Genomic DNA, 144,179 nt, shown 5'->3' with positions numbered 1-144,179 from the left:
AGTTGGCTCTCAACCGCCTGAGCACCGAGGTGGACTTGCCCATTTTTCTTTAACTTGTTTGTTATTTACTGATTTGGTGAAGCATTTCTTTGGGACAAATACTTTGGCAATTAGTAGTTTACCTTTAAAATCATTGAATGCTTTAAATTTTGTATCACCAATCTATTCATATTTACTTCATAGCTCTGTCTCTTGTGTCTCGCTAAGAAAATGCTTCCACACCACAAAGATTATATAAATTCTCCCCAGGTTTTTTTCTCATTAACTCATGTTTTTCTTGTTTGCATTTAATTGTGAAGTGTATCTGATACTGAATGTGATTTGAAGAATGACTGTAGCATGATATTTGCCAAGAGGTTAGCTGATTGACCCAATATGATTTGCTTAAGCATCTACTCTTTCCCTGCTATTTTGAAGTCTATGTTTTCATATACTAAGTTTTCATAGTCTCTCTTTGATTCTGTGTTGTTTATTCCAATAATTGATAGATCTGTTTAATATGTCATAGTTCTTCATTGTTTAAATATTGTAACTGATAAGGCAAATCTCACTGACTTGATTTTTTAACAGGCAAATTCCCCAGATGATTTTAGATGCCAATTAGAATTGTTTAAATGTATAGATTAAATCTGTGACAATCATTGGCATTGCAATAGTCCAACATTTCATCCAGCATCCTCTATTGCTGTGTATTTTATCATCTTTACTTCTACACCCCTCAAATGTGCCATGGTGTTCTTTGTATGCTTCCTACACATTTTTCCCCCTCAATTTCCAGGGTTTTTTTTTGTTGTTGTTGTTGTTGTTGTTAGTTCTGTTATGGTTATTGTGAACTGAAATTTTCTCTCACTAGTGTCTTTTCTATTTGGTTATTGTGGGATCAAGCCCCCTGTAGGGCTCTATGCTCAGCAGGGAGTCTGAAAGAGAGTTTTCTCTCTCCTCTCTCTGTGCCCCTCCTCCTGCTCACACTCTCTCCCTCACTCCTTCTCAAATAAATGAATAAATAAATTTCTTTTTATATCTTTCAAGATATCAGTGATCTTCTATTAAATTGGGGTTTTTCCTCCAAAGAATTAGCTTCTTTGTTTTGAAACATAACTTTTTTCTATTTTTTTATTTCTATAAAAATAATTATTTCTAATTATTTCTATTTATTTTTATTTTTTATTTTTTTCTATTTTTTTATTTCTGCTTTCATTTTAATTATTTCTTCATATTTTGTTTGTATTTTTCCCTGTCTTTAAATGAATATCATTATCTTTACCCAATGTTTAATTTTTAAGTATTGGCATTTTAAAATGATAAGTATCTTCTTCAATATAACTATAGATAAAATCTTGTTAATATCTAAACAATCTATCATTTTGATTTTAATTTTCTAGTTGGTCCAAGTTACTTTGAAGATATTTTCCTCAAGTGTTTAATAATAATTTTCTTTTTAACTTCTTCATTGTTGATTATTAGAATTACAGCTCTAACTGGGTGTGGTGCAAAAACAATGAACACTGTTACACTGAAAATAAACAAATAAAGAAATTTAAAAAAAAAAGAATTACAGCTCTATCAATAGGTAACTGTACTATAAGACTTCTAATTTTTGAAATTTATAGTGAATTACAGGATCAATTTTTCAAAATGTTCCATGACTATATGAGAAAGTTGTGTATATTCTCTGTGTGGGGCACTAACACAAACACACACATATAAAATACATTTTGTTAAATAATTTTGTAAATTAGTTGTTAATCCTTTTATCTTCGTGTCTAGAGATAAGTGTGTATAAATCCCCCACTATGATTGTTGCTTAATCAAAATCTTTACAGACTTACTAGCATCTGTGTCATTTAAATTTTTCTATTACATAATTCAGTATACAAAGATTCCTGTTGTGCTGCTCATGGCAAACAAATTATATGTTGTTCTGCTAAATCATTTGGCTTTAAATTTTATTGAACTTTATATTTTCATTTGTATTCATTTTCCATGGTATTTGCCAATATGCCTGTGTTTTTCCTTGATTTTCAATATTATTTTTCAAAGTGGTATAATTTTACAAGTTGTGTAAGTAATTCTATAAGATCTATGCTTTCTCTTCATTGAATAATTAGGTCACTGCAATATTTTGTTATTATAACACGTGCTGCTATGAACATTCTTGATCATGTTCCCTGGTGTATATCTGTACAAGCTTCCATGGAGCAACAAGAATAGAACTGCAAAGCCACAAAGTTAAAAAAAAAGTTCAACTTCATAAGATGCTGCTATTTTTTAATACAAAACAGTTGTACCAGCTTATGCTAACACCAGTAATTTTTTACTGGTGAGTTCCTATTTTTCCCCTTGTCAATTTTTCTATCGGACTTTTTTCATTTTTATCTATATGGTAATTATAAAATGGTTTCTCAAACTGATCTTCATTTGCATTTCCCTAATTAGTTATGAGATATAGCACTTTTTGATAGGTTTGTCAATCATAATTATTCCTTATTCTGTGAAATAATTGTTGTTGGGGTCCATTATCAAAGGAACGAGACTGAGACAAAGTGAAAGTTATGCAAAGCCTTATTATATGCCAAGCATTAGAAGTTAGACTGACCGGCCAGGGGAATGAGACTGAGACAAAATGAAAGTTATGTGAAGCTTTATTCTATGCCAAGCATTAGAAGTCAGACTGACCCGCCAGGGCCGCCTCCGCAGAGAGCAACCCCCTCCTGATCTCACAGGCTGGTTTTATAGGGCATAACTGCAGACCCAATGTACCTGACTTCTATTGTTAAGGCATTTACTCCCGGAATTGATACCCGGAACCGATACCAGGATCTATGGGGCCGTTTATTCCCAGAATGAAGTCCATGGATGTAAACAACAATATGTCTACCTAGGCAATATAGAGTTGTTCTGGCTAAGCAGGCCCTAATAGTTAAACAGGTTTTAACATTAAATTGGCCCTAACATTCCCCCCTTTTCTTTGGAGATTAGTCAATTCTTTGACTCTTCAGCCAGTTCTCAAGGGTGAAAATAGGCTGACCTGAAGGGTTGTTAACCTTGAGTATTGTTCCATCCTCTGTCTTTCTGATTTTCCATTGCACTGTTTTAGGCTGATGAGGTGTCCCCTGGCTGTTGCTTAGTAGGAACAGGGTTAAAAGTGACCAAGTTATGAAACCCTTTGAGTCTTAGTTTTAGTCCACAGTTAGTGGGGTCCACCGGCAGTGGCTTCCATTTCTGGGGGGTGTCCTTGTTTTCGGCTCGTTTGACATGACACGCATGAATCCAGGCCCTGATGCTTCTACTTTTACTGCCGTGGGGGTGGTCCGGATGACAGTGATTGGTCCCTTTCAGTGAGGCTCCAAGTTTTTCATTCGGCGGCGATGTATCCAAACCAAGTCTCTGGGTAGGTAAGGATGCAGTCTTATTTCCGTCTCTGTCTCAGTGTAGGCAGCTCGGATCCCTGCGTGGGTTCTTTTTAAGACAGACTGTAGAGCCTGCAGTGACTGGAGTACAGACTGATCAGTCATTTCTGTTAGGGCAACCTCTTGTACCCATGGGCAGAGTGGAGGGGGGTTTCCTAAACATTATTTACCTTGTTTAAGTAGGGTGTACATCACGCCCTAAGGAGGGCGAAGGGAAGGAGATCCACCCATCCACTGCCAGTCTCCAGAATTAACTTTGTCAAGGTCTCTTTAAGAGTCTGGTTCATTCTCTCTACTTGTCCGGAGCTCTGGGGCCGTTAGGCACGGTGTAGTTTTCAATTAGTGCCCATGGCTGTGGCCAATGCCTGTGAAACTGAACCTACAAATGCAAGGCCGTTGTCTGACCCAATCACGAGAGGCAACCCAAACCTAGGAATTATTTCCTCTAGTAGGTTTTTGGCTACCATTCCTGCTGTTTCATGTTTGGCGGAAAACGTTTCTACCCAGCCTGAAAAGATATCCACAAAAACTAACATATACTTGTGTCCATACTTTCCCTGTTTCATCTCTATAAAATCTACTTCCCAATAAATTCCTAGTTCCCTACCTCTTTCTCTTTTCCCTCTTCCCATTCTAGTTTCTCCCGCATTGACCACCTGACGTTGAGCACATCTATCAATCACATCCTGAGCCATATGCCCTAATTTAGAAACCTGGAACTGCTTGCTCATAAGCTCCTTAAGCTTGTGTGTCCCCAAATGAGTGCGCTGATGTATTTGGCTTACTAAATTTTTTTTTCTAGTCTTCAAGGAAGAATTAACTTTCCTGCCCTAGTCTTAGCCCAATTCCCTTTATAGTCTCATTTAGTCCATTTTTTTAAAAATATTTTAAACCTTCCTCTGAATAATCTGTTTTTTCTGGTAGGGCTGGAGCCGGGAGTGTAACCAGTTCTTCAGCCATTTCCCTGGCGGATTGCTTTGCTGTTTGATCTGCTAATTGGTTTCCTTTTGAAACCAGATTAGTCCTCTATTGGTGCCACAGGCAATGCATAACGGCCACCTCTTTCGGGTCCCAAACAGCCTGAAGGAGAGCCAATATTTCTTTTCTGTTTTTAATTTCTTTTCCTTCTGCTGTTAATAGGCCACTTTCTTTATAAATAGTCCCATGTGTATGGAGAATAGCAAAGGCGTACCTGCTGTCCCTATAGATGTTGGCAATCTTAACCTGGCCATCTGCAGTGCCTTGGTGAGTGCAATCAGCTCCACTTTTTGCGCCGAGGTTTCATGTGGCAGGGCCGCCTTCCAGAGCTCCTGTTCAGGAGAAACCACCTCAGCCCCTGCATATCTCTTTCCATCGGCCCTGTAGCTACTCCCACCTGTGAACATCCCACCTCCACATCCGGGAGGCGAGTGTCTCTGAGGTCAGGCCTTATTCCTGTGATCTGGGTTAGGACTTCCCCGCAGTCTTGTGGGTGGTCAGCTAGCTTTTCTGGCAGCAACGTGGCTGGATTTAGCACCGCCGGGGGCCTGAAAATCACTTTTGGTTCATTGAGGAGGAGGGCTTGATACCCTGTCACTCGGGCATTTGTCATTCACCGGTCTGGTGGGGTCCGGAGGAGGCTTTCAATAGCGTGAGTAGTGGTCAAGATGAGATTTTGACCCAAAGTTAATTTACTTGCATCCTTGACCAGGAGGGCCGTGGCAGCAATTATGCGCAGGCAAGGGGGGAACCCAGCCACTACTGGATTTAGTCTTTTTTTTTTTTTCCTAAGGTAGACCACTGGCCTTTGCCAAGGCCCCAGAGTCTGAGTCAAAACACTTTTGGCCACCCCTGCCTTTTCATCTACATACAAGTGGAAGGGCTTGGTAACATCTGGGATGGCCAGTGCTGGGGTACTCAGTAAGGCTGTTTGTAATTCCCGAAATGCTCCTTCTGCCTCAGCTGTCCACTCTACCGTAGCGAGTCCTCCCTTAATCAGTTCATAGAGGGGTCGGGCAATCTCCGCGAACTGCTGTATCCACAGTCTGCAGTAGCCCACTGTCCCAAGGAACTCCCTCATTTGTTGGGGTGTGGTGGGGCAGGGGTATTGGGTGATCACCTGTTTCCTGGACTCAGACAGTGAACACACTCCCTCGTGGAGATCAAAGCCTAAATAAGTGGCATGGCTCTGACAAAGCTGTGCTTTCTTTGCTGACACCTGATACCTTTTTTCCTGCAGTCTGTAAGAGAGTTTTCATCCCCCCCCTCCCAAGAATCATGACTCATAGTCCTCAGTGGCTATTAGCAAATCATCAACATACTGTAGCAGAGTAACTCCCGGGTTGGTGATTCTGTACTCACGCAAATCCTCGTGTAGGGTCTCGTCAAAGATGGTGGGTGAATTTTTGAATCCTTGGGGAAGTCTTGTCCAGGTGAGCTGGCCCTGGAACCCTTCCTGTGGGTCAGACCACTCAAAAGCAAAGAGGGGTTGAGATTCCCTTGCCAAAGGTATGCAGAAAAATGCATCCTTGAGATCTAAGACAGTTTACACAGTTCTTTTGGGGGCCTAGGAGGGAGAGTAGGGTATAGGGGTTGGGCACTGTCAGGTGGATATCTTCAACCCATTTGTTAACTTCCCGCAAGTCCCGCACTGGTTGGTACTCCCCAGTTTCAACCTTTTTGACGGGCAGCAAAGGTGTGTTCCATGGAGATTTGCAAGGAACTAGGATCCCATCTCCTCGGAGGCGGTTAATGTGTTTTCTGTTCCTCTCCTTTGTTTCCCAGGGGAGGGAGTACTGCCAGACTCGAACGGCCATAGCTGTTGCTTTTAACTGTACCACTACTGGAGGCCATCTCTTGGGCAGGCCAGGAGGCCTCCCTTCTGCCCAGACTTTGGGAAATTTAACATGTAGGGTTTTGAGAAGACTTCCCTCCCTTATCTCCTCTGGTTTTGAGACTGGCTCATGAAGGAGATGTTCATCTACTACTGCCACAAGCATCTGCACAGTGGGTTGTCCCAAAGTCACAGTCATGTCTCCTTCCGAGAACTGAATGCCAGCCTGTAGTTTGTGGAGGAGATCTTGTCCCATCAGGTTATATGGAGCATTAGGGAGGACCAAGAATCAATGTTTGACTATTCCCGAGGCCAGATTTAAAGTCCTTTCTGTTGTCCATTTCTGTCTTTCAGTGTCATTTGCCCCTTGTACCCAGACTTCCTCTCCAGATAGTTTCCCCATAGGCTTTAGTAATGATGAAAATTGGGCTCCCGTGTCCACCAAAAAATCAATTGATTTTCTTTCCACCTCAATTTTAACCCGAGGTTCAGGGAGGGGCTCCGAACCATGGCCCCGTCAGTCTTTGGTGGCCAGCGTTGCCGTTTTCTTCTTAGGGCACTCTCTGATTCAGTGTCCTTTTTCCTTGCAGTAAGCACATTGATCTTAATCTAAGCCTTCCTACCTGCTTTCTCTGTGTGTTTAGGCTTTTCTTTCCATTGACCATCTCCTACCTGCCTTTTTCTTTTCCACTGATCCTTTTTTTTTCCTCTCTCCTTCCCGCCTCATGTAATGCCAAAACTTTAAATATTTTTTTAGTCTGTTTTTCATCTTCTTGTGTATCCCTGTTGTTAAACACCTTTTCTGCTACTCCCACTAGCGCAGTCAGATTCTTCCCTTCAAATCCTTAAATTTCTGAAGTTTCTTCCTTATGTCTGGGGCTGAATGACTGGCAAAGGCAAGATTTACTGCCCCCTGATTTTAACATTTACTTGAATGGACCACCAATATATATTTGCCATGACACAGGGCTTTAGTCTTCCCTCCTTAAATACTATGCCTCATTTGAACAGAAACATTTTACAGGAAAAGATTTATTAGTCTTTTTTTCCTTCTTGTGAATAAATCCATCAAAATTGATCTAATATGGTCAAATTTTTAACATATTTCATTGTTTCCTTTCAAACCTATAAACCAAGGCAAATAAGTCACTTTCCCCAAGCCTTCTATGACTTACTATATACCCTCAAGTTTAGTTTTTATTATCTCCTTTCATGTTCTGGTGCAACCAGATATTTTTACTTTAAGACAAAACTATTTACTCTCTTAGGCCCTCTTTTTTGTGTGTGTACAGTTTTTTTTTTTTTAACTTACTATCAGTCAACTGCCTTTTCTCTGCTTTTTTCAGACAACATTAAAACTTTTAATAAAAACCTTATGGCGTTTTTCTTTCAGTAGTTCATCCTAACCATATCTAAATTTTTTTTTTTTCTGAAAATTTCCCTTCACAAACCTTTTACAACTTTCTTTTGTATCCAGGTTTTGTCCCAAGCATTTTATTTTAAACAACAATCTCATTTAGGACAAAATTACCTTTTTCTTTAACAAAATGTATTCCCATTCCTTATCTTTCTTATTCATCTCCTACTTTTTTATATATAGGGTTATTCCCCTTACTTCCATCAGTCTTAGTTATAGTTAGCAGAATTTTCTATTCTTAGAAACATTTCAGTCTAGTGATGGTTAAGTATTAGCCAATTGTGAATAGTTACAACAGAATTCTTAGAAGGCAAATTTATGAATCAGTTAAGCACAAAACATGTTTATCAACAGATTCCAAAAGCACAAACCTAGTTCCAGCAACCAATGCTTTAGGATTTTATCCCATTTGGTTAAGACCTAGATGTCCATGATTTAATTCCATTTGTCATCCAACCAAAACTTTAAAGTTTCAGGTTACCAAAGACTTTGAAAGTTACTTTAACAATTACCCATTAAAACTTTGAGACAGACAATTAACCATAAGTTCAGTTATTTCTTTGCTAACAGATTTTAACAAATAGCATGAGCTTATTTGACCTTCAGTGAACTTTGACTGAAGTTTTACATTTACTGCTATAACTTTAAAGACATGTCTTAATTAAACCAACAAACTTAACTTAGTTCACATACTGATTTATGTTTCACCTGGATCCACTCCACTTTAATGTTTACCTGAGACATGGTGGGAAGATCTGGAGTGGGGTGTGTTGGGTCCAGGGGCTGCTCTTCTTGCTCCTTGACAGTGAAGAGGGAAGGAGCCATGGTGTAGAAAGCACCAAGGACAGTCTAGAGGCCAGTTATGCAGGCTGCACCCAAGTCAGTGCAGAAACAGAAGGGGGAGTGCTGCCAGAAGGCAGAGAAAGGATTCCCAGTTTTAGAGAGTTTTCCTGGGTAAACCTTGTCACCCGAGTGGGTGGTTTTACTTTGGAAATCCTTGAAACACTGGAGAACAAGACTTAGGGGTGTCATAGGTCCCTTACTCTCCGCTTGCCCCATTTCTTTAATCATAACAAACAACACAACAGACAACAAAAGACAAGACAAAGACAACCACAGACCAGACCCAGCAGCCCTTCCTCAACCAGATATCAAGTCTAAGGGTGTGCAAAATATAATCCCAACTCAAAAACATAACCTGCCGCTGGTGGGGTTTTTTTTATTTTTTATTATTTTGGTCCCCTGACTGCCTAGGGGGACTCAAACCCCCTGACCGCCTAGGGTGACACAAACCCCCTGGCAGATCCCCTGACTACCTGGGGGGACTCAAACCCCCTGGCAGGTCCCCTGACTGCCTAGGGGACTTGAACCCCTGGGAATCTCCCAGTGGAGGGATGGGTTGTCCCTGCATCCACTCCAGCCCTGGGGAGCAATGCTGCATCCAGCTTCTCCCTGGTGGGCTATACCCTGGAGCTCCGCAACCAGACAGACCAGATCCTGCAGGATAAAGTCTCCAGATCTTACCTCCAGAGGCTTTTCCCAGAAATTCTGATGTTGACTCAGTTCTCGTCCTTTAATCCCGGACGAGCCCCCAGAATGTTGGGGTCCATTATCAAAGGAACGAGACTAAGACAAAGTGAAAGTTATGCAAAGCCTTATTCTATGCCAAGCATTAGAAGTCAGACTGACCGGCCAGGGCTGCCTCCGAAGAGAGCAACCCCCTCCTGATCTCACAGGCTGGTTTTATAGGGCATAACTGCAGACCCAAGGTACCTGACTTCTATTGTTAAGGCATTTACTCCCGGAATTGATACCTGGAACCGATACCAGGAACTACGGGGGCGTTTATCCCCAGAATGAAGTCCGTGGATGTAAACAACAATATGGCTACAATATGGAGTTGCTCTGGCTAAGCAGACCCTAATAGTTAAACAGGTTTTAACATTAAATTGGCCCTAACAATTGTGATGTGTGCCCAGTTTGTAATTCATTGTCTTTTACTTATTCATTTTATACACACTCTGGATAGTAATTAGTATTAGTTATAAGCATTGCTTCTCTCATATCTTGTTGCTTTTGCAACTTTATGATATATTTTAACAGCATTTTAAAATTTAATGTAGTCTGGTTCACTGATTTTTATTTTAAATATTTTTTTCCTGTTTAGAAAATCTTTCTCTTCTCCAACCCAAGAAATGTATCATTTGTTTTTTTAGATGTTAGTTTTGTTCCCATATTTAAATTCTAACCCATTTGTAAATGATTTTTGTGTATGGTGTGAGGGTGAAATTCATTTTCTTTATTTTTTTTCTATGTAATTATTTGTCCCAGCATCATCTGTTAAGGTTTTCTTTTCCCACTGATCTTTAGTGCTATCTTGGTTGTATATCAAATGTTAATGCACACAGAGGGTAAACTGAAATAGCCTTTGTAAGGGCCTATTTAGCCAGAGCGGCTTCTCCTTGGTTGAACAGCCATTTTGTTGTTTATGCAGTAAAACTTAAACTGACCCTGCCCGCCCCCGCAAGGGGATCTTACTTAAAAGCAAGTCCAGGAAACCAGTCTCAGGTAACAAAGCCCAAATACGAGGGTGGGTCAGATCAGGTGGAGGTAACAGTCCGAATGCAGGGATGAGTTGGGTCAGGTAGAGACATCCAATCAGTAGAGCATGCATACTGTCTCCCTAGCTACCAAGGAGTGTTGGCCCTGCCTTTTGGGTGCCAATTCTGACCAAGGTAATAGGCTAGTTCAAATGGCTACTATGGGGTGAATTGTAATTCAATTGGCCACCCATGTGTGACCTAGCATGACTGTGCAGCTTTCTCTGTGTTTTGCATCTCATTGGCCACCTGTGTGTGGCCAGGCTCAACCACATGACCTTTGCTCTTTAAAAGTTAGTCTGTGAGGCAGGGAGGGGTTGCCCTTTCTGTAAGAGGCATGGCCCCAAATGGTCGGTTTGATTCTTGATGCTTGGTGTGAAATAAAGCTTTGTTTGACCTTCGCTTTGTATCAGTCTTGCTCCTTTGACCACGGACCCATTATTGGGGGACCCAACATTGGGGACCCAACACCTTTATGAAGGGTAATTTGCAATCTTAATCAATCTTACTAATAAGTAATTTCACTTTTAGAAGTTAGTCCTATAAGCTTGCACATGTGAAATGACTTGTGAATAAAGTTATTTAGTGCAACAGTCTTCATATTGCCAAGTGTTGGGAACAACCTAAATTTTAATGAATAATAAAGAGGACAGAATAAATTTTCATGCATTCATTTAATGGAATACTATGTAAATGTTTTATAAAACTGGTAAGAACCACCAGGGATTGTTAAAACTTGTATTATTTCCCCCTGCAGATCCTTTGCATCTATATAAACCCCAATGTTATGACCTCATATTTTTATTTTTCAAAATCATCGATTATATTAGAAAATTCAGATAACCCGGAAGTTTTCATGGAAAGATGTCTTGATGGAAAAGGTAACTATGAATTTTTTGTTAAGTAAAATGTTTATGAGGCAATGTTGCCATTCAATTAATTCTCAAACTTACGGGACATATTTTACAAAGATGGAGAAGGTTAATAACTGAAGGTGGGATTTACATAAATGTTTACTAGTGTCTGTCAACTTAATCTGTCCCTCAGTGGCTTTTCCATTCTCACCAGCACTTCGGGAATTGTCAGGGTTGCAAAGGCATATTGTTTAAGAAGTATTTGACTTAATGACTGACCAGGGTGGCTCAGTCATTAAGCGTCTGCCTTTGGCTTAGGTCATCAAGCCCAACATTCCTGCTCAGCAGGAAGCCTTCTTCTCCGTCTCCCACTCCCCCTGTTTATGTTCCCTCTCTCTCTGTGCTTTGGTCTATCAAATAAATAAATAAAATCTTTAAAAAAGAGAATATTTTGACCAGATAGTAAGAGAACCACAAATAGTCTAGCAGTTCAAACTAGCTAGATCCAGAGCTAGATCCGTGTTGTTGTTTTTTTAAGACTTTATTTGACAGAGAGAGATCACAAGTAGGCAGAGAGGGAGGCAGAGGGAGATGGGGAAGCAGGCTCCCCGTTGAGAAGAGAGCCCGACATGAGGCTCTATCCCAGGACCCTGAGATCATGACCTGAGCAGAAGGCAGTGGCTTTAACACCCTGGGCCACCCAGGCGTCCCCTAGATCCATGTGTTTTAGAATAATTGATATTCAGAGAGAGTTTAGTTTCTGTCTTCTATCGTGGACCCATTGTAGGCCTTATATCAGAGCTACAGCATTTTTATTCCACTATGAGGAAGGATAGACTGATGCAAGAGGCTTGTGGAATGTGGAGTCAGAGCTCTCATTCATTTAGAAGATTCTGTTGTTCTCTAGATAGCTAATGTTGCTATCTAGAGATCTTAAAATAATAAGAAGAGAAATAAAGACATGTTTTCAGGTGGCAAAATTAAGGAAAAGCAGTGGGCTTACCTTAAAGAAATCTTCAGAATTAGTATTTGGGATTCTTTATTCTGCATTGCTCCTTTCCTACATATTTAGGAAAGATAGTTTTCTATTAAAATCATGTAATTGTTCCCCATAGTGCCTGGAAGCCTTTGGTTTGATCACATCAGAGGCTGGTATGAGCACAGACATGACTTCAGTATTCTGTTCATGATGTATGAGGAGATGAAGAAGGCAAGAGGAAAAGGTCATTATTGTTTTTAATTACTTCTTTGAAACCTTTTCTTTCCTTGGTTTCAGTGAACTACCTTCTAGTTATCTTCATACATAAGGACTTCTCAGACTTTTGGGGGGTTCTAATTTCCTGTCCATCTTATAATTACTGGTCTTCTTCAGGGCTCTCTTAGCAATTTACACAATCATCTTTTATGATTCTTCTCCAAGTAACCATTTGTAGCAATAAAGGCAAACTCAATTCTAGAGCAACCGCACCTTAAACAAGAGAAAAGGATAGCAGTGCAGGGGGTGGGAGTGGGGGGGGCACTAAAATATGCTGAATTAGCCAGAAGTGGATGTATGCCCTTTCATGCAAGTCCTTCCTTCTTTCTTTATTCCTTCTCTTTGCTTTCACATAATGTTTACATGTTGGCATCCAAACAAATGTATCTTAAAACATTCTATAAACCAAGTAAAGTTCATTTGAAGTTCACTATTGCGTGGTCTTCATTGATTTATTTCAACAATTATTAAATGCCTACCATGTGACAGGTACTAAATCATGAGACATAGGAGAAGAAACCCTTTATTTATAGAGCTTATAGTTCAGGGAAGACAGGTATTCACCAGCAGGTACATATAATCCCAAACTGTGATATGTGTTACTAAGGAAAACTATAGGTACAATATCTGCACATGAAATGAGGAAAACTGATAGAGTCAAAGCGATAGGCAATGTTTCTGGAAAAAGTAACATGAAAACTATAAGCTAACAGATATGAGTTAACAAAAGGAGGAGAGGTAAAAGAGAATTCTAAGCAAAAAGCAACGACAAAAAAGAATGTGCAAATTGCCTGAAGCACTAAAGTGCAAGACATCTTTTAAGAAGTGAAGGAAAAAATTAAAGAACAAAGTGGAAGTGACAAAAGGCTAAGATAGAGAGGTGCATAGGAGCCAGATTGTGCAAGGTCTTTAGATATGTTAACGATAGTGATTTCTTTCAACTTAAAAGCAGTAAGCCCTTTAAGAGTAATAAGATAGAGATCCATGAGTAATTCACTGAAAACATTGGTGTTTTGGATTAGAATGCTATCATTGAGATTAGAGAATGCAGTGCTATAAAATGTATTTAGGAGGTAAAAAGAAGAAGGGATTATGCAAAGGAAAAGTGAGAAAGAGAGGTGTCAAGAATGCTTCCTATATTTCTGGTTCATCTATCAGTGTAGGTAATGGTGTCATTCATGAAGATGTTACAGGGATCACAGAAGCAGAATAAGGGTTAAGAGAGAGGATTATCAGGTTGGTTTTGACACATGGAGTTTAAGATGCCTTGGAAGTGTCAAGTATCCAAATGAAGACATTGGGAAAAAAATAGAAAATACAGGTCTAAGGGTCAAGGAAGAGCTGGGCTAAAATATCAGTGATATTAATTAGGGCATGATCACAGTATAGAATATAACTGATAACAAAGATATTAATTTGGGCATCATCACTGTATAGAATATAACTGAGACTCTGGGGGCACCTGGGTGGCAAAGTTGGTTAAGCATCCAACTCTTGATTTCGGCTCTGGTCATGAGATCCGAGCCTGTCAGTCTCTGTGCTCTGTGTGGGGTCTGCTTAGGATTCTCTGTCTCCCTCTCCCTCTAAATAAATAAATAAGTAAATAAATAAATAATCTTTTTTTTTAATGGAGATTATGAACATGGATAAAATTGAGAATGGGAAGGGAAGGAAGAAAGGGAGAGGGAGGTAGGAAAAAGGGGAGAAATGGGGAGGGGAGAAGAGGAGAGAAAGGGAACTAGAATCTATTACAGAGAGACCTTAGGATACTAAGTTTGGGTGGAGAGGGATGAGCTCCCCAAGGAAACAGAAAAGGAAGAAAGAAAACGAGAAATTTGTGGTGACATAGAAGCCAAGCAGGTGTATCAAATCAAGTGGAAAAGAGAATTTAAATTGTCCATTAAATCTAGTGACATGAAGTCTGGAATGAAGTATACAGTAAACCAGATTAGAGCAGGCTGAGAAATAAGTTGGTGAATCCCAAATATATATATCGCCAGCTCAGGTACATTTATATTGAATAGGTCTTCTATGCATCTATTGTTATGTCTAATATTTGGTCTTCAAACAAAACATGTCCAAAATAGAACTTACCACCTCCCAACAAAAGCTACTTCTACCATGAATTGCACTGTAATTCAAGTGACCTGAATCATATTTCTTTTTTTGTAGTGTCTTTGTCTGACTTTTGGTATCAGCATTACACTGATACCATATAAAATGATTTTGGAAATATTCTCTCCTCTTCAATTTTTTGGAAGAGTATGAGGAGGATTGGTGTCAATTCTTTAATGCCTGGAAGAAGTCACCAGAAAAGTTATCTAGACTGAGTTTTCTTCCTTGGGCCCATTATGTTTAATTATTTGCTTTACTCATTCCTCATGAAATTGTGAACTCTTAACAAGCACAAATATTATATTATTATTCTTTTGAACTTCTCCAGCACCTAGCACAGCTCTGAAGCATAAAAGATAGTCTAAAGGTGTTTCTTGCACAAATGAGTGATGAGCTATCCTTATAAAATTAAGCTGTAGGAAGCCATAAAAAATCTGACAGCCAGAGTCTTCATTTTCATAGAAGGAACAAAGAAGTAACACATTCCTGTGAAACTTTAGACTTAGAATAAGCCCACATGCCTTCAGTTTTCCACAATGTGGTAAGATTGTTAGGAGATAACTCATGCATTTCTCATACCCTGAATAGTTTCTCATATGATTCTTTCAGGATCTCGGAAGTACTGTGCTTAAACTTAGCAGTGTTTTGTAGAAAGAACTGAGTGAAGAGGATGTGGATGCTATTGTAAAACAGGCTACACTTCAGAACAGGGTATATGATCCACAAATCAACTATGATTGTATTCTAAAACATGTAATCAAGACACAAGTAAATGAAAGAATTTTCCTGTGCAAAGGTAATGCTCAGTTGTTTATAGAAGAAGTGTTGAGACTTCTCTTGAGTCCTTGGCCCCTAAGCTAAACAAGGAGTGCTTCCAACATGTCTCTCCTGGTACTATCATTGGGCCCTAAAAAGAATCAATGATGGCTCTGAGAAGTGTCCCAGGAAATAAAACAGGTCTTTAGTACAGAGCCTGACACTGGAACCTGATTAATACATACAAGTTTTCTTTTCTTTTTTTTTTTATTTGTTTATTTACAGCATAACAGTGTTCATTGTTTTGGCATCACACCCAGTGCTCCATGCAGTACGTGCCCTCCCTATTACCCACCACCTGGTTCCTCAACCTCCCACCCCCCTGCCGCTTCAAAACCCTCTGGTTGTTTTTCAGAGTCTATCATAGTCTCTCATGGTTCATCTCCCCTTTCAGTTTCCCTCAACTCCCTCTCCTCTCCATCTCCCCATGTCCTCCATGTTCTTTGTTATGCTCCACAAATAAGTGAGACCATATGATACTTGACTCTCTCTGCTTGACTTATTTCGCTCAGCATAATCTCTTCCAGTCCCATCCATGTTGCTACAAAAGTTGGGTATTCATCCTTTCTGATGGAGGCATAATACTCCACTGTGTATATGTACCACATCTTTCTTTAAAAATAAATAAATAAATAAATAAATAAATAAATAAATACAAGTTTTCTTCATTCTAGTCCATGTGACCCTACTCTTGAAAATTTGTTAGCAAGTCTTACCTGAGGACAATGGATATATGTGACTAGAAGAGTTCCATTCTTGTTTTCCTTTATTTCTCCTAGAACATTCTAAAGTCAACTTAACAGTATTCATTGTTTTTGCAACACACCCAGTGCTCCATGCAATACGTGCCCTCCCTATGACCCACCACCTGGTTAAAAGGAAAAAAGTTCATAAAAATATATCTAATTTTCTCACTTAACATTAATTTTTGAGCATTTCTTCTGTGACTAAAATACTTTGTTAAAAGTACACCTTCAGTTTATGAATAATGTTACTTTGTATGGAAGTGTCATTACATATTTAACCAAAATTTTAAAAAGTCAACTTAATATGAATTTTGTTGTGGAGTATGGGTTTTGGATGGTTATTTCCTCATGTAACAGATTTCTTCATTGAAAAAAGTAGATTGATATGCCATTAACCCAATTTGTTATGAATTCAAATATTCAACATGCAATAACTTTTTATTGTATTCCTGTAACATGCCAAGAGTCAACAATTCTATGCATTACTCGTGCTCAAATAACTGTACTCTTAATCCTCTTCCCCTATCTCCCCCATCTCTCCACTTACCAGCTCCCTGGTAACCAGCAGTTTGTTATCCACTGTTAAGTGTCTGTTTTTGTTTGTCTCTTCTTTTTTTGTTCATTTGTTTTGTTTCTAAATAATTTTTTTTATTTGTAAGTAAGATATCTACAGAAGTATTTCAAAGAGAGTACAAAGAATGCCAATGTTTCTTCTTTTTCTCAAAGTAAAAAACCTATACCTATAACACACTTGCTTATTTGTCCAACCCTAATATACACGTAAAGTAGCTTAGGAATTGCTAAATCATATGTCTACGGGGAAAAAACTTACCTACTGGAATACAATGTTGGTATTCAGTTCTTTCAGTCTTTTGTCTTAACAATACTTAGACAAAATACTGGTTCTTAAGTTATTTAGATCATATTTTTCCCCCTCACCTCAATCAGTAGTGTCATGTTACGCATCTATAATAGATTCATCTGTCCCAGGTTCAATTCCATCCCAATACGCATCTATAATAGATTCATCTGTCCCAGGTTCAATTCCATCCCGGTTCCATCATGGCAGAGTTTTAAACTTACATACATCAAAAGCCACTTTTTGTGATGGAATGGATACATAGAGTCACATCCCCCGCCTCAGGATCTGCTATAGCCTAAAGTAGCTGGCCAGAGGTCTAGCCTATGTGGCTGACCCAGGTGTGACTGCAGGCTCCTCCTACCCTGCTGTCCCTTTCATTCTCTGCTCTACAGACCCCTTGTATCCCAGCATTTCCTACGGTGCCACACTTTGGATCAATAGGCCTTTCACCCAGTCCATCTTCTCTGCAAGAAATTTTCCCTGGTATCTCAGAGTAGGTCACTCAGTGACTAGTGCTATTGTTTCGTTTACCTTTTCATATTACATTTATTGCAGTCTCTAGTTCTATATTTACTTGTGTTTTTCATTACCCTCTCTCCTCCCTCCCTCTTCATGCTGAGACTAAACAGTCTATGAGAAAAAGAACTTTGCTGACCATTATATCACAGTGCCTGATACACAGCAGCCATGAACTAAATGTTCAATAAGTCAGTGGTTGAAGGAGAAATAAAAGTAACTAGGCAGACAGGGAAGAAAGTATTCCTCAGAGGGGAAAAGCAGGAATTATGAAAGCTTACAGGATGAGGAGAGCTTGTTGCTCTTGTGAATCACTGAAGAAATCAGTGGGGCCAGAGATCAGTGTGCACACAGTAAAGGATAGATAGCCAAGAGAAAAGGTAGATTTCAGGACGGGTTCCAGGAAAATGGTTATAGAAGTGAATAAACACATGAGCCTGTCAGGTACTACAACTAATTCTTTTAATGAAAAGAAAATACTTATATTTGCATTATTATTTTGTTTTAATTATGAATGGATTTCCAAGTCAACAGCCAAGTATGAAGAGTATATATGTATATGAATGAAAAGTAGTATTAAAATGTTTTAAATCCAAATAATTACTGATATACAGAATCTTTATGGTCTTCCTAAAAATTATTCCTAAATGGAAAGCATCTTACTAAACAGACAACTTCTGAAAAATCTTTGACAAAGAAAAATCTATTGACTCTATCTGACCTTGTTCTCTGCAGAACAATTTGTGTTTTAGCCTGCAGTAGTTTCGTGTGTGTGTGTGTGTGTGTGTGTGTGTGTGTGTGTGTGTGTGTGTTGAGTGAGAGAGGGGAGGATTACTATTGCAAATAGCTTAATTCTGCTGATCTAGCTATACATGGATGAATAATCAGACCAAACTAAATTCAGACGATTTGGTAATACAGTCATTTCGTTCAAGTTTTTCATAACAAGAAATAAACAAAGTAGCTATTGCATGGTAAGTTTATTAAGGAGCTGTTGCAATAAAAGACAAACAAACAAACAAACAAAAAACAAAAACAAAGGAAATGAAGATAGCTGTTGGTATTCAAGGCCTTTGGAATGATGGTAAACATAAAAGGCTCACAGATACTAGTGTTACTTTGTTTTCAAAGAAAAAAAAAGAACCATTATGAAGCACTCTGTTGGGGACAGACAGATCTATAACTTGAGGGACTATGTTCATGGAAAGGGTGCTATGAAGCAGTCTTTCCATTAGTCCCATATTTATATGTTTTTTTCTCTTTTGGTAAATGGAGGCATAGAAGTTGTAAATAGTCTGTAAGTTAAGAAGTAGGAAATCTTTCTCTCCCAAATAGCTAAGCCCAAGTTTATACCATCAAGTCAAGGGATAAAAAATGTGGCTAAGATTTAATTCAAAGTTTAAAAGAAGTAAACACAGGGCAAAATATCAATGAACCATAAAGTCCACCACATCATTTTCTATATTTGTGTAATTCTAATGCACAAATGTTATAGGTGATTTTCTGTTGCCTTGACTTTAAAGTTCTCCATTAATATCACAGATAAATTTAATAGAAAACTTTTTCATCTTTTCTTTTGAAAAATGTCTCAAATCTCTCATTCCATGACCGTGTTGTGATTTTTCCAATCTCCAACTGTCCTTAGAAAGAGATAAGACAAATTCATTTATCAATGTATTATCATGTGAATTAGAGTGAACACACACATGCATGAGCACACACATTATTGACAGAAGATAAGGCGCAGTTCTAACATATTTTAGTTACCTCTAATATATCTGTTATATATGCTAAGGAGAAGGGAGCACTATAGTGAAACATGATTTTGTTGCTTTTAGCTGTCAGTAAGTGTATGCAATAGTGATGTGTACATATGGAAGCAAAAGTGAGTTTTGCTCAGATAAGCTATATTTTGTTGAAAGCCTTCAGATCTCTGGATAATTTTATTGCATCTCTGCCACGTTCAATTTAGGGAGGTGTGGGGTAGTTCCTGGGTTAAGTCTACAAAGCTCAATTCTTCCTTAATGATCCTAAGTAACAACTGACTACATGTTCACACTAACCAGTGAAAGCCTGGACTCTACGCTATTTTTTAAATGAGTACGGAACATAAGGAATAACACGGTGGATGTTAGGAGAAGGAAAGGAAAATTGAATTGGGGGAAATTGGAGGGAGAGGCAAACCATGAGAGACTGTGGACTCTGAGAAATAAACTGAGGGTTTGGGAGGGGAGGGGGCCAGGGAGTTAGGTGAGCCTGGTGGTGGGTATTAAGGAGGGCACGTATTACATGGAGCATTGGGTATGGTGCATAAACAATGAATCTTAGAACACTGAAAAAATAAAATTAAATTTAAAAAAAATTTAAAAATAAATAAATGAGTACTAAAATTACTCCTGTTTACATTTTTAAACTTAAAAATGGATTATTTATTTACATATAAATAATTCAGCTGTATTATTTAAGGAAACAGTAACATGATATGGACCAATACAGTTGATAAAATTAATATAATAAAAAATATATTAATGTTAAGCTACTTGAAATACATTTCTGTAGTGAATTACCATCTCCTCTGTCCTTTGGTATATCAGTATTTTCTTACAATTTATACCTTGTATTCATATCTTTTCCTCTTGTTTTCTAGCAGCATAATTACTACCTCAGGCACAGGTCCCCTTCGGACTATGAAAGTCCCACTGAAATTCGGTAGTATCTCTGAGATTGGCCATTGGAACAAGACTGCATTCCTCTGCCTCAGTTTAACTTTCTTTTCTCAGACAGATCTCTTCTGACTGTTCTTCTCTTTTGTAATGCAAATGTCTGGTCTCAAGAACCCATTGTGGACATGTCTGAGATATTATTTCTATCATCTAGTTCACCCAATTGTGATTATAGACATAGGATACAACCTGGAATGAAGTCAAAGCTTAACTCCATTACAAAGGACTTGCCTCTAGCTCCTAATAGTTGGGATATCCTCTATGTATAACTCATCTTAGCTTTGCTATTAACTAGGTGCGTTACCATGGGCCAAAAATGCAAATCAAACTTTGTATTTCTGAGATATGTTAGAAAGACAAGATTGAACCTTATAAAATGCCTTGTAAATAAAGGGAAGATTATAATTTAAATAGCTATAGGAAGAATTATCTTAAGTAGTTATATTCTATTTGTAGTATATTTTGTAAACACTGGGTTTAAAAAAAGCAGAGGGCTTAGTGCTAGGCTTTTTATGGTTTAGAGGACTTTGAAGATACACCATTACTTCTGTAAAGAAGCTTTATATTCTAGTTTGGGTAAAGTTTGGTCAAATATAAAAGAATACACTTAAAAAAATACAACTCACTGGTAGAACTTAAAATACACCTTCCAAATGAGGTTAAATTGAATTAAATGAGATCGTGGTTATAGTAGGTGATAAATTTTATGATGAATTATAAACTAGTAAGAAGGGATAGGTTAATAAGAAGAAGGCATAGAGCACAGAAATGAGAGAAATCCTATATTTGGTTGGTAGAAAATGCTTGAAGCAGAGCCTGCAGCTCAGGTACAAACTCTAGGAGTTGAGAGAGAACTTAGAGATCTCCAAGTCAACCCCTCATGAAGAAGGAACCCCTTCAGCAACAACCTAACAGAAGACCACACTGCTTCTCATTAAATCCTACCATTCTAAAGGGCACATCACTCCCACAAGGCAGCCAATTCAATGTTCAGGCAATATAACTTGCTGTTATCTATAAAATGAGTCAAAACTTAGGCATGAGATTCCTTAAAGTCTTGTCAGGACCTGAGCTTATGGGGGTCACCTCTAGAAGCAAGGCAGTTTGCATCCTTCATTCAGTAAGTACACACAATGATCTCCTGCAGTGCCTGTTAAGATTCCCTTCCCTGTTTTACAGAAGGAACTAGGCTTTTAGATACACATTATGACCATGGATACACAGTTAAGAAGAGGCAGAGCCAGGATTTCAGCCAGGTTTGATGGCAAAAGTCACATCTCTCCTGTGCCCTAGTTAGCCATTAGAGGCTGATCAAATTAGCTAAGTGTGCGGCATGTTGGACCAGTGGAAGAGAAGAGAGGCAAACGTGGGACGTGATGACGAACATGAACGGAAAAAAGAAATTCTATGAGATTGAGTGATTGAACTCTACTGAATGTAAGCTAATCTACTCAATATGAATACTTATAATGACAAAGGAATCAGAGTTGACTAGAACTGCCCTAAGAAAATAAAGACGCCAATGTAACATCAGACTATCAAAGTAATCGCAACTTTTCACAATGAAAGAAGAATATCCATCAAGAACACAGCAGTCTTGCAGAAACAGTTCTTTAGGGGGTGTTAGATGAAAGGGAGATGCTGAAGCGAGCCTCCGCGGGGCTCGGGGCAGCCGTTGGGCGGGCGCGGGGCCCTGACGCCTCCGCCTGCTGCAGGGGGCGAGCTCGCCATCCACTCTGCCGGTTATGGTGCCCTCTCGCACCAGCGTGGCTGCCGGGATCCCCAGTAGCAAAGTGAAATACTCAAAGCTCTCCAGCACTGACAGTGGACACATTCATCGTCAGAAGGAAACTTTACCGGCCGAAGCGAGCTTTAAGTTGCAAAGATGTACAGTGAGAGCTCACATATTAAAGTTTAAGAAAAGCTCTACTAAGATTCCTTATAAGGCCATTGCTTGTGCCACCGCGCAGTTTTTGATTGGTACCTTTCTCGTTATCGTGGGCTGCCTCCTGCTGGCGGGCCACATCAGCAAAGTGGGCGCCAACCGGGCCGTTCCGGTTCTGGTTGTTGGCATCCTGGTGTTCCTGCCCGGGTTTTACCACCTGCTCATCGCCTACAGAGCGCACCGAGGCTGCCAGGGCTACTCCTTCAGTGACCTTCCGACCTGCGATGACTAGCCCCCACCGCAGCCAGGAGAAGAGACTCACGGAGGGGGCTGAGCGGAGTCTTGAGGCATTTGGGAGAGGCTGTGGAAACCTATGCCTCGGGACTAAGGAACTCTGCAACTTTGTAGATATTTAACAAAACTATGGCCCGATCTTATAAATTCATCCCCAAAATGTTCACTGAGCTTACAGTTAGCCAAACAGAAAGCTACGAAGTGCGCCATTTTTGTTTTCCTGACCCATGACAAATGTTTCCACATGGATATACAGAGTGGAAGAAAAGCAACGTTAATTGTGCAGGAAAGTGATGTTATTCTGTAGAACAAAATGTTGCCCCCACCACCCTATTTAGAGCTGAACATCTCTTTTAAGTAGTCCTCGTTGATAATTTTATCTTGTGGCAAATGGAAAAATGCAGTATGTCTACTTTCATATTAGTTAAGTAACTTATTTGGAAAACTTCTGAGTATTTTATCATCCATGCTTATCACCAACTTTGTAGTCTATGGATATCTTGGTAAAGTCAAATTATCAACGTAGGAGAAATAAAGAGAACAATACAGTTGTGTTGTGTGGAGCTGTAGAGTGAGATAAAAGTGGTTTTACATCCCAGATGCCAACTTTTTAGCTGTGTAACCCTGGACAAATTGTCCTAATATTCTGAGACAGAGTTTGGGACCATAATTCTTACTGTTTGAGGTTTCTGTAGAGGTCAAATATAGTATTTATATTAACAACATTGCACAGAGGTGTTCGCCGAAGTGTTAATTCCTCACCGCAAGATAGGGTTTTATAGAAGATTGCACATAAAATTGACTAACTTCCATTCGAGTTAACCTAGGAAAAGTGGCAACCCAAGAGAATGAGGCTGCTCATCTATAAAGTCATCTCTTAGTTTAAATCAGGTTACTGGATTGTTTTTTATTCATGTGAGTCTTTTCCTCTTGAGTCCTATATAAGAATAGGACAGATACAGGATTTGTGGCACCTAAGGCTTATGTAATTTGGAGGGGTCTCAAGAAAATACAAAATTAAGTGTCATGCATAGCAAAGGGCCTATATTAAGTATCATTAGCCCTGTGGTACATCTGGCTTTCTAGAGAAAGTAAAGGATCTGGAGAAAAGGACTGAATGTGGGGACATATCTCCAGTTAAGGCTGTAGTTCCAGATTAAAGATAACTGATGAACTAGCATATTTTTTAAGAATAAAGGATATCATCCTATAAAAAGAAATACATTCTGAAGTATTGTAGATAAAGAATACAGGCATACTTTGGAGATACTGTGGATTCGTTCCATCCCACACTACCTCAATGAAGCAAGTATTGCAATAAAGTGAGTCAAATGAATGTTTTGATTTTCCAGTGTGTATAAAAGTCATGTAAACTATATTGTAGTCTACTAGGTATACAATAAGACTATGTCCAAAAAAAAGTAAGTATCTAAATTTAAAAATTGGAAGGCCTGAGCGGCTAAGTTGGTTTAACATCCAACTCTCTATTGCAGCCCAGGTCATGACCTCAAGGTCATGAGATTGAACCCCATGTTGGGCTCTGCACTGGGCGTGGAGCCTGCTTAAGATTCTCTCTCTCCCTCTGCCTCTCCTCTACCTCCACCTCTCTCCTGTTCTAAAAGGAAAATTTAAAAATATTGTCTTGCTAAAAAATGCTGATCATCATTTGAGCTTTCAGTTCATTGATATAATAACAATCATTGATATAATAACAATGAAAACGTTTGAAATATTGTGAGAACTATCAAAATGTGATGCAGAGACATGAAGTGAGCAACTTTTGATGAAGAAGTGGTGCTAAGAGATTTGCTGGATGCAGAGTGGCCGCAAACTTTCAACGTGTAAAAAATGCAATTATCGGCAAAGTACAATAAAGTGAAGCATAAGAAAATGAGTGAATTCCTGAATAGACTTAGATTTATGAAAGATAAAAGAGTGCATTCCCTGAACAAAGAATATTGGGAACTCATAAAGGAGAAGAAAGATACTCTCAAGGGTGTTAACCCTTAAGATGCACGAAACATACCCAAGTTAAGAGTTTGGTGGTCTTCCACTGGTACTATATTATGTACCCAGACCAGACACTAACAAATGGGAAAAAATGGTATATTTCTAAATATTAGCTTGAGATTGTGCAAAATGAACATGGAAAACATGAGCTGTAATTTGTTTGGGCTTTGATAAACCTTCACAATCCTCCCTCTTATTAGAAAACAGACTATACAAAATAGTCCATTGAAAAGTAACTGGTAAAAAGTCCAGCCCAACTTCAATGTGTGTAATTAATATTACAAGGAGGACACAGTCATGGAAAGGAAGCACTTTTTTAATAGAAGGTTAACCTACAAAGTGGCAGTGAAGGAATGTCAATTTAGGTATCAAAGATCTAGATATGGTCAATAGTGCAAACTTCAGTGCAGAGATGACCTTATCACAAAGAGAACAGTTAGGCAAATAAAGACAAAAGGAGTATCAGAACATGGTCGTATTATAGAAGGTAGTATTAGAAACTGGAGCATTGTTTGAATTTCAGATATGGCATGCATAGTGTGTTCACCAGGTCACATATCTGACAACTCTTGCTGAATTATAAATTATACAGGGTACTGAGCCAAGTGTCAGAAAGGCCTACACAGTAACAATGTAGTCCTGGTAACCCTAGTCACAGCACTCAACTGTGGTGAGCCTCGTCTCCTCTTACATAAAGTGGTAATAAGAATATCTACTTCCTAGTGCACATTGGGGACAAAAAATCACAAATATGAAAATACCTTGCACAGGTCATACCAAGATAGAATTCAATTTATATTAACTTCCTGGGCTGCTTCTTGAAATAATTAGAAGTGTCTTATCACACTACCTCGTCTATTCCTAAAATTAGTGAGACTTCTGTGAAATCACTAAATTCTTTCTAAGTTGTTTTTTATTTCCATTTTGTAACCCTTCATCCTATTTATCAACTCCTTTAAAGGTCCCCTTTATGGTGTGGAGTCCCAAATATTGAAACCTACGTCATATTTTGTGTTTTCTACTCTGGACAGGGATCTTTCCTCCTAAAAATCACATTGCTTACAACATCGAAGCCACAAAGCAGAATGGTTGCTGTCTTTTATCTCATAAAGTAAATTTACCTTACTGGTGAAAAACCTTTCCAAGAATTATTTTATGGCTGACTTCTTAAGTTTAACATTAACTTTTCTTAAAAGATTTATTTATTTTAGAAAGACAGGGAGAGAGTGAGACACAGTGAGTGGGGGAGAGGCTGAGGGAGAGAATCTTCAAGCAGACTCTCCACTGAGAATGGAGTCCAAATCGGGGCTGTGTCTCACAGCCCATGAGATCATGACATGAGCCGGAGCCAAGAGTCAGAGGCTCAACCAACTGAGCCACCCTGGCACTCCAACATTAACTTTTGAAAAATGGTAAAAAGATGTCACCACACTTTTAGGGTTTCTAAATCTATACACAACCTGAAAGTTAAAAGAGGTGACTTTAGATGTTTTAAATATATATGTAATTATCTTAATTTTTATTAAACATATCTTAATTACACATGAAGATATGTAATTATCTTAGTTTTTATTAAGTTTCATGAAAACTTTTGAGAGATTTTAATTATTAAAATAGGACATATTGAACATTTTTCTGAAGGTGTTTTCATGACACAAATAAAGTTGAAAATACGCAAATGTAATTCCAGGTGTTGTATTTCTTAGACAAGTTTCATCCTTGGAAATTCCAGAGGTCTTGAGTCCGTGGCTCTTCTTCATGTTTGTCTATAATCCACTTGTGAACCAATTATTTAATGGAAATTCCAAATCTCTATAGCTAGAACACACTCTTTTCGAGCTTTCTACATACCTTGGGAAGGAGAAGGAAGTGGGAGAAGAACCATAGAAATCTGATCCACAGAGATCTGTCACATTCCTGCCATGACAAGCCAACACTACCAGAAGATTTAAGACTTCTTTGACTCAGTGCACAGGCATTAAGGTGAGCTCAGCACTTCTCAAGACCCAAGGGAGGGTTTGAAATGCCAAAGGTGAGCATTTACAAGGTTATGCTTGATGATAGAGGACAAATGCAGATAAAATATTAAAGTGATGTTGCTCACCCAGGAAAGAAGGACAGTATATTCGCATTCCATTATGATTGATATGCATTTTCCCTTTCACTGCTCACTGTCCTGTGTTAGAATAAGCAAGCAGCCAAGTGGAAAACTAGAAGATGGAATAAAAGAGAAGAAAAATAAAGGACAAGTCACAAGATGGACAATTTGCCATTGAATTACTGTCAAACTCTTTACTTCTAAAGGCAAATTGTAATTTGCTGCAATCTACAGTAGTCCCCCACTGTCTTATCCATAGTTTCATTTTCCATATGACTTCGATGACTCAGCCTCCCATGATCTGGAAGCAGATGATCTTCCTGACTATTATCAGAAGAAGGTCAGTAGTAGCCTAAGGCTATGTAACAATGTTGACGCCATTCACCTCACTTCAGCTCATCATGTGGGCAATTTATTATTTCACATCATCACAAGAGGAAGAATGAAAATAGTGCAGTAAGATATTTTGAGAAAAAGCTCACATTCACATAACTTTTATTACAGATATGATTATAATTTGTCTATTTTATTGTTAGTTGCTAATTCTTATTGGGCCTAATTTGTAAATTAAACTTTATCATAGGTATGTATGTATAGGAAATAACATAGTATATATATATATATATATATATATATATATATATATAGTCTGGTACTATCTGTGTTTTCAGGCTTCTGCTGGGGTCTTGGAACATATCCCCCATGGAGAAGGGGGATGAATGTGTTATGCACATAGTCATCAGAATTCATCTTTTTTTCCTTCAGAATTAGTGTAGCTCAATCAACCACGCTCAGTGGGGAGTCAGCTTCTCTCCCTCTGCCTCTGCCCCTCCACATGCCTTTCCCTTCAAGTCCTACATAGATGAAGTTTGTTTTGCAGCAGCTGCTGCTGTTGTTGTTTTTATTGCAGATAACAGAAATGAACTCCTTTTTAGAAAAAGAATGTGTTGTACGAATGCTGGGAAATCTCAAGGACTGGAAGGGCCAAAACAGTTCTCAGGGCTCTAGAATGAATCTGGCAAACTTAAACCTCATTCCTTCTGTTAAAACTTTCAACTTTGAGGTTTTGCTAGGATCAGTCTCTCTACTGTGATAAGGAGGGCGAAAACAGATATAGCTACGAAGTGAAATCATTTTAATATAGGCAACTATCCCAAATCCTATCTAATACAAAGTTTGGTATAAATATGGTGTTCCTCACTCATTAAACTGCTGAAAAAATTGGAATTTTTGCCAATCTGTTTTTTTGTATCTATGAGCTTGAGTTTTGTTTTTGTTTTGTTTTTAAATATAGGCTCTACATATAAGAGAGATTATACAGTTTTCTCTTTTTCTGTGTGACTTACTTCATTTAGCATAATGCCCTTAAGGTCCATCCATGTTGTCACAAATGGCAAGATATCATTCTTTTTTTATGACTAAGTAATATGCTACAGTTTCTTTATTCATTAATCAATAAACACTTAGATTGCTTCCATGCATTGACTATTGTAAACAATGCTCCAATAAACATGTGGGTACAGATATCTTTTCAAGTTAATGTTTTTATTTTCTTTGGATAAATAGCCAAAAGTGGAATTATTAGATCACATGGTAGTTTTACTTTTAAGGAACTGCAGTGCTGTTTTCCACAATGGCAGCACCAATGCGTAATCCTACGAACAGAGCACAAGTGTCCCCTTCTCTCCACATCCTCACCAACCGTTGTTGTTTCTTATCTTTCTGATAGCCATACTAACAATGTGAGGTAATATTTCATTGTGGTTTTGATTTACATTTACATTTCCCTTATAATTAGTGGAGTTGGCTATGTACCTGTTGGCCATCTGGCTGTCTTTGGAAAACTATCTGTTCAGATCTTCCACCCATTTTTTAACTGGATTGTTTGTTTTTTTTCCTATTGAATTGTCTAAGTTCTTTATATACTGTTGATATTAATCTCTTATCAAATATATGATTGGCAAATATTTTCTCCCATTCAGTAATTTCTAATTTTAAATGGTTCATTTGATGCTTATGTGTTTTATCTAAGTGCTAAGTCATAAAGAGGATATCAGATGGCACACACATAACTACAAAATTGTTCTGAATGGCCAAAATACTGAGACATAGAAGTTGCTTGTATCTTCATCTCATTTTCTTTGACATATCAAGGTAATTTATATGTAACTTCTAAATATGGTTTTTAATATGGTTTTAATATGGTTTTTTATATATTTTAATATATTATATATTATTAATAATATTAATTATTTATTATTAATTATTTATATTATTATATAATTATTAATTAATTATAATATTAATATAAAATATTTTTATATATTTTATGGTTTGCTGCTTCTGTATATGAAAGTTTAACTGGAAAATGAAGCACTTACAAATATAATTGAACAGAAAATTGTTTACATAGAATAAAAATATTTTAGCTTAGATATTATTTAACTGACTATCTTATTGAGATTAAAGTATTAGAATTATCCTTTCATAATCTATACAATTGAAATAATTCACCAATTATAATGCTGGCCCAGATTTTTCACCTTAAAAATGTAATAATTATGGGATATTATAAATTAATTGTCATTTAACAATACAAATTAAAATTTAAATATGCATAACTGCTGACTGAAAAATTTCACATCTAGAAATTTATCGCATATATGTAAAAACACACACACAAACACATAATATCTACCTCAAGAACTAAACAGATACAACTTCAGGAGGATATTTAGTGTTACATTGTTTTAAAAATAAGAAATTGAAAACTAAGTCTTGCTCAATAGCCATTACAATAGATTGTGGAATTATTTAATAAAAAATATATGCGTATATATACACATACACATATGTTCAAAATTTAGAAAGGTGTGAAATGATTATTACATGTTTTTAAAAAAAGTAAGTTATAGAACAGTACCTAATATCCCATTTATTTTCTTTAAAAAATATATTCATAAAAACATATACTCCCCCTCCTCCCCAAAACAGAGTAAAACAAAACAAAAAAACACATATTCACTCCTAGCTTATAAAAAAGATAAGTTAGGTGGGGGAAAATGTTTTTTCCATTCTAAATAAGTTTATGCATTTTACCAATTGGCTTAGAGATATGCATTTTTGGGGTACTTGTGTGACCCAGTTGGTTAGTGTCTGAATCTTGATTTCAGCTCAGGTCATGGTCAGGTCATGAGATTGAGCCCTACATGGGGTTCCACAATGGGTGTGGAGTCTGCTTAGGATTTTCTTTCTCTCTCTGCCCTTCCCCACTGCTTGCAACTCTCTCCCTAAAAAATTAATCAATTAAAAAAAGATATATGCACTATTGTAATATTCCTATTTGATTAATGGATTTCAAATTGTATGTGCTCTAATTTTTTTCACATTATACCTGTACCAATTAAGTGTTTGTTATGAATGTATTATTTTTATGTTCAGAATTACTTTTAAGTATCCCGAATAATCAAATTTTGTCTTAGAAAAAGACATTACTTTTAGTAGGTCTATAAAAGAGAGAAAAGTTAGAATGCTGAAATAATAACAATTTGTGTCATTAAAGTTATCAGGTATAAGTATTTAAGAGAGAGTCTCCAAATACAATATTCAAAATAAGATTAAGATCTTGATGTGTTGATGATATGTATTAATAATAACAATATTACTACTAATAAATACCACTTATTTGACCACATGGTGTCCTGAAATTCTTACCAAAGCCTTTTACAGATGTTAGCTTGCAAGCATTTTGTGGATACTGACAAGTCGATTCTAAAGTTTATATGGAGAAGTAAAAGACCCAGAATAGCGAACACTATTGAAAGAGTAGAATGAAATTGGGGGACTGACATTACCTGACTTTAAGACTTACTAGAAAGCTATAGTATCAAGACAGTGTAGTAGTATTGGTAAAAGAAGAAAATAATCCATCAACAGAATAGAATAGAGAGCCTAGAAATAGTCCCACATAAATATAGGCAACTGATATTGACAGGGAGCAAAGACAATAATACAGAAGGTCATTTTTCTCAATGAATGATGCTGGGACACCTGCACACCCACATGCAAAAAAAAAAAAAAAAAAAAAAAAAAGAAAGAAAAAAGAAGAATCTAGACATAAACCTCACATCTTTCACAAAAATTAACTCAAAAATGGGCCATAGACTTAAAAGTAAAACTTAGAATAGTAAAACTCCTAGAAGGTAACATAGGAGAAAACTTAGATGACCTTGGGTTTTGGCCTGAGTTTTAAGATTAATATACCAAAGTTACAATCTATGAAGGAAATAATTGATAAGCTGGACTTGATTAAAATTAAAAATCTGTGACCTGACACTGTCAAGAGAATGAAAAAGACAAGGCAGAGACTTGGGGAAAATATTTGCAAAAGACATACCTAATAAAAGCCTGTTACCCAAAATACACAAATAACTCTTAGAACTCAACAATAAGAAAACAAACAACTCAATTTTTTTAAAAGATTTTATTTATTTATTTGACAGACAGAGATCACAAGTAGGCATAGAGGCAGGCAGAGAGAGAGAGGAGGAAGCAGGCTCCCTGCTGAGCAGAGAGCCTGATGCGGGGCTTGATCCCAGGGCCCTGGGATCATGACCTGAGCTGAAGGCAGAGGATTTAACCCACTGAGCCACCCAGGCGCCCCCAAACAACTCAATTTTAAAAATAAGCTGTGGAGGGGCCCCTGGGTGGCTCAGTTATTAAGCATCTGCCTTTGGCTCAGGTCAGGAACCCAGGGTCCTGGGATCGAGCCCCGCATCAGGCTCTCTGCTCAGCAGGGAGCCCGTTTCTCCCTCTCCCTCTGCCTGCCTCTCTTCCTACTTGTGCTCTCTATATCTCTGTCAAAAAAATAAATAAAATCTTTAAAATAATAAAAAATAAAAACAAGCTGTGGAAAGATGCTCCACATCATATGTCATCAGAGAATTACAAATTTAAAAAATGAAATACCACTACATACCTAACGGAATAGCCAGAATGAGAACACTAACAATACCCATCACTGGCAAGGATGTGGAGCATCAGGAACTTCTATTCATTGCTGGTGAGAATGCAAAATGGCACTTTGGAAGACATTTGGTGATTTCTTACAAAAGTAAACATACTCTTACCTTAGGATCCCGCAGTTACACTTCTTGGTATTTACCCAAAGGTGCTGGCAACTTCTCTCCACAGAAAAACCTGCACATGAATGTTTACATCAGCTATATCCATAATTGCCAGAACTTGGAAATCTTGAACACAAGAAATCTTTCAGTAGGTAAGTGAATAAATAAACTGTGGTACACCCAGACAATGAAATATTATTTAGTGCTAAAAAGAACTATCAAGTCATGCATATACATGCAGGAAACCTAGTCTATGGTACTCAGTGAAAGAAACCAATTTGAAACAGCTACATCCTACAGGATCAGAACTATATGATATTTTGGAAAAGAAAAAACCATGGAGACAGTAAAAAGATTAGTGATTACCAGGGGTTGGAAAAGATGGAGGGTTAAATAAGAGGGACATAGAAGGTATTTAGGTCACTGAAACTACTCTGTATGACACTTGAATGGTGGATCTATGTCATTAGTCACATGCCCGATGCCAATATTACAAAAATTCAGCTGTGCATACATTTTCATGAAATGAACAAAAATGATAAGCATCAATTATATTATTAATGATAGAGGAAGATAGAAAGAAGTTTTAAAAAATGCATATATAAATGAATGCCAAATTTTCATATATTCTAACAACACTGCTCCATCCCGAGCCCTCTGCCATCCAGATTTCCTGTCCTCTCTGTTTATTATGTCTTTAATGTGCCACTAGCTGTTACAGGCATACTCATCTGATTGTGTTTCACTTTTTTGTGTTTTTGCAGGTTCCGTATTTTTTACAAATTAGAGATCTGTAGAACCAGAATTGGAAGTGGAGCCTGAAGATGTAATTGAGTTGCTGCAATCTTGTGATCAAAAACTTGAACGGATGAGGAGTTACTTCTTATGGGTGAGCAAACGAAGTGGTTTCTTTTTTTTTTTTTTAAATATTTATTTATTTGACAGAGAGAGAGGTCACAAGCAGGCAGAGAGGCAGGCAGAGAGAGAGAAACAGGCTCCCCACTGAGCAGAGAGCCCGATGCGGGGCTCGATCCCAGGACCCTGAGATCATGACCTGAGCCGAAGGCAGAGGCTTAAACCACTGAGCCACCCAGGCGCCCCACGAAGTGGTTTCTTGAAATGGAAGCTATTCTGGTGAATAGCTGTGAAGATTGGATACTGATTACGTTGCATCTGTGTCCACTAAAAGTCAATCAGTGTGTTCCCCACTGACAATTTTTACCTAGGGTACCTGTGGGAAAATTGAAAGTGGGCAGTTTAAGTCCACAGGAGAACCTGGGCCTTCAAGGGTAGGGGATGACGGGGTGGAAAGGGTGGAAATTGTGGAAAAAAAGAGGAGTCATCTAGAATGTCTGCAGGATCAGATGTGCTGTGAAATGGAAAAAGACACATTCTAATTTTTGTGGAGGTCAGGATTTTGGGGACAATGCTGTGAAGGCTTGCATATATGGGATCTCCGAACATTTGGAGGAGCTCCAGCAAAAGAGGTCAAGCTGACAAATAGTATTATAAGAATGGGTTCCATGGAGGGACCATACCTCTTGATCTGGGAATTCGTACTGAGGCCAGGAAACATGACATAAAAAGATGGGACATTTATTTTCGTAGTCTTTTGGGGTTAAATTCGTTCCCGTTTTTAAAAATACAACCCAAGGGCATGTCAGAAGGAATAGAGGGGGTTTGGCCCATAGTGAGAAAGACTGGCTGCCAATTCTCAAAGGGGCGTCTCACCAAGAAGCAAGGAGCTGAGAGTTAGCCGACATTGGGAAAGGGTCCCAACTCAGTCTGTAAAGTGTGGATTTACCCAGGATGACCTATTGTTGCCAACTGTGCCACACATTGGGAACAGAGACCTCAGAGGAAACAGAGTGGGAAAAGTTTGAGGAAAGAGGTCTTTCACCCTCATGGGCATGGCTAGTCTGACTGTTGACCCTTAGACCTTCCAACCGAACTGGAGAAAAGCCCTGGCCAGTCTGTGGAGTACTAAGGTTGCCTGCCAAAGGACCAAAAACAGAAATAAGAAAGAGAGAAGGATTCCTCCAAATGCCAAGAAGGGAAATTCTCACCCTTTTGGGCAAAGGCAGTCCAGCAGGTTTCCCCTGGGGCTTTAGATCTCCACTGAGAAGTAATTTTGGCCAGGGGTCATCGGTTCCCAATTTATTAGAGTCCATCCACTAATAGAAAGTCCTGAGAAGTCCCTGAGGCTTTTCTATGGAAAGAGTTAAGATTCCTATAACTATATTAATTTTACCTATTTGCTGCAAAGTCCTTAATTGTCACCATAGTTAAGTGGATAACTGAGTATTGTTTCACAATGACTTATGATCCTATCTGACCAAGTATCTTAAAGCCTTTTGAATATTTTTTAATTGATTTTATTTATTTGACAGACATATATAGAGAGAGAGTACAAATAGGCAGAGAGGCAAGCAGAGGAAGAGGGAAGCAGGCTCCCACCTTATTGACTGAACTACAAGGTATAATGACTCAATAATGTGGCTTCCTCAGGGTATATTTTTACCAGTGTTTGGCAAGAGGACATACGGGGAACATGCTGTTTAAGTCCCCATCAAAGTAAAGGTTGTGCAACTGGATTATTGGTCACACCCATTTCATTTGTACAATCAGTCAGAAACATAGCACTGGGCATCACCTTTAAATGTACTTCAGAGACTCCAGTGTGACACTGACTGCACACAGTCAAGGGTGATCAGTGCCTGCTGGTGTCAACCCCAGCAAAGCTACCAGGTTTGGTAGATTACTTTTCCTTGGGTAGATGCTGCCATAAGTGAATATACAAGCAGACCTTTAGACCTTCCAACCAAACTGGAGAGAAGCCCTATCAGAAATCTCTTTGAAATCCTGAGGGCTATCACTAAATCTGTTGTCAAAGCAATAGGCATCCAAGAAAAATCTTTGGACTCCCTTGTACGAGTTGTATTCGTTCATGGAATTGTTCTTGGTTCCCTCTGAGCTAAACAACGTGGGGTTTGCTCTGGGAAAAACACCTCTGGTTGTACTTGGGCAAACAGCTCTGACCAAGTAGAAACAGAACTAGATAAAATCCAAGTGCAATCCAAGTGACTAAATGCAGTGTCCACTGATTCTTTTTAGCTGGCTGCCCTCAGGAATTGCTTACTGGTTTAGGTCAATCCTCCAATTTGGAATCAGCATTTTGATCATTATTATTGGAATTTTTATCATTGTAAAACTTTGTGTCCTTTCTATAGCTAGTGTTATAAGAATACCACCCAGGTAATGGTCACTTAGCATTTTGCAATGATTTCTAAAGGGTCTGAGACATTCCATGAGGAAGCTCCAGAAACTTCAGACGATATTTAGCTTTGACAGTAAAGCCTTTCTCTGCTCTGGCACTGATGTGGAACAGAGGAAACTTTTCAGGTAAAAGAAATAGGATGTGCAATTGCTCTGAGGTAAGAAGGAATATGGAACATTTCAGTGAATCAGAGAAAAATCAGGGTGACTAGGTTGCCGACCGGAAGGGAGAGCAGCTCCAGATGAAAATGGAGAGGTAAGTAGACCAGGAGCTTTGATAGTTATTCTATGAACGAGAAGCAACTTTAGGAATACTAGAGTCAGAGTCTAGATAGCTGTTTGGGCTGGAAATAAAGCAGGAAAACTAGTGGACATTTTCTTAGGTCATTCTTTTCAGTTGCCCTTCTCCCCTAATATATCACTCTAGTTTTTCTTTCATTTTTGAGTCTATTCCAAGGATTCTAATCTGGAGAATTTGACTTCAAGGAGTACCTGAACCAGCAGAAATTAGATGAAACATTTTGTGTGCACAGACACGTATATTTTGTGAAGGGTAAGGGTGCACAGATTTATGGAAGAGCTCTGAAATTCTCCCACCAAATTGGGAGTGGGCAAGAGCTAAGGATTATGTTCTTCCATGAAGGTAGAAGTAATGACCAACATTTTACTAACTGGAAGTTACATCAATGTAAAATATCAAAAACCAAGTATTCACTTATTTAAAAAGAGAGATAGAGAACAAATGAACGAACATTGAAGACTAACGAATATTCAATTTATAGTCCAGACCATATATGTCCCATCCTTTATACCTTCTTCAAGTTGGAGACTGAACAATCTGAATTAAGTCATAGTCATTGTCATAGTCATGACCTTAAAATATTGCAGAATTATGAGTCCACACTTATATTATCAAAGAGGGATTATATTATGCCAATATAGTTTTAGGGTTCATTTGAATTTCAATCATTAGAATACAGGTAACCCATGAGCTGTATTATTTATGTAACATAACCTTCTATATTGCCTTTACTTTCAAGCTAATAATGCTGCCTACTCATCTGGCATATTCCATAAGAGGGGGAAGAATAAAAATCAGGACTTCCTTGTTTATCCTCCAAAAGCCTCTCGAGTTTGGATGGCGCAGATGAGACATCTTTGCCTTCTAACTGTGAGTCTTGGACATTCCTGGTCTGCACACTGGCTTCTCATTCGCACCTGCATCTCAGGATTTCTGAGGTCTGTCTGTGTCTGCATCTCTTTCTATCGCACCACACACACACACACACACACACACACACACACACACACCCCACATTCACTCACTCACTCGCTCACTCTGTAAATGCTTTATTTCTCTACTAATGCCTGAATCACCCCTTTCCGCGCAACGTCAATCAAACTCTCAGACCCTGAAGTTCGTCCAGGCTGGATCGCAGCTCCCACCGCTCCTCCTCCTTTGTTATTTTGTCTCCGCGGCGCCGGACCAGTTCTCAGATTTCCAAACAAGACTGGTGAACCGCAGCTCCGGTTGGCTGTGGCAGGAAGAGGAGCAGAGGTTTCACCAAATCACAAACCTAGGGTTTTCACTTCACTTGGTCTCCTCCCTAGAATCCTGGCAACAGATGTGCGTAGTTTCTCTTTGAGAAACCTTGCCTGGCGTTGCTATGGAGATCGGACGCTGCAACTTGAGGAGCCGCTAGAGCCCAGAAATCGCTTAGCCGACCTCAGCAAAGCAGCTACCCTGCCTCTTTCTATATCTGCACTACCCCTTCATCCAGAACTTCGTTTTTCTTGACTCCTTCCATGGAAGATTTGACATCCCTGAAGCAAGACAAAGAAAACCAGGAACCGGGGGAAGCAGGGCGGCCATGGGAAGAAATAGCAGCTTTTTCCCAAGATCCCGAGTCTGGATTATCTGAGCCCCTGGAATCGGAGCAGTGGCTGGAAACTGGACCCCAACCTAGAAGCAGCCCTCCGCAGAGCCCGCAGTCTAGAGCCAGCCTTCCTCTGGATGACGTCACGGGACCAGGTGCACCATCTCCGCCATCTCCACCTTCCCCTGTTCCGGAGGCTTCTTTCATTCCTTCTACGCTGGCTCTGGCCGGACAGCAGCTTGCGGCCTCTTGGCAGTCAGACAGAACCACTGATGTAAATCCCAAAGCTGAGACACCTCGCTCCCACCGTTTGGAACAATCATCTGATCAAGGAGAATCGACTGCTCCTCAAACATGCCAATCAGTGGGAGACACCTTTCAACAGTCTCAGCAAACCGAACGTCACCTGTATGAACCAGAAGATGTGAGCGATAGCAACTCTAAACAAAAAGAGCTGAGATTTAACATCTTTCAGGAGGAGGACTCAAACAGTAACTATGAACTGGATCACACTGAGTCTGGGATCTCAGAAGGGGCCCCCAGCCCGCTTGAGATTGCCATGCAGAATGCTAAGGCTTACCTGCTGAAGACCAGCAGCAAGTCTGGCTTAAATCTGTAAGCCTTAAAGGGAAAAAGGAGGGGGCGGTTGGCAAGGAAAAGGGGGTGTATCTTTGTGCGAGAGTGTGTTTCTGTGGGTGAATGGAAACATATTTGAAAAGTCTGCGTGAGTAGGAGAGTTAGTGGCTTAATAACTCTTTGCAACACAGAACTCGAAATAAGTCTTTGGTGGGGATTCTTTTAACTTCTTTAAAGACCCTTGGCACACAAATAAAACCTAGGAATTACGGAATCTTGGGATTAAAAGAGATCATGAAAATAGTGAAGTCCAAGCATCTCTCCAAGGTGCTTATAAAAAGCAATTGTCTGCTAGTGATAGGGAGTTCATGGCATCTCATCTGGGCATCCTGGTGCTTGTCTGGCTTGATTTTGAGCTTTCCCCCGCCCCCGCCCGAGGCCAGTATGGGGGTGACCGATTATCTCAGGCACCCAGAACTGTCCTGATTTGAGCACCGGGTGTTCTGCATTTTAAAAAAACCCTCAGTCTGGGGCAAACTAGAATTGGTCAAAATAATTTTCACACAATAATTAGTTTTAATTTTAAAACTAGTATTTGTTAGGAATCTTCCAGAAAACCTGAGATTGACAATTCAAAAGATTATTTCTAAAGTCCTGTTTTAAACTACAGTTTACTAAGCTTCAATGATGCGATTTATACTCAGTATGAATTCTACTTGAATTTGTCATATAAACTTATTGTCATAATTCTCTGGGTTAGATAATTAGCATGAATTTACAAATTGTGTTAAAATCCCAGAAAAGCTCATTATAAATACTTGAGAGTTCACTAACAATTTAAAACTGAACACAAAATATCAAAAAGGAAGAATTTTCTTCACTGAATTATTTTGTAACTGATATTACTTACACATCTAAATTTTATTTTATTTCCAAATGCTAAGTCTCTGAGGTCATAAATTAATATATTCTAGAATACTCACTGTTATCTTCTAAGTACTTTACAGCCTGCCCTTAAAAACTGTTCAGTAAAAACAAAAACAAAAACAAAAAACAAACAAAAAACTGTACAGTAACAGATGACTTTAACACTCTTATATGCATATCTTATTTGACAGCCATGAAAAATATTTTTTTTTGTTGTAATTTAGTCTTTTATTAAAATACAAGATCTGATATTGGTTTTACTCTGTTGAATAAAAAGTCTACAGAAAGAATTACTTCCTCCTTTTCTACCATTCTATTAAAACAAATTATTAAAACTTCCAAATTAAAAGCTATAACTACGCATTAAAATCTAATAATTATATCTTATATTTTGATACAGAGGCATTTTCAGGTTTGGAATTCTTAAAAAACACTGATACAATATCTTGCTGGAAGAACTATAAACAAAGCAAATGCAGACATTATATTAAAATCTGAAAAATAAAATGAAAATTTGGACTTGGAGCCCTCCATTTAATGTCATGTATGGCCTCTATTGGAGCAAATCAAGAAATCTAGTTGCTGTAGTATTTTTTTTTAATAAGTTAAATATTCATATCACATTGGAGGCATTTCCTAAGGGAAGTTCTAGGGTAGGTTCTTTGTGGCAGTGATGCAGTTACTGTGTTTCTCCACTTAAAATTTCTGAAGGCTTTGAGTTGTTGAAATTTCCTAGAAACCAACTAATTGAGTCTGCATGTAATGCTTCTTCAAAGGATGTTTGACATGGATATTATCTGGAATTTTCTCTTTTCACGTAGATATGATCATCTTTCTGATATGCTAACCAAGGTCTTAGATGAGCGTCCTGAAAATGCTGTGGACATCATTGAAGGTATCAGCCAAGATGTGAAGATGGCACATTTTAGGAAAAAATTAGATACACTCCAAAATGAGAATGAGATGCTTCCAATATATGAAACAGCAGAGAAGCAAAAGGCTCTTTTTCTCCAGGGAAATTTGGAAGGAGTCGACCAAGAACTGGAAGATGAAATAGTAAGTCATGGCTATCAATTTGAATAGTTTGATTCTAGGGTTTTATTTGAGATGAGTGGGTGTGGCTTGAAATTCTTATGGACTATCTTATATAGTTTCCTAAATAGTGTTTGCAACCTCATTTTGCACCATTCATTTCCTTGTTTAGAGTTTCTTATTTTTTAACATTTTGTTTAATATTTCATAGGCTTGGTTGTTTGTTATATGTTTGTGAAGTTGAGCTCCTTGATATCAGAGAAAATGATTCCTTCATCTTTTATATTCCCCCAAAGTACCTGGTATAGATGTGGGTCTAAAGCTGTTTCTTATTAAATATTTATTGAATGAATGAATTAATGTCAGATAGTTAAAAGTTGGGCTTTAAAACAAGTTGCTTATCTGCCCCTTCAATTAACTAGAGCAACTGGAAGTATCTCTAATCTTATCTGGATTCTTTTCCAAGGTGACTTCCTCATATTATGTCTTGATATTGTGCATATTACAGCAATGGGGTATCATACAAGAGGAGAGGGATAAAATATTTCTTTTAATCACTATAGACAAAGCGTTGAAAATATTTACAGAGATAGTTGGTGTCAGAGATAGATCGCTATCATGAAAGAATAAAATTAGTTGAACCACAGGAATTTTTGCTCCAAGTATTTTAAAAATAGCATCAAGTATTGTTTCCTGAATGCCCACATGCTTGTAATTTATACTACCAAGTGATTTATACTATACATCTACTGAGCTTCCATATTGTGTTACCACTAAAACCACTTAAAATCTGTCTGTATACTTGCAAATTTGATGTTTGGTGTTAAGATATTTTCAGAAACAGGCAGAGAGTTAAGTCAAGAAAAACATAAGAGGGTAGGGATCTAGACAGTAGGTTCATCTTCTAGGGCTCCACAACCTTTGTGAGACCAACCTGACACAGTGGGATACAGAGTACTCAGAAGGAGCAGGTGATATTGTGAAGAGACCTTCACAGAGTCACATAATTCGAAGTGTGTATGTTTCTTTTCCTTTTATAAACAAGATAGAACCAAAAAATCATCAGAATCATTTCAGCAAAAGATTTTTCTACCATTGAAGCAAGTTAAAATATATATATAATGAAATAGAAGACACTTTAAAAACTGTTGAGTTTTTGTTTCTTCAATCTGTTTTTTTTTTTTTTTTTCAATTTAGTAACACCTCAGACGTGGAGCAGTCTTGTTTCCAGGATCATCTTCCTCTTTGAGGGTAGAGGCTCTCTGGGTCTGGCAGGCTGCTGCTTCCCGTCCCAGGACTGGATACAAACCTGGCTGGGAAACCTGAGCATGGACTCCCAGTGAGAATTAGACATCTCCCTTCCCTGCATAGTAGAAGCACCAAAATGCTTCTAGAAAGGGGGAAAGGGCAAAATGGTGAAGGGGAGTGGGAGATACAGGTTTCCAGTTTTGAAATGAATGTCACAGAAATGAAAGACACAGCATAGGGAATACAGTCAATGATATTGCAATGCTGTCATATGGTGACAAATGGTAGCTACATCTGTGGTGAGCACAGCACATGTATAAACTTGTCCAATCACTATAGGTACACCTGAAAAAAATGTGTGTCCACTACAGTCAAGTAAAAAAAAAGAAAAGGAAAAGGAAAAAAAAATACTGAGGGGTGCAACAAATGCCAAACATGAAAGAGATGAGGGTTGTAAACAGTCATCATGCTTATTTTGACACCAACATTATAATATAAACAAGAGCAGATCACTTTTAAGAACAGCAAAGTGCTCTCAGTTTCTCTATCTTCAAGGTCTAAAATTTGTCTAAATTTATCTAAAATTTATAAGTGATCCCTATCCTACTTAAGGTTAATCTCTACTTTCTCACAGATGTTTTCTTAGTGTTCACTTGAGACTTTGCTTTTTCGCTTCTATTTCCCTTATAGAAACATTTTTTATTTTCTTCCTTATAGTAAATCCAAAAGCATTTATTATAAGTAGGGGCAAACACCTGACTAAATTATGTTTTCAAGAGAAGTCATGTATGAGCACTTATTTTATTATATCTTCCTTTTATCCTATATATTACCCTATATAGAGGGCCATATTGATTTTTATTCATCCTGTATTTTATCATATGTACATAATATATATTACTAAGAAAACTATGGTAATATGTACAAACATATATATACTTTCTTTAAATATGTATAGGGAGTTAGATTATATTTTATTATGACCACTTAAATATTTATAAAAAGATGTTCAATTTTTATTATTCATAATAGCTATTAAATTATCCTTAAGATACACACATACAACAAGGCAACTATTATATTGGTAAGTATAAGACACAATGGTAGAAGTTACATTTTTGGGTAATGAAAGAAAAATTGGAATACAGGAATTATCAAATCTAAACATTTCAAGAAATGTCAACGACATCATGGAGAGAAGTAGAGCTAATACCAAGATGTTGAAAAAGGAAAAAGGAAGAAAGCAGTTTCTAACATTAACCACAGTGTTTCTATCCCTAGGCAGAAAACTCTCTCCCAAATGTAATGGAGTCAGCTTTTTATTTCGAACAAGCTGGAGTCGGTTTGGGCACAGATGAGACTTACCGCATATTTCTTGCCCTCAAGCAGCTTACTGACACCCATCCAATCCAAAGATGCCGCTTCTGGGGCAAGATCTTGGGTCTGGAAATGAATTATATTGTAGCTGAAGTAGAATTCCGTGAGGGAGAAGATGAAGAAGATGTCGAAGACGAAGATGTAACTGAAGAGAGGGATGATGGAGACAGTGACGCTGAGGAAAATGATGAAGATGAATTACCAAGGACATTTTACAAGACCCCACAGGTTATACCAAAAGAAGAAAATAGAACGGGGGCCAACAAATACATGTATTTTGTGTGCAATGAACCAGGAGGACCATGGGTGAAGTTACCATCGGTTACGCCTGCACAAATTGTTACTGCAAGAAAGATCAAGAAATTTTTCACTGGGCGTTTAGAGACTCCCATTGTAAGCTACCCACCTTTCCCAGGAAATGAGAGCAATTACTTACGAGCACAAATTGCCAGAATTTCAGCAGGGACCCACGTCAGCCCTCTGGGATTCTATCAGTTTGGTGAAGAGGAGGGAGAGGAGGAGGAAGAGGTAGAAGGCCGGCGAGATAGCTTTGAAGAAAACCTAGATTTTGAAGGCATCCAAGTGATCGATCTCGTGGAATCCCTTTCCAATTGGGTTCATCATGTGCAACACATTCTCCCTCAGGTAGGGATTTTTCAGTTCTCAATCTATCAGCCAATCAGCAAATTTTTATTAAATTCTCTCTACAATGCACAGATATATACAAAACAAAGTTCTTCAGATCCTAGACAAAGAAACCACTGAAAAATCAAATAAAAGTACAGAGGACTATGAAATTGCCAAGTCATGGAGATCTGGGATCTTTGAACAAATGTTTATTTCCAAAAAGAAATAAAATAAATATTTCTATGGAGAATTTGAAAAATTATGTGAGGATTTAGATTAACGTGTGTTGTGAAATTGCATTTTATATGTTAACTATAGATAGGTGCATTCCTGTTTTGGGAACAGTTCTTTTATTCTATTTCTATAATACATGGAGCTTTTATACCAAGAAAAATAAACTATTATAACAAAAATGAAAACAAGTAGTGCTGTATAGCATTTATTTTGCACCCCTTCTGCCAGGTGCTCTTAATAGCACTTAATCGAATTGGTATTATCTCATGTAATCCTCACAACTGCAGGGAAGACTAATATTATCTTGATTATACAGATGGGGAAATCGAGGCAGAAAGCTTAGAAAATGTGAAAAAGGGAATATAGCTAATAGGAAAGAGAGTCACATGTGAATGGGCAGAATCGATCCTCTTAATCACCCGCTATCCTGCCACATCTGCAGGTAGAGAATCATTACACTTTGATCTACGGAAGAGGGACTCTTCTATGTATCTGGATGAGGGTTACTCAAATGAGAAATAACCCCAAACCTAACTTTATTATCACACTTAAAAATTTGTTAATGCTACCAATAATAGTACCTTACCACTTTCCCATAAATTATTTGTTACAAATTAATAAAGTGCATTATTTTTTTCCACTAAGGTTTTGTGGATTTCAAAATATAACTGTTCTGTAACTTTAGGAAGTTGGCAAATTTATGAAATAAATTATACCATTTTTTGCTCGAAATAAGCTAGACCAAAAACCTCGTACTTGGGATGTTGAATGCATAAGTGACTGATGAAATTCCCATATGGTAGGACTTCCTGCAGATAATTGCTTTAATCCAATAAATAGTCCAATATTTTAAGGTCCTCATTAGATTACTAAATCTTGTAATATTCATTCCCAGGGTCGCTGTAATTGGTTCAATCCCATGCAAAAAAGTGAGGAGGAGGAGGAAGAGGAAGATGAAGAAAAAGAAGAAGAAAAAGGAGAAGAGCCTGAGTTTATGGAACAGGAAGTGGGGCCTCCTCTTTTGACACCAATCTCTGAAGATTTAGGTAGTTTTACACAAACTACATAATATATACCATGTGTATTATATACATATATAGATATTATGTGTACATAATATAGTATATATACTGTAATGTATTTTTCATGTACATATGCTATACTATACATAGTATACATATATATTATAGTTTTTATGCATATATATAATATACTGTATGTATTATATGGTTAATAAATGAGAGTTGGAAACCTATTAAAAGTGAACAGGAGAAAGTGAATTTCATCCCCTTTCTCCTTCATGTGTTTTGGGAGAGTGGGGAATAGAGAATATAGCTGTCCTCATCAGCAACTTTCTCAGACAGAGGGTGAAGCAGTGATGCAGGGAAGAAAAGTAAATTGGCTGCAGCTCTTATTGGAAATGCTGACAGCTGTCTTCTGTATCATTCTTGTATTGCATTCTGCAGACCATAATCTAAAGCCATAAACACATAACATAGAGCCCGATACGGGGCTCGATCCCAGGACTCTGGGATCATGACCTAAGGTGAAGGCAGAGGCTTTAACCCACTGAGCCACCCAGGGGCCCCTAGTTATGTGGTTTTTTAACCACATAGGTATTGTGGGTTTTTTAAATCCTCTCTTGTCCTCCTAGTCTTGTTTCTTCCTATTCAGTTTTGGAGCAGTTTTGCTTGTAACCTTTGTTCTCTTTCATAACAGTAATTTGATCTTTTATTTGGTCATTAAATAATATCCTCTCTACCACATAGTTCTCCTCTCCCTTAATAAAACTTTTCTGTTGCACAGATGGACACACCCATGCACACATACATGCATATAAATAATCAAATTTTGTTGTTCCACAGGGTTCATAAATTACCCTTCTGACTTTATGTTAAGCTGCTGATGTTTAATTTTTCTTTATATGTCAAATATGTGTGTTTTAAGATTTGTAAAAAGAAGTCTGTTGCATAGTATATCCTTGTCTATACAGGAGTTAAGCTTTTGAATTTCTCTTTGGTTTACAGAAATCCAGAATATACCACCTTGGACAACACGGCTGTCCTCAACTCTCATTCCTCAATATGCTATTGCAGTCCTTAGATCCAACCTTTGGCCTGGAGCATATGCCTTTTCCAATGGCAAGTAAGTATACAAAGCCATTATCAAGATTATTTAAGTGCTAGAAATTATAATTATCACTGGAATGTTGTTCTGTTGTTGTTGTTTTTTTTTCTTTTTCCCCTCCCTCATCTGCTTCCCCAGGTGAAGCACAAGCCTGGGTGAGGCAGTTAGAGTAATCCCAGAGTAAGAGACAAGGCTGCCCTGGGTGGTTGTTCAGGGCAGCCACTCACAAGAAACTGGAGGAGATCCCAGACCAGGATGGGAGGGGTAAAAAGAGTATGGGCAGTCTACCCAGATTAAGGGGTTGGGGGAGAGATACCTAGGAAGGACCAGCCCATGAGCCAGAAGTCATGTTCAGCACTTGTACTTACATCTTCTCCATGAGTTCTTATCACTACTCTGGGGAGAGGTGTCCCCAGTTTCACAGCTTAGGAAATGGGGCTGAGATAAAGATAGAGCAAGCAGTTGGAGGCAGATGATAAAGTCCCCAGATTTCACAGTGGGTAAAATGTCACTGCCTAGGACGAGCTTCTTCCTGTTGCCAAGTTGACCACTTCCAGGGAACCCGTGTCACCACAATCAGATAAGCTGTTTTCTCACTGGGCCAGTTTTCCAGTGATGTGTTTTTGGAGCCAAATATGGTGCCAGGAATGCTAAGGAAGGAGGAAGGCAGGTAACTCATCTTGGCATGTCAGGTGTGTGTGCTGTAAGATTCAGTCCAACAACATTTATATTACATAGTGAAGCATCAAAATTAGAACACTAGAGTAATTAAGACTTCTGTCCTAATATGGTTTTTCTTCTGATTATTTGAGCAATAGACTTCCTCATTTTCTAGGATTAATGGAGGTAGTCCTATGCAGTGTTTAGTTTGAATCTCACATAATTTTTCTTGGCTATCTTGATAAAAAGTAATTTAAAGTATGTATTATTTAAGCTATCACTTTCAAGAGAATTAGGATCAAGAGGATACTCAATGTCCTTTTATCCTTCACCCAGAACATACGCTTCATTTGTCTTATGCTTCCATTTCTCATCTAAGAACCCAGTGTCAGAAGCTCAACTAAGCTGGAGGGAGAGCTGAGCTGCCAAATGTGAGAGTTGCCATTATAGCCACAAGCCAAAAATGAGTTGAGCTTTTGATCATTTACTATATAATATAAGGAGGAGAAAACTCTGACTGCTCCTGTCCCATTTTCCTTCCTGGAATGGCACACTGATGGAAGGTCATCTCACTGAGGAGTCCCCAAATATCAGGCTTCTGCAGTTTTATAGACTTGAGGGTCCAGAAAGCTGGCGGAGGGTGGGGGGAAGGGCTAGAAGTGAAAAAGCACCGAGTACTTAGAGTAGGGAGAAGTGTCTTTAAGGTATACCCCTTCTGAAACTCCATAAGGAGGCCCTGGCGGAGGCACCTGAAGACCTCTGCTGAAGGCCTCTGCTAAGACCTAGAATGAAGGCAGCTGTGCCAGGAACTCAGCTATGCGAAGAGCATGGCAGGCTGGATGGGTCAGAGTCCTTGACTAGAACCTTCCTTAGAGACTGCAATGCGCTGGCTGGGCATAACACAGTGACAGCAGTTTCCCCGTGACGCCTTCCAGGTAAAGCCCGACAACTGTGTATATGTGGGCCCGAAAAACCACACACAGATTTGTAACCAATCACAAGCACCGTCTTCCATACCAGTAATTTGCTAAATTGACAACTTTTTAGTTCTTCCCAATGCTGAAGAGTAACTGTTTAAATTAGTTGTTTTGTTTTTTTCTGAAAATAGCAATTAAATGATTAAAGATGGTGGTCTAGGTGTAGCGTACATGTTGACAGTTTGGCCCACCTCTTAGCCAGCTTCAACGGTTTGGATCACAGTAGTGTGTCCTGTAGTAAAAGAATCATCGAGGGCTATTTCATCCCTAGCACTTAAAATGTAATGTTTTGAAATTATGGGACCATAACGCTGAGAGTGATCAGCTTTTACAGAAGAGAAGGATCAATTTTTCTTACTGAAAAATGATATAATGATCATCAACTTTCTTTTCAAATTTTATAGAAAGTTTGAAAATTTCTACATAGGCTGGGGTCATAAATATAGTCCGGACAACTACGCACCCCCAGCTCTACCACCAGTTTACCAAGAATACCCCAGCGGGGCCGAAATTACAGAAATGGATGATCCTAGCGTGGAAGAAGAGCAGGCTTTCCGAGCCACGCGGGAAGCAGCTGCTCTTCCTGTTGAAGAAATGGGAGAAACTGAGGAAGATGAAGATGAGGACGATGATTCTGACCAAGAATAGTATCAGCCCAGCCTTGTGTGAGACTGGTACACATATACTGTGTGTGGACTCTTCATTTTACATATATAGTATGTAGTACAGAATTACATAAAATTGGCAGCTATTCATGGACGAAATATCATTTCTTGAAAATGTCCAGTTTGGAATTTCATATGTGCAACTACTAATATGTACCTCTAGAAAGACATTTGATGGAATTTCCAGAGGCTAAATAACACGTTCCTGTTCTGTTGGCTACAGCTAATAGAATAATGTGCATTCTTAAAAATTTAAAAAAAAAAAGAAGTCTTAGGTTTAATTTCTAATATGGCAAACATGCAAAGATGTGATCCACAAAATCTTCTTAAGGACTTTAATATTTGTTACTTTATTATTACTTTAATAATTTAATTATTACTTTAATAATAATACTGGGGCCAAAATTATTGATAATCCCTCAATCAGAGCATGTATTTTTAACCAGTCTGTGAGGCTGTACACAAATAATGTGTATGTATGTGTGTGGGAGGGCCTGTTTTTTGTTTTGCTGGGGAGAGGATTTAAAATTCTTTCACCTGCTCAGAGACTGTGAGCACTCAAAATTTTGACACTTTTGTCACTTTTTTTTTTTTTTAAGATTTTATTTATTTGACAGAGAGAATGAGCACAACTAGGGGGAGAAGGCAGAGGGAGAGAAGCAGGTTCGCCGCCAAGTGGGGAACTGGACACTGGATGCAGGCCTGGATCCCAGGACTCTGGGATCATGACCTGAGCCGAAGGCAGATGCTTAACAACTGAGCCACCCAGGTGTCCCTCCTTGTTACTTCTTAAAAAATGTTCTCAATCCTGGAATCCAATCCTGCATCTGGCTCTTTGCTCTGCAGGGAGCCTGTTTCTCCCTCTGCCTGCAGCTCCCCCTGCTTGTGTTCTCTCTGACAAAGAAATAAATAAAACTAAAAAAAAAAAAAAAAAAAAATTCTCAGTCTGACTCCTTTATCCTACAGAAATAGGTTTGGTCTGATTAGGGAAAAATGATCTACACAGAGATGGCTAGCTGGGATATCCAAAGACTTCAGAGCACTATTTTTCTACTACTGTTTCTCTAAAACTAGTTATTTCCATTCATTAAAAAAGGTTTTTTTTTAAGGCCTCTATATGTCAGGCACTCTGAAACTAATATTAAAAAGTAGACATTGCTCCTGAATCCATTCAAGGAGGGAAATATGAAAAGAGAATAGAAAATCAGAACAGTTTGCAACTTAGCAGGTATTGTGATATAAATGTCACAGGATACCATAGAACAGTGTTTCCCAATTTAAAATTGTTACCAACTTAAAAATAAAAATTCTCACCCAATGCCACTATTTTGTGAAATAAAGTTATCACAGCAATTTTGACTTCTGTAATTATCTTATCACGGACTGGCAGTTCTCATATCACTGATCTATCTATACTTTGAAAAAGACTGCTGTCAAATACTTAGAAGGTTCATTTAATCCAGACATGAGCCTTGCAGAAAGCATTTCCAAGAGGTAGAGAACTATGGGGAGATGGGTCAGAGGCAGCATCAGCTGTTTTTTGGCAAAGAACTTTAGGCTGGAAGGAGTAGAACTTTGAGGGTGGTGAGAGATGAGCCTGAAGAGGTAAGCAGGGCCCAGGTTGTGTGGAATGTCTGGACTTTATCCAGCAATGAAGCAATGAAGAAGGCTCAACTAGAAGTAACAAAATCACATCTGTATTTCAAAACATTTGGCCTATGTGTGGAAGACTGACTGACACAGGATCAAGATAGGGAGACCAGTTAGGAGATTATTATATTATCCAGATAAAAGGTAATGATGGCACGAAACAAGATAAAGTAGAAATCTGTAAAGTAGATCTAAAGTAGAAACAAGATAACGTAGGTTACCCGAGAGAGGAAAGATGATTTCCAGAATTTTCCAATTGGCAGTATTATTCACTCTTGGAGTGCAGCTTTTACTATTTGATGGAATAGCTAATATTTATAAAACCCTATTCAAGTATGTTCTTTTTTCATTGTGTTGTTTTTTGTTGTTGTGTAATATCCATTTCCTTATCTACCCTAATTTCCTTTCAAGAAACTGCCTCTGTCCCATGGCATAGTCTCATGCCAACCAGATGTGGCCTTTCTAGAATCTGAATTTTGAACAGCGACAATTGACTTGGCTCCTAACCTGATAGTTCCACTATAAATCAGACCACATTCTAGCCTCCAGAATTGCCTTTGTTCCAGAACAGTTTCCTAGCTACCTGTGTATTCTCTGAGCTTCTGATGATCTTTCAATGAATTCCCTTCTGCTCAAATTGGCCAAAGTAGGATTCCTGCTTGCAACCTTACTTGACACATCCAACATGAACCTGAAAGTTTGTTTCCTACAGGATATGTGAAACATAGGTTTCTAATTCACAATTGCATGGGTAAGAGCATAAATATTTAACAAAAGCAAATCCCTCTTTTTAGAACTATACCTGTTAAATATTAAGGTAATCTCTAAGTGATGAGGAGGGAATTTCATTATATATGTTTTATAACAAAAGAAAGCAGAATGCTCAAATGTAAGAGTTTGGAAGTGAGACAGCCTGCATTCATACCCTCGATTACAATCATTTTCTTGGGTGAATTATAAACTTTGCAGAGCTTCAGCTTCCTTCCAGGACTAACAGAATCTGTCTCACAGAATTGAGGATTACACTAATTAAAAATGGAAAAATACTAGGATACCTAATAGAAGGACCCAATAAATATTACATAGGACTACTACACAAAACCAGTTTCTAACACATGGATATGAGGAAATACAGAACTCATAATGCAAACAAAATAGTTTATTGAAATAGTTACTAAACAGTGAGGTACTTGAGGTATGATTTAGATGTTTTAGACATTAAATTACAAGTTGAGTATTTAAAGAATTCAGGTTCATAGCTGTATTAGGGACTTCAATATCTGAATTTGGAAAATAAAGTAAAATTCCATGATCATTGAAATACTTAATTCTTCAAGGAATCTTCTCAGCTGTGAAGACTTGAGAAGCTTGTCTCCTGGCCTTGAAAAGGAATTTTAAAGAACTGTTAATTTTAAGGAGTCCATTATTTAGAATTTATATTAATTATCTAATATAAAAAATAAAATCTAGAAAAATTTGAAGGTAATGAAAATTCCTTAAGAAAAATTATAGCTTCAAACTTAAGAAAATTAGAAATAAGCTTTTTTTTTTTTTTAAAGTAGACTCCTCACCCAGAGTGGAACATGATGTGGGGCTTGAACTTTGGAGCTGAGATCAAGACCTGTGTGAGATCGAGTTAGATGCTTAACTGAGCCACCCAGGCACCCCAGAAATAAACATTTTTAAAGCCAAACCAAAAAGAAAAAAAAAAAGAAATTAAACAAAATACCAGGTAAAGACAAAACAGAAAAAAATAAAAATTCTATGTTTTAAGGAATAATGAGTCAAAGTAAAAATGATGGCTCACAGTCAGAAAGAGACATGTATAAACACAGAGGAGAGAGAGAGGGCTGTGAACAGAGAACCTTTAAGAAAATTATTTCCTTCATTATGGCCTTAAAAATGTCACTTTTAAAGACTTAGAGAGAGAGAGAGGGCTTGCACAAGCAAGGGGAAGAGGGAGGGGGACAAGCAGACTCCCCACTGAGCAGGGAGCCTGAGGAAGGGGAGGGGAGGGTGGCTGGATCCTAGGACCCTGAGATCATGATCTGAGCTGAAGGCAGATGCTCAATTGTCTGAGGTACCCAAGTGCCCCTAAAAGACTTTTAATCTCCTATTTTCATAATTTGTGTTTACAAGTCAAAACATATTATACCAAGCTAATTTAAAACAAAGTTAAATCAAGTTAAGAGTACAAGGATTACATAATGGAAAACAAAGAATGCGGTGATACAATTTAACTACAATATGTCAACACATGAAAAGAATTGAGAATGGCTATTAAATAGGTTTGTATCCATTACAACTGAACTGTATCAGGAGATACCTTCCAGCATAAATCCTTTCACCTAAACAAGTGGTCCAAAATCTGTAACAGTTTGGAATTATTAGATACTCAAAATATATTCATGGTAGAAATGTATTATGGTAATTATAGGACAACTGCCAGGATGAAAACAATTTTGTGAAATCCGATTCCTCTCCTTGAGTAAGAGCTGCATGATTATTAAAATATAATTAATTAACTCCAAATATGAGAAAAAAACATAAAATGCAGCTATAAATATCTACATCTTATGATACTTTAAAATACCAAATTTGTTCTGAAATTCCTACAATTAAAATTATAGTTATCACTTGGGAGGAAAAAGGTATTTTAAAATGAGATATAAGAAAACTACCACCCTAAAATAAAAAGTAAAGTCATTAATGTGTTCTTAGTTACAGATGCAAGTTTCTATCTGGTGATATGCAGATCAGTCAATACATCAGTATTTGCTGAATTCCTATAATGTATAATGTATAAAAGCACTGTTAAAAATGGAAGAATAACTACAGGACACAGTGGTTTAAAAAAAAAAAAGGGAAAAAACAAAACCCCGAGCTTGAAAGCGATATATGAAAACAGTATTAACTGATGATTTTTCGTTTTTCAAAATATACTGTCCTCTTTCTACATTTAGATCAAAGGATTTTCATGCGTTTTCATGATTAACAATTGAGGACTTTTTGTGAGGATTTCTACATTTAGATCAAAATATACTGTCCTATCTTTCCAATAAAAGTGAATTGTTCCCATATAAGCTTACTTAGCAAACATGAAACGATGAGACTTTGTATCCTCCCAGAAGAAGCAATATAGAGGATGCTGGATGTAGATGGACTGAACAGGAATCCTGGCTCTTGTAACTTAGCAGCTGCATGACCTTAGAAACGTTAACAACTTTTCGAGCTTAGGTATTCTCATTTGTAAAATGGGAATAATAGTGCCTATACTATGCGATAGATTACATTAGTTAATATCTGTGTAAAATGCTTAGGATGGTGCCTAGTACAAAGCAAGCATTATAAAGTACTACTTTATTAATATTACAATTATAATCACTAATCATATTGTTATTTCTTCTCTCTCTGGCGGTATTATACATAGTCAGTCAAGTCCTGATTCTTTTGGTTAAAGACACAGCTACCCTCCATGACTCAAAAAAAAAAGTACAGTAGCATATGTACATTTTTAGTATTCTACTAACACCAATGTCTCAGTTTCCAAAACCAGAAAGTTAACAACTAAAATATTCAGCTAGGCTCCATGATAATATTTAATCTCACCTATGCTCTGCTGATGAACATTTATAACTACTAAAACTAACCTCTAACAAACAAAAGCAGTCTCTTATAGAGAACAGACAGCTACCAGAGGGGAGGTGGGTTCAGGGATGGGTGAACTAGGTGAAGGGGATTAAGAGTACACTTTACTGAGTAATGTACAGAATTGCTGAATCACTACATCGTATACCTGAAATCAATATAATATTGTATGTTAACAACACTGGAATTACAATAAAAATATAGGGACACTTGGGTGGCTCAGATGGTTAAGCATGTGCCTTTGGCACAGGTCATGCATGATTTCAGGGTCCTGGGATCAAGTCCCATATTAGGCTCCTTGCTCAGTGGGGAGCCTGGTTCTCCCTCTGCTTGCCGCTCCTCTGGCTTGTGCTCTCTCTTTGACAAGTAAATAAAATCTTTAAAAATAAAATAAAATAAAAATGTAGGGGCACCTTGGGCAGCTCAGTTAAGCAACTGCCTTCCACTTGGGTCATGATCCCAGGATCCTGGGATCGAGCCCTACTTGGGGCTCCCTGCCCAACAGGGAGCCTACTTCTTCCTCTCCCTCCCCCTGCTTATGTGTGCATGCATGCTCTCTTGAATAAATACAATCTTTTAAAAAATAAAATAAAAATATGTCTTTTTCAAAGTAATAAATAAATGAATAAAATTACTCTAATTTTATGCAGCCAAATTAATGATAGGGTGCAAAAATGAATGTGATTTCGGCATTTATGTCACAACAAAGAAACCTTTAAGATGTAATTAACTGAAGAACTTCTGAAACAATCTTCACCTTTATAATCCAAGTTGTAAGGCTGAAAAGATGAATTCTAGTTCTCTCTCTCATTTCAAGTAATTTTAGTGCTTTTTCTTGTAATCCTATTACTCTTCATAAATGGTCCTCTCTAGTCTTTGGTCTCTTTTCTCCTCAGAGGGAACAAATCATGTGGAGTAGTCTGGTAGGGAAATTTCTTAAGATACTGAGAACTGTATTTTCTAGAATTGATGTGACATTACATAACTTCAGTTTATACCAAGTGGAGGGTTTTCTATACCTAGAAATTCTTCCGAATGTACCAGTCACCACTTAACTGTAAAGGATAAAGAGGCAACTGTTTGAAGTTAAATTCTAAAACTGTGTTGTATATCCAGTAACTGCAGATGCGTAAGATAGAGCCACAATAATTATAAGAATCATACTTAATAAACCATAATTATTAAGATCAATACACATTAGGTCTCCTGGGATTGAGTTAGGTTTTCTTACCATATATGTTGCCACTTTTCATCATTTGCCTGGATTAACAATTACATTATATAAGATTAAACATTTTTATGAAGCTGAGTAAAGTATTTGAAAGTCATTAGGTAGCATTTGAAATTTAAAGATGTCCACTCCAGAAATTAAATGATACAAAACCAAAATAATGCAGAATGAGATACAAAGGGATAACACCGATTTTAACTAAAAATCTTAAACTTGTAAATTCAACTTGTTCAAGCTTCACATAATCAAATATGTAGATACTTACAACTTTCTCCTCTGAAGAAAGGACACCCTCTACTGCTACTATCTGGTATTGCTTATGTTTTAAATTTCCCACAAATTTCCGAAGTTGCTTGAGATTGCTAGCCTCCATGTCTTGCTTTAACAGTTTCTGCATTTCTCGAGAAGGACATCCAGGATCAAATATTAGTAAACATAATGTTCGGTTTTTTCTCTCTTCAATTCCAACAACTGTGCGACTATGACCTATCAAAAAATAAAATAAAAAAAAACCAGCTATATATGTGTGTGTCCTATCTATTGCTATACATATAGACATGTTACTGAACATACACACACAGTATATATATTCTCTGCAGTATGTGCACATGTGTGTTTAGAATAGAAATACAGTCAGTCCCTCTAACAGGTACTCTCTCTCTGAAGACACAGTAGGTTAAATTCTATTTCTTAGCCTTCAGTTTTCATTTGCTCAATTTTCCTTTTCTCAAAGGTTTCATTACAAAAAAACTCTTGTGTCTATTGTGCCATCTTATTTTAGTTTTTCATTCCTAATCCCTTGATCTTTCTTATCCAAATTATCTCACAAGAAAGCATTTGAAAATTACCTACCACAGAACAAAAACTCTCATGAATCCCAAAGGTTAACAAAAGTAAATTTATATATATTAGAATTTCAATGGATAGGGCTTAACTTTTACAGCTTATATTCCTAAATGATGAGACTCCCTACATTTACTTCTCCTATTCCTGTTGATTCAAATCATCCATTCAACAAAATTTATCAAGTGTCTATGTGTCAGGTACTATTCCAAGCAGTTAGCTATACAGAAGCAAATAAAACAAACATTCCTGCCTTCATGGAGTTTTCACTCTAAAAGGAAGGAATATAAACAAAGTAAATAAATCAGCATATTATTATGTTTGAAGCAAAAATATAAAGCAGGGAAGAGAAACAGAAAATGCCAGTGGTGAGGAGGGGGATAACAAGATGGAATTTCAAATAAGGTGATCAGGGAAGGCTTCACTGAAGCCTTAGGTGAAGACCTAAAAAAGTAAGGGATGAACAAGACAGCAGAAGAGTGAACTGGGTGGCCCTGAAATAATATAAGGGATAGCACCCTTCAATACCCAGGAAGGTACCAATCATAAGGACAATGTAGCTCTGAAAATCAGACTAATGTCACAATACTCTCCTCTTCCCTATTACCTGAATCTTAAAAGAGCAAAAGTCAATTAGTTTTCCTGTAAAGGTATAAGCTATAATTATTATCTATGAGTTATACCAACCTTGATGCTGAAGATAGATTGGAGGTTTAGATGTACACATTACTTTTGGACTCCCTTCTCGGTCTGAAGAATAATAGTTCAATATCCATTCAAATAAACGAGGATGTGTACCCAAAGGACCAGTTGACTTATGAAAATCAACTATGTGGCACCTATAAAAAAATTAACAAAATGGACTGTTTGTAAAAGAGTTTTTAAAACTTTCACCAATGGAGTCATCAAATACAAAGAAATTTTAATTTAGAACTAATTTTATCTCATCAGTATTTTCTTAAGAAGAAAATAAATATAAGTTTCATTATGTACCCGGAAAAATGTCATTTTATGAAGAGATAATTATTTAAATAATTTCATAATAAGAGTGATCACTGATCTAAAAGTTACATTTTCTGACACATAGAATTCCCATGAACAGTAAATAAGGACCATACTTGGTTTTTAGAAGTCATCTACATGTAATGTAAGACACAACTTTCATTCTAAATTCTCTAAACCTGATGATCAATTAGAAGCTGACTTCTTTTTTTAAAGGTTTTTCTTTTTTTTAAGATTTTATTTATTTGACAGAGAAATCAGAAGTAGGTAGAGAGGCAGGCAGAGAGAGAGGGAGAAGCAGGCACCCCGCTGAGCAGAGAACCTGATGCAGGGCTCGATTCTAGGACCCCGAGATCATGACCTGAGCCAAAGGCAGAGGCTTAACCCACTGAGCCACCCAGGCACCCCTAGAAGCTGACTTCTAATTTTAATTCCACAATAGCCATTCACACCTATCAAAAATATCCTGAGTAGGGGCACCTGGGTGGCTCAGCAGGTTAAAGCCTCTGCCTTCGGCTCAGGTCATGATCCCAGCATCCTGGGATCGAGCCCCGCATCGGGCTCTCTGCTCAGCAGGGAGCCTGCTTCCTCCTCTCTCTCTCTCTCTCTGCCTGCCTCTCTCTGTCTGCCAAATAAATAAAAATAAAATCTTTAAAAAAAAAAAAAATCCTGAGTATTTTTCCTGTTGGCTCTCACAAATTCCAATAACAGACAAGAAAAGAATACCTACAAAGATCTCAAAAAACCCTGTATGGACTTCCATCTATACATCTATCTATCTGCTACTTGGCACTAGACTACAGTGGTATTCCTTCCACAAGACGAAGTCAACCTTGAATAAATGAAATTATTTTAACCAGAAGCACTATTGACAGTTCTCAGCAACTATTTTTAAAAGGTCAGGTATAAGCTAGGGGCGCCTGGGTGGCTCTGTGAGTTAGTGTTCTAACACTTGATTTCTGCTCAGGTCATGCTCTCAAGGTTCTGGGATCAAGCCCCAAGTCAGGCTCCCTGCTGAGTAAGGAGTCTGCTTGAGAGTCTCTCTCTCCCCCTGCCCTTCCCCCAACCTGTGCGTGCATGCTCTTTCTCTCTCATAAAGAAATAAAATCTTTAAAAAAAATAATAAAAGCTCGGTTATAAGCAAAAGCAACTATAAAGTTTTCTTTCACTTTAAAGTATAGGACAGATATCCTATCCTGTCCTTCCTTGTCTCTCTTGACAAATGAAGTCTCCCAATATACTAAAATTATAATGGTTGCTATCCTTAGCCTCAGCAAGTTTAGTGTTGAGGCTAACTTTCAATTGATTACAATTGGGTTTTATTTTTTTAATTTTTTTTTTTAAGATTTTATTTATTCATTTGTCAAAGAGAGAGAGAGAGCACGTGCACACAAGCAGGGGGAGCAGCAGGCTCCCTGCTGAGCAAGGAGCCCAATGTGGGACTCCATCCCTAGAGTGCGCGACTATGACTTAAGCCGAAGGCAGACATCCAACCGACTGAGCCACCCAGGTGTCCCTACTACTGAGTTTTAAACACTGAAATGAACTTCTGAATAAATTTTTAGAAAAGCAGGTAACTTTCAGGTTAGAAATTGACTGCATATTTAGATTTAGAATCTGAATAGTACCCTACAAATATAACTCACAGAGCGTGAAAGGAAGATATTTAAACAAGTAGTAAACAAATTCAGAGCACAGTATTAAAGAGGCTTTACTAAAAAAGTAAACTGTTTCAAGCACCAACAGAAAAAGCTGGATATTACCAGGAATTTTAGACAGATATTTTCCTTTCCTTAAACATTATTTGAAAACTCAGTATATGATATATAGATGTAATTTGAAAATGTGAACAGACTGGCAAGAAGAAAATAAGAAATAGTAAAGTTAGAAGACATTAAAAGTCCTTTTGATTTAAATAATTCAAGAAAATTATTAAACAAGTTTTTCCTATTTGTTTTCTTTTATTAAAGATTTTATTTATTTTGAGAAAGAGAACATGAGTGGAGCAAGGTGGAGGGGCAGAAGAGAGAGAGGATCTCAAGCTGACACACTGAGCGGGGAGCCCCATGTGGGGCTCAATCTCACAACTGTGAGATCATGACCTGAGCTGAAATCCAGAGTTGGATGCTTAACCAACTGAGCCACCCAAGCACCCCAAAGTTTACCTATATAAAAGTTAAGAAATAGTTTTGCCTCTGAACCTAATCAATTAATGTGGTAAAAATGATATAAAACAAATATAAAGGAAAACAGAGCCATGAAGCTTAAAGGCAAATGTTCCCTTAAAAATGATCATAAGCATCTATCTCCATTCCCTCTTGAAAGCCCAACATCATCATACTGAAGGAGAAAATGATTCAAACAGACAAAGACAAAGAGAATGGAGACAGCCGAAATTGTCCTGTATTTTTGGGAAATGAAAAGCAGAAAAGGAAACATAAAAGTGAATGGAAAAAACAGACAATTGTCTTAAAATCCCAGAGATGCTGGAAGCTCAGGGGCACGAGTTATTGGGGAGAGTAGTAATGGGGCTATAATGTTAAAGGAACTGAAAATTTACATAATAAAGGCAAATTACTGCTTAACTATCCCACTCCATCAATGCAGGAGCTCCAGGCAGGAGAGTGGAGAACTCTTCTCTGAATGGCCCTGAGAAAAGATCTCTTCCTATATTAAAATTTTCAGAGTTCCCCAAACAAATAGCAAGCTTCCACCTAAAACTTTATAAATGAAATCTGCTTATCTGCCAGCTCCAAATAATCCTATAGGACACTTCTGATCTTTTAATGTTTCATCCTTACTTTAGGAATGGACAACTAAGGACTTATAAAAGTTAGAAGACTTCAAAATGCAAAAGACTAAAATAAATAGATGTGAAAACAAATTAACATGGAAAAAACCCACAAAACGCAAGGAACAGAAAGAAAGAAAATGTTGGGAAAAAATTTGCAACCATAACAGACTATGATGCTATGAAATTACCCCTTAAAATTAAAAACATGATTGCTAAGATACAAATTTCAATAGAATAGTTGGGAGATAAAGCTGAGAAAATCTACACAGTAGAACAAAAAGCAAAGAGAAAAAAAAAAAAACATGACCAGTAAACTTAAAAAGTCAAAGGAGTTCAGTGGTCAACTACCAGAAGTTCAGAAAGAAGAACAAAGAAAATGGAAGTAATCATAATTATCATTAACCTCTGAGCTCTAACTACATTCCAGTCATAGTTCTAAGCACTTGATCATCTCAATATCACTGCAACTCTATAGAGCAGTTACTATTTACATGTTCTTTTTATCAATGGTGGGACTAGACTACAGACAAATTAAGTCATACAGCCAGCCAATATGCAAGAAAACTAGAATCAGTTGTAGGCAGCCTGACTCCGAAGTCTCAGCTCTTAATCACTACACTGAGATCTTACAACTCACAATTCTAGATTCAAAAGGAAAAACAAATGCCTAATACAACGAATCAAAGCCCCACATTCATGGTGAAATTTCTTAATAGCAGGACTAAGAGATGATGCAAAAAACTTTCAGAGAAAATAAACAGGTTATACAAAAAAGTAATGAAAATCAGATAACATCTTACCTTCTCAAAAGTAACACTGATTGCTATAAGTTAACAGAGTAAAAACTTAATTTGATACGAAAATGATTTTGAATTTAGAATAACACAGCCACCCAAACGATCACTTAAGTATTAAGGACCAGGCACTTTTTTTAAGGAAGCTTATGAAAGATGTACTTAAGCAGAACAATCCAAAAAAGATAGACATGGAATCCAGAAAAAAGTCCAGGCTCCACTTCAAGAAAAAAATGAAGAAATGCCACATGGTTACAGCTTTGAAGGGGATTTAGGAGACCAGAGCAAAGACAATAGAGGGCTTCAAGGAAGAAGTGTCCAGGATAGGGGTGCCTCAGATTACATAAGCGGAGGTTGTGAAAAAGTTTGAGACCATGATGTAGTCAAGAGTAAAAAGGAAAAGAAAAGAGAATTCTTAACTCAAGGAAAAATTTTAAAAGCTTTTCAGGAAAGTAAATAAAATTAGCAATGAATAATAATACAGTCATGATGTAAATTCTGACTTTAGCAAATAAAAAGTGAGATTTAACCAAATTACAAGGACTGAGGGTGAACACAGGTGGGAAACGTGAGGGAAATGGAACGATGTCTAAGACTAATAAACCAAAAAAAGAAAAGAAAGAAAAGCCCTGAAAGCATATTATTCACAAACAGTGGAAGTAACAGCTGCCTCTGAGAAATCAGACTTGAGAATAGAGAAGAACATGAGATAGGGACTGAACTGGTTTTTAGCATAAGCCTTTCAGTGCCACTTAAATTTTATTTTTTAACTATCCTTTGATAAAAGAAAAAAACAACATAGAAAACTTCCCAGATATGACAATAACCTTAACGTGGGTTTTCAGGTACATACTTTACCCTTAGGGAGGTCAGGAGTGTGTATACTTCACATGCTCCGATCCAGGCCTTCGTTCCCTGTAACCTGTTATTAAGTTGAGAGGCACCCTGAGGATCAAAACCTTCCTTCCATGCATCTTCAATCATAGACTGAATTTTTGGAATGCAAGGAATTGACATACCTAAAATTATACAAGCAAACATATTACATGACAGTTACTTAAGTACTATATATTACTTCATTCCATATTATATGTACAGTTGATCCTTGCACAATACAGGGGTTAGGGACACTAATCGCCCGCAGATCAAAAATCTGCATATAACTTTTTGCTCCCCCAAGAGCTTCACTACTAATAACCTACTGTTGACAGGGAGCCTTACCAACAAACATAAAATGAAGAGTTGATTAACATGTATTTTATATGTTATATATATTATAAACTGTATTCTTATAATAAAGCTCGAAAAAAGAAAATCTTAAGAAAAAATCACAAGGAAAATACATTTGTAATATTAGACTGTAAGAAATCCATGTATATGCAGTGCACACTCATGTTCTTCAAGGGTCAACTATGTATCAGCAGACAAGTTAAGAGAATTATACTTCACATACCTTTCAGGCAATCGTCATAGGCATCGTTTTGTAGTAATGATGAAAGTAGCATCTGGAAATTTCTATAACCACAACCCCAACCTTTGTCACCAAAAGATGAATGAAAGTGATCCACCCCTGTGGAAAGCCAAACGCGCCTCACATCTGTGGCAGCATTCTGATAATATCTATAAAGTGCTTCAATAATTCCTAAAATAAAAAAGAGACTTGGAATATTTAGAAGGATAAGCTATCATCTTTTATGGCTGTCTCATATATTTCTAATATTAGTCTCTTCCTCAAGTACCCCATCTAAATCCTGTCAATTCCATCTTCTTTATCTTTTTACTGCTATAATCTTAGTTCATGTCTTGTTACCACTATGCAAGTTTTCCTAACACTAGTGTATTACTTATACTAAGACAATGGTGCCTCACTGTCTAAGTAACATGGTCTTAGCAACCACGTTATATAATTATTTTATATTTATATTTATATAATTATTTTTATAAGTATAAAAATAAATAAAATAAATAAATAATAAAAATAATAAGAAAAATAAATAAAAAATAAAAAATAAAAATAAATATAAAAAATAATTATATTTATATAATTATTTTATATTTACATTTATATAATTATATTACATATAATTATATAATGTGGTTGCTAAGACCCTGTTACTTAGACAGTGAGGCACCATTGTCTTAGTATAATAATATATATAATATATTATAATATAATATATATAATATATTATAATATAATATATATATAATATATATAATATATAATATATATAATATAATATATATAATTGTATATATAACAAAAGAAAAATTTCCTTATAATAAAATTATTTATCCTTAGCCCCTAAATTTCTTTAGGTATTTTCCCATATCTTTTGTTAAATTATAATCTATTGTTGAAAAGAAATAATAGCTTTAACTAATAGCTGCTTCAATTAAAATTTGCATAACTCACAAAAATAAAAATCTTTGCCACATAATCATTGAATTTCAAAGCAGTTTATAAAAAGGACATAGGACATAACAGAGCAGTGTTCTTTAACCTCCTACAGATATATCAATATTGTAACAACTATACATACTCTACTACATTCTATAGTAATTCTAAAACATATGCACATACAGAAATTAAAGGGTGACATAAATTAAAAACAAATAGAAACTCTAGTACTTTCTTCTTGTATACCCTAATGAATCATATTCCAGATCGGCTGGAATGTCCTATCCCACAGAAACCTTTTTACACGGAGACCTTTAAAGAAATATAAAGATGGCCTTCAGAAACAGACTCATGGATATGAAAATACATGGCATAGGGAATTACAGATAAGTGAGGGAAAGTACAGAGTCACTTTCCTTTCTTATTGCTTGAGATGTATAAGCAATAAGACCTTATAAGTACTGTTATAAATAAGGGGAAAAATTCACACCTTCTCTTGCTCACTCTCATTCTCTCTCATACATACATATGTACTAATAAATTCCAAGTGAATTAAAAGTAGAAATACGAAAAGCAAAGTATAAATGTTTAAAGATTTTTTTTTTTTTTTAATTTGACAGAGAGAGAGATCACAAGTAGGCAGAGAGGCAGGCAGAGAGAGGAGGAAGCAGGCTCCCTGCAGAGCAGAGAGCCCGATGTGGGGCTCGATCCCAGGACCCTGAGATCATGACCTGAGCCGAAGGCAGCGGCTTAATCCACTGAGCCACCCAGGTGCCCCCAAAGTATAAATGTTTAAAGAGAATATAAAGAGATAGGTTTATGACCTCAAAGTTGGGGGATTTCCTTGAACAAGACACTTAAGATATAAATAAAGACAAAGACAGAAATCTGATTATATTCAAATTTAAAACTAATTAAAGATACCATACATAAAATTTAAAGCCAAACTATAGATGTTGAAGAAGATATTTGTATTTCATATAATCAACAAAGAATTAGTGTCCTGAATATTGAAGGAACTCCTATAAATTAAGAAGAAAGAGACAACTCAGTAGAGGACAAAAGAAGGGAATAGGTTATTTACTGAAGAAACTAACTCAGGGGTAATGAGGAAAATGCAAATTAAGTACTATCAGTTCAAAAATGAGTGGCAAAAATTAAAAAGTGTGACCATACAAAGTGTGAGTGAGAATACAATGATGCAAACGTAGAGTACGATCATTTTGGAAAACAATTCTGCAGTGACTTTAACAAAGTTAGAGATATACATGCCCTTTAATCTTGTATTTTCAGTTCTGGTTGCATTACAGAAAACTCTTAAAAAAGACCTCTTGAGAAAAGGGAGTTAACTGAGGGTTGCTGGAGGGGAGGTGGATGGGGGATGGGGTAAATGGATAATGGGCATTAAGGATTAAAAGAAAACCTGTTCATAATTTGTAAGAGCAAGAAACTGGAAACAACCTAAATGTTTGTCAACATGAAAACAGGTAAATAAGTTGTATATAATTATAAATAAGTTGTAAATAAATTGTGTATAATTCTTAAACAGAATATCAGAGTCAAAATGAAATACAGCTATAAGAATCAACATATCCGAGGAGACCAAATAGGAACAGATGTATACCAATTACACATAGTTTAAATACATTAAAATATTACATATTTTTATGGACACCTACATATATGGTAAAAGTATTAAAATATATGAGACTGATAAATACCAAATTAAGAATATCAGTTCTCCGTGTGGTTGAGGAGGGATTAAAATCAGAAAGGGATGCACATGGGATTTAAAATACAAATGAAAAGTTTAGAGCTTTAAAACAGTAAGATTAGGAACCTCTTTGGTAGGAACAAAGCTGTTTCAATATAAATTTTTTTGATCTTGATGAAGTCCCAAAAGTTCATTTTTGCTTTTGTTTCCTTTGCCTTTGGAGAAATATCTTGAAAGAAGTTACTGTGGCTGATATCAAAGAGGTTACTACCTATGTTTTCCTCTAGATTCTGATGGATTCCTGTCTCACATTGAGATCTTTTATCCATTTCAAGCTTATCTTTGTGTACAGTGTAAGAGAATGGTCAAGTTTCATTCTTCTACATATAGCTGTCCAGTTTTCCCAGCACCATTTATTGAAGAGACTGTCTTTTTTCCACTATTTTTTCCTGCTTTGTCGAAGATTATTTGACCATAGAGTTGAGGGTCCATATCTGGGATCTCTACTCTGTTCCACTGGTCTATGTGTCTGTTTTTATGCCACTACCATGCTGTCTTGGTGATCACAGCTTTGTAGTAAAGCTTGAAATCAGGTAATGTGATGCCGCCAGTTTTTTCTTTTTCAACATTTCCTTAGCAATTCGGGGTCTCTTCTGATTCCATACAAATTTTAGGATTATTTGCTCCAGCTCTTTGAAAAATACCGGTGGAATTTTAATCGGAATGGCATTAAAAGTATAGATTGCTCCAGGCAGTATAGACATTTTAACAATGTTTATTCTTCTGATCCAAGAGCATGGAATGGTCTTCCATCTTTTTGTGTCTTCTTCAATTTCTTTCATGAGTGTTCTATAGTTCCTCGAGTACAGATCCTTTACCACTTTGGTTAGGTTTATTCTCAGGTATCTTATTGTTCTTGGTGCTATGGTAAATGGAATCGATTCTCTAATTTCCCTTTCTGTATTTTCATTGTTAGTGTGTAAGAAAGCCACTTATTTTTCTGTAAATTGGCTTTGTATCCTGCCATGTTACTGAATTGCTGTATGAGTTCTAGTAGTTTGGGGGTGGAGTCTTCTGGGTTTTCCATATAAAGATTCATGTCATCTGCGAAGAGAGAGTTTGACTTCTTCATTGTCAATTTGAATACCTTTTATTTCTCCTTGTTGTCTGATTGCCGTTGCTAGGACTTCTAATACTATGTTGAACAAGAGTGGTGAGAGTGGGCATCCTTGTCGTGTTCCTGATCTCAACGGGAAGGCTGCAAGCTTTTTCCCATTGAGGATGATATTTGCTGTGGGTCTTTCATAGATAGATTTTATGGAGTTCAGGAATGTTCCCTCTATCCCTATATGTTGAAGCGTTTTAATCAGGAACGGATGCTGGATTTTGCCAAATGCTTTTTCTGCATCAATTGAGAGGACCATGTGTTTCTTCTCTCTTCCCTTAATGATTTGTTCTATCACATTGATTGATTTGCGAATGTTGAACCAACCTTGTAACCCAGGGATGAATTCCACCTGGTCATGGTGGATAATCTTTTGAATGTGCTGCTGGATCCTGTTTGCTAGGATCTTGTTGAGAATCTTAGCATCCATATTCATCAGTGATATTGATCTGAAATTCTCCTTTTTGGTAAGGTCATTGCCTGGTTTGGGGATCAGGGTAATGCTGGCTTCCGAAAGAGAGTCTGGAAGTTTTCCTTCTGTTTCAATTTTTTGAAACAGCTTCAGGAGAATAGGTGTTATTTCTTCTTTGAAAGTTTGGTAGAGGGGCGCCTGGGTGGCTCAGTGGATTAAGCCGCTGCCTTCGGCTCAGGTCATGATCTCAGGGTCCTGGGATCGAGCCCCACATCGGGCTCTCTGCTCCGCAGGGAGCCTGCTTCCCTTCCTCTCTCTCTGCCTGCCTCTCTGCCTACTTGTGCTCTCTCTGTCAAATAAATAAATAAAATCTTAAAAAAAAAAAAAAAAAAAGAAAGTTTGGTAGAATTCCCCAGGGAATCCGTCAGGTCCTGGGCTCTTGTTTTTTGGGAGGTTTTTGATCACTGCTTCAATCTCGTCTATTCAGGTTGTCAATTTCTTCCTGGTTCAATTTTGGGAGTTTATAGTTTTCCAGGAATGCATCCATTTCATCTAGGTTGCTTAGCTTATTGGCATAGAACTCGAAATGGATAAAAGACCTCAACGTGAGACAGGAATCCATCAGAATCCTAGAGGAGAACATAGGTAGTAACCTCTTCGATATTAGCCACAGCAACTTCTTTCAAGATATGTCTCCAAGGCAAAGGAAACAAAAGTGAAAATGAACTTTTGGGACTTCATCAAGATCAAAAGCTTCTGCACAGCAAAGGAAACAGCCAACAAAACAAAGAGGCAACCCACAGAATGGGAGAAGATATTTGCAAATGACAGTACAGACTAAAGGTTGATATCCAAGATCTATAAAGAACTCCTCAAACTCAACACACAAAAAACAGATAATCATATCAAAAATGGGCAGAAGATACGAACAGGCACTTCTCCAATGAAGACATACAGATGGCTATCAGACACATGAAAAAATGTTCACCATCACTAGCCATCAGGGAGATTCAAATTAAAACCACATTGAGATATCACCTTACACCAGTTAGAATGGCCAAAATTAGCAAGACAGGAAACAACATGTGTTGGAGAGGATGTGGAGAAAGGGGGACCCTCTTACACTGTTGGTGGGAATGCAAGTTGGTGTAGCCACTCTGGAGAACAGTGTGGAGATTCCTCAAGAAATTAAAAGTAGAGCTTCCCTATGACCCTGCAATTGCACTACTGGGTATTTACCCCAAAGATACAGATGTAATGAAAAGAAGGGCCATCTGTACCCCAATGTTTATAGCAGCAATGGCCACGGTTGCCAAACTGTGGAAAGAACCAAGATGCCCTTCAACAGATGAATGGATAAGGAAGATGTGGTCCATATACACTATGGAGTATTATGCCTCCATCAGAAAGGATGAATACCCAACTTTTGTAGCAACATGGACAGGACTGGAAGAGATTATGCTGAGCGAAATAAGTCAAGCAGAGAGAGTCAAGTATCATATGGTTTCACTTATTTGTGGAGTATAACAAAAAACATGGAGGACATGGGAGATGGTGAGGAGAAGGGAGTTGAGGGAAATTGGAAGGGGAGATGAACCATGAGAGACTATGGACTCTGAAAAACAACCTGAGGATTTTGAAGGGGCCGGGGGTGGGAGATTGGGGAACCAGGTGGTGGGTAATAGGGAGGGCACATATTGCATGGAGCACTGGGTGTGGTGCAAAAACAATGAATATTGTTATGCTGAAAAGAAATTAAAAAAAAATTTGGAAAAAAAAATTTTTTTTACTATAATAATGTACATTTAAAAAATACCTTAAAAAACATCAGGGAAAAGGCATTCTTTGGAGCAAGACAGATTTGACTGTGAATACTAGCTGGGCCAATAAGTAGCTATGTGGTTTCAGTGGGAAAGTAATTTAATCTGTCTAAATCACAATTAACTAATCCAGAAAAATTTAACAGTATACAAGTGAATGTCTGTTTTGCAAGTTAAATGATGCAGTATATATAAAGGTTTTAGTGTCTAAAACTATACTAAAACAATATAGTAGCCACTATCTAAGTGTGACTATTAAACATCTGAGATGTGACTTATCCAAATATAAGTACTATGTAAAGTGTAAAATACATATCGGATTTTGAAAAATGTACAAAGATTGCAAAATAATTCATTAATAGTTTTTAATACTGATTATATGTTGAAATAATACGATGGACACATGGGGTTTAACGTATTAAAATTAACTTTACTTCATCACTTTTCCTAATGTGACTAAAGGAATTAAAAAAAAATATATATATGTATATATATATATTTGGTTCATGTGTATGTGTGTGTGTATCTTATACTTCTATCACACAGCATTGATCTCAAACATAGTAAACACTCAATAAAAACTTCTAAAAGGCCCATTTTCAAATGTCAAGTAAATGAACACGATATAAAAGTAAATTATTTTTAAGTGGAGTATTTAATAAAATATAAAAGTACAAGAGTTTCAAAAACACATTTTAAAAAAATATCTGAACAGTCTCAACTAAAAGTATATAAACTATGGATTATTAAAATTAAGCAAATTCAAAAAATCCCAATTATTACTTCACTATTATATGAAATACTAAAATAATGATTTTGATGTTTAAGTACTCACCAGAAGTTTTTGTTTTTCCATCATCAATACCAATAGCTAGCGATTCCATCATATCAGCTTTTCTTCTGTGAAATTCAGATGGATGCATTCGTCCCTTATTGACTTCTATTTCCATATTTCGTAGTTGCTGTTGTTTGTATCCTCCAGAATTATCTAAACCATATTGTCTCTATTGAACATAAAAATGACTTACTTTTCATGTCCCTTAACTTCAATGAGGATGGAAACTTACTACAATTTTATTTATTTGGAAATGTATTTTGAAACATTCTGCTTTATAGACTTTCATACAAGATTAAGATTTTTTAACACACATACACATACACAAATCCCTCAGTTAGTAACAGCCTTTCTCTGTAAACCACCAGGGAAGAGATTTGCTTTTCTTTGTAGTAGGAAAAGTAGACAATCCTGTCTTCCTACTAAAGGTACTGAAAAAGGCAGGTCAGTTCTGAACATAGCACTGATTTATTTAAGAAAACTTGTCAGTACTTATTATTTGTTCCCAGGCTAGCCTATGAGGGCCTACTTAATCCACAATTCATTCAGGCAGTAATTCTGCATAGTAAATTAACTTTTTTTTTTTGCACACTGATAGAGAATCTCCAATGTATAACACAGCCTCCATGGAAAAAGTTTTTGAGATCTAAAGAACTTGCAAAGTTACTTAACAAATGCATTTAAATACTGGAAACTTTTCGTATTTATAATGTTCAAAATTATATAAGACAAAGAAAACTTAGGAAAAGCCAACTTTTTTGCTTCCTCTGAATCTTGGTGGGAAAATGTTTTGCAAACAAATGAATCACTAAGGAGAAAAAGAGCCTAAGTTAGATATTCCAAATTGAGAATTACATGGTCATGTGTGACATATCTGAACAGAATAACTCAGAAGTGAGTCAGAAAATTATATGTACAATGCACATTAGTATATTAAAGGTTTTGAAAAATCTTGCAGTATACAAACGTGTTTAACTGAATACTTTCAAACCTATTCAATCATAAACCCTTTTTCCCCCAAACATTATCCCATTAGCACACAGAAAAAGAGTAATTAGAAACTCTGAGCATTATTAGCACAGGTAATAGTTCACGGAAAATTAGGACTGAAAAAAGTAGAAATAATCTATTAAAAATGTACTGCATTAAAAATATATTAGATGCTGCCAGTTTAGTTCAGCAGATACCAACATCAATCCAAGACAAAGTCTCAAATGTCATCAAAAATAGATTTTCCATTAAACATGGCTCTTTTTAAATGCTTGAATTGCAATCACTAAAAGAATTTAACACTCAGACAAGAGATATTAATTCTAAGTTTCTCTTTTAAGTATCTATACAAACACTTAAATTCTTTGTTTCCTAATCTGCCCTACCAATTTAACATAGGTTTGAATCCAGGCTTTACCATTTAATATAGCCTGAACCTGAACAAGTTACTAGCTACATAAGTACTCTGTCTCTGCTTCCTCATCTGTCATTTAGGGAGTTGCTGTGAAGATCTTAAGATACTATATATGAAGTGCTTATCCCAGTACATGACCAGAATGAGTAATTGTAAGTGGTAGCTGTTACAAACTATAAAATATATATGTAAAGAGTATTTTGTGTATCAACAATGACAAAAATAATAGGCTGTAGTCTTGACAGCATGTTTGAAAAATAAGAATTCTACCAAACCAAAATATTACAATTGTTATTAATCTTTGTACCTGCAGCTTCTGAAATTCTCCCATTTCTTGTCGTGATTCTTCAGATCTCCTTTTTCTGTCTTCTTCTTGTTGAAGCTGGTGAGCCAATTCTAGATCTCTAGAACACTGGACTCTATCTATGCCTATTAGATATTTTTAATGTTTAGAATAAAATAACTACTGAATTTAAATCTCACTTATTATACGTTAACTCATTTTTTTTTAATGGAGTAAATGCTATTATTTTGATATTTACTCATGACTATGATGTCATGGAAACACTGTTTCTAGCAGAACTTGAACAGCTTCTATAAGGGTAGAATCTCCACTTAAATCACTAATATGCACTTAATAGGTAGGCTGTGACAAGCATTTTTCATTAATTGTCTCATTTGATCCTCATAACAACCTTATGAAGTTAGGTATCTCCTAAGGAAACCAGAACTTAGAGAAATTAATAGTCTTCATTGGTGCTCCTTATTAACATAAATAAGGAAGACTGGCTTTTCAAATAAACTGGGGGAGAAAAGGAAATAATGAAGAGCATAAAAATATGTTTGCAAAGTACAGCTTAATTACAGTCTGGTTCAAACACATGGTACAACTTTGTAACATATTGCCTTCCTTCCTCTCTGCCCAGTATCCCACAGATACATTAGTCAGTGGCTTCTGGACAGGATCTGGTCTCCCTGACTTCCAATTTGATATTTGAATTATGTATTTGAATATTCTTTCTTTTCTTTCAAATCTCTCAGTCTCTACTACATCTTCCCATTTGGTCCCCACTTCCAACTGCCGAGGATAAACAAATTACAACTGATATTTAGCATACTACTGATACTATCTATAGTGATTTACTAAGGCCGTATCTTTCATTATTTACCACAGGCTTATAATATATTTATATAATACATTTCTGAATTACAGAATTAATTACAGAATATATGTATTACAGAATTAATTATGTATGTAATTAAATAATTACAGAATATATGTATACAGAATATACAGAATTACAGAATGAATTACAGAATATAATTACAGAATTATATAATATAATTCTGTTATACAGAACTATATAATATACATATCATATAAAATTAAAAAATGAAAAAAAAATATATAAAATACATATTATATAATATTCTGTATAATATAATTATACAGAATTATATTATATAATTCTGTTATAGAATTATATAATATAATTCTGTTATAGAATTATATAATTCTGTACCACAGGTACAGAATAATTTATGTACCCATACAAAGCCTATTAAAAATAAAAGAATTATTATTCAGCTTCAGAGGGGTATTTTCCCATAGTAGTTAATAGAAAATCGCTGGAGAAGAGGAGTATTCCATCTTTGTTCCAGTGATTCTCATTTTGGGATTAGGCTGAGTGAGCAAGGAGTATTACTCATGAAGATCACTGAGTGGTATTAGGATCATTAATACTGGATACTGAAGACCCCTGAATTAACAGGAGGTATCAATGTACCTTAAGAAAATGAAATCCAGTAGAACACTATTGGTTTCTCTTAGGGTCTACTTTATATTTTTTTCATTGGGATTCTGAAACTCACAGAATCTTCCCACTTGTAAGGCACCACAAGGAATACTTTATCAATGCCACTATTCAAAAAAGTAAGGGACAGAGAAAAAAATTGTATACAGTCACTTATGAAACTAGTAAGTGGTTAACATAAGAAACTGGACAAACAGGAAATGAACTTGAAAAACATTTAAATCATACAGTTCATATATTTTTTGAAAATCATATGTGCCATATGGCAGCTTCCTGGTTCAACAACAACTTTTGCTGACCTGATGCTAAATCTAGTTACTTCTAGCTGCTGAAATGTCCTCAACTTCATCAAACAGATTTCTTAAATTGTACAATTTCATTGTCTTCTGAATATTCGTGTTCTGGGGAAAAACACTGGGGGCAAAACCACTAGTTTGGTTACTGCCCACAGCAGTTCATTCTACACAACTTTTCCGTGAAACAACTTCTAAAAAGAAGCTGAAGTTACATTATAATTCTTTAAAGGGACAAATTTATTTATTTATTTATTTATTTTTTTGTTTAAAATAAAGGGACAAATTTATTTTTAACCAGTATGCTTTTTTCCCTCTTTATTACTACTCTAAAACTTAGATATAACCTAGGAAGCAGAAATTAAATCAAGAGATTCTTATTTTTAAACATATCAACATACCGTGTCCAAAGCTGTTTTCTTCCAAATGTAAGTCAACATGTTCCTGGAGAATATGGTAATTTGTACAGATGAGCCCACACATAGGACAGTCATACAGAGGTTGATCATGGTCTGTTTTAGAGATATAATTCAGTTGGTTTTATTTTTAAAATTTTAGATTTTTTCAACCTAAGTCAAAGATTGTCCACTGACCACTAACCTTATTAAATAAGTAATAAATAAATAAGTAAATAAGCTTTTCATAGTTGGATTTAAAGCTATTTTCTACTTCTGGAGTTAAAATGGAAGACTGAGCAGAAGCACAAATCTCTTTCACCACTATAATAAGAGAAAAAATTAATAAAAAATATGTGGATCTGTAGTTAAAGCAAGAAAAGGAAAGTATAAAGGAAAATCAAAATGGTAAGTAGGGGCCAGTCTATGCATGAATTTTAGGGGTTAAATTATCAGCACCCTCCTTCCAAACTAAGTGGTGAGATACAAAATTCAGCATAAAGCCTTCAGTGTAAAGCTTGGAATTGGGATCATACTCCCTAGTTGGAGCAGGAGATCAAAGAGCTGCACCCATCAAGCAGCACGGCAAGCAGACAGGTGCAGCTTGCCCAGGACAGAAGTAGTACCTCTGCGTAGACCAAGACCTGACTGATACTGGGCACAGAAGAGGGACACTGAGCAGTACAGCTGAGCAATCCATACATGTAAGGCCTGGACTGGAAGTGGAATAACTGTATTCAGATAGTAGCTGAGACTGCTAGACAGCTGTTTATTCCACAAAGTGAATGTGACTGGTCTCATTTTAGGTGGATTAGCTGACGTTAAAACTGAACTAAGTCAATCTGACATGTTTGCAGAGACACCGCAGTCAAAGGACTTAAATTTAGTTGATATATCCTATGGTAGTAAAAATGGAAACTAAGCTATTGTGTTATCTACTGATGTTCTTTCCAAGGTAAAATTCATTGAAACAGAGAAATTAATTCAGCACTTTGGTGAAATCAGCCAGGACACAGGTAAGTACTGTTTTGGAGATGAAGTTACACTAAAGGCTTTAGAAGTAGGAGCTGTAGAGATTCTAACAGTTTATGAAAATCTGGATATAATGAGAAATGTTCTTCATTGCCAAGGCACAGAAGAGGAGAAAATTATCTAACTGAAGAAAAAGAGAAGGATAAATCTCATTTCATGACAGGACAGGAACATGAACTGATTGAGAATATGTCCCTTCTGGAATGGTTTGCTTACAACCATCAAGTTTGGAGCTACACTGGAAATGATCACCGATAGGTCATAAGAAAGATCCTAGTTTGTGAAAGAATTTGGTGGAACCAAAGTACCTCATAATACTGAGTTGATTTCCATGGAATGGAATATCAAGGAAGAGATGATGAATTTTTTTACTTTGATGGCTAGTAGGTAATTGACATGGTCCAGAAAATGTGCCTCACCCTGCAGCAGTCAATTCAAGGAACATAGCCCTGGTAGAATCAAACAGATTCCTGCCTTACAACCGGACCATTTTCAGAACTTAACCAAAGAACACTGGCTACTGAAAACAAAACCAAAACAAAACCAGATGCAATCCTATACTTGGTTTTGTCATGGTGTCAACATTGCAGCCTACGACTACGTTCCTAAATGCTACTTTGGACTGATTTTAAAAAGAAAGGCAGTTTTTACTTTTACTTGATGACCAAATTGAGTGCTCTTATATTTTATGAAAAATTTTTTAGTATTCATACATTCAAGCAAACATAATTTAAGTGCTATAAATCTTCAAAAACTAATAGAAGCGACATCCTTAAAAAAGAAAGAAATGTTAGAGTTCAAACCCTTGGGCTTATTAGCAGGCTGGACATGGCTGAGGAAAGAATCTCTGAGTATAAGGATATGACAAGAGATATTTCCCAAAATGAAATGTAAAGACAAAAAGAGCCTCCCAAAACCTCCCCCAAACATAACAAACTAACAAAAAACAAAACAAAACAAAAAACCCCCAAAACCCACAACCTACAAAAACTATGGGAGAACTGCAAAAGGTATAACATACACAAGATGGGAATACCAGGAGAAGAAAGAAAGGAACAAAAGTATTATTTAAAGCAATAAGGTCTGAGAATATCCCCAAGTTAATGTCAGACATCAAACTATGGATCTTGGAAGATCAGAAAACACCAAGCACAGTAAAGGCCAAAAACTACATTTAGGCACACTATATTCAGACTTCAGAAAAATCAAAGATAAAAAATCTTGAAAGAAGACAGAGGGAAAAAAACACGTTACCTATAGAGGAACAAAGGTAAGAATTACAAACAACTTCTCAGAAGTCATTCAGGTAATAGGCAAGAGGAGTGAAATATTTATATTTTCCAGAAGAAAAACAAAACAAAACCTGCCAACCTAAAATACTGTACCATCAAAATTATCCCTCAAAAATGAAGGGAAAATGAAGAATTTCTCAGACAAAAATTGAGGGAAATTGTTGCCAGTAGACTTGCTGTGCAAGAAATGTTAAAAGAAGTTCTTCAGAATGAAGGAAAGTAATATTGGCCAGAAACATAGGTATCCATAAAGGAAGAGATCAGGGAAGAAATAGGAGATAATAAAATTTTTTATTTTTCTCATTAATTGATATAAAAGATAAGTTTATTCAAAATAAAAATAGAAATGTATTCAATTATGTGCATATGTGTGTGTATATATATATATGTGTGTGCTTACACTTACTTGAAATGAATGACAGCAACGACACAAGGGATGGGGGAGAGGAATTATGAATATCTTATTATGATAAGGTCCTTGTACTCACACAGTGATACAACGGTATTCAGAAGTAGACTTGGATTAGTTGTTAATGTATATTGCGAACTCTAGGCTAAGCACTAAAAAAGTAAAAATAAGCATAACTGATATGCTAAGAAAAGAAAGTATTGAGCAAGTGAAATCTTCTGCCTATATATCAGGAGTAGAAGTCCAAATGCTTCTTGATATCAGAATCACCATGGAAAACATAATGCAGTCAAGTATTGGTCAGAACACTTTACTCATAGTGAACATAGAGGAACACACAGAGAAGAGAAAGAGTAAGATCTTCTTCCGTATTAGACATTAATCTGCCATGGCCAACGGGTCCCTTCCAGCAGCCAACACAGGGCAATTAGTCTGTACACACCTCTCTTGTACAACACAATGAAGGATGTCACCCCTTTCCAGCATAGGACAGACCTAGCATTAAGGCTGTTCAGGTGCCATATGACACACATGCTTAAGCAAAACAAAAAAATATACACCATTACTTGAAAAAGGGAAAGATATTTCCACACAAAGGCTGTGAGAACTCTCGATAAGGAAGTGTTCTAGGCCCAAGGATCATTCTTATGTGGCCAAATAGGGTCAAAAGATTACATGTATGAACTGTTTTCCCCCCATGGGAGAAAATGAAATCATATGAAATGCTCAATTAAACTGCAAAAAGCAGGAAAAAAGTCAAAGACAAGTAAAGAAGCAAAGAACAAGGGCAACAAATAGAAAACAATAACAAGGATGGTAGATACATTAATCTAACTATGGAAATAATCAGTTTATTTTTTTTAAGATTTTATTTATTTATTTGACACAGAGAGAGATCATAAGTAGGCAGAGAGGCAGACGGGGGTGGGGGCAGGCTCCACGCTGAGCAGAGAGCCCGATGCGGGGCTCAATCCCAGGACCCTGAGACCATGACCTGAGTCGAAGGCAGAGGCTCAACCCACTGAGCCACCCAGGTACTCTAGGAATAATCACTTTAAATATCACTGCTCTAAACATACACATTAAAAGATAGATTATCAAGGTGGAGCAAAATATAAGAACTACCTATATGTCATCTTCAAGAAATTCATTTTAAATATAAATACACACATTAGAGGGGTACCTGGATGCCTCAGCTGGTTAAGTATCCAACTTGGTTTCATCTCATGGGTTATGAGATGGAGCCCTATGTGAGCTTTGCACTCAGTGGGAGTTTACTTGAAGATTCTCTCCCTCTGTCTATTCACCCCCCCCCCCAAATAAATACATAAATAAGTATCTCTTCTCTCTCTATATATATATATATGTTAAAAGTGAAGGGATGAAGAAAGACACACCATGCTAACACTAACCAAAACCAAAACCAAATAAGTAACAAAATAAGTAAAGGATACACTTGAACTCATGTACCATCAATCAATTGAATATACTTATACACAAGTTCATCCAACAACAGCAGAATATACATTCTGCTTAAGTTCATATAAAATATTCAACAAGACAGATCACATTCTAGGCCATCAAACATAATCTAGGACATTAAAACTTAAGAAATGTAAAGAATTAAAATCAAACAATGTCTGCTCTCAAACTACAAAGGAAATAAACAAAAATTAAGAGAAAGAGCTGAAAAATCCCCAAATATATGGAGAATAGATAAACATTTAAATAATATACCAAAGAAATCTCAAGGGAAATTTTAAAATATTTTGAACTAAATAAAAATTAAAATACTACTTAAAATTTGTGAGACGCAGCAAAAGCAGAGCTTAGAAGGAAAATTTATAACATTGAATGCATATATACGAAAAGAAGAAAGAACAATCATCTAGGTTTCCACTAAAGCAAACTAGAAATAAAAGAACACGTTAAATCCAAGATAAGTAAGAAGACATTAAAAAAAAAAAGAGCAGAAATCAACAAAACTGAAAACAAAAAACCAATAGAGAAAACAAATGAATCCAAAGTCTCTTGCCAAGCTAAGTAAGAAGAAAAAAAGAGAACACAGATTGTTAACAGCAGAAATAAAAAAGGGGATATCACATGTCCTATGTACATTCCGAAGATAATAAAGTTATATTATGGACTATGCCATAAATGTATAAACTAGATGAAAAGGACCAATTCCTTGAAAAACACGATCAGGCAATTAATACCAAAAAAAAAAAAAAAAGGCAAAAACCTAATGAAATATATAATAAGATACACATGAGAAAAAATACAAAATTCTGAAGAAAGAAATCAAAGAAAAACTAAGTTGAGAGATATTTCTTGTTTATGATAGGAAGACTCAATATTGCTACCATGTCTATGTTTCCCAACTTGATCTACAGATTCCAGACAATCCCAATAAAAAATCTCAGCAAGTTATTTTGTGGCTACCAAGTAACTGATCCTAAAATTTATACAAAGAGGCAAAAGATTCAGAATAACCAACACAATATTGAAGAAGAGCAAATTCAAAGGACTGGCTCTATGATACTTCAAGACTTACTATAAAGTTAGAGTATCAAGACACTGTGGTATTGAAAAAAGAACAAATAGATCAATGGAACAGAACAGAGAGCCCAGAAATGGACTAACAATCCAGTCTGCTAAATTCTTGACAAAGTAAAGGCAAAACTATGGAGGAAAGAAAATCTTATCAACAATGGAACATACGGACATCAAAATGCAAAGAAAATGAATCTAGACTCAGACCTTAAACCCTTCACAAAAAGTAACTTGAAAACAGATCACAGGCCTAAACATAAAATGAGAAACCACAAAATTCCTAGGAGATAACATAGGAGAAAACTTAGATGACTTAGGATATGGCGAAGGCAACACCAAAGGCATGGTGAAGTTACAAAATAAGTGATAAGGTGGACCTCATTAAAATAAAAAACCTGCTCTACAAAACACATTGTCAAAGTGAGGAAGAAGACAAGTCACAGAATGGGAAAAAATATTTGCAAAAGATACATGTACTAAAGATGTTATCCAAAATATACAAAGAACTCTTAAAAATCAACAATAAGAAAACCAAAACCAGATTAAAATATAGGCTGATGACCTTCATAGATACTTTACCAAAGAAGATATACAGATGGCAATTAAGCATACAAAAAGATATTCATGTTATGAGAGAGCACTTAAAATTAAATTAAGATGAGATACCACAACACAAATATTAGAACGGTCACAATCTGGAACACTGAGAGTACCAAATGCTCGTGAGGATGTGGAGCCACAGGAAATCTCATTCATTGCCACTGTGAAAGAGCTTGGCAGTTTCTTAATAAAATTAAACATGCTATTATTATACAATCCATTAATCACATTCCTTGGTATTTACCCAAATGAATAAAAAATTTGTCCATATAAAAAGCTGCATGTGGATATTTAAAGCAGCTTTATTCCTAACTACCAAAACTTGGAAACAAGCAAGATGTTTTTCATAGGTGAAAATCATAAATGTGTGTTCTCTGATCATAATGGAGTCAAACTCAGAACCACAGAAAATCAGAGTCCAAAACAGTTCAGATGCCATTGGGCTGGTGCTAAGTAAAAGAATGCCCTCTGAAAAACAGACTCTGAGTATAGTCCTCTTCGGAAAGTTCTAAAACTATTCTCAAAGTAGTTGAACTATTTATTAACTGAATCAAAAATTCTTTTCCACAACTGTCTTTTTATATTGTAATAATAGCAAATGAACAATGTTATAAACTGAATTTAAAAAACACATTTGCCGGAGGCATAATATTCCATTGTATACAGGGACCATATCTTCTTTATCCATTCATCTGCTGAAGGGCATCTTGGCTCTTTCCAGTTTGGCGACTGTGGCCATTGCTACTATGAACACTGGGGTACATATAGTTCTTTTGTTCACTACATCTGTATCTTTGGGGTAAATACCTAGTATTATAATTACAAGGTCATAGGGTAGCTCTATTTTTAAGTTCTGAAGAAATCTCCACACTGTTTTCCTACGGACAGTGTAAGAGAGTTCCCCTTTCTCCACACCCTCTCCAACACTTGTTGTTTACTGTCTTGTTAATTTTGGCCATTCTAACTGGTGTAAGGTGGTATCTCAGTGTGGTTTTGATTTGAATCTCCCTGATGGCTAGTGATGATGAACATTTTTTCATGTGTCTATTAGCCATTTGTATGTCTTCTTTGGAGAAGTATCTGTTCATGTCTTCCGCCCATTTTTTGACGTGAATACCCAACTTTTGTATTAGCACGGACAGGAGTGGAGGAGATTACGCTGAGAGATACATAGTACATAAGTCAAGCAGAGAGAGTCAATTATCATATGGTTTAACTTACTTGTGGAGCATAACGAATAATATGGAGGACATTGGGAGAAGAGGAGGAGGAAAGAGTTGGGGGAAATCGGAGGGGGTAGACAAACCATGAGAGACTGTGGGCTCTGAGAAACAAACTGAGGGTTTTGGAGGGGAGGAGAATGGGGGATTGGGTGAGCCTGGTGGTGGGTTTTAAGGAGGCCACATATTACATGGAGCACTGGGTGTGATACATAAACAATGAATCTTGGAACACTGAAAAAAATAAAGTTAAAAAAAATAAAGATAAAAAACACATTTGCAGTCATCTGATTTACAAACCAACTTTTAGGACACCACATATTAAACTGACACTACTGTTAACTATCACATAAAATGAGTATCTTACCTTCAGATGGAGTGTCTAAAAGATCGGCATGCTTTGTTTTCACATGATTTTCCATATCTTGACTACAGTCTTCTATTCTTCCGCAGAACGGACATTCGGGAGAACTATACGTTGTTTCATAAATTGATCCTTTTATTTTAGATGGGTCACATTCTTTTTCCTTACTTTTCAGGAATTTTCTGGATTCAGTTAAGTTCTCCGAATAAAAGGTTTTATGTTTTAAAGTACCATCATTAGGCAGGCTTTGTGCTGAAATTTTGGGATGATTAGATGCACAAGCTGAATGGACACTAGCATTAACTTCCATTCTACACTGTAAGGTGTTGTCCTTCCTGTTATCTGAACTCCTAATCTGTATTGTACTGATCTTCACGAAGCTTTTTTCTAGTTCATTTTGCTCAAAATGAGCAGTTTCAATATGAAAACACATTTCATCATAATTCACACCTGACAACTTGCAAAATGGACATATAACTTCATTTTCCATGTGAACAATTAGCAGGTGAGCCTTCATGTCTGGTTCTGAGGTTACTGTTTCACCACAAATATCACAAGAAAGCATAGTACATCGGGTAGCTAGAAAAGAATACAATGTTATTTTAAGTTTGAAAGACTGAAGAAAAAAATGCATTCTCTAAGATGATCTGAAACAAATTTTTTTTTAAATATTTTATTTATTTGACAGAGAGAAATCACAACTAGGCAGAGAGGCAGGCAGAGAGAGAGAAGGAAGCAGGTTCCCCGCGGAGCAGAGAGCCCAATGCGGGGCTCGATCCCAGGACCCTGGAATCATGAACTGAGCCGAAGGCAGAAGCTTTAACCCACTGAGCCACCCAGGCGCCCCTGAAACAAAATTTTTAACAAAAGCTATTTAAAACTGGATTATTTGAAGATATTTTTGATGTACTTAACTGTTCCTCAAATGTACAAACTTCATTATAAATCTCAACCAAAATTTCTCTACTGTATTTTGAATTTATGGGTTCAATAAAATAAAGGCAATAATAGTTCAAATTAAAATAAATAATTTTAAATATCTTTCAAAAAGCATGTCTGGTGTGTGGTCGAGAAGAAAATAATGTTTATAAAATTGCTCAAGTATGGTAAGTCAGTTAAGAGAAAACTAAAAGAAATCTTATCAAATGATCCATCTAAATACAGAAACTTAAAGTTGTTAACAATGGGGAGGGTAAATAAACACATCTTAATAAAATACGTTAACAGTTAAAGAGTTTTAGCTATATCAAAGTAATTTAAGTAGCATTATTATCCTCCTATACGGAGGAAACCCTCGCTCAGATAGGTCACCAAGGTCAGAAAATGGTGAGCCAAATGCTAACCCAGTCAGGCTCCAAACGCTGTCCTCTCAACCCAAAGAATAAAAACAGTGTCCATGGTAGCAAAGAGCACAGATTCCAGAACAAAGAGAACTGGAATGCAATCTTACATTTCAGAATTTAGGTAAGATAGCCCATGTTTTTGAGGATCTGTCCATAAAATGAATTGTACTAAACCAGCAATCACCTTAGGGTTTTATGGACTTGGTACGGACAAAAGGTGATTTTGTTAAGAATTTTTTAAATCAATCACAGCCACAACCTTCCTTTGTTGTTCAGCTAAGGACTAAAAACAAACAGGGAAAAAAAAGGGGGGGGGGAACTATTCCCATTATTAGAATAAATTTAGCCTTATAAGAACTTCTACATTGTCCTATGTTTCTTATTCTCTTTTAAACAAGTGAAAATAGTTTCTGATTTAAGAAGGAAACTCTCCCAAACCACCAGTAGAAAGAACGTCACACCAGTTTCTTATTTTCCCGGGGCTAGACAGAGGGATACGCTTGAACTCCCAAACACTCTGATCAGGACAAGTGACTGTGACAGGTGCCAGACTGAACAGGCGGTGAGAGAAGCCAAAAGGGCCGCATGCCACAAGGCCCACTCTGCCCAAGAGTCCGCGCCAACTTCCAGGACCCAAACCGGTCCAAACACCGACTGGATCAAGCCGAGGCCGGGGGAATAAGGGAAGGGACCGTAGTTCCTACCGGCCCAAAGATCCGGCCGCGGCCACAATGCCTGATTATCCTGGGATTCCTCTTCGGGTCGGCCGCCGACACCGTCTGGCTCTCCCGCAGAGAGACGTTCAACGTCGATTACCTTTCCCGGCACGGCAGACTGGGACGCACAGGCCCTCTCCACACCCTGAGAGTCACAGTTAGCCAAGAAACAAACCAGCGCCTCCAAAATACTTTCACTTCCATTCTCACATTCAAAAAAAGCTTTTCCTCGGTCCCCCCGGAAGGAAAAAGCTCCCAGCATGCACTGCTCCAAGCTAGTCTGTGTTGTAGTGTCTTCTGGGAGGCGTAGTCTTTTTTGCATCCTCGGTTCCAGGTGTTGACTCCTAATTTACTAGGAGGCACTCAAGGCTCTGAGAATTTTCAGAATGAATTCCTACGACGGGAGCTAGGACATTACACGAGTACACAATACCCTAGGGCCTGACTGCCACGGTATATCAAGACAGGGGCCAAATCATGTAGGCTCTTATAGAGAACTATGGGAATATTTAAACAAGAGAGTGGCATAACTTGATAATGTACAGTATATTGGGGGTTTTGCAGTTCAACGCGGCAGACTGAACATGTACATCTATATTCTCTGCCTCTCAAAATCTACTAAAATGACAGAATAAAAATAATAAAAATAAATGTTAATGAGATTTTAATGACATTTGAAAGCTAGAAAAAGGATGGATGAGTAGTAACTAACTTGGCTAAGAGAAGTCAACAAAAATAAATCGGTTTATACATCAGAATTCTGGAAATGTTCAAAAATTAAAGACCACATGCTTCTAAAAAAACATTAAAATTGGGCCTGAAAAGAGGAACACTTTGCTGAAAAGCCTCAATAAGGAGCAGTTAGCATGCTACCTCCAGATTTCCTCATTATCAGGTTGCCAAGTGACTGATCTTTCCTTCCAAGATAGAAGAACTATAGGTTTGGTTTCATAAAGAAAATTAATCAGAAAGACTATTAAGTCAGAAACGCACAGCTTAGAGTTGGGGAGAGGGAGATTCAAGATGTTGGAATATAAGTGTGGAATAGTGCAAACTAAATACTGAATTATGAGGCTACCCCCCCACCCATCACATTCTGATGTCAGGAGATTAGAAAATTCCTCTCCAGGGCAAATTATTAGTCAGAGAGGAAAGACCTACAGATAAAGACTTTTAGAAAGTCCTCCAATGAAACAACCAAGATCCCATGTTATTACTCTGTAAGGAGGTCAACAGCTGGCAAGTAAACAGTCAGCAGATAAAGTTTATAATAGTTTTCTTTAGTGTCTCAGTCTTAAATATGAATGGATACTCAAGGATCACTGGGCATTAGAGTATGGCTGTGGCAAGAAAGATGAAAACCAAAATGATCAAAAAGGAAAAACACTCTAAAGAATCAGATACTATGAATGGAGGAGAAAAAAAATACTTAAAGGAAACTACAATATCTTCAGAGAGACATTAGAAAAAAGATTTAATTCCTGAATCAAAAATAAGAAATAGCTCTTGGGATTAAAAATACAATAGCAAAATTTAAAAAAAAATACAACAGCAGAATCTATCAATCAATCTATCTACCTATCTAATCCAGAGCTGGAATATAACCCAAGAAATTTCTAAGAAAACAAAAAGAACAAGAGATAAAAAAACAAGATCTTCTTCAGGGCAGGAATCACGTATTATTTATCTTCTACGTTCTAGAAAACAGTCTCTTTTCAGTGCTGTTTGTTGAACTCCAAGATGGATTACAAAGCTTATGTGTGTTATAATAATTTAGAATTCCTTATTTGGAATTATTTATTTCCTATATCAATGACTACCTTTTTGTTAGAAATCCACAGATTTTATAGAATCCAAATTTTAAACAAATGGCAAATTCCAAAGCTTGAAACGAATGAGCAGGACATACAGAAAGAGGTTAATGCAGCTGAAGAAGAGCCTCTGTAAAGCTCCACGAGGTTGCAATTTTTCCGTTGTGTACGCTATAGCAGCTCTAATATGTAAAACAATGCCTAGCACATATCAGGCCTTCCATCAATACTATCTTGTAGGATGAATGACTGAGTAAACAAACTAAACCAGCGAATGAGTGAATGAATGAGAGCTCGCACAAAGGACTAGGGCAGTCGGACACACAGCAGGCGCGGCGTCTGCGCGGAATTAAAATCCCCGAGTCAATGCATGGGCCGGCTCCTCCTCCTTCGGTGGGTGGAGCTGCGACGCTCGCTGCTCTCCGCCCCTCCACCGGCGGGTGCAGCTGCCGCCGCCACCACTGCGGTCGCCGCATGCAAGGGCTTCTGGGAGCCAAGCCTCGGGGTCTCGGGGAAGGGGCGCAGGTAGCCGCCATCTTGAGCTGCGAACCTTATCGCTACGTTCAACGCTAGGGGCGGAGTGGCGACCCTACTGTTACCTGCAGCGGACGCAGCAACCGGGAACTGAGAAGTTAAGGCCTCGGGTATTGCCACATTAATGGGTAAGTGGGAGTGACATAGGCCAGTTTGGGTGAATCTCGGGTTTGGTCCCTTTGGGAGTTACTGGTTCCAGGGGCTACTGTTTTTATTTACCCCTTCTCTGCGAAAGCTTGAGGACCAGGCCATGCTACCGGGTTTTTTCCCTCAAGTACCCGAGGGAGACCGCGGTGGCGGGGGCGTGGCAGCCAGACCTATTCCTTACTGACGCGAAGGTTCGGGAATACAGATCCTCGCAGGCAGCCAGGCTGGCCTTCGGAGGGATCCTTAAACGGCTGAGCTCATCCTCCTGCGGTTCGGCTTCTCCGTGCCTTGGTAGTTCCTGTTCCCGGGACACGGGCTTGTCAGTCGCTCCTCTTCATTCCTGGGTCTCAGCGTCTGTGTGATCCCAGCAGCAGCGTTATTAGAAGTTCCAGTTTCCAGAATACCGCAGGGGTAGCTCTGGGGCTGGGGGCGGGGAGGGCTACTTGTCCCACCGTCGCGGTCGTCCTCTGCCCTCCTCCACCTGGATGCAGGTCCTTGGGAGGACTGTGTGGACGTCGGCAGGGGTGGGTTAATAACCGGTCAGCTCCCTTCCAAGATGAAAATTTAGTGTTTCCGCGGTAATGCATAAGAGATAAAGGATTTGAAAGCTGTGAAGCGGGATAGTGATACTTCAAAAATATACGACATCAGCATTTACTCTTTGGCTTTTAAAACATTTTTTTAAAAACAAACCTCTGACTTGATGTCTCTTAATTACAACACTTAGGATTCATATTCTGTAGGAGAGCGACTTTCTTCCTTGGTAAACAAGAAACAGCTCTGTCCTTTCTGTCTTTAAGTACTGCTTGTTTGGTCGTAAGGGCTCACTCAGCACACTTACCCTTTTGTACCGATGTTATGATGTTACTAATAGGCACCCAAACCGTAGAAATGGAGACTTCAGGGGCACAAGAAATTCCGTTAATAGGTACTAGAAAAAGTTCAAATTCCAGTTAGTCTCCCAGCCTCAAAACAGTTTCCCAAACAGCTGAGTGAAAAATAAGCTTATGACTGAAAACAAACAAACAAACAAAAGCAACCCAACCCTCTATTGGGGATCCAGAGCATCTGAATAGTGTTTCTTATATTTAAAATAACTTGTATGAGATGGCAACCTTTGAAATACAGTCTTTAAAGTTATTTTCCAGAAAAGGGAACAATCCTGTTGGGTCAGGCACCTTTAGAGATGATTTTTCTTGGTCTTTATGTCCCCTTTAAGGCAACTGCAGTGAGGATTGCAGGTGTTATTAAATAAGAAGTTAGTAGGACATCAGAAAAAGGAACAAATGATATATGAGCTGTTCAGAGTAGATTTTATTTAGTTAACATATCTATATTAAAGGTTTTAATGTGGTCACCTAAATTAATGGTTTTAGAAGAAGTATCCAGTGTGTAGATTGTGGAGGCACAGGTAATTGAATCAGATATGGGGAAAAAGTATTAGAACTTGTTTCTTTACCTCTTAAAGCTGTTCCTTTCTAAAAATTTTCTATTAATTTATTGTTACTTTGTTCAATTAGCCAGACTACAGTACATCATTAGTTTTTGAGGTAGTGTTCAACAATTCATTAGTTACATGTTACACCTAGTGCTCATCACAACACATGCCCTCCTTTAATTTTATAATGGGTTAGATTATTACACTAGTAATACTTACATATAAATAAACATTGAGGATGAATGTAGGAATAAATTTTGCATATGTGAGGATGTGTGATTACAAATAGTTAGAGAGGGGCACCTGAGTGGCTCAATTGTTAAGCATTTGCTTTTGGCTTGGAACATGATCGGAGCCCTGAATCCGGCTCCCTACTTGGCAGGAAAGTCTCCTTCTCCTTCTCCCACTACCCCTGCTTGTGTTCCTTCTCTCTCCTCTATCAAATAAATGAATAAAATCTTAAAACAAAACAAAAACGGTTAGAGGCCAATGGCCTCGAAAAGCCTAATGTAAATGGCTAAGTATTAGGAGGTTTATTGCTATGAACATTTCATTTTGCTAGAATATTTTATACTTATTGAGCATAATTCAGCAACTAATGTTGAAGCCCAGTTTGCTCTGCAATGAACTCATTTCTGTTATTCCCTTCCTAGAGCCTAAGTTGTTATTAATGAGACAGAATTTTTATATATGAAATACTTAGGGAATAATACTGAACATTGTTATTAATAAAGTTAGATTAAGCTTTTTCTTTTTTTTTTTAAGATTAAGCTGTTTCTAATGGTAAGTATTTGTAGGTCTACCCAGTATTGTTGATCAGTTCATTGAATACTTTAAGGATATTATAAATATTATAAGTTATAAATATTATAATTATAATAAATATAAATAAGTATATTTTAAATATATAAGTATTATAAATAAGCATATTATAAGTATACTTAAATTGCTAGAATGTACCTGTGTTAGGTTCAAAGGCACAAAGTACTTTTTAAATCATTCTGAAAGGTACAGCCTATTCCATTCTACTTTTAGCTCTACCACTAATGAAATTTTTCTCCTATCTTTACCAGTGACCTAATTATCCAATCTTATGCCTCATGTGGTACTTGCCTCATTGTAGGCACTTATATTTGCTGGATGAATCAGTGAATGAATAAATTGAGTGGCTTATTTTTAGTGCTACTACAAATGAAATACTCCGTGTCCTTTGAATTCCTTTCTCTTTGACTCTTACTTCTGACTAGCTGACCTGTTTCTTTTTGGTTTCCATTGCTCTTTCCTTTCCCACTCAACTGTAAACAAACGTTCTAGAAATTTCTCCTCTAGCTCAGTTAGGACTCTTCCTGAGTTTTGACCCATACTTTTTTTTAAAGACTTTATTTTATTTGACAGAGAGAGAGAGCACTGGCAGGGGGAGTTGCAGGCAGAGGAAGAGGAAGAAGCAGGCTACTCGCTGAGCAGGGAGCCCGACATGGGGCTTCATCCCAGGACCGTGGGATCATTATCCTAGCCAAAGGCTTAACCGACTGAGCCACCCCTTGACCCATACTTTTAACTATCTATAGGTCTTATCTCTCCTGTATGTGCCCTAAGTATTATATAAGTATAATACGTTTAAAATGAAAGATACTATACATCTATTAGAATGGCTACAGTTACCAACAAAATCTGACAATACCAAGTGTTGGCAGAGCATAGAACAACAGGAAGTCTTATACATTGCTGATGGAATACTTGGCAGTTTGGCAGCTTCTTATAAAATGTGAAGCATACACTTGCCATATTATCCATCAGTCCTAATTCTAGATATTTACCTGAGACAAATGGAAACTTATATTTACACAGAAACCTGTGCATGAATATTTATAACAGGCTTATTCATAGCTGCACTGAGCTAGAAACAACCTAAATGTCCTTCAACTAACGAATGGACAAACTGTGGTATATCTATGCAATAGAATACTATTCAACAATAAGAAGGAATAAATTACCGATGCATGCCAACAGTATGGATCTCACAAATAACACGATGCTAAATAAAAGTAGCCAGTTTAAGACTATATATTGTTATTATTCCATTTATGTGAAATTCAGGAAAGGTCAGAACTATGAAGATAGAGAACCAATAAGTGGTTACCAGGTATTAAGGGTGGGAGAGGGGTTATAGGAGCAGCATGACTACATTTTTTAGGGGTCATGGAGCTGTGTCTTGATTGTCAAAGTTTTATCCTTGTGCATTTGTCACATTCATAGAACTTTATACCAAAAGAGTGATTTTTTTTTCTTTTTTTTGCTGTATATAATTTAAATATAAATTGAAAAATAGGGACTCCTAGGTGGTTCAGTCAGTTAAGCGGCTGCCTTCCTGGCTCAGGTCAAGATCCCAGGGTCCTGGGATAAAGTCTTGCATCCGGCTCCTTGCTTAGTGGGGAGACTGCTTCTCTTCTTCTCTCTCTCTGACAAATAAATAAAGTGTTTAAAAATTTTAAAAATAAAACAATTCATTGTTTTCATTTCAAAAACAAGGAGGCAACCAAACAAAACCATCATTTTGATACTCCATCTTTATTCCTTGTCTTTGCTTATTTTGTTACTATACTGAAATAGATCAAGCTATAAAAACCATGGAGTCATCCTAAACTCCTTTTTCTTTTTCTTTTCTTTTTATTTTTTAAAGTTATTTATTTATTTATTTGACAGACACACACACACACCCAGAGAACACAAGCAGGGGGAGTAGGAGAGGGAGAAGCAGGCTTCCAGTTGAGCAGGGAGCCCGATGTTGGCCTTGATCCCAGCACCCTGGGCTCATGACCTGAGCCAAAGGCAGAAGCTTAATTGAGCTACCCTGGAGCCCTAAACTCTTTTTTCTTCTTCACCACATTTTCCTTACATTTATTTGGTGTCTAGTTCTTATTAAATCAATTTCTGTAATGTTTCTGAAATCAACCAGTCTTCTATATTTCCAGTGTAGCAGCTAATTTAGTTCAGATCTTCATCAAAGATTGAGACAATCTTCTCTTTAATTTTTTCAATTGTTACTTAGGATTGTGTCCAAATTTCTCAACCTCATTGCACGAACCATGTGTTCTTAGTTACCTTTCTAGCTTTATCTCCTGCATTTTCTCCCACAAATCTTGTTTGGGCACACTTAGTCTCTTACTGTTCTGTGTTTGTGCAAGTCTTCTGCAAGAACTCTTTGCCTTGACATATAGTCCCTCTGCTTGAGCTGCTTATTCCTTCCGATTTTTTCTTTTCATCCTCTTCCCTGACAAATTTTTGCTCTTTTAAGATAACTTTCAGAACTCCCTAAAGCACAGTTAGTTGCTGTGTCTTCTGTGCTCACACAGGATTTAATGCATATGTTTTAGTGTACTTTACTACTTAGAGTATAATTTACCAGTTCATTAGTCTATCTTTGACATCAGAGATGGCAGATAAATGCCAGCCTTTCCTTTTCTTCTTTTTACTTCATAAGTGTTAATTGATCACAACACTCTCTCTGGTTTCTAAAAGTAAAATTATATTATTTTAAATGGAAAGTGTTATGTAAAATACTGTAAATATACGTGTAAGAATATGTTTACATAAATGTTAATGCTTTCAAATACACTTATAATAAAACTACTTAAAAATAAAGTATACAAGTATTTCAGTATTTTTTTTTTAAGATTTTATTTATTTATTAGATAGACAGAGATTATAAGTAGTCAGAGAGTCAGGCAGGGAGAGAGGAGGAAGCGGGCTCCCTGCTGAGCAGAGAGCCTGATGCAGGGCTGGATCCCAGGACCCTGAGACCATGACCTGAGCCAAAGGCAGAGGCTTTAACCCACTGAGCCACCCAGGCGCCCCAGTATTTCAGTATTTAAAAAGAAGTAATTATACCCTAGTATTGCAAATTAGTATTGCAGTCATGACTGAAGTCATGAGCCATGCAACCTTGGTTCTGAGGACAGCACCTTAAGTAAATGAAAGAAGCCAGAGCCCCAAAAATATTTGAGGGAGCTTCTTGAAGCCTAATAATATATTCCATTGAAAATAGAGATACTTCACTCACTTTGGCTATTTTTTGATCTTGCCAAGAGCTGTAATTTAAAAGTTTTTTACCCAACTACTTCATGATTGATTATATCCTGGCAGACAGTGATTTTAAGATGCACCCCACTTCTGAAAGGTTAAAACTCCAGGCATTGGGGAGTGCATCTTAAAATCAGTGAAATTAGGATAATGACTTTGTCTGTGTTTAGACCAAAATCTATTATTTGTTTGATAATTTAGTCCAAAAATATTTGGTTACTTTGCTCCAGTATTGATGTGGGAATTAGGGAATGTATTCTTTGTACATAATTTTCAGAATCAATTTTGTCAGTCTGTTAAAGCAGTAAGCATGAACTTAGTTTTCCTAGTAAACATCTCATGTTGTTTTGAGAATTATTAGTATCTGTTTTCTTCTCTCCTAACCTGAAGATGCAATGGCTAGTCCAGGGAAAGATAACTATAGAATGAAAAGTTATAAGAATAAAGCCCTAAATCCCCAAGAAATGCGTAGACGAAGAGAAGAAGAAGGAATACAGCTTCGAAAACAAAAAAGGGAAGAGCAGGTGGGTGTTTTAAAATATTTAAATCTATTTAACACAGACATATCATTATATAGATTTTAGAAGTTACATTATCATTGCTTATTTTTAGATAATTTAAAATGATAGAGTATCTTTAGGAAATTGAATATAAATCTGTTCTTTATTAGACTCCAGGAATACTTCATGAATCAGAATCCTGTGCTGTTTTTAATCACTGAGAGAAACAGCTTTTCTGTTTTATTGATAAGCCTTTTATCTTAATCATATTTTATCCCAGTGTTAAGCAGATTTTACCCTTAAGCCTATTTAGATCACTTCCATTTGTCACTACCAGATTTGCCCACCCCCCCAAAAAAACCATAATATTTATTTGTTGCTTTGTGGGTTTTCATAGTTCTTGCTCCTAAGTTAATTACAGTCCTCTACCTGTGCTACTCATACTGTTCCTTCTATGTTCAGCCAGCTAGCTCTCTTAGCCTTCTCTGTTTTGAACTTCGTGTATGTGACATAAGGAATAGAAAAATCCTTTAAAGGAGTATATCTCAACGTTTTTCATTCCAAATACACTTAAATTTAGAAGTATTTATATTGAGGGTATAATCCTCACATGCATGAATTAAAAACTAATGTGTAGAAAGTACTAGCAATGATGAAAGTAGAGAAAGGCCTGTTTTAGAAATATGATTTGTCATCTTCCTATCTATAGTATCTAGCACACTCCCTACTTTATTACATTAAGGACTCAAAAAATCTGTTGGATGCAATGATTAGAAGGAATTGTATACTGTTCGAAGAAGAGCAGTATTTTCTTTAGCTCTCAGAAAGAATATACCAGATTTTTTTTCTTCTCTATTTTGATATAGAAAATGTATCTAGATTCCCCTCAGTGATGTCACTATGCCTCACTCCTCCTCTCTCTTGTTTTTTTTTTTTTTTAATTTTTATTCATTCCTGAAATGAAAAGGATAGGGCCATATTTCCTCAGAGTTGTTCTCTGCTCCTTATTAATCTGTATTAATCTGTAATTAATCAGTTTGTTAATATACCACAATATTTCTCCCAAATAACTATATTTATTTGCTTTTTTATTAAGATTTTCTTGGAAAAATTCTTAGACATCTCATATACCACTATGAGCATATGTACTTTTTTCAAATTCTATTAAAAGTAAATGTGTACTCTACTTATGGGACCGGCCATTGGTAAAAGACCTGAGAATAAGAATTGACCCAAAGTGGTCTGCTGGTAAGAGCTAACCAAGTCAGGAGAGTTTAACTTCTCAAAGATAATTTAGATCTTCATGGTATAGTGACTGAGAAATAGTAAATATGTAGAATTTTAAATAATTTTGTTTTCTTCACATAAATGAAAAATATAATTCTATGGGATTCAGTGTTTTATGGAAAGCCCAGTGTATAAAGTGACTTCTCTTTATTACAGTTGTTCAAACGCAGAAATGTCTCTTTGCCCAGAAACGATGAGTCTATGCTAGAAAGTCCTATCCAGGATCCAGATATCAGTTCCACTGTACCCATTCCAGAGGTAGATATTGCAAAAATGTATTTCAAATTATACTTCAACAGTATTTCATATAACAGTTATTCATGTAAAATATTAAGTGTTAAGTTATATTTTCTGTTTTTAGGAAGAAGTTATCACCACAGATATGGTTCAGATGATTTTTTCTAACAATGCTGATCAACAGCTAACAGCAACACAGAAATTTAGAAAGCTGCTTTCCAAAGGCAAGAATTCTTTTCAAGTATGCTTATTTGATATTAGAAGGTTCTGAGAGTTTTATTTATTAGATATTTTTTATTTAAGACATCATCATTGTCAGTAAGTCAGTAGATGTTAATTTTTCTTGAAAATATACTTGTAAGGAAGATCTATTTTTTTATAAAGTATATTTATTTATTTTAAGTAGACTCCATGCCCAATGTGGGCTTGAACTCACAAACCCGAGATCGAGTCACTTGCTTTACTTACTGAGCCATCCAGGGAACCCTAAAGGAGGTCTTTTTTATCCTTTTTGTTATGTAAATATGGAACACTAACAGAATATCCTAGAGAACCACAAGAGCATACTTTTTGTTGAAGCCAAGGGAGAAGGAAGTGTTGATATTTAGGTGGTCAGTAGCTGAAATATCTTGGTTTTAATTTTGCATATCTTTGTTTTAAAATTTCCTAGAGATTTTATAATTCTCAAGTTATAAATTTCCTCTGCGTTTCATGAAAATTTATGAAGAATCCTACATAGTCCAGTAGCATTTCTGTGAATAATGAATGATACCCTGACAGAATAGAATATCATTTAGATAGGGAAGGAGACATCTCTGGAAAATGAGGTATTCTTATACAGGATTAGGGGGAAGATTATCTATCAGGTGGTGTTTTGAGTATGAGACTGAAATACTCCATGTTGTGAAGATAACCTTCTAAATAGCTTTCAACTTAAAAGTATTAAATATTTGTGTAGGCAGTATTTAAAAATTTTTCTTACTATGATTAATGAAAAAGAATTTGCTTTCCAGTAAGGACTGCATTTTTGAGAATACTTGTTTACTTCAGTTAAACTCACCTGAGGCTTTTAAACTTGGTTAGTGAAACCTAGGGAAGAATTATTTTGTACATCCTGTTAATTGACACAGGAATCAGGTTATTATCTTTCTGTGCCTATAAATAACTTAATTCTTTTTTAATTTTTAGAACCTAATCCACCAATTGATCAGGTTATACAGAAACCAGGAGTTGTACAGAGATTTGTGAAATTTCTTGAAAGAAATGAAAATTGTACTTTACAGGTGAGTTCTAAAGATTTCTTTCTTAATCTCTTTCCAGAAATAACATATGATTAAAGTTTCTAGTGAACTTCTACAATACTAAATATATTGTAAGCATTCAGGAAATACTTGGCAATTAAAGGAAAAGGTAGTGCCACCCGTCTTGCTTAGTCGTGTTTGCAATGCTAGTTTTTTGTAGGAACTGTTTCATTAAAACAATTTTGGGAAAACTATATAAAATCATTCATAATGTTCATAAAAATTTTGTAGTTGTCAACCTTTAATAACTTTGTCATTTAGAAAACCTCAAAATGTTAATGGGTAAATTTTTTTTGGCTCTTAGCTAGTAAGGGTTGTAACTTTTTAGTATAAACTCTTTTACCTTTTAAAACATTTTTATCTGATTAGCTTTTAAAAAAAAAAAAAACCAAAATCAGTAAAATCAACTAAAATGTGACCAAAGTTAAGTTTGTCCAAATGAGCATTGCTTCTCAGCTATACTGTAATGACCCCTGTAAGATGTCTTCCAAATAATTGGCTGCTAATAGTAAATTACTGAATTTTGCAAATATTTTACCGGTTTGTTTGTTTTTTTAAAGAAAGATTGCTTTTCCTGATTTCATTGCTATGTATATTCTTAAGTAGGAATACAATGTGGAATTATATCTATCAGGAATTGCATAGGAGCTGCACCTAGTTTACCAGTGCTATTGTCAGTAATGGAAGATTGTTACTGGTATTTGAGTAATAGTTGTTGAAATTACAGCTTATAATAGTGTTCCACTTATTTGAGTAATTTGGGAAAGCTCCTCACTTTAGATAAGCAGCAAAGAAATGTGTTACACACATGAATATTACCTATCATGATTTTTATGCTGAAAAATTTTGAGAGTGTTTACAATAAGGATGTCTGAGGAAAAAACCACTTTGTGTTATATATAGTAATGCTGTCCATTAGTTTTCAAGGTCTTTAGATGTAGTCTGTAAGGACTACAGGTCATGATTTTTAGTCCATTTGCTTTCTATTTAAGCCTCAAGTCCAGACTAAAACCCAAGCCACCCGATATTTAATTATTTGGCTTTTTAATTATAAATGAATGAAAGAGGAAATGAGTAAATACAAATAAATAAAATTGAGTGTTAGTTTTAGCCATATATTGTGTGTAAGGCATTGTCTTACAAAATTAAAATATTATTTTTATTTATTTTTTATAAATTTTATTTTTAATACATTTATTTTTATGCTTTTATTTAAAATATTATATTTATTAAAATAAAATTAAAATAATAAAATTTTATTTTATTAATCATAGTGATATGTACCTTTCATGTGAAAAGTTGTCTGTGCCAAATATTTTTGAAGTTATGGTCACTCTTTAGTTTGCCTGTGGATTTATAGATCATTTTCAGTACTTTGCTAGTTTACTGTTTGGGAGCCATGGGTTGAATTTTCTGTTTCTTCTGTTACAAATCCATTACATTTAAGTATATTCAGATTTAAGTGGAATTGATATGAATGACTTTTCAGAAGTTCTGCTGCTTACAGGAATACAAGTCCTGCCTGTGGCTCTGATAATAGTGAATTCTTTGAACAAATTATCTAAGTCTCTGGACTTCTGATTTTCTTAATTTCTTAAATGAGGTTGGAACTAGGTGATCCGTCCCTAAGGAAACAAAAGTACCTTTTAAGATTCTAAGTTCCATAAATGTATTGTTGGCTCTTTTAGGTAGTGTCTCATTATTTTTAAACTGCTTGCTTTAGGACTCATGGCTCTCTAAATAGTAAGCATTAGGAGTTCTGTGAAATACAATTTCAGATGTGTTCATTTATTGTTCATGATTTTGAAAATTTTCATTACAGTCTCAGTTTTATTTTTCCAGATTGAGTCCTTTTTTTAAAACCAAGGGTTTTTATTTATGAAATCTGATTAATCTTATTAATCGTAAATCAGTCTTTAAGGCTTATCCAGTCAACTCTTTACTCCCTCTCTTCTTCCCTTTCTTTCTGACATTTCTTTGGTGCTTTCATTTATTCTACCTTTGTTTTTCCTTAGTTTGAAGCTGCATGGGCATTAACTAATATAGCATCTGGAACTTTTCTGCATACCAAAGTAGTGATTGAAACTGGGGCTGTTCCAATTTTTATCAAACTTCTTAATTCAGAGCATGAAGATGTGCAAGAGCAGGTATGTTTCTAATCTGAATGGTTATATTTACTAGATTTTAATGTTCTCTTAAGAGTTGCATGTGCATTGCATTTGTTAAAATACAGTAATTTCTCTTCAGTGTCAAATCAGAAGGAAGCCAGAATGCACTGTCTCAGGCATAATTCTGGGTTCCCTGTAGGTGTGATGTCAAGTATCAGAAATTACTATTCCCATGTATAAAAAAGCATACTGAGACTCAGAAAAGTTAGTATTTTCCTAGTCACAGTAAATGGCTGAACTAAGTTTTAAACCTGGGCTGGTCTGACTCCTTATTCCTTGCACGTACATAGATTATTTTGTTACTTCATTCTAAAATATCTAAAATAATAAAAATATAAATAATTTTTTAAGCCATTAGTCGATTTGCTCTTTTATTTTTATTTTTTAATTATTTTCATTAGCATATAATGTATTATTGCCCTAGAGCATTTCTGTGAATCATCAGGCTGACACATTTCACAGCACTCACCATATCACATACCCTCCCCAATGTCCATAACCCAGCCACCCTCTCCATACCTTTCCTCCCCCCAACAAACCTCAGTTTGTTTTGTGAGAATAAGAGTCTCTTATGGTTTGTCTCCCTCCTGATCCCTAATGTAACTTTTTATTTTTTTTATTTATTTTTTAAAGATTTTATTTATTTATTTGACAGACAGGGATCACAAGTAAGCAGAGAGTAAGGCAGAGAGAGAGGAAGAGAAGCGGGCTTTCAGCAGAAAGCCCAATGCGGGGCTCGATCCCAGGACCCTGGAATCATGACCTGAGCTGAAGGCAGAGGCTTTAAACTACTGAGCCACCCAGGCACCCACCTAATGTAACTTTTTAAATAGACATGATAAATTCTCACAGTTGTTACAAGAGGGAAAATTTAATCACATTTACTTTGTACCAGTGAAAGAAAATAAAATGTTTTTGTTTCGAACTATTTTTAGGGCAAATTGATCTGTTGATCTACCATACATTCATCTGTATAGTTTTATATATATGTACATATATATGTATACACACACACACACACAGGTTGTTTTTTTTCCCCACTTAATTGATATTAGTAGCCTTTTCTAATGGCATTAATCTTCCAAGAAAATTTTCCTGATTACTCATTATCTAGTCAGGTATGAACCATAATTTGTGGTCTATTTCTCAGTTATATATTAGAGTTATTTCTGACTTATTAATATTATGATAAACGTCATTATCAATCTGTATGTATGTCTTGATTATTTCATTAGGAAAAATGACTTAACCCTGGTAAAAGAAAATTTTTCAAGTTCTAATCATGTATTTCAAAGTTGACCTCCAAAGAAACTATACATAATAATTTCTCCACCAGTATTAGACTTCACAGGGTGAAAAATGTCATTACTTCAAAAGATTTTCTTAAGGTGGCTCTATGGGTTGGTTGGTTCAGACACCTGTCTTGTAAAAGATTTTTCTTAAAAAATAGAAAAAAACCTAGGCCTAGGGTAGATATTAAAAATACTAACTCATGTTTTAAATGTTAAAATTTGCCCAGTTGAAAAAGTAACTTATGTCTACTTTTGCACGTATTTGAAAAATGTGAAGTGAGAATATAATGAAATGATGATTTGCGTTTGCATAATTTGTCATTTAATTGAAATTTAATAAGTGAATAATTTGATCTTTTACTTAAATTATTTAAAAAATTATAATGAACCTGGACTAATTCTAAGCTTATTTTCAGAGATCAATCCAAGCTAATTCTCGTAGTAGCTTTACTTCACTTCTCTGTATTTTGTCTCTCCTTCCCTTCTTTTACAAACCAATACCTTCCCAATGAGTAGAGCCCTTGGCATAGGAACAAACTTCTGGTATAGGTAATTGCAGAATTCACTAAATTGATATATTTTGTCTCTCCATGTAGATTCGGAGTAGACAGACTTTGTTGAACAGAATAAACATTTCACCATGTGTAATGAACAAATGTTAATGCCCTATCCTTTAGTTGATTAAAAATATTAGTAAATGGTACTTTTAAACTATCTTTACTGTCCTACTAGCATTTTTTTTTAACATCTTGGAAACTATTACTTTGTTCATTCTGTACTAAAATCTCATTCTTGAGAGCATCTTATTTAAGATATTGTAACAGAATATTTTTTTCTCATTTTTCTAAGGCTGTTTGGGCACTCGGTAATATTGCTGGTGACAATGCAGAATGCAGAGATTTTGTTTTGAATTGTGAAATACTTCCACCTCTTTTAGAGTAAGTACTTTATCACAATTAAATTAATACTAGTTTTGGAAAAGAAAACTATTCTGCACTGTATTTCTACATACACAATTACGTTCTTCAGTGATGCTTTTAAATTTGGGGTATGTTTAGCTGTTTCTGCAAGAGCAATAGCAAAAGCAAACCAAAAAATTTTCCGGTTTTGTTTTGGTCTTTATATTTTCTTAAGCCATACTTAACAGTATTTATTGTGTACTTGATGCTTACTATGCTGAAGTAATAATTCTACAAAATAAGGATATGTGGTAGTTCCTAGTACAGTTAAAATTTAAGTTTTGCTAAAGGAGGAAATCTTTAGTATATGAACAGAGGATATATTTAGGATATCAGGCTTTTATATCTGATATGGAAATGTTCAGAGAACAAAGATCATAAGAGATTTTTCTTTTGGAATTAGAATTAAATGATTTATTTAGTAGTTTCTTTTTTAAATACATTATATATATATTTTTTAATTACCCTATAATGTAAGGACTTTGACAGAAATTACATAAAATTATTTGAAAGGTAGATTCCTTTATTCATCTTGGTTATCATTCATTAAAAGGGTCTTTTTTTTTTTTTTTTAGGCTAGATGCCACTGGCATGTAGTGAAAAAGAAAAAAGTAATTGAGGAGATGGTAAAAGGAAGAATTTTATTGTTTCTGAGCTATTAGCCATCCTCTCCAAGCTAAAGAATTGAAAGGAAGAATAAATTTTTAGTTATTAGCTTGCAAAAGGTATTTTATTCTTTTAGAGAAAGTAACTTTCCATGGAGAGAGTGATTTCACAGCATTTTAGTCAACTAACATTGAATACTTAACTATGTGCAGGGCACTGAACCACTTACTATAATGTCATTAACTTTGGTCTTATTCAAAGTTAATGTTCCAAAGTATTTAAGAATTTAGCTGAGCTATAAAAAGAAAAAACTGATTTAGAGTTCAATATCAGGGTTATTTTGAAATTCATACTATTTTTGCCATTCTAACTGGTGTAAGGTAGTATCTCAATGTGGTTTTGATTTTGAATTTTCCTGATGTGGTCCACATATACAATGGACTGTTATTACTCAGCCATCAGAAAGGATGAATACCCAGCTTTTGTATCAATGTGGATGGGACTGGAGGAGATTATGCTGGGTGAAATAAATCAAGCAGAGGAAGTCAATTATCATATGGTTTCACTTATTTGTGGAACATAAGGAATAGTATGGAGGACATTAGGAGAAGGAAGGGAAAAATGAAGGGAGGAAATTGGAGTGGAAGATGAACCATGAGAGACTAAGGACTCCGGGAAACAAGCTGAGCGTTTTAGAAGGAAGAGGGGCATGGGGATGGGTGAACCTGGTAATGGGTATTAAGGAGGGCACGGATTGCATGGAGCACTGGGTGTTATACGCAAACAATGAATCATGGAACACTGCATCAAAAACTAATGATGTACTGTATAGTGACTAACATAATTTAAAAAAAAAGAAATTCATACTATTGAAAGTATCTCTTAAATTTTCAATTTGAGATTTTTCTGGTCTCATTATATGGTTCATAGATTAACTGAGCACTTTGTTTCTTTTTACTTTTGCTCTCTGTCTCATTTTCTTATTACTATCTCAAGTTGGTAATTGTTTCTGAATTAGTTAGTAAACATTTCTCAGGTCTAATTCTTTCAAATGGTCTAAGGAGCTTTTAATCATGACCAAAGAAACCAAACTAAAAACTAAGCTCTAATGGAGAAAAAGTACCCGGCTATGTAGTACTAGTTATAAATATAATGAATTTCAGAAAATATGTAGGCTTAAAAAGTTAGAAGGTTTGAAACTTTCATTAAAAAATTGAGAAAAATAGCAAAAAAGAATTTATGTCAACCTAGCTACCAGATACTCTCACTTTTGTTGGGCAAAAGGAAGAAAGTTATTGGCTTTTATTAAGATTATCGATTATCTGTTGTTCACATTGAAATTCATGTTTTAGCTATTGCTTAAGTAAATGTAAAACTTCTATTAATGTATGGTTTTGTCAATTCTGTTTGAGTTTTAATTTTATTCTACTTCCATTGGATTCTTAGTAAACGTAACTTTGCAGTAAACATAAATCAGCAAATGTAAATCTTACTACTGCGGGTTTCATATACTGACACATTTGCTGTTTTAATTTAATTTGACTTTAATGATTATAATAACCTCATTAATATAGATAAAAAAGAGTATACAACACAGCTTGGCCAACTACAGGCCTCAAGCCAAATCTGGCCTGCTTTCTGTTTTGTAAATTAAGTTTTATTAGAGCACAATCACTGCCATTTGCTCACTTAATATCTACGGTTGCTTTCATGCTACATCAGCAGAGCTGAATAGTTGCTAAAGAAAAAGGCCTGCAAAGCCTAAAATATTTACTGAAAAAGTTTTTCAACTTCTGATATAGTAAGTTAATGTAATTATTTTATTTTTAAGTGAGTTATGGTTTTAGGTTTCAAAGACTATAAGAAAACCTGTAGAACGGATTTTTTTTTGTATATGGTAAAATATACATAACATAAAATTTATCATTTTAACTATTTTAAAATGTACAGTTCACTGGCAGTGTTTTATACCTATCACCACTATCTAGTTCCAGACAGAAATCCCAATACCTATTAAGCTGTCATGTGCCATTTCCTTCTAGCCTCAGCTCTTGGACACCACTAATCTGCTATCTGTGGATTTGCCTATTCTGGATATTTCATATAAATGGAATCATACATTGTATGACTTTTCATATCTGGCTTCTTTCACTTAGCATATTGTTTTCAAGGTTCATCCGGAGTATAACATGTATCAGTACTTCATTATTTTTATGGTGGAATAACATTCTCTTATATGGATGTACCACATTTTGTGCACCCATTCATCAGTTGATGGTCATTTATTTTCTACCTGTTGATTAAATAGTATTCCTCTGAACATTCATGTACAGGATTTTGTTTAAATAGTAACTTTTAATTCTTTTTAGGTTTATACCTATGAAGAGAATTTCTGGGTCATATGGTAACTCTATCTTTGACATTTTAGAAACTGTTTTCCACAGCAGCAGCAGCATTTTACATTCCCATCAGCAGTGTATGAGAGTTTCAGTTTCTCCACGTTCTCAACGTCACTTGTTATTCTGATTTAATCCACCCTCGTAGGTGTGAGATGGTATCTCATTTTGCTTTGATTGCACTGAACATCTTTTCATGGGTTTGTTGATTATATCTATATCTTCTTTTGAGAAATGTCTGCTAAGTCTTTTGGATAATTTTTAATTCAGTTACTTATATTTTGTTGCTATGTTGTAAGAATTTTTCATACATTCTGAATACATTCTGATCAGATTAATGATTTACAAATTTTTTTTTTTTTTTTGCATTTTCTGGGTTGTTTTTACTCTTGATAGTGTCCATTGAGTCACAAAGTTTTTAATTTTGATGAAATCCAGTTTGTATATTTTTTTCCTTTTGTTGCTTATTCTTTTGGTGTTGTATTTGAGAAACTGTTGCCAAATCTAAAGTTATGAATATTTGTCCTTATGTTTTCTTCAAAGGATCTTAGAGTCTTAGCTCTTATATTTACATCTTTGGTGCATTTTGAGTTAATTTTTTATATGGTGCAAGGGCGTTCACTTATCACAGCATAATTTGTTGAAGAGAGTATTGTTTGCTCATTGAATGATACCATATTGTTTTGGTTAGAGTAGCTTTGTGGTAAATTTTGAAATCAGAACATGTGAGTCCGTCAGTTTTTTTGTTTGTTTGTTTTTGTTTTTGGTCAAGATGTTTTAGCTGTTTCGGGGTACCTGAGTGGCTCAGTCAGTTAAGTGTCTGACTCTTGATTTCAGCTCAGGTCATGATCTAGTGAGTTGTGAGATCAAGCCCCACATCAGGCTCTGTTGCTCAGTGGGAGTCTGCTTGAGATTCTCTCCCTCTCTCGCCCTTGCCCTCTTCCTTTGCCCCTCCCCCTGTTCGTGCATGCTTTCTCTTTCTCTCAAATTAATAAATCTTTAAAGAAAAAGATTGTTTTACCTATTCAGGGCTCCTTGCTATTCCATATGAATTGGTTTTCAGTGTACAGAATTGGTTAAATTTATTCCTAAGTATTTTATTCTTTTTGATACTATTTTAGATGAAAATTTTTTTTACTTGTTATAGTAATGTATAGAAATACAGTTGCTTTTTGTGTTTTAATCTTGTAGCCTGCATCTTTGTTGAATTCATTCATTAGCACTAATAGGGTTTCATTGTGGATTTTCTTAAATTTCTCTAAATAAAATCATGTCATCTGTGAATAGTAATAGTTTCAGTTATTGCTTTCTAATTTGGATACCTTTATTTCTTTTTCTTGCCTAATTGCTCTATCTAGACCTTCTAGTACAGTGTTGCATAACAGGGAAAAGCAGATATCTTCATCTTGTTTCTGATTTGAGTAAAAGGTTTCACTTTCACTATTGAGTATGTTGTTAGCTGTGGATTTTTCATAAATGTTCTTTATCATGTTGAGGTAGTTTGCTCCTTTTCCTAGTTTGTTGAGTGTTTTTATTATGAAAGAGTGTTCGATTCTGTTAAATGCTTTTTTCTGCATCAATTGACAGGATCACACATTTTCCTCCTTCATTCTGTTAATGTATATTATTTATTATTTGTACACTGAACTACCTTTGCTTTCCTACGTAAATTCCATTAGGTTATAGTATACAACCATTGCTGGATTCAGTTTCTTAGAATTCTGTTGAAGATTTTTGTATGTATATTTATTAGAAATACTGGTCTATACTTGTGATGTCTTTGGCTTTGGTATTAGGGTAGTGCTGGCTCATAAAACAGGTTAGGAGATGTTCTCTTCTATTTCTCAGGAGAGTTGAGAAGGATTCAGTTCTTCTTGTATTTGGTAGAATTCACCAGTGAAGCCATCTTGTGCTGGACTCTTCTTTATTATGAGGTTTTTGATTACTGATCAATCTCTTTAATCCTTATAGGCCTATTTAGATTTTCTATTTCTTCTTGAATCGTTTTGGTAGTTTATATATAATTTCTAATTGTTCATTTCTTCTGGCTTATTCAATTTGTTGGCTTACTCTTGCTCATAGTATTTTTTTTTTTTTTAAGATTCTATTTATTTTTTTCAGAGAGCAAGAGGGAGCCTGAGCGGGGGGAGAGGCAGATGGAGAGGGAGAGGCAGACTTCTCTGCTGAACAGGGAGCCTGATGTGGGACTTGATTCTAGGAACTGGGATCATGATCTGAGCTGAAGCCATATATTTAACCGGAACTGAATGAGTCACCCAGGCACAGGCACCCGCATAGTATTCTTTTATACTTATATTCTTATTTCTGGAATATCAGTAGTAATAGCCACACATCTTTTAATTTAATTTTTTTTTTTTAGATTTTATTCATTTGAGAGAGTGAATATACATGTGTACCTGTGCTTATTCCTGCGGGGGAGGGAGTAACAGAGGGCGATGGACAAGCAGACTGAGTGCAGGGCCCAATGAGGGGCTCAATTCTGCCAAAATCAAGAGTCAGATGCTCAACTGAGTCACCCAGGCACCTGCCCCTCCCCACTTTCATTCTTAATTTTGAGTCTTTTTTCCTTTATCAGTCTAGGTAAAGGTGTTAACTTTGTTGATTTTTTTTCCCCAAAGAATCAACTTTTGGTTTAGTTCATTTTCTCTAGTATTTTTCTACTCTTTATTGCATTTCATTTACTCTTTTGCTCTTTATTATTTCCTTCCTTCTGCTAGCTTTGGGTTTAGTTTGCTCTGATTTATGTAGTTTCTTAAGGTGGAAGTTTAGGCAATTGATTTGAGATCTTCTTTCTTTAATGCAGGTATTTATAGCTATAAAATTTTCTCTGAGCATTGCTTTCAGGTATTTCATTCAGTTTAAGTATGTTTGATTTTATTCTCATTTATTTTAAAATATTTTCTAATTTTCTCATTTTGTTTTCTGTTTTTACCCATTGGTTGCTTAAGAGTATGTTTTTTAAAATTTCTGCATATGAATTTTCCAGGTTTTTTTTGCCTTTTTTTTAAGATTTTATTTATTTGACAGAGATCATAAGTAGGCAGAGAGGCAGGCAGAGAGAGAGAGGAGGAAGCAGGCTGTCCGCAGAGCAGAGAGCCTGATGCGGGGCTTCATCCCAGAACCCTGGGATCAACCTGAGCCAAAGGCAGAGGCTTTAACCCACTGAGCCACCCAGGCGCCCCTGAATTTTCCAGTTTTTCTTCTATTAGTGATTTTTAGTTTCACTGTGGACAGAGAAGATACTTCGTGTGACTTCAGTCTTTTAAAATATATCAGATTTGCTCTATCATCTAATATACAGTATATCCTGGAGAATGTTTAATGTGCAATTGAGAAGAATATATATTCTGCTGTTGCTGAATTGAATGTTGTATAGGTGTCTTTTATGTTTACTTGGTTTATCTTGTTATTATTTAAGTCCTCTTTTTTTCTTACTGATCTTCTATCCAGGTGTTCTGTCCATTACTGAAAACAATGTCCTGAAGTTTCTAACTATGATTGTGCAACTGTGTATTTCTCCCTTCAGGCCTGTCAGTTTTTGCTTTGTGTGTTTTGCTATGTTGCTATGTCTTCGAAGTTTATGAGTGTTAGAGCTTCATGATGGGTTGACTTTTTTATCAATATATAATGTCCTCTTCGTCTTTTAAAATAATTTTTGACTTGAAGTCTATTTGTCTGATACTAGTATAACTATGGGTTATTACTTGCATGGAATATCATTTTCCATCCTTTCACTTTCAGCCTATTTGTCATCAAATCTAATGTGAGTATCTTGTAGGGACGCCTGGATGGCTCAGTTGGTTAGTTGGACTACTGGTTTCAGTTCAGGTCATGATCTCATGGGTTCTGAGATTGAGTTCCACCTGGGGTTCTGTACTTAGCAGGGAGTCTGCTTGAGATTCTTTCCTTCTCCCCTCCATGCCTCCCTTGCTCTTGCACATGCTCTCTCCCTCTCTCTAAAGTAAATAAATCTTTAAAAAATAGTGAAGTATCTTGTAGAGTGTAGTATAGATGGCTCATAGATTGTTGTTTGTTTATCTTGGGGTTTTTAAAAATGTATTCTGCCAGTCCCTGCCTTTTAACCCAAGAATTTGATCCTTTCACATTCAGTATAAATACAAGGAAAGACTTCTGCCATTTTGTTGTTTCCTATATGTTTTATATATTTTTTGTTTCTTAATTCCTTATTGCCTTCTTTTGTGTTTGATTTTTTGGGGGTAAGATACAGTATTGATTACCTTCTCATTTCCTTTTCTGTATATTTTTTAGTTAACTTTCTTAATGATTAGTCCAGGGAGTACAGTTAACATCGTAAACTTACAGTAATCTTGTTTGAATTCATACCAGTTTAGTTGGCAATATTATGGAAAAACTCTGCTCTTGTACATCTCTGTTCTACCACCTTTAAGTTATTGTCAAAAACAACATTATACATTGTATGCCAGTTAAGATAGATTTATAATTATGGCTTTAGGTATGTCGTTTAAATCGTAGAGAAAATTACAAATCAAAATTACCACCTTTTAGATTTATCTATATAGTTATTTTTGGTGGTATTTTTTTCTTCTGGTTTTGAGTTATTGTTTATTGTCCTTTCACTTCAGCTGAAAGGGTTCCTTTCAGTTGCTCTTGTAAAGCAGATCTACTGGTGATAAGTTTTTCTGCTTTTGTTCTAGGAATCTTTTACTTTCTCTTTGATATTTTGAAGGATAGTTTTGTAGGATATAGAAATATTAAGTGACCGCTTTTGCTTTTAACAGTTTAAATATAATCTCATTTCCTTCTTTTCTTCATGGTTTTTGATAAGAATTTATCTGTTGATCTTAATAAAAGAGTTCCCAGTTAGACAAAACAAAGGCAGACCCCTTGCATTAGTCCGTCAGACAGCACCCACACAAATCAAAACAGACAAACACAGTTCCTTAGAAACAAGTCTCTTTAGCTCTTTTTTGGAACCAGGAACCCACAGTGGGAATTCTAGCTTTTTTCTTTAAGACTGCTGCCAGACTTGAGAAGGAGTTGGCCAAGGGTAAATTATACTGCCTGAAATCTCTCCTACCACATCACAGCCCTTTCCTAGTTAAAAGTTTTCTTGGTTACTCTAAACTTTTGACTGTCTTCGAGAGTTCTGATAAAGTTGATTCTGACAAAGTTTACAATGTTTTTTGGTTGTTTCTGGGGAGCTGTCAGGCTGCCTGACATCTTACCATCTCCACCATTTTTGCTGAGTTCACTACAGAATAGGAATTTTTTTTTAAACTTAGTTTCTCTATACTTGTAATAGGTTGCAGATCAAAAATACTGACAGTCTGTTCAAAACAAACATCTCTTCTCAGTAGCTGATCTTCATTCAGTTTGACCCTGTATTTTTTGCTTCCTGAAATTTATTATTTTCATAGTTTAAAACAATGTAATCTAATATTCTTTTTAAAGTGTAGTGAATAATTTTAATTAAGCACCAAACCCAATGTTCTGTATCTTTTCTTTTTTTTACTAAGATAATTTGGCCTTAATTTGTAATGCTTAGGCTACTTTTGATAAGACTTTAATCCATTCCCTTTTCTGCTCCTCTAAAGTCCCAGTGTAAAGATTTCATATTCAAAATTGTATTATCTGTTAGTTTATATTGTGACTTAAAAACAATAAATCTGTCAAGCTTTAAAAAAATAAAGTGTATAGAAGTAAATAAATCAGTTTTCCATGACCCCCTTTATTTTGGACATGTTTTATGTCTTATAAGGATCCATTCAGATCATAGGTTCAGAATTTTAAAAATAAAATATATGTATATATAATTTTTTTAAAATTACCTTTTCCTACTTTACCACATTGACTGTGCTTTAACTATATTGAGAATTTTTATATTTTATGATATAAAATAGCTAAAGAGAAGAAATGAATGTAAAGTGACAATTTTCTTTTTTCTTTTTCTTTTCTTTTCTTTTTTTTTTTTTTTTTGGCAGGTTATTAACAAATTCAAACAGACTTACAACAACCAGAAATGCTGTATGGGCCCTCTCAAATTTATGTAGAGGCAAAAACCCTCCTCCAAACTTTAGTAAGGTATGAGTAAAATATACAAATTAAGGAATCTATGTACATAAACTTTTGAGTCTCCTTATAATAGACTTTTAGAGATTGAAGGAACTTTATGGTTTTTTAGTAATTATTTATTGACTAGACAATATTTGCACATACTCAAAGTCTAGAGAATGTACAATAGAAAGGAAGTTTCCCTTCTACTGTTACTTTACGTCATGATTGCCTCTTAGCAAACAGTGTCACTTGATGTTTATGTATGTTAGCGTTGACTTTAGAAATCTTCTAATCTAGTTCTTCTCATTTATTTCCTATAAGCGAAATTGAAGCCTCCAAAAAGGTTAAGGTAATTCATTAGTTGTAAAATTGGAAAAGCAATTAGTCCTATTAGTTGTAAAATTGAAAAAGTAATTAGTCCACAGGGGCTTGTGCTTTCCCAGTGTACTTTTTATCTGTTTAGAATATCTGTTCCCCTATCTGCTCATATTCTGCTGCTAAAAGAATAGATTATTAATAAATTTCTAACCTGGTTCTATTTTCTTACCAATAAGATGTTAAAAAGATAGAATGTAGGTAAATTTCTGGACTACCATCATACTTCTTTCTAATTCAGTATCTAAAAATGAAAGGGAAATACTGACCATAGCACTAAGAAGAGCTCAAAATCTGGTGAGGATTTAAAAATTGCTGGAGGCAAAAAATAATAAATTCCTAATTGAAAAATATGATGCATGAGTTGGTATGCCTTCTCATTTATACTTTTACCATTCCAGTTTGAAAAATGCATGATTTTAGCCACATTTCATCTGAACCACCAACATGACTTTAAAATCTCATTGGTACCATCATCTATTGACCTTTTTTTTTTTTTTAAGATTTTATTTATTTGACAGAGACACAGTGAGAGATGGAACACAAGCAGGGAGAATGGGAGAGAGAGAAGCAGGCTTCCCACTGGGATCATGACCTGAGCTGAAGGCAGACGCTTAACAACTGAGCCACCCAGAACCCCCATCAGTCTATTGATCTTTTCCCATACCCTGTAGCATGTTATGGGTTTAATCATAGTTCATAAAGTTTTTCTGTAACCATCCATGCCTATTCTATTCCATGTTTATTGACAAGTACATAACATGACTAAGAAGCTAGTTTAAAGCATTATAAAGTATGCTAAAAATAAAAGGCTTTTTTTTTTTTTTTAAAGATTTGTATTTCTTTGAGAGAGAGAATAGAAAAGGCACACATGCATGTGAGGGGAGAGGCAGAGGGAGAGAATCTCAAGCAGATCCCCGTTGATCAGGGACCTCCCACTCCCCACCCATACAGGGCTTGATCTCATGACCCATGAAATCATGACCTGAGACAAAATCAAGAGTCAGGTGTTTAACTTACTGAGTCACCCGGGTACCCCCAAAATTATTATTTTAATGAGAAATTTGGTTTAATAGATATATATCTTAGAAAAGTTTTGAGTGACCTATATACCACAGCTCTCCAAGGAAAGAAGTTACGAAATAATGTTGCACCAGTGACCTTAGTTAGATTAAAAGGATTTTTTATAATTTTCACTTTAATAGTAGAAGGATAAGGTATGAGTATTTGACCTGGGTATAACACAAGGAAAAGAATATTTATGTGGTACACAGTACCCTTCAATGACCTTTTAAAAATACATGTATAAAAACATCATTTGGCAATGATTATTATAAAATTGAAAGGAAAGAAAATACTCATATTTGTCTGAGGAGGTAATAAGGGTTAATTCAACTGATGATTGTGAATCCTTCACCAGCTAGCTATTTGTAGGTTTAGTTTTTCATATATGGAATTAGCTTGCTAATTATATATATATTCATGGTTTTAGCAATCATAGTAATCTATTTTACCTGTTTATTTATTTTTATTGTGTCATGTTAATCACCATAAAGTACATCATTGGTTTTTGATGTAGTGTTCTGTGATTCATTGTTTGCTATAACACCCAGTGCTTCATGCAGTCCGTGCCCTCCTTAATACCCATCATCAGGCTCACATATACTCCCCACCTCCCTCCCTTCTGAAACATTTTGTTTGCTTCCCAGAGGAGTCCATAGTCTCTCATGGTTTGTCTACCACTCCAATATCTCCCTCTTCATTTTTTCCTTTATTTTACCTCTTAAAAAATGGTATGGGATAACTATATTTTGATTGAGTTTTTACCCAGTGAACTTTGGTTCATGCATTGCTTTTCATTGGAAATTTCTTTCTTTAAAATACAAATTCCTTTTAAGAGTTTGGAGGGTTTTATCCCCTTTTCTTTTAAAATAGCACACATCTGTATGTGTATATGTTAAAATAATAATTATGTGATAATAGTTGTAAATGTATAATTAGTTTAAAATGCCATATTTCATTGTTCCTTTTTTCTGCTTAACACATTTTTTTAAAAAGATTTTATTTATTTATATGACACACAGAGAGAGAGAGGTCACAAGTAGGCAGAGAGGCAGTCAGAGAAGGGGGAAAAGCAGGCTCCCTGCTGAGCAGGGACTCCGATGCGGGGCTCAATCCCAGGACCCTGAGATCATGACCTGAGCTGAAGGCAGAGGCTTAACCCACTGAGCCACCCAGGCACCCCAGTATTGCATTTTTTTAAGGCATTGCTTAAACTTTGAGATCTTTAAGTGTTCTAATTATATTACATGCTTTTTAGAGGTTGTTGTTGTTTTTTTTTTTTAAGGTTTTATTTATTTATTTGACAGAGAGATCACAAGTAGACAGCAAGGCAGGCAGAGAGAGAGGGGGAAGCTCTCTGCTGAGCAGAGAGCCAGATGCGGGGCTCTATCCTTGGACCCTGGGATTATGACCTGAGCCTAAGGCAGAGGCTTTAACCCACTGAGCCACCCAGGTGCTCCAAAGGACTCAGTTTTAAAAAGTTTTTCTCATAGAGATGCTTTTCCTAAAGAATTTGCTTTTTTGAAAGATACTAAAATTTATAAAATTTATAATCCAGAAAACTGATAGTCTAAACCACATTTTTCTAAGCTTCCTTTTTTAAAATGATTACCTTTATGAGACATCTAATGGATTAAGGACTTTGAGAAGTTATATGAATCTTGAGAAGCTATGTAGTTATCTGAATTTCAGGCCAATTCACATATATAATGGCAAATAGATATTTTAACAGCTGGCCAAAAAAAAGAGGATTTCTAAACTAGGAGACTGTTTCTTATTTTCTCTTACGTCTTTTTTTTTTTTAAATTTTTATTTATTTGAGAGAGAGAGAGAGATCACAAGGAGGCAGAACAGCAGGCAGAGAGAGAGGAGGAAGCAGGCTCCCCGCTGAGCAGAGAGCCCGATGTGGGGCTCGATCCCAGGACCCTGAGACCATGACCTGAGCCGAAGGCAGAGGCTTAACCCACTGAGCCCCCCAGGCACCCCAATTTTCTCTTACCTCTTACCTCTACTTCTTTCTCCTTCCTTATTCTCAACTTGTGACCCTGCTTCTTCACTGAGAAAATTGAAGAGAACTTCCATAGATTACTACTATCACTACATTTGCCATCTTGTCATTTGTACCATTATACATTCCTGTCATTGTTGGTTACTTTAGCCATGCTGCTTTATAAAGTTAATTCATCTGTTTGAACACAACATAGCTTTCTGTTTTCCCTTTTCAGGATCATCGCTCCAGGTCCATGACTCCTTTCCTCTCCCAACATTAGTAATTATTTTACTCTCTCCTATATCATTCTCAATACTATGAGACTATACTGTTATTTCTCTTATATTAAATCTTTTCTTAGTCCCTGAAAGCCTTATTAGCTTCCATGTTTATTGCCATCCATTTCTTTTTCAGGCCACTTCTCTCTTAAGTTTTCCTTCTACCTCAATGATTGCTCTGTCTCAGTTTCATATATTAGTTCCTCTTCTTCTCTTTTTCCTCCTAAAGTTGAGAGTACAAAGTGAATGGTTTTGGCTTTTTTCTTATCTTTTCTGCATTCAGTTCCTTATTGACATTCCCTTTCTGTGACTTTAAATGTCATCCACATGCCAGCAACTTTCAGATTCTAGTGGTTGGCTCAGATGTTCTTTTTGACTCCAAACTCAGCATCTTTATTTGGATAGCTAATAGACATCTTAAACTTAACATATTTAAAATATAATTCCTGTTCTTTTCCCCTAGAACCTTCTATGCCAGCAGTCTTTCATATCAGTTAATAGAATTTCTATCTTCCATTATTAAATGAGGTACTTTAACATTTTTTTGCCTGCTTTCTCTTTTATCTCATTCTATCTCATAGTCACTGCATCAATAAATTCGGTTGGCTCTACTTCCAAAGTATATTCAGGTAAGGGTTCCTCTAGCCAAATTTGGTACTGTTTGAGGATCAAGATGAATTAAGGAAAGGAAATACTTTTAACATATTGGATAAAAAGAGTCTGGGAAGCCTGGGTAGCTCAGTTGGTTAAGCATCTGCCTTCAGCTCAGGTCATGATCCCAGGGTCCTGGGATCAAGTCCCCCATGGGGCTCCTTGCTCAGTGGGGAGCCTGCTTCTCCCTCTAAATGCCACTTCCCCTGTTTGTGTGCACACACTCTTTCTCTCTGACAAATAAATAAATAAAATCTTTTTAAAAAAATCTGTGAGTCTATCTTAATACTAAAAATGGGGAAAGAAAGCTCTTTTTTGCAGAAGGATCCCAGTTAATACTTGTAGAAGGACTTCATATTAGAAAGGTCAACCACCATGTTAATAAGTGATTTAAGCAGGAATCATCAATGAGTTCTAAAACGTTTAGATGAAAGATTGTTGGGGGAACAGAATATTGATGTGGTTCGTAAGTATTGCCCTACAGAATATTTATTAATTACAAAGGGGATGGGAGGGAGTTTTATTTACTGTTGAGAATTCTAGTGGGCTTTAATCACCTTAACCAAATGATTAAGTTCAACATTTCTAATAAAGGGAAAACTGATATTATGTCCCTTTAGATGTGACATGACTAAAAATAACACCCCATCACCTATGTAACACTCTGGCTGGAAATGTTTAGTTTGAATCTAATAATGAGGTAACAGTAAGACAAATCAGAAGTGAGGAATGGTTTGTGAAATAAATGTCCTGGACTTTTAAGAGTATCAGTGGTGTGAAAGCACACAAATAGGCTGAGGGAACTATTCAAGATTAAGAAACAGTAATGGCAGACATCTATTAGAATGGTTAAAATCTAAAAAGCTAATAATTCCAAGTGCTGACAAGATGGATAGCAACTGAAGTTCTTAAATATTGATGGTAAAAATGTAAAATGGCACAGACACTTTAGTAAGAAGGCAGTTTCTTATTGTGCTATTTAGGAAAATGGTACTTACCCAGGGAATAGGACATAGTATGTCTACAAAAAGACCTGTATATAAATGTTTATGAGAGCTTCATTCATAATCACCAAAAATTGGAAACAGCCCAAACGTACATCAGCTGGTACATGGATAAACAAATTGTTTCATTCATAAGGTGGACTGTGATTCAACAATAAAAAGGAAGAAGCTTTTTCCTTTGCACATGCAGCAATGTGAGTGAATCTCACAAGAATTAAGCTAATTGAAAGAAGCCACATACAAATGCTACGTTTTGTATGAGTTCATTAATATAATATTTTGGGGAAGACAAAACTATGAAACAAAATCTGATCAGTGATTGCCTGAAAGGGACAGGAGGGTAGTTTCAGAGATGAAAGAAATGTTCTGTCTTGTGATTGTGTGGTAGCTATACAACTGAATGTATTTGTCAAACTCTCACTAGAACTGTACACTTAAAAAGAATTATTTTTACTGTAATTTTTACTTCAATAAACCTGACTTTATTTTTAGGTACTAATGAGATACACCAAGTAAATGCAATGTTTAATTACTGATTAGATCATGGATCAAAATTAAGTCTTGGCTTAAAATATTTAAATTTGCTTTAGACCTTAGAAATATTATTGTACCAATGAAAAATTTTTGGATGTGACAATTATATTGTCTTAGAAGAATGTAAAGAAATGGCATTTTTCTTAGGAGACACATGCTGAAGTTTTAGGGGTGAAGTACCATGATAATATCTGCAGTTGGTTCTCAAATAGGCCAGTAAACATATTTTTAAAATGTATTTTATATGTATGTGTGTATGCATATTTCCCATTTCATCTCACAATGTCTTCAAAAGACATGTATTCAAAAATTGAAAATTAATAAAATTCGTAATTTTTACTGCTTCTACAAGATAAATTCTTAAATGAAACAGGCATCGTCCCCCCACCCCACCTCTTTGCAAGTTTGTGAACATAAAGAATACAAAGATCTGTGGTACATTTTGGTATCACTGCCTTGATTTATGCTGAGTTTTACCCACCATTGCTTTTGTAGCTTTAGTGCAAATATCAACAAAATGAAAAAGACCAATTATGTGTTAGTAAAATTATGAAAATGGTTTTGGCATCTTCCGCCAAGGTTTCAAGAATCCTTCAGGGGTCCATGGACCACACTTTGAAAACTACTGGCCTACAACTTAATGCTTAATATCTGCATAATTTCCTCATCTTTTGTAAGTGCTTGCTTATAAGGTACCTTTTCCGTGAGCTCTCCTGTGACTACCCTACATAATAATGTAATCTCTTACTACCCCAGCCACTGACCTCCACATTTTACTCTTTTTCTTAGTAACTTTTAATATAATACATGTTTTAAAAAATGTATTATTTGGGGCACCTGGGTGGTTCAGTTGGTTAAGCCTCTGGCTTCGGCTCAGGTCATGATCTCAGGGTCCTGGGATCGAGCCCTGCATCGAGCCCTGCATCGAGCCCCGCATTGGCGCTCTGCTCAGCAGGGAGCCTACTTCTCCCTCTCTCTCTGCCTGCCTCTCTGTCTACTTGTGATCTCTCTCTGTCAAATAAATAAATAAAATCTTTAAAAAAAGAAAATGTAGGGGCGCCTGGGTGGCTCAGTGGTTTAAGCCACTGCCTTCAGCTCAGGTCATGATCTCAGGGTCCTGGGATCGAGTCCCGCATCGGGCTCTCTGCTCCACGAGGAGCCTGCTTCCCTCTCATTCTCTCTATGCCTGCCTCTCTGCCTACTTGTGATCTCTCTCTGTCAAATAAATAAATAAAAAATCTTAAAAAAAAAAAAAAAAAAAAAAAAAAAAAAAAAAGAAAATGTATTATATATTTAATTTTTTTTTTAAGATTTTTATTTATTTATTTGACAGAGATCACAAGTAGGCAGAGAGGCAGGCAGAGAGAGAGAGAGAGAGGAGGAAGCAGGCTCCCTGCTTGAGCAGAGAGTCCGATGCGGGGCTCGATCCCAGGACCCTGAGATCATGACCTGAGCCGAAGTCAGAGGCTTTAACCCACTGAGCCACCCAGGCGCCCTATATATTTAATTTTTAAAAAAATCTTTCTTCCACTAAAATATAAACTTCTCAGTTAGGAATTGTTGACTCTTTTTGTTTATTTATGTATTCCAAACTTACTGTAATTCACATTAATAAGGCTTAAGACTTTTGGGGGTTAATTTTCTGTGATTTTCTATGAGAGATTTTATCATTCACATTTTTTTTGAAATTTTTATTTTCACAATCATATTTTCAAGGATTTTTTTTTTGTTCTCATTACTCATCTTTAGGTGGAATTTTTCTGTATTGGTGTTACAGCTTTTTTTATGGACTCAGCAAATTATCTACCTGAGGATTTATAACTTTTTTGAAGTTTTCATTTCTCTGGTGTCTGCTTCTCTGTATGTTTTTGTTTTGTTTATGGTTTCTTTGTCTTAGTCTCTTTTTACTGGGAAATCTCACATAACTGGTGATCTTGGGCACTCTGGACATACTTAGGAGGCAGACACTAAAAGCTAAAATGAAAAATAGAGAGGTGAGTGTTTAGATTCAACATTTCTCGGGCTTCATTATAGAGTAATTGGGCAGCAAAACCATGTTTTCTTTGAGAACTCAAAATTTCTGTATTTTCTGAGACCATTTGTTTCTCCAGAGAGATTTTCCAGTCTTCTGCTGGAAAGTGAATAGATTGGGTTGAGGTGTAGAGTAGATAATACTACTGGAGATGGGCGAGCTGGACATTGGAAGAGAACTAGAGGCTTTCATCAGTCAGTATGTAAACTTTTACTTAATCTGTAATTTCTGGTCTTTTTTTTTTAAAGATTTTATTTATTTATTTGACACAGAGAGAGATCACAAGCAAACAGAGAGGCAGAGCAGAGAGAAAGGGGAAGCAGGCTCCTTGCCGAGCAGAGAGCCGGATGTGGGACTCGATCCCAGGATCCTGGGATCATGACCTGAGCCGAAGGCAGAGGCTTAACCCACTGAGCCACCCAGGCGCCCCTGTAATTTCTGGTCTTGTGCTTTATTTCAAACTCATGTATATCTGATATCCCAAAGTTCAGTTTCTATAGTTCACTTCTCGTTTTTCAGTTCCTTAAAATAAACCTCTAGTCTTTGGTAGCATTAAGAATATTTATAGTCTAACATGTTTCTCATTTAACCTTTTAAGGTTTCTTTCTGTTTTAGCACCATTCCTCTTCTGTGCCCTCCGTGATAACTGGCACTTCTGATTCTTTAGGCTCTTTGGGGTAATTGTTGGAGGATAAATTAGATTTCTTCTTCTTCTTTTTTTTTTTTTTAAATTGGCTTTCTTCTTATTGGTAGTTCCCTCTCCAGGCATTGAGGTATCCCCTTTCTCTTCTCATAATCCTGTCCACAGTATATTGCGGGCATGACTACAGATGTCTGCTGTATTCCGTAGAAATGGAATTTATATTTCACTTTCTTCTTTTCCTTGTTTCTGAGAAGACAGTGGGTCAGAAATGGTTTTATTTTGCTCCCTTAAAACTAGAAATCTGTAGTGCTTCATTTTTTTAAATCAGTAAAAAGATACAGATCTGTATGCTTAATTTTTAACTCAAAAATTTATATTTGCTTTAAAAAATGATTCTCACATTTCTCTGTTCAAGGAAGGAGGAGGTCGTTGACAAGGGTGAAGGCATGATTGTTTGAAAAGGATCCAGTTGTACAGATTTCTTTTATTAACTTACAAACACATCTATTACAATTTTTTTTTTTTAAAAGCGAACTTTGTTTTTTGTTCATGGGCCCTAGTGTCATACTTACAGAAGGGCCCAGTGAAAAGATAGATAAGTATTGTTAGAAGGTTATAGTTTATGTACTGGCAATCTTTAAAGCAGAGGTAAAGGGAAAATTTATCTTAAGTACTAGAACCTTAAAATAGCTGTCATTATAGTAGAGTAATGACAGCTTTTTTAAGGTTCTAGTACTTAAGATAAATTTTCCCTTTACCTCGGGTCATGATCTCAGGGTCCTGGGATCGAGCCCCGCATCGGGCTCTCTGCTCCGCAGGGAGCCTGCTTCCTCTCTCTCTGCCTGCCTCTCTGCCTACTTGTGATCTCTCTCTCTGTCAGATAAATAAATAAAATCTTTAAAAAAAAAAAAAAGCTGTCATTACTCTTTATTTGTGGTATATCTAAATTTAGTATACAGCTCTTACCTGAGGTATACTTTAGGTTGGTGTTAAAAAAAAACAAAAGAAAAAAAGGGTGCCTGGGTGGCTCAGTGGCTCTGCCTTCGGCTTAGATCATGATCCCAGGGTCCTGGGATCAAGCCCCACATTGGGCTCTCTGCTCAGCAGGGAGCCTACTTCTTCCTCTCTCTCTGCTTCTCTGCCTACTTGTGATCTCGGTCAAATAAATAAATAAAATCTTAAAACAAAAAAACAAAAAACATGGGGCAGCTGGGTAGTTCAGTTGGTTAAGCATCTGACTTTGGCTCAGGTCATGATCCCATACTCACCTTCTGTCTCTGCCTGCTGCTCCCCCTGATTGTGCCAATTCTCTCTCTCTGTCAAATAAATAAATAAAAATCTTTAAAAAAAAAAAAGTCTTAAAAAAAACTTTAAGGATTATAGTAGAATCAATACTGATCATGGCAATAAAAAGAGCTAATATCTCTGTGCTTATTGTATGTCAGATACTGTTCTAAGATGCTACATGCATTGAATAATATTGTTTTATCCATTTTGTAAATGAAGAAATTGTGTTTCAGAAATGTTAGATAATTTGCCCATGGTCATACAGCTAGTGAATCTAGGACTGTGTGGTTTGAGAAAGGAAGGATCATAGAATTTCTCTAATTCAGCCTTTGTGTCACAGATTTGGAAACTGAGTCTCAGAGAGGTGAAGTGATACGCTCATTTCACAACTAAGTAGTTGTAATGTTAATGCTAGAGGGATTAAAATCTCTTGTCATGTATGTGCTTTTTCTTTTTTTTGTAATTAAAAATTCAGGGTTTCAGTAATTAAGAAGTACAGTTTATTAGTGACTTTCATTTAAAAACCTTTCAGATTTCTTTTTGTATTTTCTACACCTTTAGTTCTCAACTGATTATTAGATTTGTTTCTAATAATTTGTGTAATAAGTAGGGTGAGGTTTATTTCAGTTAGATCATATTTCATGATCGTATTAAACACTTAAAAATTAAACATTTTTAGTTAACTAAAACATTTTTACTTCTCTTAATTTTGGTATGCCTTTTTTGGGTATGTTATGTGTGTGATTTAAAGATAGGGGATCTCAAACATGTATTTCGTTACTCTTAAAAGTTTTAAATTACTGCATATCTTATTTAATGTAAGATTAACTGGAGGGGCTCCTGGGTGGCTCAGTCGGTTAAAAGTCCAGTTCTTGGTTTCAGATCAGATCATAATCTCAGGGTCCTGGGATCAAGCCCTGCATTGAGCTCCCTGCTCTGTGGGGAGTCTGCTTCCCTTCTCTTTCTCCTTCTTTCCATCTCCCAGCTCATTTGTGCTGTCTCTCTCTATCTAAAATAAATAAATCTTTTTAAAAAAAGATTAATTGGAAACAATCAGTTACTTCTTCTCATATATGATCATTATTTTTTAAGACAACAGAACATTTTAATTTTTCTGGCATTTTTATAGCATTGAATTTTTATTTTAAAATGGGTTTCTATATTTTTCCTAAAGAAATTTGGTCTTAAATAGAGAAAATTGTTAAATATTGGCTCTTTTCTTTTCTTCCAGGTTTCACCTTGCTTAAATGTCTTGTCACGATTGTTGTTTAGCAGTGACCCAGATGTATTAGCAGATGTGTGCTGGGCCCTTTCTTATCTTTCTGATGGACCCAATGATAAAATTCAAGCAGTCATTGATTCTGGAGTCTGTCGAAGATTGGTGGAACTTTTGATGTAACTATAATTTATAATTAATAATTGTATGGTTGTGTGTTAAATTTAGCAGTTAGAGTAATGGCCTTATAAAGATCTCAAAAGTGACTGTCTTCAGGAAGTATTGAAAAGCCATCAGCCTCATTTTTCAGAACAGCTATAATGTGAAAAGTTGACCTTTTTAAATTTGTATCCCATCCTTAGTTGGAACTAATCACTTTGTGAATGTATTTCACTGGTTTTAATCTTTTTATGACTGGCAGGGACTTAATTCAACAGGTATATATGGAATGCCCATTACCTCCTAGAATATTGTACAACATATCATTAATGAAGTGTAGAACTTGGTACCTGCTTGCACAGAACCAGTAATCTAGTTAATTGTTCATTATAATAACTGTAATTGTTCATTACAGTAACTAATTTCTGTAAAAGTCCAGTTAGTATTTCACTTGTTTTAGTATTTCACGTGCTAGACTATTATTGCTACCTTCTTTAAAAAGAACAGATTTTTTATAAAAGAAGTTAAAAATTTGTAAGAGAATTTGTTTTAAAATGATAGTTTCTTTATCTTTTTCTTTAAAAAGACTTATTATACTACTTCCTTTTGTCAAAAAGCCATTAGGTAGACTCAAATGAAGCAGATGGCACAAAGAAGAGAGGTCTGAGAAGGGGTTGTGGCTCTACTCTAAGACAACATCTAAGAAGGGTAGGCAGGCAGGTCCAATGGGGGGATCAGGGCTCAAGCTTGAGGATGGTACTCACTAGAGCAGAATAACAAGCAGGCTGGAGCAACACACGATGGATAACAGCCTAGCTGGATCAGAAGCCAGTTTCTTATTCTAAGAGAATGGAGATACTCTTAAGAGAATGGAGGAAAGCCAAAATAATCTTGTGGTATTAGATTAGAACTGGAGAATGTGAACTCATGGCTTTCAATATAAAGAGATAGATGTAGAAATAAATATGTGTCTATGTGTCCTCTTAAAGGGTGTGGGAGTAGTGACACATCTATACTAAAAAGCTGAGCACACCAGGTCTTGGTTTTTAAATGCTACTCTTCATTAACAGGAACCAAAATTCTTGGATAAATGGCTGATTCTAGGGCTGGGATTGAGAAAAAATAAGATGAACCTGGAAAGTAGTAAGTGCTTAAAGAGTGAAGAACTATCAAAAGAACACACAAACCCACTTGCAGGGACTCCTGCTGTTCCAACTTCCAAGCTTCAGATGATTTGAGCATTAAAATAAGTTATAATAATATGTTATAGCATTGAATAATATAGGAATCCATGAGCCCCACTAAAATAAGCAGGTAGATCAATAGATAGACTGAAAAGCATGTAGTTGGAATGATGGTATTATAGAATTATCATTGGCAATAATATTGATAATTCAGACAATACACATTAAGAGGTGGTGAAAGTGGCATAAGGAATGGGATTTAACACAGTCTAAAAGTATATCCTCTCAAAATTTTAATTATAAAGAGAAAAATAGTAATATTGAAGTGGAGAAATCTGACAGACACCATGTTAAGTGACTGGAATTCAGTGCCACTATTGTGGACAAAACAGGTATCAGATCCTATCCTCTGTATTGAAAAGATGGTTGCATTTGTGATATCCTAACTAAGAGTATGTAATTTGTATCTTAATCATGAGGAAACGTTGGACAAAAACCTAATAATTGCTTTATGATCATTATAAATGCCAAGATCATGAAATAAAGGAAAAAATAGAAACTTTTTAATTAAAAGAGACTAGAGACATAACAACTGTGTGTAATACATAAGCCTGGATTAGATTCTTTATTACAGAAGTATTACTGGCATAATTAGTGAAACTTGAGTGGGATCTCTGGATAAAGATATATAGGACTATTTTGTATTATTTTTGCAATTCTTTTGTAAATTTTAACTCTTGCATAGTATGTAAGTTCATATTTTTATTATTTTTAGGCATAATGATTATAAAGTTGTATCGCCTGCATTAAGAGCAGTTGGTAATATTGTGACTGGTGATGATATTCAAACACAGGTGAGTTCAGACTTTAATATGATAAATTGTTAAGATAATGGATATTAAGAAATTTATTTAGTTTCATACTACTTGGTTACATATTAATCAAGACTTTAGCATTACCATAATTATATAAGCATCTATAATGTGACAGTAAGCATATTCTTGATAATAAGTGACCAGCCTTGAATAGCTATATGTGAAAGCACTGTCCTAGATCTATATCGATACAAAGAAGTACAAGATAGTAGGTTGGCTCTTGAGGGATTTAAAATAAAATTGAGGAGAAAATATATATTAAAACAAAGCAAATTACTTATCAGTGTATGTTTCTTGAGAACTGATTGGTCAGTAAATGCTGCAGAACTTTAAAAAAGAGATCACTGTGCTGAGAAATCTTTGTAGATTCCATAAGGAAGCTGTAAAGCTATATCCTTAAGTTGGGGAAGAACTTAAGTAAACTAGAAGAGCTTTATGTGAACATAGGTATAGAAGCAGACATGTGTGAGTTGTATTTTTTTTTTTTAAAGATTTTATTTATTTGACAGAGAGATCACAAGTAGGCGGGGGGTGGGGGGAGAGCAGGCTCCCTGTTGAGCAGAGAGCCGGATGCTGGGCTCAATCCCAGGACTCTGAGATCATGACCTGAGCCAAAGGCAGAGGCTTAACCCACTGAGCCACCCAGGTGCCCCGTGTGAGTTGTATTTAAGAGACTTAATTAAGCTTGACTGGAGAAGGACCTGTTAGTGAAAGGGTGATTGATTATAGTTTAAGCATGGGGTTGGTTGGAAATAGGAGGGCCTTTTATAGTAGATTGAAGACCTAGATTACGAGAATGGAAGGAAAGATAGCAAGGAAACATTTTCCAGATTTGTAACTACGTGTGTGTTTGTGTGTCTGTCCGTCAGTCTTTTGGAGAATAGTGAGATAGCGGAAAAGGTGTGATCACAATTGACTTTAGATCTGGAGCAATCTTTCTTGAAGATAGGAACTGAAACTTTGTAAGACATTAGATTCTCCTTTGTTTGCCACCATAACTTAAACTTTATTTTAATTTACATATTATCTTTCAGGTTTAATCTTTTCAAGTCCTATTTAGATATATTAGTTATTAAGCAGTTGATTCTTAGTAATTGATAGTTATTAATTTAAAGTTATTAATTTAAAGTTTAATTAAATTCTCTTTAAATGAGAATGCCCTTCTAAACATAACACTTTTCAGCAGAATTTTGGGACACTGCTTCATACATTCTTCACCAAGTAAATTTAATGTAAATCATTATGGGTATTCTGAAAATAGGAACATAATTAATTATGCCGTGGAAGGAAGAGTATAAAGATGTAAAGGGACAAAGTAGAACATACTTCCTTTTCTTTTTTTTTAAGATTTTATTTATTTATTTAAGAGAGAGAGCACACATTAGCAGTGAAGGTAGGGACAGAGCAGGAGGGAGAGGGACAAGCACACTCTTCACTGAGCGTGGAGCCAAACTAGGGACCCAGTCTCCACAATCCTGAGATTTCGACCTGAACCAAAACCTTGGTTTTGGATCCTTAACCACCTGGATCACCCAGGCACTCCCTATGTTTGAAATTTTATTATTTTTTTTAAACAAAGTATTTTAATTTTTTACTTTCATTTTAATTTACATTTTTTAAAAAATTTTTAAATTTTATTGTTTTGTTAGTTACCAAACAGTACATCATTAGTTTTTGATGTAGTGTTCCATGTTTCATTGTTTGTGTTTAACACCCAGTGCTCCATGCAGTCTGTGCCCTCCTTAATACCCATCACCAGGCTAACCCATTCCCCCCACCTCCCTCCCCTCTGAAACCCTCAGTTTGTTTCCCAGAGGAGTCCATAGTCCCTCCGTGGTTCGTCTCCTGCTCTGATTTCCAAAATCCCCTTCATCTTTCCCTTCCTTCTCCTAATGTCCTCCATGCTATTCCTTATGTTCCACATATAAGTAAAACCATATAATTGTCTTTCTCTGCTCAGAACGTACTTCCTTAGTATATTCTGAAAGAAAAGCAGAACAGTAAAAAAAAAGTTTAATGAAAAAATTGACTTAATCTGTACATAGATGTTTCTTACCTATTCTGGAGTCAGGTACTTTCAAAATGTTTGATTTTTTTTTTTTTTTTTTTTTTTTTTTCATTTCATTTGGTAAAGCTAGAGGTTGGATCGTGATCAGTCACTAAATCTCTCTTAAAGTGTCATATCAGTTGAATTCTTGAGTGTATTCATAAACACGAGGGACACACTTCTCAGTCTCCTGCTTACTCGCATTTTAGTGGTTTGACAGAGCACTCTACTGCAGCATGTTTGGTGAAGTGGGAGAGTAGAATGTAGCAAACACCTATGTTTTACTTTGAGATGAATTTCTTTTTTCTTAATTTAGTTTTTCAAGAGTTTGTATTTCTATAAATCATTAGCCTATCTTTGTGTAGTTTTTGCTATAAAACTTTGTTACCATTCCTGATTTCTGTTTCAGGTAATTTTGAATTGCTCTGCATTACCATGTCTCTTACACTTGTTGAGTAGCCCAAAGGAATCAATCAGAAAAGAAGCCTGCTGGACTGTTTCTAACATCACTGCTGGAAATAGAGCTCAGATTCAGGTAAATCCTTCCAAATCTAAGAAAACAGCAAGATCTCTTAAGTCAGTTTGGACAAAAGTCAGCATTTTATGAATTTTTTTTTTTTTTAGTGCATTACTTAAAAAAAATTCTTGAAAAGTATTTTACAGAACATGATCTTTTCTCCTCTAAAATAATAACGTTCATTTATAGTAGTCTAGTGAGGAATTGTGTGTTTGTGTGTATGAGTGTGTATAAACTGCCCACAGTGCTGGATGCGTAAGGCTAGTCTTAAAAAGGGGTTGATTTGTATTAGTTTTAAATAAGTAATGATCTTCCTCTCAACTTTTAAGTAATGATTTATTAGGGTTTTATCAGACTTCTTGAGTCAAAAATTACCTCTCCATTTTGATCAAGTATTTACCTTGTGCTTTATCATTTTTTTTTTTTTTACGATTTTATTTATTTATTTATTTGAGAGAGAGAGAATATGAGTGGGGTGAAGAATAGAGGGAGAAGCAGGCTCCCCGTTGAGTGGGGAGCAGGATGTGGGGCTCAGTCCCAAGTCTCTGGGATCATGACCTGAGCCAAAGGCAGACCCTTAACCAACTGAGCTTTATCATCTTTAAAATTAATATTCTGTTAATATATTTTCCAGTCTTGAAAGTATGTGAAAGTTTGTTGGAAGATTCGAAAGATTTCCAAAGTTAATTCCAAATAGTCTGACATTTTAAAGCCGATGGATCTTACATTTTCTCTACTTATAACATTTTTAAAATAGCATTGGGACTGTTTATGTTGTATCATTTTCCTCCTCAGGCTGTTATAGATGCAAATATTTTTCCTGTTTTGATTGAGATTCTTCAGAAAGCAGAGTTTCGCACCAGGAAAGAAGCAGCTTGGGCTATAACTAATGCAACATCAGGAGGTACTCCAGAACAAATAAGGTGTGATACAGGGTTTTTTTAATATTTATTTTTTTAAATGCACATGGAATAAAATGAAGTACTACATACTTTTTATTTTTTGATGAAACTAAAATATTATTTCTAAGTCAGTTTAATATGTATTTTTAATGTGAAATGAAAACATTTATTATATCAGTTATATTATTCACTCACAGTAGTTTTTTGTTTTTTGTTTTTCAGTAAAGGATAGTTATCATCACTTGCCTTGGCAGACTATTTATGAAAAATCAGAGATTAAAAATCTGAAAAAGAACAGCTTACATCAATTTGCAAAATATACTCTAATGGACATTATATTTTTTTATACTATTAGAGTCACTTCATATAACTGTATTATATAGAAATGGCTAATGAATTTGAACATCCACTTATTTAAAATATTTTTTAAAAATAAAAGATAATACTAAAATAAACATTTGTTAATATAGTAATGTTCTCCTAGTCAGTTGTTAGCCTTCCCTGTGGATGGTATCTTTTCTTTCTCTATACTTGTTTTCTTTTTCACAATAGCTTTTTTGATAGGCCTTTTGTTGTTTGTTTACTTGTTTTACTAACAACATAAATACTGGGTACACAGGCTTTGAAGTCAGGCTGCTTTCAAATCCTGTTCTTTCAGTAGAAGTTGTGTGTCCTTGACAAAGTCATTTTACCTGCCTGATCCACAGTTTCTTCATTTTTTAAGTGAATTTGATTAACAGATAATACCTTATGGTAGTCTCCTGATAATTAAATGGGATTCATACATTTAAAGCACTTAACATGGTACCTAAACATTAAGTTCTCTACTAAGATTAGCTACTATTATCATTGTTATTTGTAATCATCACAACTTTTATGATCAGAATTGATTCCTAAATTTCTTTTTATCTTGTGCTTTTTACTCTCTTTTGCTCCATAACAAGGTTCTACTTTGCACTTGCATGAAAGCCTTACTTCCTACGGAATCTTGTTCTATGGATTTGTCTGTGAAACTCAGGACTCTTTGGGTTTCTTGAAGTGATTGTTTAGGAAGTATTTTCTAATGAGAATTTAATTTATGTCTTAATTTATAAAACAAGACAGCAGCTGCTAGCTATTTTACAAATCACTGAGAGGATTTTGAGATAACCTGTTGTAAGAGCTTTGCCTTATTGCCTTCGTTTGTGCTATTATCTTGTGTCTAAGATTTATATTTTTATATATTGATAACATCTCTTCCATTCTACCTCTTTGCGTTACATTTCCATTTCATTATGTTATGAATATAAAGAATAATAAAACAAGATCTTCCCCTTGTTCTAGCTTGCATTTTTTTAAATTTTTTAATTTTTTTATTAACATATAATGTATTATTAGCCCCAGGGGTACAGGTCTGTGAATTGCCAGGTTTACACTTCACAGCACTCACCATAGTACATACCTTCCCCAATGTCCATAACCCAACCACCCTCTCCTTACCTCCCTTCCCCCGGCAACCCTTAGTTTGTTTTGTGAGATTAAGAGTCTCTTATGGTTTTTCTCCCTCCTGATCCCATCTTGTTTCATTTATTCATTTCCTACCCCCCTAACCCCCAACATTGCCTCTCAACTTCCTCGTATCAGGGAGATCATATGATAATTGTCTTTCTCTGATTGACTTATTTCGCTAAGCATAATACCCTCTAGTTCCATCCACATTGTCACGAATAGCAAGATTTCATTTCCTTTGATGGCTGCATAGTATTCCATTGTATGTCTGTACCACATCTTCTTTATCCAGTCATCTGTTGATGGACATCGAGGTTCTTTCCATAGTTTGGCTATTGTAGACATTGCTGCTATAAACATTCGGGTGCACGTGCCCCTTCGGATCACTACATTTGTATCTTTAGGGTAAATGCCCAGTAGTGCGATTGCGGGGTCATATCGTAGCTCTATTTTCAACTTTTTGAGGAACCTCCATGCTGTTTTCCAGAGTGGTTGCACCAGCTTGCATTTCCCACCAACAGTGTAGGAGGGTCGGCTTGCATTTTTTTTTTAATCAACTATTATTATTTTTATCTGCTTTGGGAACCAAAGTTTCTCTGTCTAGATAATTTTCATTATTAGGTCTAGTCCATATATTATTATTTAAATTTATTGGTGTCAATCAAGTGTCCAAACTGAGATCATTATTTCTTCTAACCATTTTCACCATTTCATTAATTCTACATATATGGGAGGAGATCTTGATCTCAGATTAGTTTCAGCATGCATACCACTAATATTTATTGAATGTCTGATATTGCCAGTTGTTGTGCTAATTCATTTCAGTTATTGAATGCCAAGGGTGTATCCGATACCTTCATGTATTTTATGTCCTTTAACTTCATACCTCTATGAGATATTCAATCAACAAATATATTGATTAGCTATAGTATATGGCAAGTGAGTGCTCTAGTGAAGGTATGTAACTCAAAAAAAAAAAAAAAAAAGGAGAGTAGAAACTAACTTTTAGGGATGCCTGGGTTGCTCCGTCGTTAATTGTCTGTCTTCAGCTTAGCTCATGATCCCAGGGTCTGGGATTGAGCCCCACATCAGGATACCTGCTTAGTGGGAAGCCTGCTTCTCCTTCTCCCTCTCCCCCTGCTTCTGTTCTCTCTCACTCTCTCTCTCGATAGAATAAATAAATAAAATCTTTGGAAAAAAGAAAAAAAGAAACTAACTTTTATTGAATGCTTAACTGTATTTTTGTAGCAACTGTCTGAGCTTGCTACTGTTATTATCCCCATTTTAAGATGGAGAAACTGAGGCACAGAGCAGTCACTCAAAGTCACACAACTATTAAGGAGTGGAATTGGGACTTGAAGCCATGCAGTCTGGCTTCAAACAAGTACATGTTTTTTTCCTTTAGCTTTAATGGACTTTTCGCCAACTAAATAAATCAGTTACTTTGTTTATATTATAGAGAATGGAAAAGAGCTAATAAAAACTAGAAGAGAACAAAGTATTAAAAAATGAATGGAATAACTTTGTGAACATTGTTTATTAAAATTATTCACAATGTAGTATTCAGTATTCAGTATTGCTTCTGAAACATGGGTGGTATTTAGAAACATGGGTTTAGAAACATTTAGAGCATCAGTTATGATTGTTTTTGTGGGAAATTTGATTTAGGCATCTCTTCTCCCTCTTCATTTCTGCCTACTTCCATATGACCCCAGTATGTGCACATAGACTCACCTTTAAATATTGGCACCTTGAAACCACTGTTACTCTTCATACTATTCATATGCCATGCAGAAATTGCCCAAGTAACGATTAACTTGTATGTGTATTTTTGTAATATTTGTAATCTCGTTTATTGCTAATTATGTTAAATGAAAATAGAGTAAAAAGTTTTCAGGTTCCTTTGTAAGTGAAAATTTAAATATTTTAATGTTTGAGTTTGTATAAAGATACTTTTCTTAATTGTTTATTGAACAGTTCACTGAAGAATATTTGCTATAAATAATATTTAAGTCTTTCTAAATGTTTTTTTTCCCTCTACTTTTTTTTTTAATTACTCTGAAGGTATTTGGTAGCCTTAGGTTGCATTAAACCACTTTGTGACCTGTTGACTGTTATGGACTCTAAAATAGTCCAAGTGGCTTTAAATGGACTTGAAAATATTTTACGTCTTGGAGAACAAGAATCTAAGCAGAATGGAATAGGCATTAATCCATACTGTGCTCTCATTGAAGAAGCATATGGTAAGTAGTCAGTTCAAAATGTATCATTACAAAGTCAAGTTTTCTTTTTAACTGACGTATAACATTACAAGTTGCTCTCAGGTATACAACATAATGATTCCATGTTTGTATATGCTGTAAAACTATCATCACCATAGTAAGTCTAGTTAACAACCATTACCATACAGTTACAAAATGTCTTTCTTGTGATGAGAACTTGTGAGATTTACTTTCTTAGCAACTTATAAATACATAATACAATATTATTAACTCTAGTGCCCATACTATACATTATTTCTACATGACTTATTTATAACTAGAAGTTTGTACCTTTTGACCTCCTTCACCCATTTTGCCAACTTCCCCCACTGGCAACCACCAGTCCATTCTCTGTATCTATGAGCTCGGTATTTTGTTGTTGTTGTTGTTTGTTTTTTGGATTTTATGTATGTGTGAGGTTATTTTCTCTCTGTGGCTTATTTTATTTAGCATAATGCCATCAAGGTCCATCCATGTTGTCACAAATGGCAAGATTACATTCTTTTTTATGGCTCAGTATTTTATTGTATACATATGTACACGTGTTTTTTTTTTTTTCTTTTTATCCATTCATCCGTCAGTAAACAGTTATGTTGCTCACATATCTTGGCCACCCTAAATAGTGCTTCAGTGAACATTGGGGTAGCAGATGTCTTTTCTAGTTAGTGTTTGCATTTTCTTTGGATAAATACCCAGAAGTGGAATTGCTAAATTATGTGGTAGTTCTGTTTTTTGGGGATAGTTTAATTTTTGAAGAACCTCTGTACTGTTTACCATAGTGGCTGCACCAATTTACATTCCTACCAACAGTGCACCAGGATTTCATTTGTTCCACATCTACCTACACTTGTTATATCTAGTCTTTTTGATAATAGTTATTCTAACAGATGTGAGGTAATTATTTTCATTGCAGTTTTTATTTGAATTTCCCTAATGATTACTGACGTTGGACACCTTTTCAGGTGCTTGTTGGATATCTGTCTTCTTTGGAATAATTTCTGTTCAGGTCCTCTGCCCATATTTTAGCCAGATTGCTTGTTTTTGGTGTTGAGTTGGTGTTCATTTCTTTATTTTGGGCATTAACTCCTTAAGGTATATGACTTGCAAATATTGTCTCTGTTCTGTAGGTTGTCTTTTCATTTTGTTGATTTTGTTGATGGGTTCCTTTGCTGTGCAGAAGCTTTTTAGTATGATGTAATCCCACTTGTTTATTTCGACTTTTGTTGTATTTGCTTTGGGTGTCAACTCCAAAATATTGACAAGGCCAGTGTCAGAAGTTTATCACCGATGCTTTCTTCTACTTTTATGGTTTCAGATCTTACATTCAAGTAATGTATTCAGAGTTTGTTTTTGTGTACGGTATATGTTAGTGGCCCAGTTTTACTCTTTTGTGTGTGGTTGTCCAGTTTACCCAGCATCATTTTTTGAAAAGACTGCCCTTTCCCCATTGTATGTTACATTCCTTGCTCCTTTGTAGTAAATTGATTGATTTTATATGTGGGTTTCATTCTGGGCTCTCTATTCCATTGATCTGTTTTTATGCCAGTAAGTTTTTATTATCACGGCTTTGTAATACAGTTTGAAATCAGAGAATATGATGTTCCAGCTTTGTTCTTTTTCTTAAAGTTGCTTTTGGCTATTTGGGGTTCTGTGTGCTTCAATAAAGGGGCACCTGAGTGGCTCAGTCAATTAAGTGTCTACCTTTGGCTCTGGTCATATGACCCTGGGGCCCTGGAATCAAGCCACATATCGGGTTCCCTGTTCAGTGGGTAGTCTGCTTCTCCCTCTCACTCTCCCTCTGTGCTCTCTCTCTCTCTCAAATATATTTATTTTAGGATTATTTGTTCTATTTCTGGAAAAATGCCATTGGTATTTTGACACAGAGTATATTGAATCTGTAGATTGTTTTGGGTAGAATAGACATTTTAACGATATTAATTCTTCCAACCTATGAGCACAGAATATCTTTCCATTTATTTGTATTGTCTTCAGTTTCTTTCATTATAGTTTTCGATGTACAGGTCATTCACCTCCTTGGTTAAATTTATTCCTAGGTAGTTTATTCTTTTTGATGCACTTGTAAATGGGATTATTTTTTAATTTCTTTTTCTGATAGTTTGTTATGGATGTCTAGAAATGCAATAGATTTTTGTACCAATTTTATTTGTTGTTTTTTTTTTAAGATTTTATTTATTTATTTGTGTGACAGAAAGATCACAAGTAGGCAGAGAGGCAGGCAGAGAGAGAGGAAGGGAAGGAGGCTCCCAGCTGAGCAGAGCACCTGATGTGGGGCTCGATCCCAGGACCCTGGGATCATGACTTGAGTCAAAGGCAGAGGCTTTAACCCACTGAGCCACCCAGGCGCCCCTGTACTAATTTTATTTGTATACTGCTACTTTACTGAATTCATTGATTAGTTTTAAGGTTTTTGGTGGAGTCTTTAGGATTTTCTATATATAATAGCATGCAAATTTGAATTAGATGGCTTTAATTTCTTTTTGTTGCCTAGTTGCTCTGGCTGGTACTTCAGTACTGTTCTGCGATGATACAATTAAAGAGGTTTACCTGTCATTAAATGAAAAATATATTCAGCATCACCCAGACTTAGTGTAGATTTTTCTTCTTGTAGGCTATAAAATAGAGTGCTCTAGATTTTGCTTATTTTGTAAAAATAGGCTTTTTCAGTTTCACTTATAGGTTGTACTTTTGGCATATTATACAATAGCTATATTGGATTTGTAAATAATTCTCATTCCATATTGATCTCCTCGGATTCTATCTCTGAGAGAATGTGTGTATGTTAGTTTGCTCACCTTTTGTTTCTTCATTTGTGTTTGTTTTGATGCTTTTCCTTTTTTGTGCTTTTTATAAATAGCATAATTACTCTGGAAAGGACATGTAGAGTTATTTAATCTAAAACTGAGAAATTGATTTTAAAATTGAGAAACTAAAGTATAGAGAAACCAAACTTATTTGGTCAAAATCACACAGCTAGCAAGGTAGAGTCTGTGATCTTATTCCCAGGCGGAGCTTTTACCACACTGCCTTATGCTGTCATTCTTGAAATTTAAGACATAAATTGTGTTGGCTCTCAGTATGTGCAAAAATTAGATAGGAACAACAGCCCCATTGCTGATAGACAGAGATGCTATGGATTCATTATTTTGGTTCACATATATAATGAAACTTGAGTAACAGTTTTCTTTATATATGTATATGTATGTAAAACAGGTCTGGATAAAATTGAATTTCTGCAAAGCCATGAAAATCAGGAAATTTACCAAAAGGCTTTTGATCTGATTGAACATTACTTTGGTGTAGAGGAAGATGACCCCAGCATTGTACCTCAGGTAGATGAAAGTCAGCAACAGTTCGTGTTTCAGCAGCAGGAAGCACCAATGGAAGGATTTCAACTTTAACTTGGTGGGATAAAAATTACTGGCTATGAAGGATAGTTTCAGAGATCTCTTCTTTGTTACAATATCAGTAGGAATGTTTGCTGTGTTTTTACTTAGAAAGGAAAAAGTTGATGCACTTTTAAAAAGCAAAAACAAAAGAAGTTTCCATTCAGATGCAATCTTTCATTATAGTTTTTTTTATTTTGGTGTACGTATATTTGTGTTTTTATTGTTTTACCTATTTTTTATAACTTTGTGAGCAATTAAATATATATGAAATTATTTAATAACTTAAGCTTGAAAAGGAGAACTTTGATAAAGTATTATATATAATGGTTCTGAGTTTCTTTTCTCGCATCTTGGAAACTGCACATTGGCAGTACAGCTGATAATTGCATTTTGGCAGTAAGTCTGACATGCCCAATCTACTAAATCTACCTCTATCTTGAAGCAAAAACAAAAAAGCTTCAGAAGCATGAAATAGTGTAAAAGCTAAATTAGAATGTGAAAATATCTATTACCTTAAATTATAAATCACTGTGCTGTAGGTTATACTTTGCAAAACAAAAAAAAATTACAACAGAAAACCTGTAAAATTTATTTATAAAACATAGAAGTATTGTACTGATAATCAATTAAAATGTGGCAATTGTGAAGAGAAAAGCTGTTCTTCCTGTTGAACACATTAAGATGATTACACAACATTTAAATATTTGTGTTTTTAACATGTAAATGCTATTATATTAGTATATTTTGTATTTTGACCAAATATGCTACCATTTTTGAAATAGTGTTTTATTATTTTTTCACTCTTCATTTTAAAAAGCATCATGATAGAGATGCCATCATGAATCTAAAGTAGTGCTGCATAGCAAAAATAATACTGTAATCCTTTCTCTGATTTTTTTCAGAGCAGTCATTGAAAAGTTTCACTTTTTGTGTAATAATAAACTTAGGTACTTGAATGACAAAATTATCCTGAAGAAATCACCTTGTTACATGTTAAATTTTATTAAATGGACTTAATGTTTGGACACTAAAGGATGACACTAATGAAAATTGCTAAGGATTCTTTAATATAGTTGAAGTCTGTACTAGGAATTTTTTTTTCATTTTCATAATACTTGGAGGGCCATACTGCTGCTTGTTGTAAATCAGTGTATTAAGTTACATTTGTATCAGATTGGTCAACGTAATGTATATGTTTTACATTTTAACAGCAAAAACCTCTTCAAACCATGAAGCTTTTAAAAAAAAGTTTCAATAGGAAAAGTATATATATATTTATTTATAGATACATATGTAAATGGTGTCTGTGTGTTATTTTCACAGTGATGTACTTGGTAGAGCTTTCTAAGCAGATGTGGTACTGTTGAACTCAGTCTTTTCATTTATAGTTATATGCAGGCTATTTACACTTCTAATTATATACCTAAAATACTTATTTAAAAATTAGTGTACAACTGTTTTAAGATGGGAACTAAAGCATTTTTAATATGATTCATAGTCTATTCTGTAAAGAAAGATTTCATTTATGATAGCATTTATAATGTTTCTGCTGGAAATCAGAGGCATGTTACAAGAAGAAAATGTATATAGGAATACTTTTAAATAGTATGACACTTTGTAAATTATGTATCATGAAACTATTCTTTTGGCAAGACACTTAAAACCTACAGCTATAAAATACAGGTTTAAATGGTGTCCGTAATGCTGACTCTATCTGCCAAACCCCTTTTTATATATTGTTAAGTAGAGGATTGTATCTGTGCCCTTTTTATTGTAGTGGAAGTTAGACAGTTTAGTATAAAAAGTTTTTCTTTTATGTTATGTATAGTCAAAAGAACAGGGTAGTTATATCCAAGATTACCAAATTGATGGTGAATTTATGAGATAAACATTTTTTTGTGGTACAGATGGTTCTAAGTATCAGGTGACAGGGTATTCCACTCTTTCTAATCAATTGAACTTGATAATCTAGCATAATTCATAAACTAACCAGCTGTGCCTGCTTTTATTTTGAGGACCCTATAGTCACATTAATAAATAAGCCAAGTCTTTCAAACAAAATAGTTCTTATAGAAAGAAAAGTAATACATATGTGTGTGCATACCCACACACATATAAAACGATTTTTGAGGAGACAGTTTTTAGATTTTGCCAGTAAAATCTTTCACCTCTAACACAGAATAAGACCATATTTTAAGCATCTAAATATAGAACTATATTTAATTTCTTAGATCTGTTATTTGGGTAATTAATTTGATTAGATTCAAATGCAAGAGGGAGTGAGTATCTATCTAAAGTTGGGACCAGCTATAGACATGCTGATGACTTCATTGAACCAAGACTAGCAAATACTTTGTTACTAAAATTTTTTTAATATATGACTACACTTTTAAAATAAAATATTTAAAATGCCCCAAAATGTATTTTAATTAATCTTCACTTACCCTTATGGAAAAAAAAAAATCTCTTTTTTTTAACTTGCTCTCCTAAAAACATACATTTAAATTCAAGAACAACTGTGCAAAAAAAAAAAAAATGTTGTAAAAGGGAAATGCTTGCAACATTAATGGAAAAAAGAACACTTGAAAGAGCCTTTTACATTTATTTAATTAAATTCATAGTTTTATTTTGTCTGATTTTGAATTTGTACTAGTTAATCTATGCAATTACGCTTACTTGTTTTATATTTGTAAGTACATGACTCACTAGCCTGGTTTTCTTTAGAAAGGTGTTCCTAGAGCTTTAATTTTTAGTGTCGTTTTGTTCACTTAACTGGTAGCACCAGAACAAGAAAGCAAAAAAAAAACAAAAACAAAAATGAAAAACACATAAGAAGTCTGCTGGCACAGAAATAACATCATTTGGTAACTGTAAAACTTATTTGCAAGGTAAAGGTTGATTTGTTGAATAAAGGACTAAAAGAAGCATTACCTTTGCCTTGTATTTTTTTCATAAGGATCATTATGGAAAAGGTAACTCTAATTCAAAGTCTTAGTGAATTTTTGTTGCTGTTCTGAATTCAGCAATCTACGGCTGCTTTGTGAAACTGAAATCAAAGTAATTGTTGTTAACCTTTACTCATTTTATTCATAACATTACTGTTTTACGAAATGTGATATTAGGAGCCAATATGGTAGGGGTCTACAAGGATAATGTGTCTTTAAATTCTGAATTGGGGAGTGGTATGAGGGGAGGATATTCTTTCCTAACTAAATAAACCAACATTTGAGCAGTATGCAATATTATGAAATGTTACAGCACTATATTAAAAATAATAAAATACTATTTTACAATTGCATTTATATAAATGTCTCTATTTCATTTGTTCTCACTTAGGATGGTGTACTACTAATGGAACAAAAATAGGTGCCCTCATTGATTATAATTCCATTCACCTTCTAAAACCAGTCAGATTGCTGTTTGTAGCATATCCGATAAAGCAGTGTGTTGCTTTTATTTTAGAACTTACATATTGTGCTATACATCAAATTTGTCTTTGTATTTCAAGCTTTGGCAGTTAGCATACATGCACATGTTTTGAGATTATTTTTTCCTTTTCTGTTATTTTAATGCAACATGATGTATTTATTTAAGGGGTAGAGTTTCAAACCTGATGAACAGAAATCAGAGGGAATGTCCGATTTAATTTATTAATGAACTCTGGGATACATGACCCACACTGTAGCTGAGCCTGAGCCTCCTTAGACTAGTATTTTTTTTTTAAAGATTTTATTTATTTATTTGACAGACAGAGATCACAAGTAGGCAGAGAGGCAGGCAGAGAGAAAGGAGGAAGCAGGCTCTCTGCTCAAGGCTCGATCCCAGGACCCTGGGATCATGATCTGAGCCGAAAGCAGAGGGCTTTAACCCACTGAGCCACCCAGGCACCCTAGACTAGTATTTTTGTTCACTGCTGTTGCTCTGTTGTTTGCGATGCCTGGTTTCCTTTCCTTCAGGATTTTAAACAGATTAATCACAGAATAGTGAAAGTAATTGGATGTTATTTTTAGGGTACCTTTCAGTAAAGCAGTCTGCAATTCTAGTGACAAATGAATTCCTGAAAATGTATGAAAATACAGTGTACAAGTCAAACAATAGACAAATATGCAGTGGCATTCCCTTCCCAGAAATTCCGGAGTACATCCTTTAATGATATGTTTGCTCAATTTTATATATGTTCTTTTTTTTAAACTTTTAAACATTTTTTATTTAAATTCAGTTAACATATAATGTATCATTGGTTTCAGACATAGAGGCCTATGATTATTAGTCTTATATAATACCCAGTGCTCATTACATCACATGCCCTCCTTAATGTCCACCCAGTTACCCCATCTCTCCACCCTCTCCCCTCCAGCAGCCCTCTGTTTCCTATGATTAAGAGTTCTTTAATTTTGGGGGCGCCTGGGTGGCTCAGTGGGTTAAAGCCTCTGCCTTCGGTTCAGGTCATGATCCCAGGGTCCTGGGATTGAGCCCCACATCGGGCTCTCTGCTCAGCGGGGAGCTTGCTTCCTCCTCTTTCTCTCTCTACCTGCCTCTCTGCCTACTTGTGATCTCTCTGTCAAATAAATAAATAAAATATTTTTAAAAAGTTCTTTAATTTTCTTTCATATTTGAAGAGTTGACTTAAGTTCAATGAGCACATGATTCCCCCTTTCAGCACATTAAATAATTTTTATATTTGTTTCAGTAGCTTGTTTAGGAAACATACATCATATCGTTGTTAATAGCACTTTAACATTTCAATCTTCCATTCTGTTATGAAATAGAACTTTCAAATAATTGCACTGGCTATAAAGCACCACCAGAACTAAAATGTCGATTGGGGGCAACCCCATGAAATAACTTGGAATGCTCAGTAGTTAATGCACAACCATTTTAATTTGGAGACAGTAGGCAGTTGAGGGAATTTAATGTGTAATGCCCAAAAATGCCTGTTATTTAAAAATTGAGTATTTTAAACTTACAGATTACTTTTGAGGGATCTCTCCTGTTCTTTTTCAGTTATGGTTAACATGTTTTTAAAAGCTAAAATAGCATGACAAAATTTAATAAACTTTATTTAGGGTTTTGACATGACTCACTATTTTATGAGCATTCCATCTTTTAAATTGTTTTATTATAAAACATACACAAAGAGGATAATGTGTAAGAAGACAGTTTGAATAACAAACGCCTATATATTCACCACCCAACTTAAATTATTAGTCCTTTGTAACCATTACTCTGGATTGTGTTCATAATTCCTATGCTTTTCCTCATTGTTTAATCTCATGTTTATGAATCCCTAAAATAGTTTCACTTCCCTGTTTTTGAAATGTATAAAATGGGATATTTTACATATTCCATGACTTTTATTAGCTCAATGTTAACATTTTTTGAGATTCATTCACATTGATGCATGTGTCTGGTTCATTTCCTTTGCTATATACTATTCCATTTTGTGACTACATGATTATCTGATAAGGCAAGTCTGCTATCTTGTTTTTTCTTCAGGATTGCCATAGCTCTTTGCATTTTCACATAAAGAATTCACAAATTCTCAAATGGCAAGATTTCATTTCTTTTGATGGCTGCATAGTATTCCATTGTGTATATGTACATCTTGATCCATTCATCTGTTGCTTGCCATTTGCGACGATGTGGATGGAACTAGAGGGCATCATGCTTAGTCAAATAAGTCAATCGGAGAAAGACAACTATCATATGATCTCCCTGATATGAGGACATGGAGAAGCAACATGGGGGGTTAGTGCGATAAGAGAAGAATAAATGAAACAAGATGGGATTGGGAGGGAGATAAACCATAAATGACTCTTAATCTCACAAAACAAACGGGGTTGCGGGGGGGAGGTGGGGTTGGGAGAGGGGGAGGGGGTTATGGACATTGGGGAGGGTATGTGCTATCGTGAGTGCTGTGAAGTGTGTAAACCTGGCGATTCACAGACCTGTACCCCTGGGGATAAAAATACATTATATGTTTATTAAAAAAAAAAATTGGAAGGGGAGGCGAATAAAAGAAGAGAAATAACAACAACAAAAAAAATTCACAAATTCTGTTAAGAGCCCCATGGGGGTTTTGGATAAAATTAATCTAGAGGACAATTTTGGAGGAATTAACAACAATGATACTCTTACTATCCATGAAGAAGTTAAAACTTGCCATTTACTTAGAGTTCCCTTACTGTATTTCAAAAAATAAATTTTGTAGTTTTCTTCACAAAGATCATTCACATTTTTAAAGTTTAAGGTAGGACCCTTATGTTTTTCATTGTTGTAAAACAATTATCTTTTGTTACCAAAATTTTCTAACTTGCTGCTGGGGTATACAAATGTAATTGAACTTTATATATTAATCATGTCTAACAACCTTGTCAAATTCCAATTTATAGATGATTTGGGGGTTTTGTAGACAAAATTACCTGAATAATGACATTCATTTCAAATCCTTGTTTCTTTTTCTTATTGTACTATGTAGGATCTCTAGTACAATGTTGATTGTAATAGTAGCAGGCATTTTAAATTTGTTCTTTTTTTAACTCCTTTAATGTTGAACCACAAAATATGATGTAGTCAGTGTAGTTTCTCTTGGTTTTTGCAGATTCTTTATCATCAAATTTCCCTACTCCCCCAAATCAATATTCAGGTCATTTTCAAGGGTTACTTGTGGACATTGTATAGAGTGGCAAAAAATTTGAGTCACCCAAGACACATGTTCCCAGCTGAGGTTGAACAAAACAATGCTCTGCTTGCTTATTTCAGCTTTTATACTATAAACAACTATCCTTTGCTGATCTATTTAGTGCCACATTTCTTATACTTTTTTTGGTTGATTTTGCTGTTTAAAAAGGCCCCCAAGTATAATGCTGAAGTGCTGTCTAGTGTTCCTAAGTGCAAGAAAACAGTCATGTGTCTTTTTTTTTTCTTAAAGATTCCATATATTTATTTAAAAGACGAAGATCACAAGTAGGCAGAGGCAGGCAGAGAGAGAGGAAGCAGGCTTCCCGCTGAGCAGAGAGCCCAATATGGGGCTCAATCCCAGGACTCTGGGATCGTGACCTGAGCCAAAGGCACAGGCTTAACCTACTGAGCCACTGAGGCACCCTGGAAACAGTCATGTGTCTTAACACATTATGTTACCTAGGTTTTGCTTAGGCATTAGTTACAGTTCTGTAAGCTGTGAGTTCAATGTCAATGAATCATATATACAGTCTTTAAACAGAAACATACATAGAACAGATTATGTATTGAGTAGTTGGCAAAAATGTTACCAGAGGCCCTCAGGAATCTAACCCTGTATCTCCCCTAGGAGTAATGATTCAGTACTTGGTAATTCAGTGTCTGCAGCAACTTTATACGATAACTCCCATGAGTAATGAGAATTGACTGGTTTTTTTGTTTGTTTTGTTTTTGTTTTGTTTTGTTTTGTTTGTAGATAGTTTTTGTCAGCTTTAAAAAGTGAGTTTTATTCCTAAAGTAAGGGTTTTTATTTTGTTCTGTTTTAACTTGAATGATGTTGAAATTTATCTGGTGTTTTTTCTGCATCATGAATAAGCATATGGTTTTACATTGTTAATACGTTGAATAATAGACTCTCTAGCATTGAACCCATTTTAAGATATACCCAATGTGTCATTTATCATTTTATTGCTTTTAAGCTCCAAATACACCCTTCCTCAACCTACTTTGTGATATTGGTACTGGACCCTATAAACACTTCTCCTTTGCCAAGGGGCATGATGTTAAGCTTTGTCAATAGAAGGTACTGGAGAGACACTGAAGGAAGAAGTGTCTTGATCTCCTCCAAGTGTGCTTTCCTTAGTTTTTGCTCCTGTGATGCTCAGCCATTTTGCAGAAGACTTCACGGGGTTCACCTACAGTGTAGTTGCAGTGGTACTTCTGCAGGCAGCTTCACGGTAAGTTTCATTGACTCCTCCAATCACCTTCCCAGCAAGTTCAGTGGCACTCATGGGTAGCTCCCTGGAGAGTTATCCAGTGACCCATCTGGTTTTCCTTTTCTCTCTTTCTTTCAAGATTTCATTTATTTATTTGACAGTAGGAAAGGACAAGCAGGGGGAACAGTAGAGGGAGAGGGAGAAGAAGGCTCCCCGCCAAGCAGGGAGTCCGATGTGAGGCTCGATCCCAGGACCCTGGGATCATGACCTGTGCCGAAAGCAGACGTTCAACCGTCTGAGCCACTTAGGTGGTCCCCCACCCCCTGATCTGGTTACTAGCAAGTTATACAGGCACTCAGGAGGTGGCTTCCCAGCTCATTTCACTGGTGTCCCAGCAGGCTTGCAAGGAACCTTGCAGGCACCTGAGTGGCAACTTCTCATTGAAATTAAGCAGCACCTTGCAAGCAACATTCTAGGGAGTCCTCCAGCACCCCTGAGAACAACTTCCTAGTGAGTTTTGTTGGCACCTCAGTGGACAGTTTGCGGTTTGCCAGCTTCAGTCCGAGACACCCAAAGAACCTAGCTGACATCCAGGAATGCTACATAGCAATGAGGTCTGAATCTTAGCCTCAGAGAGAGGGCCCTATTCCAAGTTCATTCCTTCCTTGGACATGGTGGCTGTTCCCCACATCTGCTCCTCCTGTTATTTATCAGACTTCTAATTACCTCTAGCAGCCAATCCCTCATTACACAGTCTTATTACATTAAATTTTCCCTGTTCAGGGCATCAAGGACATGCTGCTTTCTTAAAAAAAAAAAAAAAAAAGTTTTATTGAGATATTCACTTACATACCATGGAATTTAGCCACTTAAAGTTCACAATTTAGTGGTTTCAGTGATTTCTGTATTCATACAGATGTGTAACTGTCACCACAATCAATTGTAGAACATTTTATTTTGAGACTCGTTTCTTTCATTTAGCATAGTTTTCAATGTTTATCCATGTTGTACCATATATCAATATTTCATTGCTTTTTATTACTGAATAATATTCCATTGTATGACTATAAGACATTTTATTTATCTATTCATTGGTTGATGGACATTTGGGTTTCTTCCACACATTGGTTATCATGAATTGTCCCCTTTACCAAATAACCCTCTTTATGTTTGGTAATATTCTTTGTTCTAAAATCTACTATAGCCACTTCTACTTAGTTTTATGTTAGTGTGGTAAATCTTTTCCATCTTCTTATTTTTAATCAATTTCCTCCTTAATAAAGTGGATTTCTTGTAGGCAACATACAGGTCTTGCATTTTTATTCTGATAATATCTGCATTTCAGCTGGAGTGTTTATATATCATTAACAATTATGATTATTGATTTAGTTTAGACCTACCATGTTTTTTGTCCTTTTTGGGGGGGGGGGCTGCTTTGCTTTTTCTACCTCGTTTTGGATTAACTAAGTATTTTTTAAGGTTCCATTTCATCCCCTTTTTGACTTATTAACTATAACTTTTTATATGTTTTTCATTTTTTATTGGTTGCTTTAGGATTTAAAATAGGCATTTTTAACTTTGGCTATTCTCAAATAATATAGAAGTATATCACATATAACACTGCACTTTTGAGCACTTGAAATGTGGCTAGTACCATTGAGAAATTGAACTTTTAATATTATTTTATTTTAATCAAGTTAAAAATAAAAACTGATAACTCTACTTGGTTATTAGGAAACCTAAGTACATTTGGAACAACTTGGATATGGGAAATGTTTTTACTGTACATTTTATGAAGTCAAATATAGTCCAAGTGTTTCTGATCAAAATTCAGTGTTTGAGATTTAAAATCCACATTGGTTCTAAAAATTTAAAAAGCAGGGGCGCCTGGGTGGCTCAGTGGGTTAAGTCTCTGCCTTCAGCTCAGGTCATGATCTCAGGGTCCTGGGATCGAGTCCCACATCGGGCTCTCTGCTCAGCAGGGAGCCTGCTTCCCCCTCTCTCTCTACTTGCCTCTCTATCTACTTGTGATCTCTCTCTATATATCAAATAAATAAAATCTTTAAAAAAATTTAAAAAGCAAAAAATGTAAAATATGTTGTTTATATAATGATTACTTGCTAAAATTACATTTTGGCCATATTAGATGAAGTTCCATTAAAGTTAATTTTACTGATTATTTTTGCTTTTTTAACAAGGTTATTAGAAAATTATAAATTTCATATGTGGCATTATTTATCTATTTGACAATACTGGTGTAACAGCTTAAATACAGCATACTTCCATTTTCTCTTTCTCAGCCTCTGTCCTATTGTTTTCATGCATTTCACTCCTCTGTATGCTATAAACCCCATAATGCATTCATGATTTAGTCATAAATTTTTGCTATAGTCCATTATTTTTTAAAGCGGCTTAAAAATTATAAAGTTTTTTATATATGCCTTCATAATTAACCATTTCTAGTGCTCTTCAGTTCTTTGTATAGATGTAGATTTCTATCTGGTATCATTTTCCTTCTACATGAAGGACTTTAGTATTTTTGTATTGTAAGTTTGCTGGTGGTGAATTCCATCAGCTTTTGTATAAGACTGCATCTTCATTTTTGAAAGTTTGTTTGTTTGTTTGTTTGTTTTTTTAGAGAGGGAGAGAGAGGGTACAGAGGGAGAGGGAGAGAGAAAATCTTAAGCAGGTTCCATAGCCCATGACCTGAGCTGAAATCAAGAGCGGATATGCGTAACCAACTGAGAACAACTGAGGCCACCCCAGACCCCTTCAGAGAGATTTTTATGGGTATAGAATTCTAGATGTATTTTGTTCTTTTAAGATATTGCTCCACTGTCTTCTGACTTGCCTTTTTCTGACAACAATTTTTCTATCATTAGTATCTTTGTCCTTTTGTAAGTAATATTAACTTTTTCTCTACTTTAAAATTTTTTCTTCATCAGTGATTTTAATCAATTTGATTAATGACATGTCCTCATTTGCCTTTTTTCAATGTTTCTTGTTCTTGCAGATAGCTGAGCTTCTTGGGTCCATGAGTTTATAGTTTTCATCAATTTTGGAAAACTTCCAACCATTATTCTTCAAATATTTTTTCCATTCCAATTTCACTTATACTAGGCTGCTCAAAATAGTCATACAGCTTACTGATGCTTTGTTCATTTCTTTTTCTTTATGTGTTTGGATAATTTTCAGTGCTCTGACTTTTTTTTTTAATTGAAATTCAATTTAGTTAACATACACTGTATCGTTTCAAGGGTAGAATTTAGTGATTCATCAGTTGCATATTAACACCCAGTGCTCATTATGTCAAGTGCCTTCCTGAATGACTAAAATTAACAAGTCAGGAAACAACAGATGTTGGCAAGGATGTGGAGAAAGGGGAACCCTTTTACACTGTTGGTGGGAATGCAAACTGGTGCAGCTGCTCTGGAAAACAGTTTGGAGTTTCCTCAAAAAGTTAAAAACAGAAATGCTCAGCTGTTGCACTAGTAGGTATTTATCCAAAGGATACAAAAATAGTGATTTGAAGGTGCACATGCACCCCAATGTTTATAGCAGCAATTTCCACAATAGCCCAACTATGTCCAATAGCCCAATAGCCCAGATGTCCATTGACAGAAGAATGGATAAAGAAAAAATGGCCGAGTAGTATATATATATATATATATATATATATATAAAAATTATATCATCATAAAAAAATTAGAATCTTGACATTTGCAAGGATGTGGATAGAAATAGAGGGTATTACGCTAAGCAAAAGAAGTCAGAAAAAGACAAATACCATATGATTTCACTCCAGTGTGGAATTTAAGAAACAAAACAGTTGAGCATAGAGGAAGGGAAGGAAAAAAAATAAGATAAAAACAGAGAGAGAGGCAAACCATAGGAGACTCCTAACTGTAAGAAACAAACTGAGGATTGTTGGAGGGGAGCTGCCTGGGGAGACGGGGTAATTGAGTCTTTAAATTCACTAATTGTGTCTTCTATTGTAACTAATTCATTCTTAATTCCATTAGTGTATTTTTCTTGTCAGATTTTATATACTTTAGCAATTCTACCTGGGTCTGTTTCACATCTCCCATGTTTCTTCTTATACTCAAGCTTTCCTGTACTCTGTTGAACACAGCGAGTATGATTATAGCTGTTATGCCATCCTTATCTGCTAATTCTATCATCTGGTCTGTTTCTTTTTATCCTTTTTCTTCATTATGATTTGTTCCATTTTACATGTATTCTTTTCAAGTCTGATAATGTTTTATTAGACACCAGGCATTGTGAATGTTTCCTACATTTATTCTTAAGCTTTGTTATGGGACACAACAAAGTTACTCAATGATGATTTGATCCTTTACAGTCTTGCAGTCTTGCTTTTGGGGAGGGGGGTTGTTGTTGTTTTTTTTACTCTTAAACTTTGTAAGGCAGGCACAGAACAGCCTTTATTTTACTACTGAGGCAAGGCATTCTAAGTGCTCCTCTTCTCTGTCAAATATGAGAGTTTCTAATTTGACAGGTGGAACGCAAACTATTCTTGGCCACGTGTGAGCTCCAAAAATTGTTTCTCCTTGTACTTCCAGGTGGTTCTTTACATGACCATGGGTAGTGATCACTTATGGTCATCAGTACTCAGCTGCAGATCTCTAGAGCTCTCTGTACAGCTCCCTCACTTTGGTTCCCTAGCCTGTGATACCTTTCCCTGACTCTTCTCAACTCTGAGAGAATTTTAGGTCCCACCCAGGTTTTCTGTCTATGCCATGCAGTCTTACTCTTTAGGCAGTAAAGTAGAGCAATTACTGGGCCCAACTAACTTATTTTCTCTATTTCACAGATCACTGCTCTTCATTGCCAGATGCCCAATGTCTGGAAATTGTTGTTTCATGTTTTTGTCTAATTTTTTAGTTGTCTCAGGCAAGAGAGTATATCTTATCCCTATTACTCCATTTTGGCCAGAGCAGAAGATGGCATACCAATTCATAATGTTCTTTTAAAATCTCTGTTGTACCATGGCTTTCATCCCTTTCATCATTTCTAAACTGTTTTTTTTGTACTTTTTATCTTTTGTCTTGAAGACTTTGCCAAATTGTTATATCAGCTCTCTATATTCTATGTTTTTATTTACTTCATTAATTTCTTCTCTTAATTTTGTAATTTCCCATTCTTTATTCCCTTTGGATTTATTCTATATTTCTTAGGGATGTTTAGTACATTTGTTATAAATCTTTCTTTTCTAACAAAGGCATATTGAGGCTAACAATTTACTTTGAATTACCACTTCACTATCACTTTACCAATTCCACAAGTTCTGATATATAGCTTTTTCTTAATATTCGGTTCTAAGCATTTTTAAATTCCACTATGATTTACTCTTTGGCCTATGAGTCATTTAGAAATGTTTTTGAATCTTCAAGCTTTAAAAAGCCTTATGACAATAAATAAGTGAATAAAAAACACTATGCCGTTTATTTCTAAGGTGTGATATTGCACGTAGTTCAAAAACGTTGATGCTTTATGGTTTAGCATGTGCTGTTTTAGTGAATGTTCCATGAGTGCTAAAAAAGGATGTGTATTATTAATTTGATTCACATCTCTTATATATTTACTAGTCAGTGGAATTTGTCAGTTTCTAAGAGAGATGTGTTAATTTCCCAAGTTAATGGTGGGCTTGTCCATTTTTTTCTTGTAGTTTGGACCATTTTTAAATGTATTTAGATGCTACAGTATTTTGTGCATACAAATTTAGAATTAGTATAACATTTTTCAGGATCAAATGAAAATTTGTATATTTATGTGTTAAAAAACCAGACTAGTTATTACAAATTTTATTTGCAGCTTATGTGATGCATGAATTAAAATAAAACAAACTAGTTGAAACCTAATTGAGAATATTTTTTTTAGTTCTTATGGTGGGAACAATGGATTTTGCTGCTGAAAGCTGAAGACACAGCAGCCTTATTATGCCAAGATGAAAATGAGGTCAGATTGAAGGTTCAACCATAGCTTTTCATGGTGAAACCTTCTGTACCAGGGCACTAGAGAATGGCACCATCCAAAAAAGCAATAAGTATACAGAAGGAAAGATTATGAAACCTTTGGTCTAGGATTTACTAATGTTAAAAAAAACTTAGGTGACAGGGAACAGATTAATAAGATGAAGTAACTAAAACAAAAGAGGACTAACAAGAGAAGTCCTTCTCCCAATCTCTGTTCTAGGTAATTTTTCTGTAAACATCTTTGCCTTAAGCATTTTCCCTTCAAAGTTTTTTACAACCTAATTGGCCATAAGGCAATCCTGCCATAAAAGATAAAATAACTGTTTGATGTGTGGTTTCATTCTCCACTGATGAATATACAAGCTTTAGGAAATTTAATGTTTTGAAGATAGGTGTCCATTTGGTTTTTTCATTTCTCCATTGACAAAGTCCCCATTTTTACATTCTATGAATCTGTGCTCTTGTAATGGTCTATACAGTATTCTATAGTTTTAGTGGTTTCCTTTCTATACAGTGTATTACTGTTTTTAATACATTCCAAGTGTCTTTGTCTTCACTTACCAGTTTGTTTCATTTATTTGGAATACCAATAAATCTGGATTCATTTTAACCATGTTATTTTGTCCTATTTCTTTCTTTTCTATTCTCTCTTTTTCTTTCCCTTCCCCCTTTTCTGCCT

The 144,179-nt window shown here is 35.8% G+C and overlaps 4 protein-coding genes and 1 pseudogene across 6 annotated transcripts; 4 read left to right on the top strand and 1 right to left on the bottom strand.

Annotated features, from left to right (window-relative positions):
* The first annotated feature begins 21,871 nt into the window (after window positions 1-21,871).
* LOC123942763 (transmembrane protein 230-like) lies at window positions 21,872-22,303 on the top strand. 2 transcript variants are annotated; one of them, XM_046006927.1, is made up of 2 exons: window positions 21,872-21,965; window positions 22,026-22,303. In XM_046006927.1, exons 1-2 carry the CDS (start codon window positions 21,872-21,874, stop codon window positions 22,301-22,303), a joined length of 372 nt encoding a protein of 123 aa, XP_045862883.1. The 2 variants fall into 2 exon arrangements, with proteins under 2 accessions (XP_045862883.1, XP_045862882.1); XM_046006926.1 differs by having other exon boundaries at window positions 21,872-22,303.
* A 14,015-nt stretch (window positions 22,304-36,318) lies between these two features.
* Window positions 36,319-47,950, top strand: RSPH4A (radial spoke head component 4A). Of its 2 annotated transcripts, XM_046004351.1 has the most exons (6): window positions 36,319-37,307; window positions 39,017-39,251; window positions 41,757-42,497; window positions 43,609-43,759; window positions 44,741-44,858; window positions 46,882-47,950. In XM_046004351.1, the coding sequence occupies exons 1-6, from the start codon at window positions 36,622-36,624 to the stop codon at window positions 47,123-47,125; spliced, it is 2,175 nt and encodes a 724-aa protein (XP_045860307.1). In that variant the 5' UTR covers window positions 36,319-36,621; the 3' UTR covers window positions 47,126-47,950. The 2 variants fall into 2 exon arrangements, with proteins under 2 accessions (XP_045860307.1, XP_045860308.1); XM_046004352.1 differs by lacking the exon at window positions 43,609-43,759 and having other exon boundaries at window positions 46,882-46,904.
* A 1,837-nt stretch (window positions 47,951-49,787) lies between these two features.
* On the bottom strand, window positions 49,788-81,111 carry ZUP1 (zinc finger containing ubiquitin peptidase 1). Its single transcript, XM_046006621.1, has 10 exons — window positions 80,876-81,111; window positions 78,832-79,407; window positions 71,365-71,475; window positions 69,164-69,285; window positions 67,452-67,620; window positions 60,558-60,746; window positions 59,958-60,123; window positions 55,202-55,353; window positions 53,937-54,157; window positions 49,788-50,172 (listed from the first exon to the last, which is right to left on the bottom strand). Exons 2-10 carry the CDS (start codon window positions 79,391-79,393, stop codon window positions 50,125-50,127), a joined length of 1,740 nt encoding a protein of 579 aa, XP_045862577.1. The 5' UTR covers window positions 79,394-79,407; window positions 80,876-81,111; the 3' UTR covers window positions 49,788-50,124.
* Window positions 71,764-72,774, top strand: LOC123941541 (annotated as a pseudogene).
* A 2,062-nt stretch (window positions 81,112-83,173) lies between the features above and the next one.
* Window positions 83,174-132,085, top strand: KPNA5 (karyopherin subunit alpha 5). Its single transcript, XM_046006905.1, has 14 exons — window positions 83,174-83,360; window positions 89,288-89,421; window positions 90,841-90,942; window positions 91,046-91,145; window positions 92,110-92,204; window positions 94,238-94,369; window positions 96,532-96,620; window positions 105,628-105,727; window positions 116,788-116,951; window positions 118,891-118,969; window positions 121,447-121,572; window positions 122,350-122,477; window positions 126,009-126,187; window positions 129,437-132,085. The coding sequence occupies exons 1-14, from the start codon at window positions 83,357-83,359 to the stop codon at window positions 129,622-129,624; spliced, it is 1,620 nt and encodes a 539-aa protein (XP_045862861.1). The 5' UTR covers window positions 83,174-83,356; the 3' UTR covers window positions 129,625-132,085.
* The last annotated feature ends 12,094 nt before the right edge of the window (window positions 132,086-144,179 follow it).

This window comes from Meles meles, chromosome 5 (genome assembly GCF_922984935.1).
Source record: "Meles meles chromosome 5, mMelMel3.1 paternal haplotype, whole genome shotgun sequence".
Classification (NCBI taxonomy): Eukaryota; Metazoa; Chordata; class Mammalia; order Carnivora; family Mustelidae; genus Meles; species Meles meles.
The sequence above is the reverse complement of the archived record's forward strand: the minus strand, read 5'-3'. Positions and strand labels throughout refer to the sequence as shown.

Excerpts from the sequence above, each read along its gene's own strand:
- ZUP1 (XM_046006621.1), bottom strand. The coding sequence starts at position 79,393 with ATGCTTTCTTGTGATATTTGTGGTGAAACAGTAACCTCAGAACCAGAC. Across the intron at positions 55,354-59,957 it reads CTGACCTCCCTAAGGGTAAA|GTGCCACATAGTTGATTTTC; the intron begins GTATGTACCTGA and ends ATTTTTTTATAG. Across the intron at positions 54,158-55,201 it reads AATCTATCTTCAGCATCAAG|GTCATAGTCGCACAGTTGTT; the intron begins GTTGGTATAACT and ends ATTTTTTGATAG.
- RSPH4A (XM_046004351.1), top strand. The coding sequence starts at position 36,622 with ATGGAAGATTTGACATCCCTGAAGCAAGACAAAGAAAACCAGGAACCG. Across the intron at positions 39,252-41,756 it reads AAGAACTGGAAGATGAAATA|GCAGAAAACTCTCTCCCAAA; the intron begins GTAAGTCATGGC and ends TTCTATCCCTAG. Across the intron at positions 43,760-44,740 it reads ACCAATCTCTGAAGATTTAG|AAATCCAGAATATACCACCT; the intron begins GTAGTTTTACAC and ends TTTGGTTTACAG.
- LOC123942763 (XM_046006926.1), top strand. The coding sequence starts at position 21,872 with ATGGTGCCCTCTCGCACCAGCGTGGCTGCCGGGATCCCCAGTAGCAAA.
- KPNA5 (XM_046006905.1), top strand. Across the intron at positions 89,422-90,840 it reads AACAAAAAAGGGAAGAGCAG|TTGTTCAAACGCAGAAATGT; the intron begins GTGGGTGTTTTA and ends TCTTTATTACAG. Across the intron at positions 126,188-129,436 it reads TCTCATTGAAGAAGCATATG|GTCTGGATAAAATTGAATTT; the intron begins GTAAGTAGTCAG and ends TATGTAAAACAG.